Genomic DNA, 127,500 nt, shown 5'->3' on the forward strand with positions numbered 1-127,500 from the left:
AACTGCTCAAGTGTTACAAACTTGCAGTAAAATCTGTGTAAATGAAAAATCTAAATCAGGGTCTCAAACTCATTTACTTTCAGGTTCCACATTCAGTCCGATTTGATCTGCAGTGGGCCAGACCAGTAAAATAATAACAGAATAACCTATAAACAATGACAACTCCAAATTTTTGTCTTTATTTTAGTGTAAAAAAAGCCCATTAAATTATGAAAATACTTACTTTTATAAACTATAAAAAAAAAAACCCTGAAAAAAACTGAAATTTAAATTTAAAAAATGTAAGAAAATTTAGTGCAACTTCAACAATATTCTGCCTCAACTAATCATTTATACAAGTGCATAATGGAGCAGATCTACAAAGACACTAAACACTTAGTAACAGGCGGAAATTTGTTAAAATCGTGCTTAATTTTCTTTAGATATTTCAGGTTGTTCATATTTGTTCAGATTGGTCACATTCTATTGTTACAGGATAGTTTGTAAATGTAAATATTTTCATAATTCAATGTTATTTTTTGCACTAAAACAAAGAAAAAAATTTGAAGTTGATTCTAGATTTTTTTGGGCTTAATTGAAGATTTTTTTTTAGTTAATTGAATTTTTTTTTTTGGCTTAATTGAAGATTTTTTTTTTTTTACTTAATTGAAGATTTTTTTTTGGCTTAATTGAAGTTTTTTTTTTTTTTTACTAAATTGAAGTTTTGTTGTTTTTTTTTTGCTTAATTCAAGATTTTTTGCTAAATTTGAGATTTTTTTTTTTGCTTAATTCAAGATTTTTTTTTACTTAACTGATTTTTTTTTTTTTTTTTTTTTTTTTTTTTGCTTAATTCAAGATTTTTTCCTTTATTCAAGCTTTTTTTTTTTTTTTTTTTTTTTTTTTTTTTTTGCTTAATTCAATTCAAGACAGTGGAATTTTTGCACCTGGCAAAAACATCCCAGGGGTCGGATTGGAACCTTTGGCGGTCTGCATTTGGCCCCCGGGGCGCATGTTTGAGACCCCTGATCTAAGTGTTATCAGTTATTGTCCTGAACCCTTTTCCATGTGGTCAGTTTTCAGGTTTTAATCAATAGCTTTAATGAGACGACAGGCTATAACTCACTCGTAGCGAGGCTAAGGGTACGTACTGCTCCTAAAGCTCAGCCTTAGCAGCTTTATTACCTGCATTTTATGAGGTGTTTGAGTCTGTTTTGGAGGGGGTGGAAAGGATGTGGGGGGGTCACTAAAAGGTTAACAGTGGGTAGAAATGCATGTAAGGTTTCCTAATATACACTGTAAAAAAAATGTAAAAAAAAATGTAAAAAAAAAAAAAAAAAAAAAAAAAAAAAAGAAAACAAATAAAACAAAAAACAGTATTATTCCGGCAGCAGGGGTGCCGAAAAAATATTGTAAAATAACGGAAAATAACCATCTCATAAAAATACAGTAATTTTCCATAATTAAAATACAGGTTTTTGTCCTAACTTTACGTGAGATTTTGCTTCTTTTTTTTTTTTTTGACTTTTTAATGTTTAATAAAGAATATTTACATGTATTAAGACAATCAAATTACCTATAAATATATATATATAAATGATTTTCAATGAGACTAAGTTGTACAGTCCACTGATCAAAACTGTATTTGGACAGTTTATCAGTGCTTATGCATGTTATACATTCACTAAAATACATTTATTCAACATTTTTGTCGTGAAACCTCCTGTAATTACACAAGATATTTGTCAATTAACAAACAAGTCTTGTTAAACTTACAGAACAAATACTTCTTTTACGGTTAATTGTCAGTAATTTTTATCTCGTTTTATTTTATTTTATTTTATTTTATTTTAGTGTTAAACTTTAAATTAACAGTTTAATCTCGTCAATAGAAAAGAAATATTTGTGAAATTACGATACATTTGCAAATGTATTTTAACTGTATTTATCTGTGAAAAAAGAAAAAAATTCTTTTAAAAAAACGGAAATTTTATGGTTATTCACAGTTAGTTTTTTCGTGTTATTTTACATTTGACATGTAAAATCACAGTCTATTTTTGTCATTTCATTGATACTTTCCTGTATCTTAAAAATACAGTTAAAATCTGTAAAATGAATAATAAAAATTCTGTTAAATTACAGATTTTTTTTTCAGTGAACAAGGTTTTTTTTTTTTGACCATTTTTGATATTTCTTAGGGTTGCTTTGTTTTTTTGTTTTTTTGTTTTCCTTGATGTGTTTTCCACAAACTTATTAAAGAGAGAACATTTCTAATGAAGAGTTGCTTTATGCCTGGCCACAAGATGGAGTAATAGTTCCTTTAATAGAGACCTTAGGCTGTCAAAGACCCCATGAGCAGCATCATCTGCTATCAAACACCCACTTCTTCATTTTCATCACGAATGTATAGTGTTGTAGACTTAACGTGTTGAGGTTTAGTATAGAAATATGGCAGTTTGAATGATAAAAGTATACAGTTCTCCTCCAAAAACTTTACAGATGTATCTTTCTTGTGGGAACATTCACTGGTCTTTGTTGCTTCACTGCGCAGAAAAAGAGTTCCTGTTCCTTTAAGGGATTTCTCCAAAATGCAGAGTAGTGACGTTGCCTATATTCCATATTCAGAGATAGTCCTGTGGAGGAGTGTGGAATCTCCTACTGTCAGACTACTTCTCCACTGGTGCTGAGCAGAAAAACAGGTAAGAACATTTGATGATGGTTTTAATTTTGTTGCTTTCTTTTAGACAAAAGATGGAAGTTGCTTTGGAAGTTCCTTTGGAATTTATTCAAACATAGACAAGTTCCTGCTATTACCATGTGAGAAAGTTTGTCATTAAACTAATTTTCATGAGTTTAAGTGTCAGGTAGAAGTAGTTACAGCTCAAAAAGCTGCCCCTGTTTTTTTCTTCCCAGTTCTACTTTTTATTTTCATCTTTCACAAAATCTGAATAACTTTAATAGTAACTGCTCTGTGATTTCTAAAGCTGCTTTCAGAAGTGCACATTGAATTGAATTTTATGTTGGATTGCTTTGGAGGTTTTTTAAATTCTTTTTGGTTTTGTTTTAATCTCTGGTCACAGGTTTTAGAGTGTCAGCGTAGAAGGCACTTCTTCTACACATGCTCCTGTGTAACAGATCGGGCAGGAAATGCATGTGTAGTGAACATCATTTCGTTCTCATAAGGCTAAATGTAGTTACAGGGTCGAGCAATCAACCGTGGGCTTTTACCCATATTTTTTTTTTTCTTTTTTTCAAAATAAACTTCTTTTTATGCTGTCCAATCAACTGGAACAGTGACGTGCAAGTGTTACTTCTATTTCGTCGCTTGCTTTGTAGAAATAGCAGTGAAGTCTTTTAATAGAGTAAAGGACATTCAGAAAGATATATTAGTCTCATGGTGTCAAACTAGCATCATGAAAGTGTGCAACAAACCCACCTACAGTTTAACGGTTAAATTGTCTCTTTGGTGCTCTGGAAATACTTTGTGCCACAGCTGACAGTGATAGAGCAGCATTAAAGGAATAGTCTCAGTAGTTTGTTTTTTTTTCTGTTTTGTTTTGGGGGTTTTTGGGTCCTAGCTAACACCTTCTGTTCATTCAGTACTGCATTTTTTCTTCACAGAACAGAACATTTCTTCATCATGAACACAGACAAACATCCTGAGTTTAACTCCCAAGAGGGAAAAGGGATGGGTAAGTATTTGATTCCTTGTCTAGGGTGTAAAACTGTACATGATCTGGGCTGCACACTTCCCTCACAACTGCCACCATCCTGCACAGCACAATGTCAGAGCACTGGGGTAGTGAAAGCTGGAAGTGGACATGTAGTTATAATGAGCACAGGAAAAGATAGTTGACCAGTTTCAGGTTTTCTCTATAAAACACAAAGTAACACTGATTAACTCCTGTACAATGTGTGAAATTTCAGATATTTGCAGTGAAGTTGCAGATGTGAAGCCGAAGGAGGAGAAAGGAGAGAGGAAGGATAACACGATCAATGAGAACGGAATTCAGTGTGCTGAAGGTGGGATGGATACACGAACACATGCCCACACACATACAAACACAAACACATGTTAGACTATCCCTGACATCTTTCCATTATGATTTGCATTTTAGTCATCCCACTTATTCCATTTATGCTGACGAACGGATGGAAAAAGTGTGAAAGACATCGTTGCAAAGCCTGAGATCGATTCAGCAAAAATACCAAGACGGCCAACATAAATGCACTGAGACTTTTAATTAGATGACTGAGCATTTGTGCATTTATTCATTTTCTTAACATCCACCAGGTCACCAGTGACCCATTTTAGGGCTAGGGTCAAATTTTAGTCAAAACTGAGATATGTAAGTAGAGGTGTGAACCTTTTAACGTCCTATCTTTTCATCAAACCTTAAGTTAGGGTTAAGGTTACATTACAAATAATCTGTGTTTAAACTGAAGCCGTTGAGGTTGTGTTTAAGCCACATGTTAAACACAGAAGCTAGAGCAGTGGTTCCCAACCTTTTCTGTCTCATGACCCCATTTTAACATCACAAATTTCTGGCGACCCCAGACATTCAAAACAGAGACATTCTTTTGGCTTAAATTAATTTGTTTTTGATCATGTAATAGTTTGCTATACTGTGTTGCAAATAAACGTTCATTTTAGATGACATTTAGTCTATATAATGTTTATTATTATGGACGGAGGCAGTAAATCCAAGAGTAGATTACTGCACAAAGTGAGAATGTTATTTTCCTTGGTCAGGATATGTACAGTCAGTCCAGCTTGGATTTACAAGGAGGACAATTAAAACTGAACAAACAAGAACTCAAACTATGAATTATGGAAGAGCTGCAGCATCTGAAACTGACCACAATGAACATTTGACAGATAAACAGAACCACAGTGCTGCAGTTTCAGCTTCAGTTTGTCACGTCTGTTATGGATTGTGATTGTCTCTCTCAACTCATAAGAAAGGTTTTTTTTTTTAAATTTCTATCAATTACTAGAAATTTCAGGTGACCCCGTTTAAATTCCAGGCGACCCCAACGCTGAAAAACACTGGGTTAGTGTTACAGTACAAGTGATCTGTGTTTAAACTGAAGCAGCTGAGGTTGTGTTTAAGCCACATGCTAAACACAGAAGCTAGAAGATGTTCCTGTCAAATGAAGTCTAATGTATGTAATTGGACTTTTATAACCCTAACCCAAGTTCAGGGTTCCATGAAAAGACATTATAAGGCTTAAAACATTTCACAGAGGGCAACATTTTTCTCAGTTCAGATATCACCAGTTTATTTTGCAAAGGTTGCATTCGGAGTTCCTTTTTGACTCCAAGAAGATACATATCACCTAATGAGATATACAGTATTTATTACACTGTAAGCCCAGACTTTATATTTGCTAAAATGCTTTAATTACAATGTACTTAAATGATTTAAGTTTTATTACATTACTATAAAATGTTCAGTATATTCTGCTAATTTGTAGACATAGTCGAAAGTACGAAAAAGTTTAAGTTGAATGGATTTAAATCACTAAGTTTTAGTCATGACCACACCTTTTTATCTCTGCATTGCATTGTGGGTATTGGGCATGTTGTTGAAAATGTGTTCTTTTTCTGTGCAGGAGTTCAGCGGGGTTGTGCTGTTAGTGTTAATTTGAATTTAATGTGTATGTCAGTGTTTATTGGCCTTTTTGTGTTTGTTTTTGTATTTTTGTAGAGCTGCACCATGAGTCAGAGCCAGAGGAAGAACTATGCCTTTACTGTTCATCTAGTATAGTTTGTGCTTAATGGAAGTTTTTGTGCCTCACCAAAATAAAAGCACTTCCTATTCTGGCAAATTACATTGAGCTATCTTCCTGCTGAAGTTCTATCCACTCTGCAATATATTAAGTTGAATAATTTCATAAAGCGATTCATATTGTAAAAGATTTTAATTTAAGTCAACTGGGAATGAGTCCAATGCACTGATGATATTAAGTTATTGATTATCCGAAACATTTGCACTGCAACAAATTTTAAGTTAAATTAACTTGGCATTTAGTGTGTTGTACTTAAAATAACAATTCCAATCAAATCAAGCATTTAAGTTTAATACACTCAAGTTTTCATTACTCATTACTTAAATTTTTTAAGGTAACCGGTTTACTCAAATTTTTAAAGTAAACTCAACTTATCCGGTATTACAGTGTACAGAAATACAGAATGTTAAACAAAAGTAAGCACTACTATATTTAATTTAGCTACCATGAAAATATACATATGGTAAAGGTCACAGCACAGTTATCTAGGGCTGTAGGTAAAGATGCCTTTATTATCATTCTGCAGTGGCGCTTATCATGATCAGACTAAACCAGTGTTTTTCAACCTTGAGGTCGGGACCCCACATAGGGTCGCCTGGAATTCAAATGGGGTCACCTGAAATTTCTAGCAATTGATAAAAAAAAAACCCAAAGATAATAAAAAATGTATGGTGAGTTGACAGAGACAATCCCAATCCATAACAGACATGACAAACTGTGAAGCTGAAACTGCAGCACTGTGGTTCTGTTTATCTGTCAAATGTTCATTGTGGTCAGTTTCAGATGCTGCAGCTCTTTCATAATTCATAGTTTGACTTCTTGTTTGTTCAGTATTAATTGTCCTCCTTGTAAATCCAAGCTGGACTGACTGTACATATCCTGACCAAGGAAAATCAAATTCTCACTTTGTGCAGTAATCTACACCTGGATTTACTGCCTCCGTCCATAATAATATACATTATATAGCCTTAATATCATCTAAAATTAACATTTATTTGCAACATAGTAGAGCAAACAATTACATGATCAAAGACAAATTAATTTTAGCAAAAAAAAAGTCTCTGTTTTGAATATGTGGGATTGCCAGAAATTTGTGATGTTAAAATGGGGTCACGAGCCAAAAAAGGTTGGGAACCACTGTCTTGCAAATAATCATATCATAATTATCTGCTTTACACATTGTTTGAATGGTATTAAATCACATGAGTTGCTAACATCACTTTTGGTTTTATTCCTCATGACAACATCCAATTTGATATGAGTTTCGTCGTTTTCAATACAGAAATGTCTTCACTAACCCTGGTGGTTTTATTATTAGCTCTGTACTTGTCACTTTAGAAAAACAACACATAATAGACAGGTCTCCTACTTATTTCTGACTGCCACCCATCTGCCCCACTGGGTGCACTTCCTAGAGCTCTGCTGTGTACATGTGATGCACAGCCTGTGGTTCACTGCTCTGAGACTATGGACTCTATATCGGGCCTCTCAGTCCTGTGTGTGCAAAGTTTCCATAGCACCTCTGAGCGCTTTCCACAATACAAGGCGCTGCTCTTCAGCTCATCACCGGTTACCGCTAAGACCACAGTGTGGTTTCTGGATGGAACTGAACATGCTGGGGGTTGGTTGACACTTAGCAAAGGCTAGGTAAGAGGTCCTGCAAAACCAAGCCTTGAGATTATGCACATCATCAGTTTTAGTGGTTCGGTACATCATTTATGCTTGAATTCGATATAGCATGGAAGTTTGACATGCAGAAGGAAAGGGGTCTAGACCAGGGCTGTCAAACTCTTTTTAGTTCAGGGGCCACATTCAGCTAAATCTGATCTGAAATGGGCCGAACCAGTAAAATAATAACAAAATAATATATAAATAATGTCAACTCCAAACTTTTCTGTATGTTTTAGAGCGAAACAAGTAAAATTAAATTACGAAAATGTTTACATCTACAAACTATTCTTTCAAACAATATGAATAACATGAACAAACTGAATAAATGAGTGCAATCTTAACAATATTACGCTTCAGTTGATCATTTACAGACATAGTGTTGTTAAAATTGCACTTGCTTCTCTTAAGACATTTCAGGTTATTCACAGTTTTTGTGAAATCATACTTTGTTTTAGTGTAAGTACATGACAATGTTTACATTTGAAAAAAGAAAAATTTGGAGTTGTGGGTATTTATAGGTTATTACAATAGTATTTCACTGATCCAACCCATTTTAGATCATATTGGTCTGAGTGTGGAACCTGAACTCAAATGACTGTTAATATCTTCAGTGTAATTTTTGCATTTCACACGATCATCCAAAGGGCCGGACTGGACCCTTTGGAGGGCCGGATTTGGCCCCTGGGCCACATGTGTGACACCTGTGGTCTAGACGGTACAGGTCAATTTATGTGGTTTAAGTCAAAAAAAGGAAAACTAATGAAAACTACAGTAGTGTATTGGAGTGAACTGAAAGTAATGTGCTGGAAGTTGGTGGAGAAGTGTGTGTGTGTGGGGGGTTTGTCCACATTTTCACTGGCTTGCAGCTCAGGCAGTACATTTTGGACTTGGTGTTGTATTGAAAAACCAAATCCAAGACATTTTAAAGGACAGTTTCCATATGTTTAAATAGTAGCATCATAATTTATTGTTTAAAAAAAAAAAAAAAAAAAAAAATGATCATGACAAATATCAAACTAGAAAAGCACTCGGACAGCACAGACCTCCGCTAACGCAGATCAGCCCCCCCCCCCCAATCACTACCAAAATTGAATCATTTGTTCCTTGTGCTAGTATCAACATTTCCTGAAAATTTAACCCAAATCCGTCCATAACTTTTTCAGTAATGTTGCTAACTAACCAACAAACAAACAAACAAACTAGAAAAGCACTTGGAGAGCGCAGACCTCTGCCAAGGCAGATCAGTGTCACCCCCCCCCCCAATCACCATCAAAATTTAATCATTTCTTCCATATGCCAGTATCAACATTTCCTGAAAATTTCCTGAAAATCCGTCCATAACTTTTTGAGTTATCTTACTAACTAACTAACAAACATGCAAACAAACAAATAAACAAACCCTGGCAAAAACATAACCTCCTTGGCAGAGGTAATAAATGTCACGTTTTTTCTGCATCTGTGACATGGGCAATAAATAATCAATGTGAAATCTTTTTAAAAGCAGATAAGGCATTAGTGTTGTCAGTGTGAGGCGCCTGCTGCTTCTCTCTCGTACCCTGGTTCTACTTTCTGTGTATTCGGAGGAAATGCCTTGCCTTTATCTCGAGCACACATCTTTTGAATGTCTTTGTGACACTACGCCTCAGCCCAAATTAAGCTCCCCTTACTTTGGAGATGTGCTAGTGCTCATATCAAACTACCAGCTACAAATACAAATGCAGAAGTGACATTCTGGCAGGAGTGGAGTCTGATCAGGCTTAAATTGTACCTTATTTGGAAGTAACTAAGTATCACTCCTACATGTTAAATCATGTTTTTTTAGTTTAACTTAATATCCAAATACATCAGATGTCCCACCAAATCAATTCTTCCTTGGCTTCGTCCTTCTTTAGGTGTGATAAAGACTGAGGCAGAAGAGATGGAAGATAACCAGCAGTATATCAAGGCTGAAAAAGAAAATGACATTTTTCCAAAAGAGGAAGGAGAAAGAGGCAGCGAGGATGGGATGGAAGAAGGACTTGATGAGGAGAGGACAGAGGAGGATGAAGATGAGGACAGGGATGGGGAGGGAGATGAAGAGGGAGACCCCCTGAACGAACCACAGGACCTGTCGCTCGTAGATTATTCGCGTTACGACAATGTGAACCTGCCGGACACCCACACAGCGACAGCCACGGCAGAGGGAGCGATAATGCCCGGAGCCCATACCACCCCCCGCATCCACCCAACCAGCAAACTCAGCTGTGACATCTGCGGCCTGTCCTGCGTCAGCATTAACGTACTGCTGGTGCACAAGCGTAGCCACACGGGTAAGCACAGGAACATAGCCTAACACCTGACCTCAAACACAAGAGTTGTGTAATCTGCTGATAGCACTAACAGACTGTGCCTTGTATTGACTAAATAAAACTTTGACTGAGAGTAACTATGATTAAAAATGCATGAGTGTGCATCATATATGACGCACATGTCCTGGCAGGAAATAACTTTGTACGTGCAGAAACTTTTTGATTTTATCTCAGTAAAATATAGGTCAGTCTAACAAATTACACCAGCAGGGCTTATTTTGCCCTCAGGTAAGCAATTTCTATTGTCTTTCACTGACCTAATTGCTTTAAGGCAATAATTCCCCATCAAATGTATGACTGCCCTGGGGTAACCATGGGGGGAGACTTAATTTAAAAAAAAAATTAAAAAAAATGCAATACTGTTTGACAGTCTCAGGCCATTATGATCAGGTTTATTGTTCTGGTCAGACAACTAGAAAACACAGGAAGTATGTAAACAACACTAAAAACTAAACTTTTATGCAAAAGGTTTCAAACCAAAGACCAAAGTGTCAAGTATTTAGTGTGACCTCCCTGTGCATGTCTCCAACTCTTCTGTTTAGACCAGGGCTGTCAAACTCATTTTGGTTCAGGGGCCACATTCAGCTAAGTTTGATCTGAAATGGGCCGAACCAGTAAAATAATAACATAATAATACATAAATAATATATAAATAATGTCAACTCCAAACTTTTCTCTCTGTTTTAGAGCGAAAAAAGTTACTTTACATTATGAGCAGGTTTACATCTACAAACTATCCTTTCAAAAGATGTGAATAATATGAACAAACTGAAAAAATAAGTGTCATTTTAACAATATTCTGCCTCAGTTTATCATTTACACATGTACGTTATAACTTACAGATCACAGTGGATCTACAAATACATAAAACATTTAATAACAGACAGAAAATTGTTAAACTGTACGTACTTCTCTTGAGACTCTCTTTTTTTTTATTTTTAATTTGGCTTTTAACTAATGCCTCTGTTTTATCCACTCAAAGGGTTTATAGTTATATTTAATATATGTATCTTAAGATTCTTTGAACCTGTGCTTCTGTTTTATCATTTTAATGTTTAATATTTTTATTATTTTCATATATGTCTTAAATTTAGCTTCTTTTAATCAATTCTTTTATATCTTTTTAATGTTTCTTATTCTCCAGTGTTTCATCAGAGGGAGCCCTCCATGCCGGGGGGCGGCTGTGGACTCTGGTGGCTGTGGCGCCTTCTTTCACTGGGGTCTGCTCCTTTCTGGTGGGTGGGGGTCCCAGTTGGCCCTCTCCCATTGGTTGGGATGCGGGGCTGTGTTGCTGGTGCCTGGTTGCCGGGGTCGGCGGTTGCCTCCTGGTGCGGAAGGCTCCCTGAGACAGCGCCTCCTGTTTTACTTTTACTTTTTCGTTCTGGTCTACCCGTGCTCAGTCAGTCTTTTTAAGTATGCGTGAGCTTGTGGGTTTGCATATGTGTGTGTGTGTGTGTGTGTGTGTGTGTGTGTGTGTGTGTGTGTGTGTGTGTGTGTGTGTGTGTGTGCGGGTGGGGGGTGGTACTGATTTTTAAACTGATATGTAAAGCACTTTGTGCTACTGTCTTAATGTATGAAAAGTGCTATATAAACAAAGATTATTATTATTATTATTATTATTATTAATAAGACATTTCAGGTTATTCACAATTTTTTGCGACATTATACTTTGTTTTAGTGTAAATACATGAAAATATTTACATTCACAAAGAGAAACATTTGGAGTTGTCATTATTTATATGTTATTATGATAGTATTTGACTGGTCCTGCCCACTTGAGCTTGAATTGGTCTGAATGTGGAACCTGAACTAAAAGGATTGTTAATATCTTAGTGTAATTTTTGCATTTCACAAATTCATCCAAAGGGCTGGACTGGACCCTTTGGTGGGCCGGATTTGGCCCCCGGGCCGCATGTTTGACACCTGTGCTTTAGACAATGTGAGCTTTAATGCACTAATTTCCTGTTGTTTTAGACCAGCTTTCATTCAACACTTTTCAAACATTGCCTGTTCTTGAGGTTACTTTTTGTCGCCAGAGCAGAGGTCACACTAAATATTGGCTTTCACCTGTAAAAGACATTTAGTTCAGATTTTTAATGTGTGTTTTCAACAGTGTGCACAAATTTCCTGTATGTCCTTGTTGTATGTTAACCCTTGAAGACCCACAATTATTTTTGTTATAACTTCCAAATGATTTCTTGGTCTTTCCCAAGTTATTTATCACCATTTATTATAATGTTGTCCTCTGCATTTTGGCATTTTTCAGTGAAAACCAGGTATTTTCCTACATTTAATTCACTGATCGTGTAGATGTTCATAAAAGCTCAAAGTAAAGTTGAGGGATATTATATAAAAACCAGAGAAAGCTGAAGAAAATGTTAGTTTTTCATCAAAATATACCATTAACTGAACATTAACCAAGTGTCTCCATCCGCTGTCATTGATCCAACTCCACTGGTGAATCAATGTTGTAGAAGATGATGGTGTTTCCACGTTCACTGCGGAGCCTCTGAACGTCCAAATGTGTTAAATCTTATGACCATGAAAAGAGGATAAAATGCAGTTTACCTGAATTATTTACATGCTTTGAAAGAATTAGTGGATCAACAGGTATTAAGCATTTTAGATCAGTAGATGCTTTCAGTTTGCAGTGAATGCTTGGGTCTTTATGGGTTAACAAAGAGACTTGGGAATATTGTAGATGATTCATTTAGGGGTCCCCCTGTCTTGATAAATTTTATGTGGAAGACAGTATAAACTCTACCAGAGACTTGGGAAGAAATGTATTTGCTCATAACCGTGCAAACAATAAAGCTAAAGGTGGCTTTAGAGAAAGACAAAAGACTTTAGTACGGTACTGTATAAATCATAAAAATGTCAAAAATACATGTCAGAAAACACAGACAACTTGTCCTTAATTCCCAAACTAGCTGAAACAACAACCACAAAAAGTACGTAAGGGTCAAACAGTAACGGATCAAAAAATTTGCAGTTCAAATGGGTATACTGTTTCAACTGAAGAACCTAAAGTAACTTTTAAAACATAATTTACTAGGTATTTATAAGTACTTTGATATGGCAAGAATGATGACTTACTTAAATGATGTTTTTGTGGCAACATAAGCCTGGTAATGGTAATAAAAAAAAATTTAAAAAAAGAACATTTTTTTTTTAGTTATGCAAACAGCTAAAATGCCCTGTTCCTGACAAAACTTCACATAAAATACAATTGAATATGTTAACTAATATGTGTTTCTGTATCATCCGTTACTGTTGTAGCAAAAATGTGCCATAATTAAAATTTCATTCAGGGCAAAAGAAAGTAACAGATCAAACTGCCCACAGAGTAATGGATCCAAACAGACTATAGTCTCAAAAGCACAGACTATTTAGTTTGAAGAAACAAATAAGTTTCCAATTAAAACTTTATGATATACAACATAGTTAATATAAGGAACAAGTGACTGTATATAAGTAAATTGAGAACCTTGATATTATTCTTTTATCATACATTGTTAACAAGCGATTACATTTTGTGCATTCTGCTCAAACTTAAAACTCACAGATCATATCTTCAGGAGAAAACACTCAGTCCATCAGATAAATTCAGACATAGAAGCCTCGACCCAATTCTCTACCTCATTTGGTAGGAGTGTGAGGAAGCCGCCACTCTGCATGGCAGGAGAATGAAACCACTACTTTCTGTCGGTACCGAAAAAGCCATGAAATGATATCGCAGAATAAATTATATAGGTATTCTTGTGTGGACATTTTTAAGAAAACTGGATAAAAAAATTCTAGATAATTCACTTGAACCAAAATTTCTGTTGGACATGCACCCAATGTTTTTTCATTACATATACCTAAGAAATTCTAAAAAGGGAGTAGATTTTTCTAATTCTGACACACCCTGCTCTTCAGCAATACATAAGTTGATGTTATTTCATGTTTGTGTGCACGTGGTGAGTTTAAATGTTAAGTACCCATGTGCTCAGGATGGGTTATTACAATATTTAGTGCGTGTAAGATAGTCTTCGGTAATGGATCAAAGAAAAAGACATGCAAAGTTCACATACTTATCCATAGTTTATTAAAAAAAAAAATGTATAAGGTACCTTAAAGTAGGTATGAATATGTTTACATTCTGTAATTTTCATTATCCAGTTCCAAATAAAACCATTTAAAAATAAATAAATAAATAAATAAATAAAAACACTAATGTCATGGTAACGGATCAAATGCCTAAAATCTCCACACCCCAAACTTTACATGCATCTTTTTGGAAAAGATAGTATAAAAATCTCAACACAGTATGTTGGATACACGTAATAAAAAGTAAAATCTGGGAAATAGAACTTCATATATTAAATTTTTCAAATTTTTACAATATTTTTTAAGAAAAATGAGAAAATTACAATTCCGAGATGTGCTTTCAAGAATTAAACATGCCCGTTTTCATATGGGTGTAACTTTTTTGTCAACAGGAATTTTTTAAAACCAAAAAAGAAAAATGAAAAATGAGCCATAATAGGATCTTTGGGGACAGTTTAAATGTTTTACCACACATGTATACCTCCCCTTGACCAGACCCAAAAGTAAAAGCATATATTTAAAAAAAAAAATCTACATTGAAATAACAACAACAGTATTGAAGTATATATATAAAAATATCTATAGATATAAACGACAACAAACCAGTCCAATGGCATCTACAAACAACATGTGTACTGCAGTCTTCAACACATTTGGGTCCAACTTAACTTAAGATGGAACTAACATATAACTTTATGCTGACCCTGGGGTCATGTGCATCACAATAAATGTACATGTGAAACACAACAGTGGAACCAATGTTTAGTGGCAGCAAATTTAAAGAACCAATGTTTTGGTTCAGGAAAATTGCAACTGAATATTTTTTTTTAGTTGATTCGAGTCAATTAATCGACTAATCGTCAGATCTATAATCTACATGTAATTAACTAAATATGTGTGGCTAAAAGTAACAGATAAATGCTGGACGGAGTAGAAATAATAAATTAATTAATGAAGGAACAAGTCAATGTAAGTGCTCTAATAGTTTAAATAGGTGTTATTAGTTTAAATATTTCATTAGGGTCCATATGCTCAGTTGTACTTAAGTCTAACTGACTGTTTTCTGTGACCACGCAGACTCAAAAGGGTTGGAGTGGTAATAGTGGCAGGGGGCTGTTCACTTACCTATTTTGGTCAGCTTTCTGTTTCACAGAAAACAGATGAACACAACCTGAGAATCCAGGTCACAGCCTCTGTATTTAAATGGGCTGAGGGAGAGTTGACATACATTATTGTACTTCCATTAGTCTATACTATGACAAGCACTGCAGAATAAAAACACTACCAAACGTGTCATATATTTACTTCACTAGAATGTGTTACCAACAAGGTTATTATCGTTAACTAAAACTAAGGAAATGACGAAAACTAGAACTGTAAATCATTTCGTGAACTGAAATAAATAAAAACTGTAATTAAAAGAAAAAAAAAAAAAACGCTAACTGACTGAAACTGTATTGTGTGCTTCCAAAACTAACGAAAACCTATAAAAATTCTGGATAAAATTCCCTTCGTTTTCATCTTTGTCAAAGTCGAATTGATATGAAATCAAATTATCTCCCTCAAGCAATTTTAGCTGCTGGCACCAGATGATATTTAAAGGTTCGTCACTTCTCGTCACTTGTCATTTGTAGTCGTCTTCTGGTCCCCACTCTACCTGGAAACATGAAGACTGAAGTTGGGAAAAAGCAGCAGAGTCCTGTCTGGGATTTATTTGAATACGACGGTGAAGAAGAGAAAAGATATAAAGAAACTAAAACTAAGCATTTAGAAAATAACGAAAACTAATCAAAACTAGCAAACCTGCTCTAAAAACTAATTAAAACTAACTGAATTAGAGAAAAAAAAGTCCAAACTAAATAAAACTAAACTAGAATGAAAAATCCAAAACTATTAGAACCTTGGTCTGTACTATGACAAGCACTGCAGAATAAAAACACTACCAAACAAGTCATATATTTACTTCACTAGAATGTGTTACCAACTCATTTTCCTCTGGCCCAGTCATATTGAGTTTGAGAAAATCAATAGTGCTTATAGATTTTAGTAGTAGAACATTATTATTATTGATATTATTTTAGTCTGTGTATTACTGATGTGAAGGAGTGAACAGCAGAGTCCTGCCGCCTTCAGATGGAACTCATGACTTGTCTTCGACTTGGGAACTTGAAGGTTCAGGTTGAGCTCTTCTGAACTGCTTCATAAACTGTATGTTTGGTGTTTGTGTGGTGGTGAGCTGTGAGAAAATAGTTTCTAGGTTTCTGCTAATCAAAGTGGATGTCATGTTGTTCCCTTTTTAAACATGCTGAATGATTCTACGTTTTTACGCCTGCTGCCGCCATATCAGGAACAACCTAACTCTGTAAACTGAACGACTGAAAGCTGGGGAAAAAGGCATTTGTGAAGGCTCTGGTATTGATTTGAATGAAAATATTGACAATACCATAAACTTAACACTGCAATTGGTCAAATGAGCTCAACTGTGCAACAACTGGTGGTGGAACAAGAGCTGAGATCCTAATTCATATACACTGAGAATACTCGACTGCAAGGTGTTATCAGTCAAATGCACTTCAAATGTTTTATTGTGCAGTAAAATGGTCCCTGTTAGGGTCTGTTCATTATGTATTTTATGTATGTATTTCTTGTATCTATTCATTTTCCAGCTGTGTGCATGCGTTTGTTACTTCTTTTTTTTTGCCGTTCGTCTTTAAAGTGAGCTCATGTGAACAACTTTGTAAGTTATTTGTATTTTATTTCTTTATTCATTCATTTCATAAGATAAAAAGAAAATCTGCTTTTGCATGTCAGCAAAGTGACCACATTGTGAATGAAAAGGAGCAGAAAGAAGAGCAGGCTTACATTTTCTGCCCCTCTTTGACAAAACACTCCACAGCAGTAATTTTGAACTGAACTGTGAAATCAGCCTCTTAATAGAATGTATGTGGTGACTTACTGCTGCAGTATATCATTTGCAAAATAAAAATAAAAAAAGAACAGCCAAGTGTTTTGGAATGAAAAAATACAGCAATCCATACATTTGAGTGTTCACTGTCCTTTAAGAACCACTTATCTCCGACATTTAAAAAAAAAAAAAAAAAAAAAAGTTCAGACAGTCAGGCCTGTGTTCAGTTTTGTTACGATGCATTTTTCAGCAAATCCAAAGGGGGCTTTTAAGAGTGTATTCAGTTTAAGAAAGAACAGTAAAGAAACATTTATCCTCAGGTTTATCACAGACATTCAAAAAGTCACTTTGGCATGAAAAAAGGTGTATGTATATGTATATGATGTGGATGTGTATATGTGTATATGTATGCATGTGTACATGTATGTATGTATGTATGTATGTATGTATATACGTGTATGTATGTATGTATGTATGTATGTATGTATGTATGTATGTATGTATGTATGTATGTATGTATATACGTGTATGTATGTATGTATGTATGTATGTATGTATGTATATACGTGTATGTATGTATGTATGTATGTATGTATGTATGTATGTATGTATGTATGTATGTATGTATATACGTGTATGTATGTATGTATGTATGTATGTATGTATATACGTGTATGTATGTATGTATGTATGTATGTATGTATGTATGTATGTATGTATGTATGTATGTATATACGTGTATGTATGTATGTATGTATGTATGTATGTATGTATATACATGTATGTATGTATGTATGTATGTATGTATGTATGTATGTATGTATGTATGTATGTATGTATATACATGTATGTATGTATGTATGTATGTATGTATGTGGATAAATGTGTATGTATATAGGTGTATGTATGTATGTATGTATGTATGTATGTATGTAGATAAATGTGTATGTATATAAGTGTATGTATGTATGTATGTAGATAAATGTGTATGTATATAGGTGTATGTATGTATGTATGTATGTACGTATGTATGTATATAGATAAATGTGTATGTATGTATGTATGTATGTATGTAGATAAATATGTATGTATGTATGTATGTATATAAATGTGTATGTATATAGGTGTATATATGTATGTATATACGTGTATGTATGTATGCATGTATGTATATAGATAAATGTGTACGTATAAAGGTGTTTGTATGTATGTATGTACAGGGTGGGGAAGCAAAATGTACAATATTTTGAGGCAGGGATGGAAAGACAGTGTATGACCAATTAGTTTATTGAAAGTCATGAGAATTTATTTACCACAAGAAAACGTACATAATAGAAAATGTTTTTATTCTATGTGTCCTCCTTCTTTCTCAATAACTGCCTTCACACACTTCCTGAAACTTGCACAAGTGTTCCTCAAATATTCAGGTGACAGCTTCTCCCATTCTTTTTTAATAGTATCTTCCAGACTTTCTGGTAATAGTTTTGCTCATAGTCATTCTCTTCTTTACATTATAAACAGTCTTTATGGACACTCCAACTATTTTTGAAATCTCCTTTGGTGTGACGAGTGCATTCAGCAAATCACACACTCTTTGACGTTTGCTTTCCTGATTACTCATATGAGCAAAAGTTTGTGAAAAGGTATGGATAATAGTGTTAGGTATGATTATGACATCAATATATGTTTGGTTTCAAAACAAGTGACGTAGTGCCTGCTGAGAAAAAACAACTAAATGTTCATTGTACATTTTGCTTCCCCACCCTGTATGTACATACTGTTGGTTTAGACAGAGGGGTGAGAGCTAATAAGCTATGCTTCTTCTAACTCCTTTTGGAATATGACTCTTTTTTCTTTTGTGTATCATTATTTTATGCTTCCTTGAATTTTCATTTCTATATTATGTTGTGCAGAGAAGTCAGTTAGTAGCAATCAGGAAGCTTGTGTCATTTCCATATTCGAAATAAATCAATTAAAAAAAAAGAAAAAAAAAAAGTGTGAAACAACCAAGCTATCCACAAACTGTAGTGAAGTGAAAGGTGCAATATTTGCCTCTGAGCCTGTGGAGTAGAAGTATAAAGTTGCAGAAAATTAAAAGCATGTATATAATGTTCTCCTAAAAAGAACTGTGTTTCATGCAGCAACATTCCTGTGTTTGTGTGTCGCTCAGGTGAAAGGCCATTCCACTGCACCCAGTGTGGGGCCTCATTCACCCAGAAGGGAAACCTGCTTCGCCACATCAAACTGCACTCCGGGGAGAAGCCTTTCAAATGCCCCATGTGCAGCTACGCCTGCCGTCGACGCGATGCTCTGAGCGGCCACCTGCGCACCCATTCTGGTACCAAGCAGCCACATCCAGGCTCATTCAGTCACACGAAACTGTGATACGCACTGATACTGTACTGCACCTGTCTACAGTAGAATGTTGGTTGACTTCTCGCTCTTTGAAGACAGTTGCTTTTAAACCAGTACCTGTGCGCTCTGCTGAGGCTGCATGACTTTTCCAGTAACACCCTGCCAAGCAAACCTTTACACACATAACATATGATACCTTACTCATCCACCTGTTGGAAACTTAGCTGTTCACTTTCAGTTCACGTGTTTTATCTGAGCGCCGTCTACACCGACTGTGAACGTGCGCATCATGAATTTTAGAGGAATTTATATGAAAACAGTGGTGATAGAATTATGTTTAGTGAAGTGAAGGATCTGAGAATAACACATACTCCTAAAATACTCCACAGCTCTGCATTCAAAATCCTGTTGAAGTCTATTAAAGCACACTATGAAAGTGTTTAAAGCAGCGCATGACTTCACTGGGTTACAAAAAAATGTTTTTTGCAAGTTGTCTAGGTTTTTTCAACTGAATTCGGACCATTTTGCACCGCTAAATCCAAAAATGACATCTGTTTTTCTCAATCAGGTCAGGTTTTTTTGCTAATTTGATTTTGAAAAATTTGATCTTCTCACAGAATTGATTACATTTTTATGACTTTATCAGTTGATTTTTTTATATAGTTCTCACCCAAAACAGGTTTTAAGAGAAAAAAAATCCTTTTCTAACAGGATTCCTGTTAGGTACAATGGTGTATTCACCGCAGATGTAGCAGAATACGTCAGGTTTATTTTTGCAAGATCTTCTAGTCCAAGCCATTTCATTCACCTGTAATATTAAAAAAACATTAATCATAAATTGGCAAAAGTAAAATCTTCAGAACTCGTTTATTGCAAGAAATATGAAAGGATTTTGTATCATATGATGTGAAAATGCCCATAAATGTAAGCAAAAATGTTAAAAAGCCAATATGTGGCAGAGTTCAGAAAGTTGACCTGATTGAGCAAAATTAATGTGAGTTTTGGATTCAGCACACCAAAATTATCCTAAATCAGCTCAAAAAACTGAAACAATACATTTGTTGTTGACCAGTGCTTTCATCACAATTTTTTTTTTAAATTTGTAAAACTCCACTGATATTGTACTCCAGCATAGAAAGCTAAGTACTCTGACCAGACTGCACGTTGGAGGTCCTGTGGAAGTATGGTGGCAAACCACTTCCATATCTTCTAGGGTTGTCTTTCGGTGGCTCCATTTTGGAGACGTGTCCATGGCGTCTTGGAAGCAGTTCTTAAGTTTAAAATTTGTTTTGACTTTAAGGCTATGTATCTCAACGATTTAGAAGAACTCAAGTGTACTAAGAGTGATAAATGGTTATTGAGATTACTCTTAGTGGCAAGTAAGAAGACCCTGACCAGAAAATAGCTGAAGAGAGACATACCCACTATAAATAAGTAGACTGATGTATGTCATGGAGAGAATCACATTCAATTTAAAATGTAACACTGATATTTTTACTGAAAATTGGTCAAAGTGGCTCACTTATATTGTAACCGTGAGACCAGACTTTGTATAATTTCAAAGGATCCTCAAACTTTACTGTAAAAGAAAAAAAATAATATGGGTATACGAGTATATTGATGCATGTGTGTGATGTACAGTATATGTGGACTAGATGCTGCTCTAAGGCTGGACCCCCCCCCCCCGTTGTTTGTTTGTTCTGTATTGTTTTGTTAGTGTAAGTATTTGTATTACAGTTTTCTCTAAAACAAAATTAAAAGTGAATTTAAAAAAATAAACAAAAAACAATAGTCTAATTATCACTAATCCATTAGTCTTTCCGTGCTTACACACCTGAACCATTTCCCTCATGGTGAACAGCTGTGAAGATGACTCCATCATAAACACAGTCCGCTTGTTTACATAACAAACCAAAACATCACTCAAGCCTTCTCGGAAATTTTATCACAAAGTGCATTGTGGGAATAGGAATTCCACACAGCAGCTATTTCATTGTATCTTCATGAGTGCTGAACCCAAACGCCACCTTTACCTCCGATCACCAACTAGACTCGTCCTTTAAAACGACTCTGGTGGACTGTGCAATTTTACGTTGTAGCGATCTGGCTCGTTTTCTTGCCGAATCTGTGAGAAACCATTGTCATTCCTACAACGCATAATGACAAATTTTCTGAAAAGGCCCGAGTGACGTTTGGGTTTGTTATGTAATAGGGATGTAACGATAGGAAAATTTCATATCACGGTTATTGTGACCAAAATTATCACGGTTATCATTATTATCGCGGTTTTGTTGAAATGTGCTCAAAATGTTCAAAAAGTACTGATACATACACTGAAATAATTTAACCAAGTTGTATTTTGAAAAATAAAATAGGCACAATGTACTTCCTGTTGGCAGAAACATTCAAATATTAACATGTAAACATCAAAGATACAAATGTGCATTAAAGATGGCACCTTATGGCCTCTGTCTGACCATTTTCCATATCAAGTTTGAGTTTTTAGTTGCTTTTTCAGAGATAGATAGATGCAAACTGGCATGCGTGCCTGGAATTCTGCTGCTTCTCCAGGAATTGAGCAGTACCGTGAGTTCTCAAAGTGCAGTAATCAAACACGGTTATCATGATAATTAGAATTAAACGGTAATACTAACCATCGAGAATTTTACAACGGTTAATCATTATACCAGTAATCGTTACATCCCTATTATGTAAACAAGCAAACTGTGTTTATGATGGAGTCATCTTCAAAGCTGTTCACCATGAGGGAAGTGATTCATGTGTAAGCACAGAAAGACGAATGGATTGGTGATAATTAGACTATCACTTGGGTTTTACAAATTTGAAAAGAAATTTGTGATGAAAGTCATACGCTGCTTTAAGTATCATGAGCTAACCGTCCTTTTGTGACTTATATCAGGTGGGTTTCCCTTTTCATTCAGGGAACTGCTGTTTGGGTTAATGCATTACTCCTAAGCAGTGATCTACAAGTAGTTCAGCATGGCAGTAGTTCAAACAAACTACATTTCTACCCCCGGAGAGTTTGTAAAACTACGGCTGGAAAAAGTAGTTTTACCTACCACTTTTTATTTTCAGCGTTAAACTGAGAATGGACTGTACATGTGGTGTATATGACACAAAACATGGCCATGGTTGGGGCAGCACGTTGTTATCGGGGGTGGCGCTGCTGGGAGGGTTGTCCACAGTGGTGACGACTACGTGACGTTAGTAATGATCACACATCAGTGAAGCATTCGAGTGCTGCCAGGCCAAGCCAATCACTGGCAGTGTTGGCTGTCATGTCATGACATGATCATGCCCTCAAAGCAATTCAGGATGAAAGAAAAGGGGACTGTCTGTGTTCAATGGTGAAATACAATTTATAGTACAAAAAATACATCTAAAAACAAAAACTTGTAGTGTGCAAGTTGAATAGATAAACTACAAAAATTACCCAAAATGTACTTGAACTAACTGAGGCAGCACAAAAAATGAATGTTTAGTTTTTAGTTTAGTTTAGTTTAGTTTAGTTTAGTTTAGTTTAGTTTAGTTTAGTTTAGTTTACTTCAAATATGCAACGAAACAAAGTAATCCCATACTTAGTCCTTATAAATGAAACAGATTATAAGAAAACAAAAATAAACAAAAAACAAGACCTATATATATGCATGAAAACAAAGTATGACTTCATTTGCACATTTGAAAAGGGGTGGGAGGAAGTATAACTTATTTAATATGTAAAATGTAGTTTAACTACGTAGTTCAACTATATGTAGTTTAAGTCTCCCCAACACTGCTCCTGAGTTTAAGCTGGATAGATAGATAGATAGATAGATAGATAGATAGATAGATAGATAGATAGATAGATAGATAGATAGATAGATAGATAGATAGATAGATAGATAGATAGATAGATAGATAGATAGATAGATAGATAGATAGATAGATAGATAGATAGATAGATAGATAGATAGATAGATAGATAGATAGATGTACTTTATTGATCCCAAACTGGGAAATTACAGTGCAGAAGTAGCATGACAAACAGTAAAAAATAGAAAAATAGAGTGCAAGAGCAAACACACAATATATATTAAATTAGAAGTATAAATACAGACCTGGATAAAAAAAATAAAATAAAACTGGATAAACTATAACATGCAAAAATGAACTGTAATGTTCAGTACAACAAAGGTTCCAAATGACATTTAAGTGCAGTGACATTATGTTTAGGACCAGAGTAATGACCAGAATGGACTGGTTGGCCATAAGCTGTTGTGAAGGCAGTGCGTCTGGTGACATTGTCGTCTTCCTCATCCGCGTCGTCTTCATTTTTGTTGTCGTTTTCGTCATCCTCCTCAATAATTTGTTCAAACATCTTCTCTAATGAAACTACTGGTTGGATTGATTTCCAGTTTTTTATGTAGCATCCTTTGGACATATTTATAGATATCAGTGTAGTTCCTATAGAGCACTGATAGGAAGTCATACATAGACTTTCATTTAATTCGTTAAGTTCTCGTCCAGTGAAAGTACCACCCACTTCTGCACTACTGAGCTCCTGCATCCAGACCACAGGACTCTAGCGTAGCAGCAGAACCTGACAACCTTGCAAATTCAACTTGTTATTGAGTCTTGATAGAACATGCTGGTGAGATACAGGGACAATGGTCTGTTTGTTTTTTTGTTTTGTTTTTTTCCAGGGAAAAAACTATTACATCACATAATTTTGGACCATCAGCATTGTCTTTATTAGCATTTGGAAGGACCAACGTTTCATTAATTTGGTCTTCTACACATACACTACATGTGCATTATAGCTTACAGATCCCAGTTGATTTACAAATGCACAACACATTTAATAACAGACAGAATGTCTACAAAATTGCAGTTACTTCTGTTAAGACATTTCATCGTCTTCACATTTGTTCAGGTTATTCAATTTTTTTGTGAAAGGATGGTTTATAAATATGAACATTTTCATGCCATTTTCCTTTTTTTTTACACTAAAAACAAAGAGAAAAACTCAGATTTGACATTATTTATAGGTTCCTTTGCTTGCATATTACTGGTCTGCTGACCTGCTTAGATGAACTTGGGCTGCATGTGGCCCCTGAACTAATATGATTTTAACAACCTTGACTGTTAATATCTTCAGCGTATTTTTTGCATTTCACAAATTCTTTCAGACTGGACCCTTTGGAAGACCACGGGCCTTGTGTTTGACACCCTTACATTAAAGCACTGCTGTAGAACCACAGATCTGTTTTCATGAGCTCAGAAAGACAAATCTGCTTTCAACTTTGTGACGACGCATTGTCCAGTGTAACCCTAAAGCTACCAGACATATGCAGTGGAGAAATAGTGGAGAAAAAAATGACAATATCTTCCTCTGAAATCTAATGCAGTGGAAGTATAAACCTGTATGACTTGGCTAAAGGTAACCTGTTACCTTCCAAAACTGTGTGAAGCCAAATAATGATGGAAATACTGCTCATTGTAGATGTTGTCAAATGATGTTTCATGTGTTGATGTTTAACTGAAACTCCTCCTCACAGTAGAGAAGCCCTTCAAGTGCAACCACTGCAGTCGCAGCTACAAGCAGCGAAGCTCCCTTGAAGAGCACAGAGAGAGATGCCATGTGTACATTCAGAGCAAAGGTGCCGCTGACAGAGGTGAGCAGCCGGCGCACACTCAACTATGTCTTAACACTCATTTCAACAATACGTATAATCGAAACCTCAACATGACACCCAGATGCAGCCTCCATTATTTAGTTCACATATACAGCTGTGAAAGTAATCACACCACTGCAGTCTACGTAAACACATTTATACGTTCGCAGCACACACATAAATAAAGCTGTCGCAGCTTACAGATCTTGTTTTTAGAGCCTCATTAAATTAATGAACTTATGGCTGTTGCCCCATCATAAGAGCAAAATAGGTTACAGCCACTGTGGCGTGGAGGAACAGCACACTGAAATGCACTTCTCATGTCTGTGGCAGCAAAGGGGAAGCCAAATATGCAGGTCAAATGTGTCAGCCCTGCAATCCAGCGCAAACAAATACCCTCTATGTCTATAACCGCCCCCTGAAAACTGCCTTCACATATTCATAGGGCAGTCACAGAGTTACAACACAAAGGCAACAGACATAGATTCTGTGGTCACCAAATGTCGTAAGTTTATGCCTGATAGTGCCGTAGTGGTGAGGAAGTACATCCTCAACCTGTGGTCTCCTCTCCTGCACTGGTGAAATAACAAAGCACCAGGAAGTGAGGTCAAAGGAACCTCTGATCTCAAATTAATATCTGGTTCTTCCCATTGTGACTTTGTCTAAGCTGTAGGTGAGTACAAGTGGACAGCTCAGTGTTTGTGAAGCTACATGATTGTAAAGGGGCATGTGTCTTCAGCGCCTCTCACTCTTTCTCTTTTTATCTTATCACTCTTTCACTTGCGTGCAGAGGACAACCACACATCTAGAAATCAGATGGGCACTGAGCGTGCTCTGCTGCTCGACAGGCTTGCCAGCAATGTCGCCAAACGGAAGAGTTCAATGCCACAGAAGTTTACTGGTAAGAGCTCGTAACACAAACACAAAAAAAAAAAACTGTGGGCACTGACACACACTTTTTTTTTCAGCATCGTATTTGACAAGAAATCTGTTTGAGTTTGATTGATGTCTTCTAAAATATTACTTTCGTTATAAAGCTTCTCAGTTTTATGGTGCTGCCATCTTTCTGAAATGTATTCATCTGTTATGCTTTTTGCTGTTTTGCGAAGTATTTCAAGTTGTCTGTCTGAGCTACTCGTCTGTCTGTTTTGCTGGCCTCCATCTCTTGCCAAACAGGAATTTGGAGGCAATACACCTGCCTCATGTCTGCACTCACCACAGAGGTTTCCGCTGTCCTAAACAGTCTTCTTGAACTATGTCATAGGTGGGTATTGGTAACCATGCATGAGTAAATTAAATGCATACATGCAAAGAAGGGAAACACATATTTAAATCTTTTCAGAATAATTTCTCACTTTGGATGTTTTGATTTGAATTCAGATAAGTAACCCTGAGTGAGAAACGATCAAAAGACAGCGGTTTCAGTAAATGGCTGACTTTGCACAGCAATTTCCCAAACTTTATGGGTGTACTCACACACAATGGTTTTCAATAGTTTGCTCTCAGCTTTCTGGTTAGGCCTTAGTAACACTGGGTTGTAGTTTCGCAATCAATCCTCAAGCTGCTCACAAAAGAGGGTGTATCGTAACTCCTACGTCTCTATCAAGTTGACAAATGAAGTGAGATCTTTCAATATGACAACCACAGGGGAAAAGAGAAGTAATGTCTCAACCACAGACAGAGAAAACAGGCGGGAGCGAGAAACGTGAGCAGGTGCTTTTCTATCTGTACTTGTCGGTGCAGCTGCACTCAGAGGCCTTCATCTGTGTCGTCGGCTTCCTTTCAGCCCTCTGTCCCCTCATGCTTTTAAACACTGCTGCCTCAGGATGTTCAGATGCTTTAAAGCTTCTTTGTCTCTTAGACCTGGTGTGTTCCAGTTCACTGTGGTTTTTGGGTTTTTTTTTTTGCCCTGAGGATATAGATTTTTGTCTTTCAGCTCTTCTCAAAACAAAAGTAAGACCCCTAAAACTCCAGTAGCCATCTTTATTCAATCTTTTTCCATCTGTAAGCAGTAACTACTTTAGCTGCTGTCTGTAATATTTATCTGCCACTATACTGTTGTGGTGTGGAGTACATGACACCTACTCCTGCAGAATCCTGAGTGATTTTTTTCTTCTGGTCTAGGCGACAATGGTGTCTGCTTGGACCTGAGCTTTAACAGGGAGTTGGTTCCCCGACCAGACATCCAGGACCCTCCAAGTTCTCCGGGACCGGATGCTCATATCCAACAGCAGTCAATCCTTGCATGTCCTGATGGTGACCCGTTGCCCTCCCACAGGCCGTACCCGATCCCATTAACCCGCAATGACCTCAGCCCTCTGGGCCTCACCAACGGCCACAAAATGGGCATGTCAGTGTTGGGCCTCCCTCCCAGTGCCCAGCCCCCCCTCAGCATCGACTCTTTCCACACTGATGTCTCTCAGCCCGTCATGTACAGCTTAGGGCACCTGTTGGGGGGACTGAACCACCAGAACGGTGTCCCTCACCCACACGCCCAGCCAGTTCCTTTGTCACCGCTGGAGGCTTTGCGGGTGGTACGGGCAGATGGGGAGGCGGGGGGCCCACTTGGGGCGGTGTACCCCTGTGGTCACTGCAGGGTCATCTTTCTGGACTATGTCATGTTCACCATTCACATGGGATGCCACGGCTTTCGCGACCCACTCGAGTGCAACGTGTGTGGCCACCGCAGCCGGGACCGTTACGAGTTCTCGTCCCACATAGCCCGCGGTGAGCACCGCCTAGAACTGAAGTAGCTTTCATTCATGCACATACACATATCAGACAGAAAAACTTACTCATCTAAGTAGCTGGTAGTATTACAAATGAAAGCATGAAGTAGCAGCTCTATCTTTTGTGTATTTGAGTACATGTTAGAGTGTAGTGTGTGTGTGTGTGTGTGTGTGTGTGTGTGTGTGTGTGTGTGTGTGTGTGTGTGTGCGCATGTGTGTGAGAGAAAGAGAGAGAGAGAGAGAGAGAGAGAGAGAGAGAGAGAGAGAGAGAGAGAGAGAGAGAGAGAGAGAGTAGAGGTGGTTTAGTCATCCTGAAGTGGTATCAGTCATATTGAATCCATCTGAAAAAGTATCCCATAAAGTGTTTGAGGAGGAGTGATTCTATTTCTTTTTGCTACATTTGTACATAATAACTCCTGCTGTTGTTGCTTTTTAAGTAGAATCACTTTCAGATGTTTAACAAAGTAGCAAAACTTAAAGATTTTCATTGTTTTTCAGTTGTCTCTGTTTTCTTGTTATCTGTATAAAGGTGTAAAAAATAAAAGTAATCCATTTTGCCCTCATCACGCAGACTGCTCCTTGTTGAGAGAAGCTTTACTGCTCTGAAAAACACTTACCAATTAAAGACTGCAGAAAAAAAGTCCTATTATCTAGAAGGTCACATGTCTGCTTTTGGGGCTGTGGTTTTCACTGCATGTTGACGACATCAAAGGAGAGAACTTCGCTCTGCACCATGTGTTTCTCACACAAGTTTCTCACTGCTGAATATTACACTTATTTAGTGCTCCCATGAGTTAGAAGTGGCTCATGGTTTTGCAGTGACATTTTTATCACTCAAAACAGACATATATGTAGGACTGAGAACATGCAAATCCACCAATTTGTCTGTGAAGCACAAGATAAAGCAGATCTAAATGAATGTACTGTTAACTTTTTAACATCCATTCTTTTCATGGAACCATAACCCAACAATGGTGGTAGAGTTACATGTGAGCTATGTTTAAACTGATGTAGTTTAGGTTGAGTTTCAGCCTCATGTTAAACAGAAACTTTCTTTTCCCTTTGATATAACATCTAATACATGCATATGTTTACATTTCTCTTATGCATCTAAACGTAGCCCTAAAGTGGATCATCAGTAACCTAGTGCATGTTAAGATAAATAGCTAACTGTTTTCATACCAGCCAGTTCAAGCCAATCCAGAAGGTGATGAAGGAAAAGTCTAATTGGATTGGTCTCTTCCAGGATGAAAATTCCCTCATCCATTAGGCACCAACTGCTACCAACTGTTGAGTGGTTTGCTGAGTATGAAAATGATCTGAATCATATGCTGTTGTATTCACAGTTACCAGATCTCACCTCAAATGAACAACTGTGAGAGGTTTTAGAGCGATGTGTTAGACCAGAGGTGTCAAACTCATTTTAGTTCAGGGGCCACATTCCCCCTAATATGATCTCATGTGGGTCGGACCAGTAAAATAATAACAGCGAAAAACGGAAATTTATATTATAATAATGTTTACATCTACAAAGATTCTGTAAAAATCTGAATAATATGAACAACTTGAAATGTCTTAAGAAAAACAAGTGCAATTTGAACAATATTTTGCTTCAGTTTATCAGTTTATTATTTACACATATGTGTTACAACTTACATTCCAATTACAAATACACAAAACATTTAGTAACTGGCACAATATTGGTAAAATTGCATATACTGTACTTCTCTTAAGACATTTTCAGGTTGTTTGTGTTTGTTCAGGTTATTCACATTTTTGTAAGATAGTTTGGTAATGTAAACATTTTCATGTAATTTTACTTTTTTACACTAAGGCAAAGAGAAAATTTTTGCTGTCATTATTTATAAGTTATTATAATAATATTTTACTGGTCTGACCCACTTGAGATCATATTTATCTGTGTGTGGAACCTGAATTAAAATGATTTTAACACCACTGATTGTTAATATCTTCAGTGTAATTTTTGCATTTCACCAATTCATCCCGCAGGCCGGATTGGACCCTTTGATGGGCCGGATTTGGCCCCCGGGCCGCATGTTTGACAGCTGTGTGTTAGACAGTGCTCTCCACCATTATTATCAGAACACCAAATGAAGGGGCTTTTTTTTTTTTTTTAATCTATGGTGTTCATCCTTCAGTTCACACACTGTAGAATCAATGCCAAAGAACACCGACCTTGCTCTGGTCCACCATTTTACACTGACACTTAAAATTATTTTTGTTATTTTAGTCACTTGCCTGTATGCCACAATAAATAACAAAGAGCATGAGTGATAAAAAACAAATTAAGAAAGAATATTGATAGAAAGTGTCATGCCTTTGTTTTGGGATTATGTCCTTATATAATCACAGAATGCTGACAGGACTGTTTCTGGTCTGAATGTAGCTGAATTTCATGTGAATGACTTCTCTTACTCCATTATTCATCTGCTTCTAGAACTTTCATGCTGTATGACAGCAACTGCATGTAGATCAAACTATTTTTTTCTGGTGAACCATTTTTAAAATGACAAACTATCATGTCCCAATTCACAACAGCTGAGTTTTAACAATCTTAAATTTTGAGAGATGTAGTACCTATGACCCAAACATGCTAAAATATACCATAAAACTTCAGGGCATCTTTATTATTTTTTTTACCAACTCTTTCATTGTCCAATCAATGTTGAATAAATGCTTAACAGCCCAATATGTAGACCTACTGAAAATCCAACTGATAAATTCCAATAACAGCAGTTTTTGGGACAAAATTTAAATAAACACTGTTTTAAGTTGTTCAACGGGCAGCCAAGGCTCAGGCGGTCGAGCGGGTCGTCCAATAACTGAAATGTTGGTGATTTGAAATCCCGCTCTGTCCTAGTCATGTGCCATTGTGTCCTTGGGCAAGACACTTCACCCACCTTGCCTCCAGTGAATGTCCGGTAGGGGTCGGAGGGTTTAGCGTGAATTGGGAGCCACACTTCCATCAGCCCTCCCCAGGGCAGCTGTTGCTACAAACGTAGTTTACCACCGCCAGAGTGGGAATGTGAGAGCGAATGAATAATGGATCAATAATGTAAAGCACTTTAGGTGCCTTGAAAAGCGCTATAGAAATCTAATCCATTATTATTATTATTATTATTATTATTATTATTATTAATAATAATAATAATAATAATAAGTTATATATATTTTGTAATAGAATATAAAACTGATTTTTATACATTATTTTTTGTACCTTTTTACCTTCTTTTTACCTCTAGGAGGTTATGTTTTTGCCAGGGTTTGTTTGTTTGTTTGTTTGTTTGTTTGTTTGTTGGTTGGTTGGTTGGTTGGTTGGTTAGTTATCAAGATAACTCAAAAAAGTTATGAATGGATTTTCAGGAAATTTTCAGGAAATGTTGATACTGGCACAAGGAAGAAATGATTAAATTTTGGTGATGATTGGGTGGGGGGGTGGATGGGTGGGTAATCTGCCTTGGCGGAGGTCTACGCTCTCTAAGTGCTTTTCTTGTTTGTTTGTTTGTTTGTTTGTTGGTTGGTTTGTTAGCAAGATAACTCAAAAAGTTATGGACGGATTTTCAGGAAATTTTCAGGAAATGTTGATACTGGCTCAAGGAAGAAATGATTAAATTTTGATGGTGATCGGGGGGGGGGGGGCTGCGCTCTCTAAATGCTTTTCTAGTTTTAACACTTAAATCAGCTAACATCAGCAAGGTAGGAAATTACAAAAAATATTAAATTTAAAAACCTAAAAGAATTGGGACTTTAAGAAAACCCTCTTGGAGCTGTGGTTTATTTAATTATTAAACAGCATTTCTTTAGAAATACTAGTAACAGGAAGTAACTTTTTTAGCACATCTTGGAAAATGGGAAGAAACAATCTCAGCATTTGCTTCTATGACTGACAAATGATGTTAGAAAAACCAGTAACACAATGCTCACCGACTAACAGACTCAAGACGCAAACATTTGAAATGCTAATATGTTTTTATATTTTTAACTCAGTTCCCATTAGGTGACCCAACAAAAATAGACCAAACTAACTCTGAGTCCTAGTCAGACAAAGACAGTTCTAGATAGTTGTTGTATTTTCTTTCATGGGTGTTAAAGTGGATTCTTAGAAAATGATGCACAGTACCTGACAAAGACATATCAAAAGATTTCCTTTTAACCGTAAGCCAGCACAGTAAAAGAATCCGCAATGATGATTTGAATTATTAGTTTCACTTTTATCTCTTTCCTACAGAATGTCTGCTCCACTTATGAGAACTGACTGAGGGTGTGTGGATTTTTTTTTTTTTTTTTTTTCACATATGAAATATCTGTGGACATGCTACTGTGGGATGCTGTTTCTTCCAAGTACATCAAGGGACTTTTGTTACACAAAACATAGAATGACATTACGACTCACTAAGCTACAATTACAGTGCATTTGTGAGTGAATGTGGATGTGATCAGGCCTCGTCACGCCTTTGTGCCTTCAGACCAGAACAGGGTGTTACTGTAGCTTCATCCAGCTGGTAGAACATTATCTGTCCTCCCCATCAGTGCCAGTTCCCTTTTCTTTCTCTCTCTGGGTCTGAAGAGAAGTGACACTTGTGAGGCAAACTGTTATCACAGCTTTGTGTCCATATGCTAGATTAAAAAGCCCAGTCATCCATTTCAGAAGTATAACCACACTAGCTTCTCTTTTTTTTCAGTTATGGTTGATTTCATGGTTCTCTTCTTCTGAGAAGATGATGTTGAGCAAGATTCTTTAAATACAGAAAATTAAGTCACAGCTGAAAAATAAAAATACCTGTAGGAGCAAAGGAATGGGATGTTTAAAAAGCTCTGTCTGTCCAACCTGCTTGTATTTATATGTGTAGGTCTGCAGTCCCATTTCCACCATAAAGACACTCTGGTGGAAAATAGTTTCCTGAGCTCATCAGGACAGTAGTCAGAACCCAAATGAGAGGCCTCTGCTGACATCTGCTGGATAAATCACACTATAGCTGGGGTTCACATGGAAAATGAGGTATCGACTGAGGATCCAAACCCACAAAAACACACCACTGCTTTAACTTCTGTATCTTTCTCACAGCTGAATAATATGGCTGTTATTATTCAATGCATTACAGAAAAGTCCAGTTAGTTTCCTGTCACTGTAAGACTATGTCTGATTAAATTTCACAGCCTTTTCTGAGATTTAAATAATATAAATGAACCATATGAACCATCTCGGACCCTGAGAACCTCAGGGACTGGTCTTCTGCTGGTGCCCAGAGTCAGGACTAAACAGGTGAAGCTGCGTTTCAGTTCTATGCAGCTAAACTCTGGAACAGTCTTCCTGATGATGGGAGACAGAGCTCTACTGTGACAGTGTTTCAGTCCAGGCTGAAAACAGCTGTTCAACTGGGAACAGAACAACTGAAAGGGTTCTATCTGCACTCTTCTTTTTACTTTGTTTTAACTGATTATTATTTATATTTCATTGATTATGTTTTAATTGTAATTGTGTGTTTTTAATCTGTCTCTTCCAGTTTTGGAAAGCACTGTGAATTGCCCTGTGTGTGAATTGTGTTATACAAATAAATCTGCCTTGCCTTGCCATAAATACAACTGCTTCCTTCGTTTAAATTCTAATTATGATGATAACTGTATTTGATTACCGCACTTTTAGGGGAAATGCCTATGTAAAGCTATGCTTTTATGTCAAATATTTGAGTATAGTTTTAATTTATTACAATTTTGATTTTCTATACCTAATATTTGGAACCAATATTCACTTTTAAAGTCTTTGAAAAGGTTCGTTAAGTATCTTTGTGTTATTTATGCAATAAATTATATACATTTTTCAAATTGGATTTTATATTTTTTTGTGTTTTTTGTCCTTTTATGTTTTTATAGTAGGTTAAAGTGAAAAAAATAATAGACAGATGAGATAGACGAAGTTGTGCTGAAAAAAAAAAAGATCCCAAACATGGGTATAGTAAACCTTTGTTTATATAGTATATAAAGGCAAAATCAAAAGTACTGAAAAACAGACAAAATAGGCTCAGACCACTAAGGGTTAATATTTGAATGTTTCTGCAACAGAAGGTACATTGTGCCTATTATTTTTTTTATTTTTTTTTAAATATAACTTGGTTAAATTATTTCAGTGTGTGTATTAGTACTTTTTGAACATTTTGAGCACAATTTCAACAACACTGCAACAATAATGATAACCATGATAATTTTGGTCACAATAACCGTGATATGAAATTTTCATATCGTTACATCCCTACTACAAGATATGATGATTTTATTGTGTACATATAGTTTTTCTAGACATCAAATTACCTAAAATTAGCTGGTATGGTAACAACAACTAATGTTAGATAGCGAGGTAACAGCAGCTTGACAGTTCAGTGAAACTGAGGAAAAAATACAAAAAAATTCTTGTAACCTAAAAGATTCAGGGCTTTTGAGAAAACATTATAGAGTACCAGTTTATTCAAAGAACAATTAAAAGGTAAGGTTATTTTCATGAGATCTAAACATATTTTAATTATAAATAAAAGTAATTGGAAGTACTCACAGTTGCATAGAACAAATTGAGTTTCAGGTATAGATTTGGTAGGAAAACCAATAAAAGATAATGTCAGCTTTGACAAGTGATGGCAAGCCAGGAACACAAATTGTGTACTACATTATGTACGTCACTCCACCATTGAACGACACAATAAAACAAGTGTTCAGAGAACGCAAACCTCCACCAGGCACCCCGAATGGTGTGCATGTGTGGATCGACTATTTCTTTTTAAATTAAACAGTTACGAGGATGTTCCAGACAACAGAAAAAGTTGACTCTTGGTACCAGTCATGTGTACGTCAAATTATATTCAGTTCCAATCAATATTTGTTGAGTTATAATGAAAAATGTGTGGTAAATGGGATTTTCATTGTTAAATGTAAATGTCCACAGAGTCCACATTCCACAGTGGATGTGGACAATTTTGTGCCAGATACAAGCTATTGTTTTAAGCTACGGGTGGATCAAATTGGAGGCTAATTGCAGTCGTTTTTTATTTTTTATGAATTTTCGAAAATTGCTCAATGATGAGCGATAGGAAAGTTGTAGATTTTGTGACCTTGCTGTGACCTTGAACTTTGGCCTACTTGGCCCAAAATTTAATGTGTTGGTCCCAGGGCCTAGGCCTATCTGTGAGTGTAATTTAGTAAAGATGGTTGGAATAGTTTTCCCGTAAAGTTGCCCACAAACAAACACGCAAACAATCAAACACACAAAGCAAAGTGATCACAACACCTTCTGGTGGAGGTAAAAAGATCCATGACCCATTTTGGTTCCCAAAACTTAATTTGGGAAAAACAGCCTTATACAAATCAACTTCAGCAAAAAAATTGCTGTAAAAAGGATGTATTTTAACTGTAATGTCTACATAATGTGCACTGATAATCCAGCAATCAAATGTTTATTACAGACTAAAGCAAAACAATGCATACAATAATACTCAAGTACAACAACAACAACAACAAAAAACCCCAGTTTATAATGCAAATAAATCACGTATAATCCAGAAAAAAGATATGAAGTCTCTATGGCTGGGATTGCAAGTGTGTAGTTCTGAAAAACATTTTATAAAAGCCCAAAATTATAAACTTTTCAGTCATTAAGCCAGCAAATGCATTTTTATATGACTGTTCTTTGAACACTTTAAAAGTGAAAAGTGCAAAAAAAAAAAAAAAAAATGGTTTCGACCAGCTCTATATGTAAAGTGTCATGAGATAACTTTTGTTATGACTTGGCACTATATAAATAAATTTGATTTGATTTGAATGTAATCCTTATACTACACTGTGATAACTTTGAGCAAATGGATGTCTGTCAGTCCTGGTCTCATCTACAGCCCATGGGCCTGGATCTGTCCTTCACTATGGTTCTCCCCAAGGTTTCTCTTCTCCCAATGGGTTTTTGGAGTTTTTCCGTGCCAAGAAGGAAGGTCTAAGGATGGGGAACGCCCAAGACATTAATCCATTTGCTTCATCGACTGTTTACCTAACAAATTATTTGACTGTGGCTTATTTTCATATTCAACGAATTCTGTAAAGCCCTGTGAGGAGACCTTGTAGTGATATTGAGCTTTACAAATAAAATTAAATTGAACTTTCACAGCTGATAATTGCAATACAAATGTAGTTTAATGTTGATAGCAAAAACAAAATATTTCCTTCTTTCATCTTGTTGAATAAGAACTTATTTTTGCACTCAAATCAATCAAATAATTAATGAATCATAATCATATCTCCGAGCCTATTATAACCTATTTGATAATGAGGCTATAAAGTGTGTGAAATCTTTATTCAAACCAGCTGCATTGATTTCATGAATTTTAACATCATATCAAATAATTGCTTTTCCAAGTGTCTCTGAGAATCGTCCAAGAAATAAATCCTCATTTAGACAGCAGTTCATAAAGATAAGAATTGACTTCATTAAAAGTCGATTCTTAAAAAATATACAAAAAACAACGTGCAGAAAGAAAGGCAGGAACATTCAGTGAAAACATAACAAAGAATCAGGTATTTGTGTGACTTGTTCTGTACATACATACATGTATACATACATATTATTTACATATTTACATTTACATTTATGCATTTGGCAGATGCTTTTTTCCAAAGCAACTTACAGGGGAAAACTAAAATAAATAAATAAATAAATAAATAAATAAATAAAATAAAATAAAATACAAGAATAGATTAAAGGCATAAAGTAGCTGTACAATTAAAAACAGTGTTGTACAGAAGATTAAAAAGGAAAATTATTGACTAAAAATACATGAATAGATTAAGAAGACATAAAAACAACTGTACAATTAAAACAGTGAAATAAAAATACCAAGTAAAACAACAGAATAAACATAATAATACATTTAAAATGGAATGTTTGAAGGTGCTAGGACATTGCTATTTACATCATAACTGCACAAAATGAAGTTACAGAAAAACTAAATAAATCAGTGTAGATCAAAAACAGACAAATAGGCCAGTGGTATTGAAACAGGTGAAAGATCTACGGCTGAGGATGTTCTTCCTGTTTTTATCTCAGACGCTGGCTGGTGAAACAGCGTGTAATGTTGCTCTGTTGTTCTATATGAAACCTATAGATGGCGCTGTTACAACAAATTACGAAGAAGCCCAGAGCAGTCAGAGGTTTGGAGCGATTGATCCACATGTTTTACCAAATCTGACTCACAATATATTAATGAAAACAGATGTGTACCAAGGCAGTCTACATTTGTCATGTAGATATAAATGTATTAATTAATGTGCGAGTCAGACGTGAACGGTGAACGGAGGCGGTTTTTGCCCTGGAAACTACTCACAGCTGTTGTACCGAATTCTACTCCCTGCCGAAAACTGCCCCCCCCTTCCTAAATCAGCCATGCAGAGGACAATGTGCACCAAATTCACCCTGTCACAACTTTTTCTCCTTTCTGACTGCAGGGTATGAAATTAATTGTGAATTATTCAACCTCTTAACACCATCATAGTTGTTTAGCAATTAAGTAATGAATAATATTGTAAGATATTGCAGTTATGTTTTTTGTTTTATTTTATTTTATTTTTATTTTTATTTTTTTTAAAATCTGGTTAATATTAAAGAATGTGCAAACTGTAAGGCACAGGTGTCAAACATACGGCCCGGGGGCCAAAACCAGCCCGCCAAAGGGTCCAATCCTTTGGATGAATTTGTGAAATGCAAAAATGACACTCAAGATATTGACAGTCAATCCTTATATATAATGAATGAATGAATATTTTAGTTCAGTTATGTACAAAACACATACATATTAAAAACAAACATAAAATTAACACAATTGTTAACTGAAAAAGGAAGAAGCTGAAGCCAGAGGCTTATTTCTGCTTCTCCTATTCCCATCCTTACTCCAACTCCACACCTGAAGTTGCAGCAGATTAAACTTATACACAAATTATTCTACATTCAGTTTCTTAAGTCACTTTGAAATCATATTACTTTCATAGCCCTTGAGAATTTGACAAATTAAAGCTTTTGTGAAACTCGACAGCGAGCTACACAATTTCACTTCATCCTTCAGTTTGTTCCGTAATTTGACACCAATAACAGAAACACAGTGATATTTAACGTTTGTTCTTACTTTACATGTTTCATACACAAACATCCCTCTTAAATTATAATTCCCTTCTCTTAACTTAAAAATTTTCTGAATACAAACAGGAAGATTTTTCCTTTTAGCACGAAACATAAATTCCATTGTTTTTAAATATACAATATCAAAAAAATGTTAGTAAACCAGATTCTACAAAAAGTGGATTACTTGATTGGAGATAACCAGCTTTATTTATGACTCTAATAGCTTTTTTTGGAGTTTAATTATCGGGTCTGTATTAGTTTTATACACATTGCCCCATATTTCCACACAGTATGACATATATGGCATTATAAAGCCCTACATTAGTCTCAAGTCAGCCAGATCTAGAATAGAATAGAATAGAATAGAATAGAATAGAATAGAATAGAATAGGCTTTCTATTCTATTCTATTCTATTCTATTCTATTCTATTCTATTCTATTCTATTCTATTCTATTCTATTTCAGTAAAATACTACCATAAAAACCTACAATTAATGACAATTCCAAAATTTCCCTCTGTTTTAGTGTAAAAAAGTGAAATTACATGAAGATGTGTAAATTTACAAACTAGCCTTTCACAAAAAATATGAAAAACTAGAAATGTCCTAAGAGAAGTAAATGCAATATTATCAATATTCTGGCAGTTACTAAAATATTTTGTGTATTTTGCAGATCTGTTGTGATATGTAAGCAGTAATGCACATTTACAAATGATAAGCAGAGGCAAAATATAGTTAAAATTGCACTTATTTTTCTTAATAAATTTCAGTTGTTTCATGGTTGTTCGTGTTATTCCCATTTTTAAAAGGACAGTTTATAGATGTAAATGTTTCCATAATATAATTTTACTTTTTTCACTATAAAACACATTGAAATGTTTGGCGTTGGCATTATTTATATATTATGTTATTAATTTACTGGTCTGGCCCACTTCAGATCATATTGGCAAGATATGGCCCCTGAACTAAAATGAGTTTGACACCCCTGCTGTAAGGTATATAAAACTTTCTAAAGTTAAATCTTAGACACACAACACACAAAATATATAACAATAAAAACAGAAACCGCGGCTGGGGGATGCAGTTTTCGGCAGGGAGCAGAATTCGGCACCTGGTACTGCCGAAAACTGCATCCCTTATTCCAATAAGCTTGCGAAGTTACAGGAGTGAAATGACTTTGGCAGCTGACATTTGGAGCTCTTCTGGTGTGACAGGGTGAATTTGGTGCACTTTGTCCTCTTCGTGGCTGATTTAGGAAGGGTGGGGGAGCAGTTTTCGGCAGCTGCTCCGTGATGCAGTTTTCGACAGGGAGCAGAATTCGGCACAACAGCTAACAGCAGTACCCTTTGCTATGACTTCCAACCCAGAGGATCGGATTTGCGCATGCGCAACGCATCGGCTCTATGGGGACGGGGAGGACATCACGGAAAAAACGTAGCAGCAGCAGCAGCAGCACCACAAACCCCCCCACGCCGAGATTTCCATTCTCCGCTTGTGTAAAATAACTGACGAAAGCAGCCGACGACTATGCCCGGTGCGGCGTTAAAGTGCGGGACGACCACTTGACAGGCCTGGGCGGAGGTCTGAGCCGTTTACCGGGGCGGAGGAATACAGTTCTTCATATGGGAGCAGCATGCGGGAAATGGTCGGAGGTTGCTGCGTGTGTTCAGACGAGCGAGGCTGGGCAGAGAATCCGCTGGTTTACTGTGATGGACACGGCTGCAGCGTCGCCGTTCACCAAGGTAACATTAGCTGCCGTTAGCCCGGGGTTTTAGCGGACGGTCTGCGGCGGCCGAAGGTACCGGTAGGGCTGTCGGTGTAGAGGTAGGTCAGTCCGCGTGTGTACGTGCGCGTGCTGCTGTATATGTGGGAGGGGTAGGTGGGCAGGCGTGCTGTTTGTTGATTAAACACACTGGGCCGGTGTCACGGAGCCCGGATGGCGCCTCCAGATGCCGCTCCAGGTTACGTGAGTCGGTGTGTCGGTGTGTGTGTTCCCGGCCCCGTTCGGGTTCACGACACACTGCAAAGAGGCGTGATTTTAGCGACCGAGAGCCCCGGCAGAGGCCCGCTCCGGACACGGTTTACTCACTAGTCAGTGTCCCCATGCTTTGTTTGACTTAAATGCGTCTAAAACTGGGAGCAGTGGTATGGAAGTACATCTGTGTCATCAGGTTTTGAATTAGAAAAAACAGTCAATTTCTAGCACTGATTTTTTTTTTTTGCACTGAAATTAAGTATCTGCATTTTTTTGCACTGAAATTAAGTTTTAGATTTTTTTTTTTGCCTTGAAATTAAGTATCTGATTTTTGTTTTACACTGAAACTAAGTATTTGATTTTTTTTTTTTGCACTGAAATTAAGTTTCAGATTTTTTTTTGCACTGAAATTAAGTTTCAGATTTTTTTTGGTACTGAAATTAAGTATCTGAATTTTTTTTGTTCTGAAATCAAGTTTCTATTTTTTTTTCACTGGAATTAAGTATCTGATTTTTTTTTGCACTGAATTTAAATATCTGACTTTTTTTCTGCACTGAAATTCAGTATCTGAATTTTTTTTTTTTGTACTGAAATTAAGTTTCTAATTTTTTTCACTTGAATTAAGTATCTTATTTTTTTTGCACTGAAATTAAGTATCTGTTTTTGTTTTTTTTTTTTGCACTGGAATTAAGTATCTGCATTTTTTTTGCACTGAAATTAAGTTTTAGATTTTTTTTTTGCCTTGAAATTAAGTATCTGATTTTTGTTTTACACTGAAACTAAGTATTTGATTTTTTTTTTTTGCACTGAAATTAAGTTTCAGATTTTTTTTTGTACTGAAATTAAGTATCTGATTTTTTTTGCACTGAAATTAAGTATCTGAATTTTTTTTGTTCTGAAATCAAGTTTCAATTTTTTTTTCACTGGAATTAAGTATCTGATTTTTTTTTGCACTGAAATTAAATATCTGACTTTTTTCTGCACTGAAATTCAGTATCTGAATTTTTTTTTTGTTCTGAAATTAAGTTTCTAATTTTTTTCACTTGAATTAAGTATCTTATTTTTTTTGCACTGAAATTAAGTATCTGTTTTTGTTTTTTTTTTTGCACTGGAATTAAGTATCTGCATTTTTTTTGCACTGAAATTAAGTTTTAGATTTTTTTTTTGCCTTGAAATTAAGTATCTGATTTTTGTTTTACACTGAAACTAAGTATTTGATTTTTTTTTTTTGCACTGAAATTAAGTTTCAGATTTTTTTTTGTACTGAAATTAAGTATCTGATTTTTTTTGCACTGAAATTAAGTATCTGAATTTTTTTTGTTCTGAAATCAAGTTTCAATTTTTTTTTCACTGGAATTAAGTATCTGATTTTTTTTTGCACTGAAATTAAATATCTGACTTTTTTCTGCACTGAAATTCAGTATCTGAATTTTTTTTTTGTTCTGAAATTAAGTTTCTAATTTTTTTCACTTGAATTAAGTATCTTATTTTTTTTGCACTGAAATTAAGTATCTGATTTTTTTTGCACTGAAATTAAGTATCTGAATTTTTTTTTGTTCTGAAATCAAGTTTCTATTTTTTTTTTCACTGGAATTAAGTATCTGATTTTTTTTTGCACTGAAATTCAGTATCTGAAATTTTTTTTTTGTACTGAAATTAAGTTTCTAATTTTTTTCACTTGAATTAAGTATCTTATTTTTTTTGCACTGAAATTAAGTATCTGTTTTTGTTTTTTTTTTTTTGCACTGGAATTAAGTATCGGAATTTTTTTGCACTGAAATTAAGTATCTGCATATTTTTTTGCACTGAAATTAAGTATCTGATTTTTTTTTTGGCACTGAAAGTAAGTATCTGATTTTTTTTTTTGCACTGAAAGTAAGTATCTGATTTTTTTTTTTTGCACTGAAAGTAAGTATCTGAATTTTTTTTCTCTGAAATTAAGTATCTGTTTTTTTTTGGGGGGGGGGTTTGCACTGGAATTAAGTATCTGAATTTTTTTTTTGCACCGAAATTAAGTGTCTGATTTTTTTTTTGCACTGAAATTAAGTATCTGAATTTTTTTTTGTACTGAAATTAAGTATCTGATTTTTTTTTTTTTTTTTTTGCACTGAATTAAGTATCTGAATTTTTTTTGCACTGAAATTAAGTATCTGAATTTTTTTTTGGCATTGAAATTAAGTGTCTGATTTTTATTTTTTATTTTTTTGCACTGAAATTAAGTATCTGAATTTTATTTTTTGCACTGAAATTAAGTATTGGAATTTTTTGTCTCTCAATTTTACTATGTTCATAAATTTAGAAGAAAAAAAAATCAGATCCAAAAAAATTCAGATGCAAAAAATTTCAGAGGCAAAAAAATCAGAAGCAAAAAATTCAGATGCAAAAAAAATTCAGAAGCAAAAAAATTCAGAGGCAAAAAAATTCTGAAGTAAAAAAATCAGAAGCACAAAATTCAGATGCAAAAAATTCCGATCACACATCCGGGACACAGAGGATAAGCAATGATTCTATCTCAAGTCGAACCGCCAGCCAGCCAGTCCAGTTACGTTAGGTTGGTCATGTGATGCTGAAAAAATTCAGATACTTAATTTTATAATTCAGTGGCTTTTATAATTCAAAATCTGATGAGACAGATTTACTTCCATACAGTGGGATTTCTCGGAGCGTTTTGTGAATAAAAAAGCCCTGAAGGTTGAAGCATCTGTGCGTGCTTTGGGTAGATTTGGTGCCTGTCTGTCTGTCTCCACTGCCTCTGAACTGACCATGGTCAGTGTTGAAGATGACCACAGGACAGTCCACTACAGCAGATACTACAGGACCACAAGGACCTCCGCCAAGGCCAATAATCCACTCCTCTTCTGCTCCCCATTGTGGTCTACGTTGTCCTCCTTTTTGTCACTTGGTGCCACTGCTTAATTTGGCTGTTACCATGGTGACAGGGGTCTAAACTCCATGATCTCTCTAGGGAAATGAGAATTTTATCTATATGCCAAAGCAGGGGTGTCAAACTCATTTTAGTTCAGGGGTCACATTCAGCTAAATTTGATCGGAAGTGGGCAGAACCAATAAAATAATAACATAATAATATATAAATAATGTCAACTCCAAACTTTTCTCTGTTTTAGAGCGAAAAAAGTAAATTTACATTATGAAAAGGTTTACATGTATAAACTATCCTTTCAAAAGATGTGACTAATATGAAGAAACTGAAAAAATAAGTGTAATTTTAACAATATTATGCCTCAGTTTATCATTTACACATGTACATTATAACTTACAGATCACAGTGGATCTACAAACACACAAAACATTTAGTAACAGGCAGAATATTATTAAAATTGTACTTACTTCTCTTAAGACATTTCAGGTTGTTCCTATTTGTTCAGATTATTCACATTTTTTTGCAAAATTATTAATTGCTTTAGTGTAAATACATCAAAATATTTACATTTACTAAGAGAAAAATTTGGAGTTGTCATTATTTATATGTTATTATGATAGTATTTTGATGGTCCTGCCCACTTGAGATTAAATTGGTGTGAATGTGGAACCTGAACTAAAAAGATTGTTAATATCTTAGTGTAATTTTTGCATTTCACAAATTCATCCCACGGGCCAGATTTGGCCCCTGGGCCACATGTGTGACACCTGTGTGCTAAAGGAAACTCAATTGTCCTTTTTAATCATGTAAGTTATAATAATAATAGTTAGTTCATTATTTACAAAATAGTCATAGCAGCAAGTAGAGCTGCAGCTATTGATGGTTTTTGTAACTGATTAATCGATTGATTATTTTCTTCCATGTGATTAAACCATTTCTTTAATAGGTGGGAAAAAATGTTTAAAATACAAAAACGACAAACAACTTGTCCTTTATTCCAGAACCAACTGAAACAACAACGACAAAAGGATATATGAAAAAGGATATAGAAAAAATATTCACATAGAAATAACAATAACAACTGTACAAAATGAAATATAGAAATATCTATAGATATAAGGAACAAACAAGTCTAGTTACATCTACAAACAATATGTGCACTGCAGTCTTAAACATATTTGTATCCAACTTACTAACAACTTAAGATGGAACTAACTTACAACTTAAAAAATAAAGACAAATATTTTTAATGTTTGTGTGAAAGTTTAAAAGTTTAAAGGAGTAAGTGATGGTTCCAATGATAAAATGTGAGCTTATAGACATTTTCTGCCTTTTTGTTTCCTTCTTCTCTGAGCTACACTCCATGGTGATTGTGTTGATCCTGGCATCATGTGCGTCACAATAACTGTCCATGTGAGAAATTTTTTAAAATTGATTTGAGTCTATTAATCGATTAATCATTTCAGCTCTCATACATAGTTACTCAAGTCAGAGCAGGTCAAGTAGCAAGTCTATGTGCAATTGACTGAAGTGTTACACGGTCTGATAGATTATGCATCTGATGGGTCTTCTCCAAAGTCCTTGGCCCGTGAACATTTAGCTATCTTACCACAATGTTCCATGAAAATCAGTGTGGTAGTTTTTGTGTAGCCACGCTTATAAACAGATGACCCAGCGCTCGTCCTGTCCTCTGAATGATACATTCTGTATTAGATTAATAACTATAACACATATACTACACTGAAAAAAAAATATGAATGTAACACTTTTGTTTTTGCTCTAATTTTTCATGAGCTGAACTCAAAGATCTAAAACTTTTTGTATGTAAACAAAAGGCCTATTTCTCTCAACCATTGTTCACAAATCTGTCTAAATCTAGGTTAGTGAGCACTTCTCCTTTGCGCAGATAATCCATCTACCTCACAGGTGTGGCATATCAAGATGCTGATTAGACAGCATGATTATTGCACAGGTGTGCCTTTGGCTGGCCACAATAAAAGGCCACTCTTAAAATGTGCAGTTTTACAAGGTTATTAAAAAAGAATGAACCAAATTCATTATGCAATATTTTAATTAGGAAAAGCAATAGTAAACTCCAGCCACGTCACAAGTATTCTACTCACAATCAACTTTTATTTCCTGTTTTAAAAGTGTTCAATGTGGCCACCACCTGCAGCACAGACAACATCAGTGCGATAAGAGAATTCCTCCCAAATGAGTATCAGCATATCAAGATCCACTGAGTTGATCGCTGCTGTTTTTCGATGTTTAAGGTCATCAAGGTTAGTGGGTAGCGGTGGAACATAAACATGATCTTTTACGTATCCCCACAAGAAAAAAGTGACACACGGTGAGGTCTGGGGATCTCGTAGGCCAAGCAGAAAGATTTGCTGAGGACTCGCCATTCTGAGGGTAAACAAACAAATGAATGTTGCCGGAGGAATGACGCGACTACAGTGCTCCTGTGGCAGCCATTCAAAACTTAGAAAACTCTTCTTTCAGATGGTCACTGACTCATTCCATGACGATGCTTGAGAACTGAAGCAATGCGTCATGAAATGGGTTCATTCTTTTTGAATAACCCTGTACTGTATTGGGGGGGGGGGGGGGGGGGGGGGTCCAGGAGGGTCAGAAAACCAGTCAGTATCCAGTGTGACCACCATTTGCCTCACGCAGTGCAACACATCTCCTTCGCATAGAGTTGGTCAGCTTCCCTGATGAGTTTCCCTGAGACAGTGTCTGACAGTTTGTGCAGAACTTCTTTGGTTATGCAGACTGACTGTTGCAGCAGCTGTCCAGGTGGCTGGTCTCAGACCATCTTTGAGGTGAAGATGCTGGATGTGGAAGTCCGTGCCTGGTGTGGTTACATGTGTTCTGTGGTTGTGAGGCTGGTGGATGTACTGCCACATTCTCTGAAACGTCTTTGGAGACAGCTTATGATAGAGAAATGAACATTCAATTCATGGGCTTCAGCTCTGGTAGACATTCCTGTAGTCACCATGCCAACTGCACGCTCTCTCAAAACTTGGAACATCTGTGGCATTGTGCTGTGTGATAAAACTGCACATTTTAGAGTGGCCTTTTATTGTGGCCAGCCTAAGGCACACCTGTGCAATTATCATGCTGTCTAATCAGCATCTTGATATGCCACACCAGTGAGGTGGATGGATTATCTGCACAAAGGAGAAGTGCTCACTAACACAGATTTAGACAGATTTGAGAACAGTATTTGAGAGAAATAGGCCTTTTGTGAACACAGAAAAAGTCTTAGATCTTTGAGTTCAGCTCATGAAAAATGGGAACAAAAACAAAAGTGTTGCATTTATATTTTTGTTCAGTGTAATTTCTCTCTCTATTATATGTGCAAGTTTGTGTACAAATGAGATCTATAGGACTGTATTGCCAGACAGTCCTCTTTACTGTCTGTTCCTGAAATATTGTCCAAAGGATTTTGCTTTCATTTTTCAAGCTAAGGATTGAAGGACAGAAGGTGTTAAGTATAGCACAGGTTTCAAAGCCCCTTGAGTCAAATTTGTTATTTTTGGCTGTGTAAATCTTGAGCAATCAGAAAATCTCTGAGCAGAGCTTGGTAATATCATCAAAAATGTTGTCTTGATCCTCCCTCAAAAAAAGAAATCAACAGTCAATATCTATAATTATCATAGTAAATGTAACTCTTTAACGGCAAGTTTAAAAGCTGTTTTTTGACGTTAGTGTAAATTTAAGGAACTAAAATTATTCTTAAAGACATAAATAGGGGAAATCACTGTAAAATGGATAACAAGATTGAAATGCTCTAAATGCAAATTAGCACTATGGCAAAAGTGACATAAGACTCAAACATATGCAAAATACGCACCATTTTAAACTATCTAAAAAATGTAACATTATGACAGTGACATGGAAGTGCAATGGCACTGAAAACGTAGCATAACAGGGGAACAGAAACTAACGCAACAAAAGCAAAGAAAACGTAACAATTTGAAAACCATAGGAAAGATATCACAATATGACAAAAATGTAAAAGATGTAAGAAAACAAAAGGAATGCAAAAACCATACCTTTGTTTTGATTTGGTTTTTATACTTGTTTATTTTGATTTAACTCAGAGTACATAAATCAAAAATAAAATGAAGTAAGTTGAGTTCAATTTGAGGTCTTATTCAATGAGCTGAAAACATTGACATATTTTGTAGACATTTTATGTGACAGTGAAATTCAACTTGAAGAGAACTGAAAAAATGTTAATCGTCTAGATGACGTTTCTCATTATAAAAAGTCATACTGCAATAAACATAATGATGTAAAAAATTCCTCCCAGTAAAGGAGGTAGAAAGGAAAAGTAATCAGTGCAGTATGTCTGATGTGAGGCATTTGTTAATTTGTGTGTGTTGTGTTTGTGTGTCCCAGCATGCTATGGCATCGTCCAGGTGCCCACCGGCCCTTGGTTCTGTCGGAAGTGTGAGTCACAGGAGAGGGCAGCGCGTGTGGTGAGTGTGCAAACGACAACAACCCTGTGACGCATGCATCCGTTCCTGCTCCTATTCGTTTTGAAAAATCCTAAAAACCCATGTACTGTTTTGTCTCATCCTGTCCCAGAGGTGTGAGCTGTGCCCCCACAAAGATGGAGCCCTCAAGAGGACAGACAGCGGAGGCAAGTACTTTAAGCCTTTTTTCCCATGGTGCCCCTCCACGACTCCCCTCCTTCGAGAGTGACCACCTCTTTGCCTGAAATAGAATCTCAGCTGTGACTTTTCCATTTGATTCATTGATCTTCCACTCCACTCTGAAACAGGCTGGGCCCACGTTGTGTGTGCGCTGTACATCCCTGAGGTGCAGTTTGCCAACGTCCTCACTATGGAGCCCATTATCCTGCAGTACGTCCCACATGAGAGATACATCAAGGTACTGACACACGGGACTGGCCAACACTTAGTCTGAGACTAAAATTACTTATGCCTCAGCAGCAACACATAAACGCCAATAAGCTGTACATGGAATGCAGTCAGTCTGCTGCAACGTCAGTGTGCTCAGAGTGTAGGGATGGGAATCGATAAGAATTTAACGATTCCAATTCCATTATTGATTTTGCTTATCAGTCTGATTCCTTATCAATTCTCTTATCGATTCTCATTGGGTGAGGGAATGAAAGAGTACAAACGGGTGTGTTTGCATTAACTGTCTTGTACATTTCCATCTCTGCACAGAAAATATACCATGTACAGTAAGTACAAATAATAATAACAGATGACGCCAGGCCCTGCTTTGGGGGGGGGGGGGGTGCAGTAAAAGTGAAACTTAAGACGCTAATTTACTAATTTACTAATTCCTCTATTGCTGCATGTCCACAATGTGAAACCAGTTCGGCTCGGCCCGTCTCCTGTTGTTGTGCACCTCATTTCCTTTCCCCTACCTTCAGAAACTTGTATTTGAGGGGGTACAGCGTTTGTTGCCCACACCGGAATCGGAACTGGGCCCGGCGTTCACTCTGCTGCTACATTCGCAAGTGACGCTAAGTAGCATATCAGATACGTGACATTCCTGTAAATGAATCGCATGCTGTGGACAAATGTTTGAACATATTGGAGGGATTCCACCCTTTTGAAAAAAATGGAAGCTTTACAAGTGTTACAAGTGGACCTGGTGTCGTCTTTTTAGACCGTTTCTGCCTCAACACCATGTGTGCTGACCAAAACAATGCAACGTACGCGTGACGTCATAGCGCATGCGCAACAAAGGCGGAATCGATAAGCAGAATCGTTAAGCAAGCAGGCAAACGATTCCAAGGAATTGAGCTACTGGGATCCGGTTCTCAAAAAGAACCGGTTCTCGATTCCCATCCTATCAGACTGTCAGCAGTATTAAAGCATACATCCATTTGCATATCCATATACTTATTTATTTCATTTAACCTTTATTTAACCAGGTTGGTCCATTGAGACAGGAGATCTCTTTTTCAAGGGAGACCTGGCCAAGACAGCAGCGATACGGTCACATAATTACAGTTTACAATAATAAAAGCATTTGCAAACACAGGAAAAAGATGTGTGTGTACAGTGAACTTCTAGTGGTGAGGGTGGGGATTGCAACCAACTGAATACCAGCCCCATCCTCCCCTACAGTAGCTGCAAGTCTTTGGTTGGAGGTTGGGCTTTTTAGTTGAGGGTCTATTAAGTCAGGTTAACACTGACAGACTGAAGAGTTTGTGCAAGAAATTTTGAAGAAATCTCCTGTCATTGTTCAGTAAATCAATCTAGTATGCACCTTTGAAATAGCCCTAATTTATAAATAACAGGAATTCAATGTGTTTAGGTGGAGTAGGCTCTCATTTTTTTCCTCTTGTCTTATGACTGTAGTGCGAACAACAGGACATCAGTCTTTTAACAATATAAGGGCATCATTTTGTTTTACAGAAAACACCATTTTTTTTGTATCAGTCAGACCAATCTCACAGTGACAAACCCTTCAGAATAGAAAAAAATATAGCAGGTTTTCCAGCAATAATATTTTTGAGAAATCATGATGTAACACAGCACCAACTCATGCTGGAAAAAGTCTTGTTTCTGAGCTAACCAGCATCACTTCATCCTGGTGTTTCTCCTGCACTGGAAAAAATCAAAATCTTACCAAGTGTATTTTTCTCATTTCTAGTCTAAATATCTCATCACACTTAAAATAAGACATAATCACCTAAAGAGTAACTTTTCAGTGAGCTATAAGAACAATAGATCTGGAAAATCTGATTTTAAGAAATCCCATCAGGATCATTTTCACTTCTTCCACTGGCGGGTTTTTTGCTTGAATTAAGCTAAAAAATCTTGAATTCAGATTAGATTTAGAAATAAGCATGTCTACAGATGTATGAACGCTTAAAATAAGAAATTAACTCTTAAAACAAGATAAATTATCGAACATTTCTAAATCTTAAGTTTTGTTGTTTTTTTTTTATCTTGGTATGAACCAAATAATTTGCAGTGTACTGTACAGACCCACAGATGTTTAAAGGAAATGTGGGAGTTTAAAGCCATAGATGAAAAGAATAAAGCATATAGAGGGGCCTACGAAGAAAGTCACCATAATTCACAAAAATCACATGATGATGAATAGGATAAAGAACAAATTAGTCGACTGGCAGGAGGTAGTTAACCTTTTAAACTCTTAGGCTCCAATGTAACCCTAACCTTATAATGTGTCGCTGTTACCTGCTTGTTTCAACTAATGTAGTTAAGGTTGTTCCAACCATATACTAAACACAAACTAGATGTTCTCTTTCAGAAAGCCTAATACATACACTGATCTTCCTCTGTTCTGAAACTAAAGGTAATTTAGACAATTTTAGGGGTTCTGTGAAAAGAGAGGATGTTAACATATTAAGTCATTCACAAGTAAAATGTTTTTAAGCTCAGTTTAGAGCAAACATTGGCAGGGAGACGAGCTGAAAACTTCTAATATATATCATTTTCAGAGTAACAATGAGTACTCAAGTTTTAGTTGCAGGCTTTTCAGTCTTTTTTGTTGCTGAATACACCAAGTAACCACTTAAAATATGAATGAAAACAGCAATAGTGAGTTATTTACCACAGCTGCATTTGAAGTATTTATGAAATGATAAAAACCTAAAAATAAATAAATAAATGAAAAGGGTCGAGAATTGCTCTTGTCTATTCTTAGAGCCGTTCTGTTGTTTGGAAGACTTAGTTTCACCACAAATAAGAAAAAGAGACCAGACAATGGAGACAGGGTTGCTGAATGTGCTTTGTGGCCAGTGAACTCTAACTGTAAAAAGTGAGAAAAACATAATGTTCTAAAACCAACTTCTGGTAATTTGACAAACTGAATCATTTGCAACACCATCAGTTTGAGTTGAGTTCACACCACTGCCACATCCTAAAACAGTTTCATCATGTCAGGAGTCTGAACTGGGCTTTACATCAATTTATAATGAGGAGATGGAAAAAAGAAACCATTCTGAGATTGGAAAAACACAATTCTAATTTGTTTTGAGTTCATAGTGATAAAATTCTGCATTAATTGATGATGAAAATATCCAAATTTATACTGAAAATCATTACATTATGTTACATACAGAAACCAATGTCAGGTTTCCTTGTCATGTACAATAAATGGACAAGAATTATTTAGGCCAGAGATGGCTTGCCAGACGTTCATGCTGCATTCCAGCTGATGTAATACAAAGATAACGGGACCTCACACAGAGCTTTAGCTTGCAGAACAAGAGCAGCTACAGAAAGCAGGCTGGACACATCCATCACTATTAACTCAGTCATGTTCAGACTCTACCAAACGGAATGGTTCGACCAATGCCTGCCCTTTCTCTTAGCGTAAAGTGAATCATATAAGCACGAATTGGTTCCATCTTTGTTATCCATCAGCTATCTTTTAGCCTTTTTTTTTTTGTTCTTTTTGCCTTTTTGCTGTGTGCATTTAAGCCTTTGATAGTCTGCAATGTGTACAGCAGGAAAAAGGTGAGCAGCATTCAGCAGCGTGAGCCTTTTAAAGCAGTGCACATTACAAAGAAATCAATATTTGCATGGGCTGGTTGGAGTGAGCGGCCAGTGTGTGTGTGTGTGTGCGTGCCTGCATATAAATGTCCACATGTGACGGTATGAGCGCCTGGTTTCATATTACTGTGTCAGCTACAGTAAATTGCATGCAGCTTTGCCCCGTCAGAGCCATTCATCCAGACTTTGCCGCCTGCATTCCTAGACGGCGTTACAATGGACAACAAAAACCTGAGAAGCCACTCTTCCCTTTGACACGCTCAGCACAGTTATGTCTCGGGCCTTTCATTACTTAGCTGACATCCTCTGAGAGTAACGAGAGCAGAGTAGGATGTGGAAAGTAGAGGAAACAGAGTGGGCCTGGGCGAAAAAGGTAAAGAGCCTGCTGTTCCTTTGTCCCGCACCTGTTGCTAGGCCTCTTCTGCCCCCTTCACCCCTACCCTAGCAGTCAGCCCAGCTCACTGGGGAATCGTTGTGCAAGAAGTACAAAAGCTGTGTGTGTGTGTTTGTCTGTTTGTGTGCACAGTTACATGTCAGACCGATGCAGGTTTCACACAGGATCACAGTATTCCAGCCTTGAAAAAAAAAGTATGTATTTCAAAGCCTTGGCTACACTTGACCAGTCCTTTGTGAGTGCTCTCGTATTTTACAGTTGATCGTCCCACCACTAAATCAAAAAGAGATGACAGGGACTGCAGTTTTCAACAAGGGCAGAAGGAAAATACCATTTTAGTAGCATTGGGTTAGAAAGCCTAAACTGAAAAGCTCTCTGTTTGAAAGAAGCACATCACCAGCTGTATACATGATTTTTCTGAACCCCAGCAAACATCTGGTCAGCAGTTTTGCACTACAAAAGAGCAAGCGAGAACACGCCATCTGTTGTCCCGACAAGAAAAAGTTCCTAATCATTTGTAGCTGGACTCAGTTTATCTTTCCAGCACTGCAATCAGAAGGGTTTATTTTAGTTGCCAAACAATATCAACATATGAGTTTGTCTTTCTAGCAGCAGTGTAACACATGGAATTGGACCTGTCATACTCTAAAGACCACTAAATAACAATAATAATAATTATAAAAATGAGCTGCCTCTTAATAGAAATAAATGATTTGTGTTGTTCTTTGATTCCAGACGTGTTATATCTGTGAGGACCATGGAAGGGAGAGCAAGGCAGCCTGTGGAGCCTGCATGACCTGCAACAGACAAGGATGCAGACAGGCTTTCCATGTCACCTGGTAGGTGTAGAAAGCTACATGGAAGTGTTTGGTTGCATGAGAGGTGTGTCACCAAAACCATAAGATGCTTCAGACCAGGGAAACCAAATATTCCGATGTCTTTGTGCATGTATACCTTTTAATATGATTGATTGCGTTCTTTTGCCTCAGCGTAAAACAACTAACCTCATAGAAAATGGAAGTGACGTTGTCAAACGTGGGCGGAAATCTACAGGGCTACCATCATTACGTACATACACACGTACTCTGAAATAAATCCAATAATGGACTTAAACAGTTAAATCAGGGTTTTCGATTACTGTATTTCTGAAGTGCATGTGGAAGCAACAGGTCTTATTATTACAATTATATGATTGCTAACAATTGTCAGATTTTTATTGTTATGTAAACAGGCTGTGTTAGAAATGAACAGTCTGAGGACATGTTTCCACTACGTGGTACTGGCTGGACTCGGCCTTTTTGTGTTTCCATTCTGTAAAAGAACCTGGAATCTGGTACCCGGTACTATTTCTTTAGTACTTCCTCGGCCGAGGTTCTAAAATGGGTGAAGAGATACTCAATTGTGACATGTAAACACTGCAGACCACTGATTGGTCAGAGAGTTGTCTCTGCATCATTGTGCCATCAATGTGTGACCTGCCATTTAAAAAAAAAAAACAGATTCAGAAGTTTATAGTAAATATACGGGTAGGCTATTCCATGATGACAGCCCGCCAAACGACACCGTGGTCGGTCGAGGAAGTTCAGACATTTCTGTCTTTGGTTGCCGATGAAAAGATTCCACATGAGTTTGACGGGGCAACACGCAATGAGCGAGTTTATCAGCAACTCTCTGAGCAGACGTCACAAAAGTTATGTGCAGCGTCGCTATGGCGACCAGGCACTCTAAAGTCAGTAGTATCTTATAATGGAAACGGTGTCCAGGAATAGTATCTGGTACATGAGTCAAGTTGAGTGGATGCATTGCAGTGGCATTAGAGTATTTATGCATCTGCCTTGTATGGTCCAGACTTTGGGACTTTGCAGTTTGATCCAAACCCAGTTTGTGGCTCTGAAACCTTGGCCAGACCATGGTTCAGACCAAATCAGTGGTCTCTTGTCTGACCAAAGGATGTCTTCTCAGCCTGGATCAAACTGAATAGTTCATTAACGTGTGAAAACACTTTTTGAGTTATTTGGACTTTTGGACCAAATACATATTCTGTACAGAGTCATTTAAGGCTGTCTTTATCAATGAACAAAGTGGGAATAACTGAAGAGGTGTGAAGAGAATTAAGCTGAATTTACACCATTGACTTGGATAGTCACCATGAACTGAATGTGCAAGTCAATGTGATAAATGCTTAAATAAATGAACTAATGAGGAACTGTACATCAAACTAACCATAGATGGGAGTCATCTGTACTTTTATGATTTTACATTCATTCAAGTCAGTGATTGCAGTTGAGAGGTCCAATATCAGGGGCGCTTTTGGAACCACCTTTGGTTTGTATATTTGTTCTGTCTCTAGTACTTACTTTCTCAGCTCTAGAAGACCATTGAGTAACATAAGAGATTTAAGTCTACATGATTGTCGTGCTGCAGTTTAATTTAAAAAAAGGTTGTTGAAACCATATAAACAATATACCATTTTGTGGCATGTCTCCGTTCACACTAATATTAGATCATTGACACACAACGAAACATAGCTGCAAACACAGTGCCCGCCAACTCGTACAGAAGTAACCAACTAAACGACATTCTATAAACAATCCTATAAACATTATGGATAGAAACGGTATAACACATTGGATGTATGTAGCTGTCGGGGGGTCGGACCCTCAGCGACTCCCCAGGACTGAAAGGTCTGAAAAATGCCTTTTAGTACGAGTAGGACAAAGTGTCACAGAATAACCCTCAGCTGCCCTCACCATCCTGCAAAAGCTGCAGCATGGCTCTCAGAGGAGGATTTTCAGAAATGAATTATTTATGATAAAATATTGACTGGGGTTTCTGCTGAAATGTTTCAGCAGGATTTGAGTAACCTAGAAGGACTTTTTTGTGGAGCAGTGGTTCAGGATTCTGTGAAAGTAGAGCCACAGAACTGATTACTGAAGATGCAAATACATGTAAATAGCAGGTAGTGTTACAACCAACCAGGCTACCACTGAACTGATGGATGCATTTATTTTACTACATCAGTGTTTGGGCTGGGCAGTGCAGTCCATATAGCCCAGTAGTTCCCAACCTTTTTTGGCTTGTGACCCCATTTTAACATCACAAATTTCTGGCGACCCCAAACATTCAAAACGGAGACTTTTTTTTTTTTTTTTGCTGAAATTAATTTGTTTTTGATCATGTAATAGTTTGCTATACTGTGTTGCAAATAAATGTTAATCTTAGACTACATTTAGTCTTTATAATGTATATTATTATGGACGAAGGCAGAAAAGCCAGGTGTAGATTACTGCACAAAGTGAGAATTTTATTTTCCTTGGTCAGGATATGTACAGTCAGTCCAGCTTGGATTTACAAGGCTGACAGTTAATGCTGAACAAACAAGAACTCAAACTATGAATTATGAAAGAGCTGCAGCATCTGAAACTGACCACAATGAACATTTGACAGATAAACAGAACCACAGTTCTTCAGTTACAGCTTCAGAGTTTGTCATGTCTTCTATGTATTGGGATTGTCTCTGTCAAGTCACCATATATTTTTTATTAGTAAGGTTTTTTTTTTTTTGATCAATTATTAGAAATTTCAGGCGACCCCATTTGAATAACAGGTGACCCCACACGGGGTCCTGACCCCAAGGTTGAAAAACACTGATATAGCCCTACAAAAAAGTGTTATGTCAGTTGTATTAATAATTATCAGAAATGTAAAATCTGTTCTCTCTCAAGTGCTTGTCCTTTTTTCCTATATTTTTTTGTCGCTTGGTCTCCTTGTATATTAATGCTTTGTTAGGGTAACATGGGCCCATAGATGTTGATTGAGGTGGGATATGGAGGTTGTTCCAGAGATACCGCCTGTGATATTTCAAGCTGTATTAATTAACAGAAGTCTGTACAGAAGGTGAAAATGTTTTGCACGTCTTGTGGAGTAATTGTGAGTGGTGATTGCAGTCACTGTCTGCTGCATCAGATGGTCTGTAGTCTGTCCTACTCAGATCAGTCTCATGGTGATTCTTGGAGTGTGTTCACGTTCCTCTTGTGTTCCCTTTCCATCTCAGTGCTCAGATGGCTGGTCTTCTGTGTGAGGAGGAGGGCCCTGAAGCTGACAATGTCAAATACTGTGGCTACTGCAAGCATCACTACAATAAGATGGTAAGAAGGATGGATAAAACACGCATCATTAGTTCTTACACCAAGTAGTGCCAACTCTAGATTTCCTGCGCTCAGCAAATGTAGTGGTGCTGATAAGATCTGATTCTCGATTGTTTCAGCTCAATAAGTACTCAGTTTTAAAAGTCCTGCAGCCATTTCTTCATACAGTCCTGACGCATGTGAATTTCTCCTGTGGTTATGTTAATTTGTGTAGCAGAAGAAGTTACGCTCCAGTGAAAATACAAGCAGCTCCTTCGGTCATTCCCGGGGTCGCTCCAGCTCCCCATCACAGGACAAACACCACCATCATAGACAGAGGAAGGTTAGTGCTGCTGGTGATCCATGTGGGTTTGGTATATGAGGCAGTGTACAAATGGGTTTCGAAACTGAGCTATGGTGGAAGCAGAGGAACAAAAAAAAAGCAGGAATTTAGATCTTAAAAGAAGATATCCACTTATTTATGGAGAGTTTGGATTTGTTTCTTTATTATTCAATCAAATAGAATAGATTTTCAACCAAAAAAATTGTTTTGAGAGCATGTTTCTTCAACTTCAACCAAACTAATGTTTGTAAGTGAAAATGTATGATCATTTTGCTTATAAAGCAGTCCTCTTTGCTTGCAAGTTCAAAAGTTTTGCTTGTGAATTCTACTGCACTTAATGGGCAGGGCCTACGCTGACGGAACATGAAACATTCCGCAATAAACCCACTTCTTGCTTGTGTTACGCTACCGGGAGGTAAGTTGATAGTCTGTTCTTCTTTGAAATTGAAATGTGTCCCATAAGTAATGAATTACGCCAAATAGCATAGGCTATAGCCTGCCGTACATTCACAGCCTGAGCAGAGTCTCGGCCCAGAATGTGTATTATAGAAGAGAGATGCACATTTCAGAACCACTGGTTTGTAGTTCCTCTCTCTTTAGCCTGGTGTTTGGATGTATTTTGTATTGAAAGAGTTCAATATTGAAGATCTGAGCAGCTGAGCCAGATCACAGTAGAAGTGGGACTGACAGCTGTAGAAGTGTGTGTGTTTTATAACATCAACAAGAGAAAAACATCGTTCATTTGCTCCAAGTGTGTCATTTAAGTCAGATTATCTGACGCAGTGCTCCTGTATGGACCAGTAATGCCGGCTGATTAGAAATGTGTAAAAGGAATTTGTTAGATTATTGGCCATGTGTGTTTGTTGACATTAGAACAGCGTGCAGTGAGAACAGTGAGGAGTTGCGTCAGCCCGCTACACAGTAGAAACTGGCACAGCGTTCAGTGGTAGTTTATTAATCCATCGTAGTACTGTTGTGTAGATTTTCTGGTATAGTAGGAATCGTGACGTTTAGGCACCGCAGGTTAGGGCTGCACGATTAATCGATTTTAAATCGAAATCGGATTTTTTAATTCCGACAATTTTTAAAAAAGGGAAATCGTAAAATCGATTTCATCTCTCTCATGCCTCCGGGCCGCGCGCCTCCGCGTGCCCGTGGGCTACCGTAGGCTCTTCCTGTGACAGCGGTCTGTCACAGAAGTCCGTGTAATGACCGGACGTTAAATCTGTTCATGAACCCGCAGTACTTATAGCAATATAAGCCGTGGCTTCACGCATGGATCCCGCAATTGAAATATAACTGCAAGCGAATCACTCATCTTCTGTTGTCCCGGATCCGTACCGTACTGTCTTCTTCCGAACCGGGTCCGGGTCTCGGGGTCATCAGCCTCAGCAGAGGAGCCCACACAGCCCTGTGCCCACACACATGCACCAGCTCCAGGGATAGAATCCCGCCAGTGTGTCCTGGGTCGGTCTATTCCACGCACGGATCCCCCAGTTTAAATAGAACCACATGTGGATCACTCATATTAACCTGGTCCACACACACACACGCACGACTGATGCCTGTCACTGACTGACACTGGTATCACTGCTGTGGGCCAGATACCCAGAAAAGAAAGAAAAAAAAAACTTTTTTTTTTTTAATAATTAATTTAGTCCTCTTACTTGCTAAATTTTTCATTCACAAATGTAAGTTCTGTAACACAAAACCAAATATTATTTATGTTTTGTAAGATGATGAAATTTATTTAAAGCTGTTAGATAAATGTGGAAACAAAAAGGTTGTAACAACTATCAGTATTTGCTCTGATTTGGACATTTTCTTATAGTGTATTCCCCCTGACAAACTTATGTTATTTTCTTGTTGTATACATTGTTTGTGTACTCTACTTCATTTCAAAGATTTAATGAAGAGGAAAAACAAAACAAAACTGTAGGTTCATCACGTGATCCCATCACAGCTTTGAGGTCAGAGCAGTGGCTTGCATTGTGGGCTGCTCACGAAAACGACATCTTGACTGCTGTTGCCTTTTCTAGTTATACCCAAAAATCGAAATCGAAAATCGAGTTTTTAGAGGAAAAAATCGGGATTTTTTTTTTTGCCAAAATCGTGCAGCCCTACCGCAGGTACCATGCAACACTGAACGTTTAAATCACAGCCCTGTGTTGTATACGCCTCCCTGTAACTCACTCACTCATTCTGACGTTCTCTGCTCAGGCTGTGAATGTATGGCAGGCTGTAGCCGACGCTATTTAGCGTAATTCATTACTTATGGGACACATTTCAATTTCAAAGAGCAATAAACTATCAACTTACCTCCCATCAGCATAAACACAAAGGAGAAGTGGGTGTAACGTGGAAGGTGTAGCTGGTGCTGGAGCCAGGTCAAACCCACCAATAGAAACTCTTCTCTCATCCGTCAGCGTAGGCCCCGCCCATTAAGAGCAGTTGAACTCACAAGCACAGCTTTTGAACTTGCAAGCAAAGAGGACATATTTTCAAGTAAAACTTTGTAACTCGCAAGCAAAGAGGACTGATTTTCTAGCAAAAGTTTTTAACTTTCAAGCAAAGAGGAGTGATTTATAAGCAAAATGATCATATGTTTTCACTTACAAACATTAGTTTTGATTGAAGTTGAAGAAATATGCTCTCAAAACATTTTTTTATGCAAATCTATTCTATTTGATTGAATAATAAAGAAACAAATGTCTCCATACTTATTTTACCTGCTTCTTACAGCTAAAACCTCACAACCCTTTAAGGGATTTTTGGAGTTTTTTTTGGTTGTCATTTACATTGAAAGCACATTAGGAAAGGCTCAGTTCATGGTCAGTATAAACATGACTGATTACACTGAGAAAAACCTGATTCGGTGTTCATAATACTTCTACCAATATTTGTGCAAATTTATTCATGCCTTTTGGATGGAGAAGCTCCTTAAAAGATTCATGTATTCTCATGCACATATTCATAGAACCAGATTTACACGTACTACTACTTATTTATTTTTCTTGGGGGGTGTGGGGGGGCAACAGTATGATATATATAAGTAAATTTTTCCTTATCAACCTCTTTGTACTTTGTCATCTTGCCATGAGAACAACACAGATCAACTTACTATTTTAATGTTAAAATTTTTCCTACAAATATGTGGGTCTATATTTACCAAAGGTCTATACATGGTTTCATCAATGCATCATTTTGTTACATGTAGAAGCTGAGAAATCAAGTATGGTTGGACAGGTTGAGAGAAAAACAGTTGAACAGCTTGGACATTTCAGCTTATAGAAGCTGAAAAAGATGATGATTTTTAAAAAAAATACAAACAAACAAAAAAAAACATTGTTTATTAGAAGCCCTATATTTTATTCCATTTTTATCATCAAAACCAAGAGGATTCTACATGACAGTTGATGTTCTTTATTTATGTTACATTATTCTTAGTAGTTTTTACATAGCTTCTGCTTTTGAAAATGATTTCTGCATTTTTCATTTTCCATAACTGTGATAACTCAGTTTTGTTGTCTTCCCTCTTCAGCCTCTTTACTGTGAACATTAAATGACATATCCATGTGAAATCTCAGTCATCTGGTATTTGTCGTTTATAAGTAACTCATGTACTTTTTCGCTTGCTATCATACATCTGTCTTTTCAGAGTCATAAGGACAAGATTCGGCAAAAAGAGCGACACAAGAAGTCCTCTGACAGCCTGGGGTCCTCAGTGACGAGCAACATTATCGACAAGGTCTGAGCTGTAGACGTCAGTAAAGATGTAGACAACTGTCAGACAGGGAAACCAAATGTATAATGTCCAATAACTAATTCTGTGTTTTCCGGCGTAGATCTCCTCCAGTCACCACAGCAGCAGCAGTAAAGACAGTGATGGAAAGGCCAAGAAGCTGAGCTCACACAGTCACAGTCATCGCAGCAAGAAAACAGGAAGTACAGGGAAGAGCTGCTCTTCATCTTCCTGTTCCTCCAGCCCCTTCAACACAGGTAGGAACATTGGACAGCACTCACCGCTATTTACATTTATGTGTAAAACTGTTCAGCTTCGTAAAAATAAGTAAGTAAGTAAGTAAGTAGATTTTATTTATAGAGCACTTTTCACAGACAGAGTCACAAAGTGCTTTATCAATTCAAATCAGAATCAAATTAAGTTTACAGAGACCCAACAGAATCCTTCAGGAGCAAACACTTGTGATTGGTGACAGAGGAAGGAAAAACTTCCCTTTAACAGCAGAAACCTCGAGCAGACCCAGACTCCTGAAGGATGGCTGTCTGCCTTGACCAACTGGGGTTAAAGAGAGAGAGAGAGAGAGAGAGTAAAGGAGGAGAAAAGAGAGAGCGATAGAGATATAGAGAGACTGGGGGGGGGGGGGATGTCACATGGAGTACGTTATGATGAATACATAGAGTGTAATCAGTCTGTGGTGGTCCTGGGTCAGGTGGGAGACTAAAAAGCCTTTTTGAACAGGAGGGTTTTGAGGTGTTTCTTAAAGCTCTCTACAGAGTCCATGGACCGTAGGTGTAGAGGCAGGTCATTCCATAGACGTGGTGCCACAGCTTTAAAAGACCTGTCACCGCGTGTGCTAAAACAGGTGCATGGAACCATCAGCAGGTGCTGTCCTGAAGACCCCAAGCTACGAGTCGAGCTGTAGGGCTGGATCAGGGAAGCAATGTATGCAGGGGCCTGGCCATGTAGAGCTCGGAAAGTTAGCACAAGAATTTTGAAATGAAGACGATATAGAACAGGGAGCGAGTGGAGAGATTTAAGGATGGGAGTGATGTGGGTTCTCCTGTTTGTGCGGGTCGGAAGCCTGGCAGCAGAGTTCTGGACAAACTGTAGACGGGCCAGCTCCTTCTTGTTTAAGCATGTAAACAGGCTGTTGCAGTAGTCTAAGCGAGAAGACACAAAAGCGTGAACGATCAGCTCGAGCTCATTTATGGACACCATAGATCTGAGTTTGGAGATGTTGCGTAGTTGGAAGAAACAGTTTTTGACTAGGTGTTTGGAGTAGAATTCTAAAGACATGTCCTGGTCAAAGATGACACCCAGATTCCTCAGTTTGGTCTTTACCGAGGAACTCAGGTCTCCAAGGTGATGTTTGATCCCCGGGATTGTACTATCCGGGGCAATGATGAGGGTCTCTGTTTTGCTGGAGTTCAGCTGGAGGCTGTTCTCATTTAGCCACTGCTTCAGCTCTGACAAGCAGTTGATTAAGGAACTCAGTTTGTGGGGCTCAGAGGAGTTAAAGGAGCAGTATATCTGGATGTCATCCGCGAATAGATGATAGGAGACATCACTATACTGTTGGATAATGTGGCCAAGTGGGAGGACATAGAGTAAGAACAGGACTGGTCCCAGGACAGAGCCTTGGGGCACACCACACAGTATATCTGCTGAGTCAGATTGGAAGTTGTTTATTGACACAGTGAAGCTTCTGCCGGTCAGGTAAGAGGAGAACCAGTCTAGCACATGACCTGACATCCCTACCAGGTCCCTCAGTCTCTCAATCATTATGGTATGGTCCACTGTGTCAAAGGCCGAGGAGAGATCTAGCAGGACCAAGACCGTGGATTTCCTGGAGTCGGCCGCCATCAGGATGTCACTAGACACTTTTAATAGTGCGGTTTCTGTTGAGTGGCGTTGTCTAAACCCAGACTGAAAAGTGTCATAGATCTGGTGTGTCTCCAGAAAAGCTGTAAGTTGTTTAGACACTGCCTTCTCAAGGATTTTGGCCAATAGGGGGAGCTTTGAAATGGGCCTGTAGCTTTTGAGGTCTGTGGGGTCCAGTGTGGTTTTCTTTAGTTTAGGTTCTACGATGGCCTGTTTGAAGGAGCTGGGAAACAAACCAGTTGAGAGCGACAGGTTAAAAAGCTTTGTGACCCATGGTCCAATAGTGTCAAAGACACCGACAAGGAGCTTATGGGGGAGGATGTCTGCAGAGTTGGAGGAGGGTTTCGTTTTGGATAAAAGTGCTGAGATGTCCTCCAGTGTCACAGGGTCGAAAAAGGACCAGGTTTGAAGAGGGGGATCAGCTCAGGTCAGACGGCCAGAGGGTGGTGGGATATTGTGTTTAATATCCCTGATCTTGTCTGTGAAGAAGTTTAGGAAGTCATTGCTGTCAGCTTTACAGAGCACAGGGGCAGCAGGGACAGCAGGGGACACAATGGACTGGATTGTGTCAAAGATTACTTTGGGGTTTTTCTTGTTTGTGGCTGTAAGTTTGTGGAAGTAGCTGGATCTTGCCTCCTTAATCATTTTATTTAATGAGGTTATGAGATCTTTAAGATGTAACCTGTGTACTTCCAACTGGGTTGATTTCCAAAGACGCTCAGTTTTGCGACAAGTTCTCCTTAGGTTTAAGATGTTTTCATTTATCCAGGGACAAGACCACTTACGAGTGACATTGGTTTTCAAGGGAGCCACCTGGTCAAGAATAGAGCTGCAGTGTGTGGCAAAGCACTGGATAAACTCATCAACATCGGGACACTCATTAAGAAGACTAGGGTTAAACAGGGCACGGAAATCCTGGGCTGTGGACTCTGTGATAATCTCCTCTTGGCCCTTCTAGGTGCAGGCTTGGGCTCAAGAGGCACACATAAGTCAAAAAACACACCACAATGATCACTCAAGTGGACATCCTCAACACACACATTTGTGATGTGTAAGCCCAATGAAAAAACCAGGTCCAGGGTATGTCCTTTCTTGTGGGTGGGGCCAGATACATGTTGTTTGAGGTTAAAAGTGTCAGTCATGGCTAAAAGTTCCATTGCTGGGCTGGATGAATTGTTGTCGATGTGCAGATTGAAATCCCCAAGAATTAAAACCTTCTCCAGTTTTATTATTGATGTTAGGAAATCACTGAAATCGTTTAAGAAGGCACCAGCAGGGCCAGGGGGACAGCAGATTAAGAAACGGTAAAACACACTGGAGGAGCCAACCTTGATCATTTGTAACTCAAATGAGGGAAAGTCATCGGTGCTCATCCCTCTGCATGTGTTTTTGTCTTGGTGCACTACAGCAAGGCCACTGCCCCGGCAACAGGGGCGGGGCTGACCAACAGCAGAGCAGCCAGGAGGGCACAGCTCATTTAAATGAATGAACTCCCTATCCCTCTGCCACGTCTCCGTCAGGAATAATGCGTCCAAGTTCCTGTTGGTAAAAAGCTCATTTTTACCAACATGCTGTTACCAATATGCTGTTAAAACACACAACACTTCCTGTGACCTTTCCAAAACAAAAGGCATTCTCCTTTTTCAGCTTTATCAGCAACTCTCTGAGCAGACGTCACAAAAGTGACGCGCTGCGTCACTATGACGTCCAGGTAGTCTAAAGTTGGTAGTATCCTGTAATGGAAATGGACTCCAGGAATAGTACCTGGTACCCAAGTTGAGTGGAGGCGGTTCCACATAGTGGAAACACGGCATAAATGAGGCCGGTTCACTTCTGAATGAGCCCAGCCACCCTATAGTCTGAGTTCTACGCCCTACCATATTGTAAAACCAACAGGCAGAAGAACTCTTATGCCTTGTCCCTACGAAAATGGTTTCGCTCGTATCTACAAAAGTTTTGTATCAGATAGGCCTTTTGTCCACACAAAACCAGTGTTTTCAGTTACTGAAACCGCAGCTTTTTGATACCAGATCTTAGAGTGGATAAATTTGAATGCCGGTTCTGCATCTTCATCTGTATGACTACACCGCAACTTTTCTAAAAGATGATGTCATAGCTCCACCTCTCTAACCTTTCATCCTGGAAGCAAGACGCCACTTCACAACAGCAAAAACAATGGCGGACTACAGAGTAGTGCTCATGCTACAACAGCTGTTGAGCTTATTGTAAATATTGAATCAAAATCTTTGGCTACTCTTTCATTACAATGAGCAACAAACAACCATAGCTAACAGTGTTCACTACATGCTCCTGGGTCTACCACGGAGAGGGGCAGCCAGAAGGAAATATTGGATCAGACCTAGAAACAAGTAGAACCAAGTAAACTTTATGCACATGCTCTATGTCATCTTCTCCATTTTTTGCGAGAGCATTACAACACCACATACAGGCCTGGCATTTGTAGTAGGGATGCACCAATTCCGATACCAGTATTGGGCATCGGCTCCGATACTCAGTGTGTGTACCACTTACGGTCATGTGACATTCACAGTTCAGTGCAGCAGGTATGAGGAGGAGGAATAATGTGTAGGGAGTGTGAAGAGTGTGGAGATTTTTCAAAGTCAATGACGGTGATAAAAGTAACGCTGACTGCAAGTAACATTAAAGACACAGACAGACACGGATGGAACGTTCTGTCCGTCCTCTGCGTACATTCCATCCGTTTTCCAGGGGCTGGCAGATGCATACCCAGACAGAGAATACCAGCGGGAACCGTGGAGGTAGAGGATCTATTCAAAGAGCCACTGTGTGAGTTAGAGAAAAACTACTGACAGATTTAGGACAACTACCCAGGGCTGGGCTGGAGATACGGAGCGGTGCAGACCACCGCCAGCGGAAGTGAAAACCAAACCTACCATTCATTTGTCTTTTCTCTACCTGCTGAAGCTAAGCTTTTAAACCTGACCTGCGAAAACGCTGCAATATTAGTATCACATTGGTGTTACCTCTGTCGTCTCCATGTTTGTTATTGCTGACTTTCTTCTTCGTCTCAAAAAACTTTACTCTTCTTCGTGGTATTTGTCCAGTATGGTTAATTCAGAGCGGCGCCCCCTGGAGGATTAATTGAGAAACGCTCATTCCAACACATTAAATGTCAGTAGCAGCACTTTGTTCCAGTCAGACTAATGACAACGACAATAAAGCACATTTACAAAAGGAACTAAGGACTGGAATGGGATTATTAAGTACCTGTATTGATACTCGGTATCTGCAAGTGCTCAAATGTAAGTACTCATACTCGTACTTGGACTGGAAAAAAGTGGTATCGGTGCATTCCTAATTTGTACTACATCATTTTCAGGCGTTTTCAGTGGTTTCGTGTGGACACAGATATTTCCTGAAATGACTCTGTGAGAGTCGGATAGGAAAAGATGCAGTTTTGTGTGGGCATGGCCTCATTCCTGCTGCTATTAGATTCCTGATTAATATGTGATTTGTATTTTGTCTGCCATTTGTGCTGATGTGTGAACTGCTGGCTGTACAACAATTTGCCCCTAGAGGATAATAAAGTACCTTGAATGTTGAACTTTTATGTGCAACTCAGGTGAGTTCTTTGGGCGTCAGCCTTGACCTTCATTTTCAAGATCAAACTGGGTTTGACTTGAAATTTGGATGTCAGTGTAACCGACATTTTACAGGTCTTTTGGGGTCAGTGCGTAGTCATGGGGGCAGATAGGAGAAGCACAGATGAGGTGAGGGGGTAGTGATACTTGTACAACACAGGGACCAACAGGGGTGTAGGTGCAGGGCAGACCTCATCAACAGCAACATTCAGCATTGGTTGTTTAACTCGAGAACAGTTTCTTGACATTTTGAGGCCTGAAAAATGCATGTAATAAAAACTTTGCACACTCTTGATCAGAGCTGCAGCAGTTTGATTATTTTTGTAATCATTTAATCTGTTAGATTATTTTCTTCAATTAAACAGTTATTTTAATCAGTGAAAAAATAGTAAAAATATGAAGAAGACATGTCTGACAAACAACTTGTCCTTTATTCCACCTGAAACAACAACCATAAAAACTTTAAAAGTACTTCTAAAAATATCTATAGATCTATAGAAATGTGTGTGTGTGCGCGTGCACTTATCTTGTGAGTATTTGTGAATGAGATGCAGCTCATGTTCCACCAGTTCCTTAACCAACAGTTACAGCAAAACAATCAAAGTAATGCAGCATTATTTAGTTTTTTCTTGAGCTAAAGTTAATGACTATCAAAAATAACTATCGACCGCTCTATACGTTCTGAGCGTTCATTAGACTAACACATTAACATTAGCATTGAAAATTACACTTGAAGATTATTATCTTGTGTTGACTGCTGTCTGGTTTAATGCAGACTGGATGTTTCTGCTGCAAATGCTGCTTCACTGAAGGCATGCTCTTGTGATAAACCACCTCTGCACCACAGTGGTTGCATAGGACTTTTTTTTTTGGTGTGGGTTTTTTTTCTGTCATTTCAAAGTGTTCCCACATTTTAGACTTTTTCTGCCTTTTTGTCCTCATCTCTTCTGAGCTACACTCCATGTTATTTTTGTTAATCCTGGCGTCATGTGCATCACAAGTGTCTGTGTGAAACACAACAGTGGAACCAATGTTTAACGACAGTGAAATTAAGGAAATGAAGCTTTAATTTGAGAAAATTTTAATTGAATAATTTTTAAAATTGATGTGAGTCAATTAATCGTTTCAGCTCTACTCTTGATAATTGGTCTCCAGGTTTTTTGGATGAAGTTTTTATAGTATGAATGGGCATCAGTGAAGATGAATGTAAACAGTATGGCACATCAACGCTTTGGCATATTTACATAATCACCATAAAAAATTATCTGATGTGAAACTGAATGAATATCTCTGTTTTTGTGTTTTTTTATAGTCTTTATTTAGTACATAGAAGTAAATCCTAATATCAAATTGGATACCTATTATGTAACAGTACCCCACCCCATCATTCCCTGCAATACAAACAAAGAAATTCTGTTTTTGAATTCATCGTTGCTTGTTTTTCTGCAGGCGGCTCCCTCTCTTCTGCTCAGGACTTCCATCTCTTCTCCTCATCCTCCCGACTGGAGCGTGACCATGAACGTGGAGGTGACGACCACAGTAGCGAGGACCGCAAGGAGTGTCACCGGAGGCCAGCTGTCCAGGAGGACGATGAGGAAGAGGATGACGATGACAAAGAGGAGGAAAAGGACGAGGAAGAAGAAGAGGAGGAGGAAGAAGAAGACGGTAAATACCACAAACCACCAGCGCTGACTCCTGCTGATGGCCCCCTGGGGGGGTCACAGGGCCACGACAGGTCAGAGGGTAGCTCGAGCCCTTTTGAGAACAAGGTGACCATCTCCACCTTTGGCTCCATCATGCGCATCACCTCATCATCTGGGCTCAGCAGCAGCAGCAAAATCCGAAAGATCTCGTCTTCAGGGGACTACAAGCCCTCCAAGTCTCTGTGCAAACCATCCCAGCTCAGCACGCCACCTATCCTGGAGGAGGCGGACATTGAGGACAAAGCCACACCTCCACCGCTGCCCCGAGAAAGGAGGCACCGTGGCAGCAAGAAGAGTCGCCACGGACCGGGTCGGCCACGAGGAAGCAAGAACCGGGAGAGGAGGGAAGAAGAGCATCACCACCACCACCACCATACAGCAGCTCCTCCTCCACCTCCAGCTCCTCCAGCCTTAGCCTCCTCGCTGAGCCCGTCCTCCATCCCCCACCCTGTCTTCCCGTCTTCTTCGCTGCCTCCTATTGCCACCTCTTCCTCTTCTTTTTCCTCCTCCTCCTCTTCCTCCTCCTCCGCTGGCAGTTTTTCCACAGGCCGTGGCAACTCGCTGCTTGGCTCCGGTGAGTCTCATTGAGTGAGTGTATGTATGTGTGGTAGCCCTCGAACTTCCTGTGTGCAAAAATGGAGAAAAAAAAAAGAAGAACTAACCATATTACTATTTGCATTTGTGTGTTTGTTTGCAGCTAAAGCGTTGAGATGTTTCCATTACACACAGGCCACATGCGAAGCACAGCAGCAGCTTATCTGAATATCAAGACTTGAGGATGTTTTAGTGGCTGTAGTGTTTGTTGTAGTCTGCGACTGTGTCTCAGAGTTTGTGTTGAATCTGTAAGAAGCAGAGATATTGTAGTAGATAAGTTGTGGTTCCTGTGTGAACTGCATGTGTCTCTGTGCTGAAGACATTTAAGTGGGGCAGGAAATCCACCAAACATTCTGCTCTCTGGAGCTGTTAGAGTTGAAATGTTGATTAGTTTTTGATTTCACTTTAGTCTTAGTCTTATGATTGCAGAATTACTTTACAAGTACTTTATTTCTATTTAGTTTAGTTGCAGGGTTTTTCAGGTTAAATTAAAATTAAACCTTGTTTTATAGATGCTGAAAAGTGTTAAATGAAATGCATTACATTAAATATGACAATTTTTGTCACAACTTCCAAATAATTTTTTTTGTCACCATTTTTTATATTATCCTCTGCATTTTGCATTTTTCAGTGAAAATCAGGTATCTTCTTACCTTTCTTAATTTACTGATCATGGTTAGAAGTCCCATATATATACAGAGACATTTTCCTCCTGTTAACTTTCAGGGTATAAGAAGTTGATTTACGCTCTGCTGAGTTTTCACTGAAAACTGACTTTTTAATTTTTTACCCCTTGGCCAGTTTCGGGCCAAAGGGGTATTGTAATCGTTTTGTCGTCTGTCTGTCTGTCTGTCTGTCTGTCTGTCCGCCCATTCAACAATGTAATCAGATTATCTGAAGAATGCATTGAGATATCTGCACCAAATTTATACTGTGGAAATATATGAGAATTAATCATTTTTTAGTTTTAAAACCTGGTGGATTTCTTTTACATTTTAGTTTGCGACACGCTTATTAGGAGCATTTTAAGATTACAATAGAAAAGTATAAAAATGCCAGATCGTAGAGAATAGCTTTAAACAAAAGTGCATTTTGTGCATAGCAATTACAGTGCCTAACAAAGTTTGTTAAACAACAAAACACTCAAGAACTCATCAAGAATTAGTTGTCGACTAATTTTGTCGTCGACTATTTATTCCAGAACCAACTGAAACAACAATCACATAAAGTATAAAAGTAAAAGGATATATAAAAATATCTATATAGAAATAACAACAGTATAAAAGTATATATAAAATATCTTTAGATATAAACAACAATAAACAAGTCAAATGATATCTACAAACAGTATGTGCACTGCAGTCTTCAACACATTTGGATCCAACTTACTAACAATTTAAGATGAAACTAACATACAATTGGGAAAAAAATAAAGACAAATATTTTAAATGTTTGTGTGAAAGCTTCAAAATTTAAAGGAGTAAGTGATGGTTCTAATGTAGAAAAGTGAATATATAGACATGTTCTGCCTTTTTGTCCTCATCACTTCTGAATTATACTCCATGTTGTTTGTGTTGGCAGGTATTTATTCCAGTCTAAAGGACCCTCTGACGTTGGGTGGGGGGGTGTGCAGTACCCCCCTCTCTTTGGGTGGGGGGTTGTGCAGCACCTCGTTGTCCCTGGGGGCGGGCATGTGTAGCACCCCTCTCTCCTCAGGACTCCTCTCATCACACGTCTCCTCACTCTCGCTTCCATCAGTCAATGCCGTCTCCAACACACAGGTACCTGAGCCATCCTTGATTGGTGAAGTACTTTCTAATTCAGTATATGAAGGTAATGAGTGTAACAATTTAGTGTGTTTATTGTCTGAGATGGAAACAAATACAAAATTTCAAAAACTGAAACTTAAAGGTGGGAGACTTTCGTGACCAATTTTTTATCAAATCTGTAAAACCTCAGTCATATACTCAGTATCGTGAATCTGTGAGTCTTTCTGTGATTACTCACCGGAATCTCTTGCATTACGGTGAACAATTTCTTAGTGCCATCCACCATAAACAAACCATTTGTTTACAAACAGAGCCAGGAGGTAACTTGGACATCTTCGGAATTTTGTCGCGACGTGCATTGTGGGAAACGGAGGTTCACGCTGCCACCTGACAGCAGCAGTGGCAGAGCGACCATATATTATATGGATGAAACAAACACACAGAAACGGCGGAAACGGCTGGAGGAATATGCATCAAGGGAAGGGAGCTCCTGCCGTTTCCGATTGTTTCTGTTCCAGCTGCCACTGTAAGGTAGCTGCGCGACCCTTCGCTTCCCACAATGCACGTCATGACAAAATTCTGAAGATGCCCAAGTTACCTCCCGGCTCAGTTGGTAAACAAATGGTTTGTTTATGGTGGATGGCACTTTGAAATTGTTGAATGTAATGCAAGAGATTCATGTGAGTAATCACAGAAAGACTTACAGATTCATGATACTGAGGATATGACTGAGGTTTTACGGATTTGATGAAAAACTGGTCACAAAAGTCTCCTGCACCTTTAATCAACCACAGTACTTGATTTGAAAGTGTTCTTTTGCTGTTTTTTTTTCTGCCTTGCATGGCAGCAGCAGCCTACTGGTGTATGAGTGTGTGTGTGAATGGGTGAATGTGAGGCCTTATAAAGTGCTTTGCTCACCAGGAAGGTGTATAAAATGCACTATATAAGTGCAGTCCATTTATATATCTTTATAAACTGACTGTTAGGAATCACTAGTGTTGTAGTGAAAACCACCTAGACTGAGACCAGATCAGATACACAGCAAGAGCATTTTGAGAAACATTACAAAACTCTAAATAGTATATGAACACAGGAATAGTAAGTAACAGACAAACATAAAGCACCAGTGTTAGACTCGGTAAATGTTACGTAGGCCTGTTTAATCTAATGCCATGTCCACAGTAATATATCATTACCATGCACAACAGTAAAGCTTTTATTTACCCATAATGACCCAGTGCTACTTTTGTGCCAATTCCCAAATGAATTTTTCTCTCTATTTAACTTTTATTATATGATTTATCACCATTTATTATAATATTATCGTCTGTGTTTTGTGCTTTTTCAGTGAAAATCAGGTATTTTCCTACATTTACTGATTATGTAGATGTTCATCTAAGCTCAGATTAAAGCTGAGTGTTTTCATATCAGAAAAAGGAAAAACTGAAGAAAACTGACTCTTTTAGCACAATATATCATTAACTGAACATAAAATCAAGTGTGTCCATCCACTGTCATTTATCACACTCCATGGGTTTTACTGGTGAATCAGTGTTGTAGAATCATATCTGATGACCATGAAAAGATGACAAACTGTATAATACCTGAATTTTTTCAGGTGTAAAAGGTATAATGGTTCAGAAGTTATTAAACATCATAGATCAGTAGATGATGTTTTCCGATAGCTTTTTGGGTCTTTGAGGGTTAAAGAGTATTGTTTTCAGTCAAGGTTATTATCATTAACGAAAACTAATGAAATGACGAAAACTAGAATTGAAAAAACATTTTCGTTAACTGAAATTAAAAATATATAATTAAAAGAAAAAATGATAGCTAACTGAAACTGTATTGTGTGTTTACAAAACTAACTAAAATGTATAAAAATTATGAAAAAAATTCCCTTCGTTTTCGTCTTTGTCAATGTCGGATTGATACAAAAGTGATTCATTTCGCTCAAGCAATTTTAGCTAGCGGCACCATACAACACTTCACGGTCCGTCACTTCTCGTCACTTGTGGTTTAGAGTCCTCTCCTCATCCCCACTCTACCTGGAAACATGCAGACTAAAGTTGGGAGAAAGCAGCAGAATCCTGTCTGGGATTTATTTGAATACGATGGCAAAAAAGATAAAAGATACGACGAAACTAAAATTAATACTAAAACTAAACTAAAACTTAGCATTTAGAAAAAAAATGAAAACTAGTAAAAACTAGCAAACCTGCTCTAAAAATGAATTCAAACTAACTGAATTAGAGAAAAAAAAGTCAAAATTAAATAAAACTAAACTATAATGAAAAATCCAAAACTATTATAGCCTTGTTGTCAGTCATGTCTGAGTATGTAACCAGTAGAACTCAACTCACTGCTATATTGACCTTTAAGAGACCTAATCATCTAAGATTTTGTTGTGTGAAAATGACAGTCCTATGCGTCCAACATACATGGATTGAAGGTTAAGGGGTCATCTGGTCTGTGTGTTAAAGGTCCCTCCAGGTTCCAGCACCTCCTACAGTCTGTCATCTTCGCAGCCTTTTGCCAGTTGTCTGTCCACAGCCCCGACACTGCCACCACTACTGAGCCAAGCGCAGACCTCACTGCCAGGTAACAGCAGCAGCATGACATCTATTTGCATTTGCTTACAAAAAGAAGCTGCCTTTGTGTGTCAGACAACTTCAACAAGGAAGTTGAAACTCCTCTGACACAAGTTATTTTCAGTTTAGCAAAACACCTTTTAAAATGTTCTAGTTTTGTGCATGAGTTAGCCCTAAAATGTGATCCAATCTGTATCTAAGTCACAAGCACAAACAAACACAATGTGCTTAACTTAATACCATGCCAACAATTATAATATTTCATGCTTTTATTGAACATGGTAATTAAACACTCACAATATTGCTGGAAAAAGTAGGTGAACCCTGAGGCTAATGACTCCAAAAGGAAATAATTAGACTCAGGAATTTGCAAACCTGATTTCTGATGACTTAATTGCAGATCAGATCACCTTATGACTAAGTCATGCAGAAAACTGGGAAATTTTAAAGAGTCTGCATATTTTGTCTTGCCACTGTATATGTGCCTGATATATGCAAACATAAACAGAGACACATCAATAGTTGACAACAAAACGTATCAAATTACACATGAAAATTAGTGAATTTGTGGTCTGAGTAACTATGTCAAAAAAAAAAAAACTCCCAAAAAATTCCCATTTCCAGTGCTTATTCATTGTGAAAGTGACTAAAACCTCCTCTTTTTAGACTCACATTACCATGTTATGCTTTGACATAAAAACACGGTTGAAACTTTAAATATGTCACAAAACATCAGATGTTATAAAGTTGGATCTCTGTCTAGTACAGGACTAATACAATCAGTTTAACTTTTCTGTTTTTTGCTGATTTTTGTATCAAATGTTCAGACTTAGACTGGATGATGTCCTCACTTGAGGCTCTTGGAAATTTTTCAAACATTTCTTTTAGATTCATAGTACACCATTTTTACCACAAATGTAGTCATCTGTCCTCTTTCATACACTTCGTCTCCCAGAGCCCAGTAACTGAAAGAATTTTAACTATGAGCCTCCAAATCAAAATCCAAATTAGTCATTACACTCAATAATAGATGATGCATGCATTATTTTTTTGAACCCAGAAAAACACACTTTTTGCATCATTGTCCTTCACACATTTTCCATCAAATCCACATAAAATTAACAATGTCAGTCGAGTGTCCTTCACGGTGAAAAGATTTTGGCAATATGAGGTGATGTCTACAGCTGAGAAACCTGGTTGAGGGATACGCTAAAACCCCATTTCATGGCATGATTAACAGCCAGGAGACATGTTTAATGAAAATTCAACAAAAAGCAGGCACATGCAAAATCGCTGCAGACATTTCCTACCACTATGACTATTTTATAAACTACTTGTTTTATCTCATCATCTCATCTCAGCTTAAAAATGGATTAGTATTTGTATTTCTGACAGTGTCCTAAAGTGACCTGTTTTGTTGTTTTTGTCCTTCTTTTCAGAGTCCGACCTCGATGACTGTCGCTTTCCATGTCAGGGGAACTCACCAAGAGAAAGCCTCTCTTCACAGTACGTCTCATTCTGGACATTCTCACCTTTACTTTCACATCCTTCTTATACTCATATGAGACTGAGACACATGCCACAGTGTTTGTAGTGCATACAACCTGCAGACAAAAATTAAAAAACAGTTTCAGGAATGAATTGGCCTAACATTCATTCACGTCATTTGAACTCTGTACATTTGACTGCATTTCAGCTTCTGTCTTAGTAATGAGCAAATGAAAAAAAAAAAAGACAGGAAAATCAAAGCTCAACAGAAACTGTTTAGAAAATGGCCCAGTCCCAGGGTTTTGTTGGTAGTTTCCCAGGCTGGCTGCAGACTGCTGATGCTCTCCCCCTCCTCGTCACCCAGGTCTCCCATGAGCTGTCTTCCTCTTCTGTTCGACCAGAGAGATGGGCTGGGCGCCGGGGTCCGAGCCCGTCCCGAGAACGTCCCCCCGGCCAGCTCCCACATCGAGCTCCTGCTGGAGAAACATGGCAACGGAGAGATGGGAGTGAACAGTGAGTGAGACCATCACTGCAAATTTGAAAATGCAAATTTAACACCCTCAGAGTTGAAATTAACGCAGAGCCAGGGTTTATATGGGAACCACCGGTTAAGTGTTAAATTCACACTTTTGAAAGTGTTAAAATGATTAACACTATGACAGTGTTCAGACAGACTCTTTAAGTGTAAAATATTAACACCACAATAGATGAAAAGAACACTAGATTAGTATTTTAATTAGTGACACCAACAGAGTTAACTATTCAACACTGCACCAGTATTCAAGTAACATTCTGTGGTGTTAAATGTAAATTTAACTAGTGTTTACTATACTACTCATAAGGTGTACATTGTCCACTGGGATTAACACGATTAGAGTTAAAAATGTACAATCTGTTAGTGTTAAGTCTAACCATCCACCACACATGTACAATAATCACTCCAAAAAGTATTGCAATAAAAAAAATATTTATTTTTCTTTAACAGGGGGCTTCACATAAAATTTGACAAGGCGCACAATGCTCCTAAAACCCTGTAAAAGCACCTTTTACAATACTGTCCAAAACATGAGGGAGCTTGGAAGTGCAGGAGACAATCCATGAATTTGTTTGAGGTGCCTGAACAAAAGTAAAACAAAGTAAACAGCTCAACATTGTTGCTGTTTTAGCCAGTTGAATGGTGCTGAAGAGAGAAAATGGGTTTATTAACATAAAACAATACATGAGAACGAGACAAAATCTGGGTTTGAAAACATCAGAGTCCAGGGGAACACAGGATCAGGACGGTGAGAGTCCGAGTTATGGCTCTGAAGTGAAATGGGATGAACGTCTGTGGAGGTCTGAAACAGTGACAGCAGCAGCAATGATCTGGCACCGTACCAGAGCAGAGGAGCCGCTTCTATGGGCTCCTAATGGAGATCTGCTCCAGGTGTGACAGGTGCCAGCAGGTGAAGGTGATAATGAGTCTGAGGGAGGGGTCTGTGGCAACGCAGGACTGCACCATGATACTTACTATTTGTTCAGTAGCTTTGCTCTCAACTCTTGTATGAATTGTATGAATTACCTCAGACTACAATGCAAGAGGCTGTCGAGCTGAAATTAGCATGTTCGACGTTCTAAGTTTGCAGCAAGAGCTAATTTTAGCAGCTGGTTAGCAAGTTGGTCCGAACTGAAATATACACATGATACTGACAGAGCTGACAGAAAAGCTACTTCCAGCCTAATAAATAGCCTTGTTTCAGAAGTAAAATGGTACTTATACGACGCCTCATACGACGTCCATGAGCACACTGGTCTTCTCTGTTGCTCTGTCCAGAAATCAACACCCATTATGGTGTTCAATCATGCTCTTCTACACCTGGTAAATGTACCCCGAAAAATGACACCATCAAAGACACAAGCTGACTCTGCGAGTGTTAGTTTTTATGGATCAAATGTTATATTAACTCTGAATGGTGTTAAATACAATTAACACTGGAAAATCAACACTGGCAGATGTGCTGTGATAGAGCAGATCATACACAGAGAAAAGCCTCTGGGTTTTCTAGCCTGGGAGGACTTTCTGTTATTTGTTTTATTTTTTTCTGGTAAAACACTTTAACCTCATCAGGCCGTCTGGAACACTAATGACCACAATGAGATCATAGCCAGCAATCAGAGTCACAAGCAGCTGAATAATAAAGGAAGAAAAACAGAAATAAAAAACAAAACCCCTACCATGACACTGTGTGAAACACATGCAGAAAAAGATGCTGAACATTTTGGACTTTAACAAAAAATGCTATTTTTAGTCTGCTGACTCACATACATGCACATCAGCTCTTACTGTGAATACACTTTTCTGAGCTACTTACACATCATACAAATTTTTACAAAAAAAATAGACAAGTCATGAAATCAGCAGCTTTTTAAAGAAAGCGGTTGATGTATTTTACACACCCCAATCAGCAACATTTTGGATGGCGTCTTAAATAAAAATTAGTGATTAGTGGCTTTAACCTGTTAACAGTACAACAGAACAAGGTTATAATAGTTTTGGATTTTTCATTATAGTTTAGTTTTATTTAGTTTTGACCTTTTTTTCCTCTAATTCAGTTAGTTTTAATTAGTTTTTAGAGCAGGTTTGCTAGTTTTTATTAGTTTTCGTTATTTTCTAAATGCTTAGTTTTACTTTAGTTTTAGTTTTTTCATAGCTTTTCTCTTCTTCTCCGTCGTATTCAAATAAATCCCAGACAGGACTCTGCTGCTTTCTCCCAACTTTAGTCTCCATGTTTCCAGGTACAGTGGGGACCAGAAGACGACTCTAAACAACAAGTGACAAGAAGTAACAGACCATTAACTATCATATGGTGCCAGCAGCTAAAATTGCTTGTGGGAAATAAATCGATTTCATATCAATCCAACGTTGACAAAGATGAAAACGAAAGGAATTTGATCCATAATTTTTATACATTTTAGTTAGTTTTGTAAGCACACAATACAGTTTCAGTTAGTTATCGTTTTTTCTTTTAATTATAGTTTTTATTTATTTCAGTTAACGAAAATGTTTTTACAATTCTAGTTTTTGTCATGTCCTTAGTTTTCGTTAACGATAATAACCTTGCAACAGTGCATTACTATGTTGTAGTTTTTCCAAAATAAGTCCTTTCCATTTTGATTTGTGCAACACTTTCAATTCGTTCCAACATCAGGACAGTAGAACATGTATCACTTTATAATATTGCTGTCTCTTTACAACACTTACTGTAAAAGACATCCAGGGACTGACTGACACTTAGGGATGATGTGTTTCCGATTTGTTTTGTCTCAATCTGTTTGCAGTCTTAAGGTCTTAAAGTTTTCGACAGTATGGGTTCGTCATTGTTGCATCTTGTGTTTCAAGATGCTTGCATCCTCCTCCTCTTCATCCAGGCCTTTGGATTATGTGCAAAATGTGGATTTACATTGTCTCACTGAAATCTGCATAGATGTCCCTGGAAATGTCGTTGTCTTGATCCATATGCTGCCCCAAAATATCATTGTGCTTTTCAGCTTTAACAGTGCATCTCTGAAGTGATACAGACCTTTTCCATTACATTATTTTAACTCTTTTAACATTTATTATCCATAAACTGCTCTTGTTCCAACTTTTTCTTGGATGTGTTGGATAATGTTGTGTTCATAGCACATTAAAATACAAGTCAAAGGACAATTTAATATCACTACTTTATGTTTTAGTTTGCATTTTTCATGCCATGCCAACTTTTCCTGTTTTTTTTTTTTAATATATATATCCTAGCCTTCATCCTCTGAAAGGAAATGCCCTGAAGTCTCCTTAAACATATTTGCCCCAGGGAGGGTTCATTTGAGTAATGACTGTTTAATGCAGGGACATGAAGGGAAGCGTGGGTTTGTTTCCTCACCCTCAGCTCCATAGAAAAATAAATCAGAAAGCATTTAGAGGACAGGCTTGAATTTCCAGTTCAGCCCTGATGACAGGGCTGCAAAGTTACATGAGATATAGTATTTATCAGCTCATGTCAACACCTTATCACAGAGTTGAGCTGTGGTAACTCGCACAAACCCCATTTCCAGAAAGGGGAGATATTTTGTAAAACAGGAGAAAACATGTATTTGTACATGTACGTTGTATTTTGTTAACAAAAGCATTTGTGTTTTGCAGCCTGTATCACACTTAAGTTGGGACATGGACATGTTTACCTCCATGTCACACGGCCTTTCCTTTTTATGACACTTTTAAATGGTTTCTAAACTGAGGACTCTAATTGTTAGACTTTTACAAGCAGACTTTGTGTCCATACATGCTCAACAGTCTGTGGTGGCCATAGTGTGATTCTCCTCTTCGTGGTGTCCACACAATTTCAGTAAGAGATGTGGACCTTATGTTGAAAGGTCTGCGTGGTCATTTTCATCTCTGACCCTTACAACCTGATATTTGTTTTTCTGAAAATCAGTTGAAATGTGAACTCATCAGACTGCAGCACACACCTCAGACGGGTTATTTTCCTTCTGAAAATATAGTTTACAGTCTACTGATCACAATTGTATTAAGGGGTCTGCACGTTAAATTAAGGAAGTATCACTATAGCAAACTAAGCACAGGTTCTGCTGGAATATTAACATTTTATCCCAACAGTAGAATCATGTCTGTACGAGAGGTATAGATACAGTCAGCAACAACGGGAACGCCCACAAACGTCACATCCGGTTGGAGGAGAGGGGGAAAACAAACCGGTCTCTGCCATTAGCCATAAAGCAAAAGAGTAGCTGTGTGCCCTTTTGCTCCACAAATAAACACAAAAAAATCAACAGTTAAAGTTTTACACTGTACCAAATAGTAAAACGAAAGCACAAAGGAGGACAAAATGGCTTCAAACTATCAGAGGAGAGGAGGAGTTTGGCAGATTATAGGACCCAACAACAAAACACGTGTATGTCTGCAGTCAGCACTTCATTTCAGGTCAGTTTAATGTAATATGAACCATTTCCAAACAATCATAGACTATGCCAGGGGGTTCGGAATATTAGATTGTTTAAACGCTAGTGAACTTTGTACTACATTTATCATTTGTGTAGATTTCCTCGTAACATGTACAAAGTGCACATTTAATACCTAAGTAGAAGTACAGATACTTGTGTACAAAGTCTGGTTAAAGTAGAAGTACTGATTAAAGTTCTTTACTGAGTATGGTATATGAAAAAAAAAAAAAAAAAAAGTGCTGGCTCTGAAATGTACTCCAAGCATAAAGTCAAATCTAGTCCTCTGAATGTCATTTCTATTGCCTGTTTCTGTTCAGATCTAAAAGAACATCAACAACATTAATTAACATTAATTTGTCTGTTTAATGTCAGGTACTGAAATTATGTTAAGTTTATTTCATCATTCTATAGCAAAAGTGATGTAATCCCTTACCAGGTGACTCCATCAAGTAGCAGCAGATGTGTGTAAATGACACTTAAGTCCACTGAGTCGGATCATTGACCCAGTCTTTCAAAACATGGACAACAATCCAACCCCAGGGGATTTCATTTTTTAATCCTTGTCAGAAGGCAATAGCACAGTGTTTTTCAACCTTAGGGTCGGGACCCCACGTGGGGTCACCAGGAATTCAAATTGGGTCGCCTGAAATTTCTAGTAATTGATAAAAATAAAAATTAAAACTTACTATTAAAAATATATGGTGAGTTGACAGAGACGATCACAGTCCATAAAAGACATGACAAACTCTGAAGCTGAAACTGAAGCACTGTGGTTCTGTTTATCTGTCAAATGTTCATTGTGGTCAGTTTCAGATGCTGCAGCTCTTTCATAATTCGTAGTTTGAGTTATTATTTGTTCAGTATTAATTGTCAGCCTTGTAAATCCAAGCTGGACTGACTGTACATATCCTGACCAAGGAAAATAAAATTCTCACTTTGTGCAGTAATCTACACCTGACTTTTCTGCCTCTGTCCATAATAATAGACATTATATAGACTAAATGTCGTCTTAAATTAATGTTTATTTGCAACATAGTATAGCAAACTATTACATGATCAAAAACAAATTAATTTCAGCAAAAAAATGTCTGCATTTTGAATGTCTGGGGCAGGGGTCAGCAACCCTGGTCCTAGAGAGCCACTATCCTGCATGTTTTCGATGTATCCTTCTTCCAACACACCTGCTTCAAATGATCAGCCTATCATCAAGCTCTGCAGAAGCCTGATAACAACCGTCAGGTGTGCTGGAAGAGGGAAACATCTAAAACATGCAGGATAGTGGCTCTCTAGGACCAGGATTGCTGACCCCTGGTCTGGGGGAAATTTGTGATGTTAAAATGGGGTCACGAGCCAAAAAAGGTTGGAAACCACTGCAATAGCGACTCAAAGTACGTCATGACAACTTGTTAGCGTTAGCAAATCAAGTTGAAATTCCACGTTTTTACATTATAGTGGACAGGGGTGAGGGTTGTTTTCCCCCTCGGATTTCCCCGCCCCCAGCAATGACGTCGCTGACGACTGTATCTATTGTTTTGAAGTTTGAGACGGTTGTGGCATTAGATGAAGTGTGAATGTTGTGTCTGTTGTTACCTCCACCAAGGAGGTTATGTTTTTGCCAGGGTTTGTTTGTTTGTTTGTCTGTCTGTCTGTTTGTCTGTCCGTTAGTGTGCAACATAACTCAAAAAGTTATGGACAGATTTTGATGAAATTTTCAGGGTTTGTTGGAAATGGGATAAGGAAGGGATAAGGATTAAATTTTGGTGGTGATCGGGGGTGGGGGGGCCCACTGATCAGCCTTGGCGGAGGTCTGCGCTCTCAGAGTGCTTCTAGTTGGAAATGGGATAAGGAAGAAATGATTAAATTTTGGTGGTGATCGGGGGTGGGGGGGCCCACGGGGGGGGGGCCATTTCCAACAAACCCTGAAAATTTCATCAAAATCCGTCCATAACTTTTTGAGTTATGTTGCACACTAACGGACAGACAGACAGACAAACAAACAAACAAACCCTGGCAAAACCATAACCTCCTTGGCACGGGGGGGGGGGGGGGGGGGCACTGATCAGCCTTGGCGGAGGTCTGCGCTCTCCGAGTGCTTTTCCAGTTGATCATTTGTCAGGTGGGCTGATGTTGCAGCCACAGTAAATGATGGTATGGTATTCTCTCTGCTGTCAAAGGATGGTCCAGTGTATCCTCTGCTAAAGGGGACACTAAATGAAGCATTCAGGCGCCATTCCTTCGTGTTTACAGAGTTCCAGCTCATATCATGGATGACACTGAGATACTTCTGGGTCATTTCACTCATTGAGGAGGCTTAGACCTTCGGTGGCTGCTCTTTTTATGTCCAGTCCTGATCCTTTCATGTGTTACCAATTAACCTGAAAATTCCAGAATCTGACAGAACGCTGTTGGTTGTGAGACTTGTAATTTGCAACAGTGTATAAGTTATACAATGTCAGTTAAATCTTATTTTCTCTTTTTCCCAAATTTTTTTGAGAATATTCCAGGCATTAAAATCTAAATGTAAGTCCAGAGTATTAATCAGCCCAGACGCTACTGGTATTCCTGATGGTACTGGAGAAAGAGAAACAGAAAAAGCGAAATAGAAAAGTTTGGCTATTTTTGCTGTTTTCTGTAGTTCTAGATCACAGGTGTCAAACATGCGGCCCGGGGGCCAAATCCGGCCCGCCAAAGGGTCCAATCCGGCCCGCGGGATGACTTTATGAAATGCAAAAATTACACTGAAGATATGAACAATCAGTGGTGTCCAAATCATTTTAATTCAGGTTGCACATACAGACACATACAGTCCAATTAGATTTCAAGTGGGTCAGACCAGTAACATATTATCATTGTAACCTATAAATAATGACAACCCCAAATTCTCTCTTTGTTTTATAGGTGTAAAAAAGTAAAATTACTTGAAAATGTTTACATTACCAAACTATACTTTTACAAAAAACATGAATAACCTGAACAAATATGAAAAAATGGAAATGTCTTAAGAAAAGTAAATGCAATTTTACCAGTATTCTGCCTGTTACTAAATGTTTTGTACGACTGTAATGCACATGTGTAAATGATAAACTGATAAAACGAGGCAGAATATTGTTAAAATGGCATTTGTTTTTCTGAAGACAATTCAAGTTGTTCATGTTATTCACATTTTTAAGGAAACTTTGTAGATGTAAACCTGATCATAATATAATTTTACTTTTTTCACTGTTATTTTACTGGTCCAGCCCACTTGAGATCAGATTGGGGTGAATGTGGAACTGAACTAAAATGAGTTTGACACCCCTGATCTAGATGGTAAAGTGGATGACACAGAGCAACAAGTCTTTTACATATTTGGTTGGAAACATGAGCGATCTGTCACAAAACCCAGTGGAAGTCTATCAAGCTTAGGAGGAGGAGGAGGAGGAGGAGGAGGAGGAGGAAGAGAAATGAACTGTTGGATGTTTAGGTCATAGTGTATTTTCCTGTCCTGTGTATGTTCTGTACTGTTACACTAGCAGCTAGGAACACAAATACAAACATGAGTTAATGGTTAAAACTCACCGGTAGCATAAATTTAATGTGAAATGGTCAGACGAACCTCTGATCTGTTTTTCATAGTTGCAGAGTTGGAGGGTTTCGAGATCTGGAGGCTGCAGGAAAACCATCACAGTGTCAAAATACTGTCAGTCCTACTGTCAGTTTACTTGCAAATGATGACTGGAAGACTAGTTTATCCTGGAGTAAATAATTATAATGATGTTTGTTTCACACTGCTATCAATAGTGATTAGTTCAAAACATTGCTGTAGCACTTTCCTTATTAAGAATATTAATTATATAGGCCTAAGCTACAAATGAGACAATAATGCAAATAATTCTACTCACAATTTAAATCAACCTGTAACATACAAAAGAACAGATAAAAATGTCTTTGAAAATTGGATTGATAAGCAGCATTGATAATAGTAGGATTGATCAAATCTTCCTTCCTTATTGATCAGTGAAACGACTGGAGTGAATTAACAAATCATATAGTTTGGTTTTTATTGAATTTTAGGAATTGTCCCAAATTTACTGAAAACTGGGTTTTCTATGAATTTACAAAAGGTGAAAATAACTGTTCCCTTTCAGACTTGGAGAACAAGTTGTTGAGCTCACATTGTTGCTGTCATGTAACTTCAGTAATCACATCTGCAACTTTCTGAGCCATTGTGTAAATCTTACAGAGATTTAATCATAAGGTTTAGACATAAATAACCCGAAGCCAGTATATTTTCACGGGTAACAAAAAAAGAGCAATTTAAGATTCAGACAAGGTTTGGTGATCAGCATAGCTGTGCCAAAAGTCAACCTTGACATGGGCCCCAGCAGTCAGAATAAGTGAAAACACCTGTGGTTGTACACTGGGTCACTGGGACTGCTTTAGTGACAGACTTCCTTATGATACTCTACACCTACATCCTGTTTGAGTTGCAAGTTGGTGAAACATTGAAAGTGAGTCACTGCTGACGTTTGCGATGTTAAATGTGTCCTACAGTTGTGGAGATGCTCCAGTCGCTCCATTCCCTGCAGCAGGAGAACCAGCGGCTGCAGGACCAGATCCTCAGCCTGACAGCCAAGAAGGAACGTCTGCAGCTGCTCAACACAGAGCTGGCTGTGCCTTTCCCCGCTCACATTCACTCTGCACAGGGCTCCATGCACTCGTCTGCCCAGATCAACTTCCTGTCGTCGTCCCAAGGTCAGATTACATCTCAATAAAGCCTTCATTAAAAAAAACCCTCTGCAACGTTACACTCCCACAGCTTAGACTTAGATGCAGAACCCATTACATAACTATTTTGGGCACCATCTAAGCCAAATTCATGTTAACTCAAGATGAAAAGCATTCACTTTTGCCATATTTAATGATGATTTTACATTTTGTTGCCTATGAACTTCAATAGGTTTCGTTTTTACATGTTTTGGATGTTTTTACAAATTTTTAGTCACGTATATGATAAAATGGAAACAAAAAGTTCTGCTAATTTTTGGGGGGGTGGGGTGGGGGTATAACATTTTATTGCAGAAGAACTTCTGCAGTCGTCCTCAAAAATTTTTCATACCCCTGGCATTTTTTGTGATTTTTGGTTTTTGTGATGAAATGAATGAGTTTTGTCAAGTTTGCTTGTGACTTATTTGTGATTACACAACTGGGGGAATAACAACAAATGATACTTGAAGAAATACTTTAATTCAGGACTATTTTATTTGTGGATTTTCAAAAAACACCATCTTCAAAACTATTCATACCCTAGGTTTACTAAGTCTAATGTCTTTTCTTAATAGTCAGTAGAGTAGCCTTCGTTCTGGATGATGGTTCCTGGTAGTGTCCGCAGACTCTCTTACGTCTCCTGTGGGACTTTGGTCCGCTCTTCCTGGACCAAAGCCTCCAGCTGGGTCTGGTTGGATGGCCTCCTACCCATCCCTCTGGTCTTCAGCTACCTCCACCAATTGTCTATATGATTTAAGTCAGGACTTTGGCTGGGTCCTGTCCTTGAACCACCACAGTACTACCTTGGTGGTATGCTTGGGGTCAGTGTCCTGCTTGGACGTCCAATCAGGACCAATCTGGAGTTTCTCAGCAGACACTTTCACGAGTGGGCCAATGGTGCTGTTTAGTGTCTTCCATCTTTATCGGTTGGTCCTGCTCCCTGTCACTACTGGATCAACTGCCAGTTTATTCATGAGCGACGGCAACTCTACCTAGAAAAACTGCCTGAAAGGCATTACAGAGACATTCGGAGTCATTCTGTGCTGCAGATGGGTTAATTGTTTTAAAATCTTTAATCAGATTAATCATGATGATGAATTAATTCAGGTTAAAGCGTTAATTTTACAGCCCTAGTTTTAACTATGGTGAAATTATACTTAAAGATGCGGGAGACTTTCGTGACCAATTTTTCATCAAATCTGTAAAACCTCAGTCATATCCTCAGTATCATGAATCTGTAAGTCTTTCTGTGATGACTCACCTGAATCTCTTGCATTACGGTGAACAATTCCGAAGTGCCATCCACCATAAACAAACCATAAGTTTACAAACATAGTCAGGAGGTAACAAAGGCTCGTGCTGCCGCCTGATAGCCACAGCGCAAGCATGTGATATTATACGGATGAAAAAAACACGACATGGAAACGGCTGGAGGAATATGCATAGAGGGAAGGGAGCTCCTGCCGTTTCTGCCTCGTGTCTGTTCCAGCTGCCGCTGCCAGACCGCAAGCCGAACCTGCGTTTCCCACAATACACGTCACGACAAAATTCCAAAGATGCCTGAGTTACCTCCCGGCTCTGTTTGTAAACAAATGGTTTGTTTATGGTGGATGGCACTTTGAAATTGTTCACCATAATGCAAGAGATTCAGGTGAGTAATCACAGAAAGACGTACAGATTTGTGATACTTAGGATATGACTGAGGTTTTACAGATTTGATGAAAAATTGGTCACGAAAGTCTCCCGCACCTTTAAGTAAACATCAGGTCTGCCTTTAGGTCTAGAGTCAGATGAGGTGACTGATGTGTGTTTTTCCGTTCTCTTTGAAAACACCGCCTTACTTCCTGTTTTGCCAAAGTAATGTAAGTCACATGGAATAAAATATGCTTGTGTTAGATTTTGTAGTTCTGACTCTGTGTTTGTACCTCTCCTTTCTGTAGACCCTCTGAGCACCAATAAGAGTCCCCTGCCTAAAACCTGCTTCCTGAATGACACCTCGTTTGTTACCTCCTCTGAGGTCAGGACCTGTAGCTTCCTTCTTATCACTAAAGATGATGAAGATGATATTGTCACACTTGCATAGATAACAACTACTGTGGATAGCTGGCCAATGTGGCAAATAATATGAACATGGTATTTTTTCCCATATTGGTCAATATTTACTACAAAATATAATTTGATACTGCAGTCAATTTGAATAGCATCTCACTAAAGCTTTAAGCCTGAAGAAAGATGGTTAAAGTGTACAATTTTAACATGAAGATGCATTTTGATCCTCTACTGTGATGATATATTCATTATGCAAACATAAGAACAAAAATATCAGCTTTCCTGTTTGAAATAGTTTTTACGTTTTTGAGCACAGATATGTGAAGTTCTAAAGTTAACTTGAATGCTCCGTCATGTCTGTTGAACCCACACATTTTTTCTAACAAACCGCTGGAGATTCCTGGGTTTATGAAGTGCGGTGAATCCATCCCACACTGTCCCTGACTGTGAATCAAACATTTACACTAACAGCGGCCAAACAGAAGCTACAAGTGTGTAAACAGAGCTGCAGCTATCGTTTATTTTTGTTATCAATTAATCTATAGATTATTCACTTCGCCTTGATTAAATGATTATGATTTGAATTGGCAAAAAAAAGTAAAGATCTTTTTTTAAAAAATACATTTCGGAAAATGACAAACTGTCCTTTGTTCCAGAACCTGCTTAAACAACAACCACAAAAAGTATAAAAGTAGGATATATAAAGAGTATTTGTATAGAAATTACAATAACAACAGTATAAAAGTATGTATAAAATATCTATAGATATAAACAACAAACAAGTCAAATGACATCTGCAATCAATATGTGCACTGTAGTCTTCAACACATTTGGATCCAACCTACTAACTTAGCAACAACTTAAGATGGAACTAACATACGACTTTGCGTTGATCCTGGCGTCATGTGCGTCACAATAAGTATCCATGTGAAACAACAGTGGAACCGGTGTTTAGCAACGAAATTTAGGAAGCAAAGCTTCAATTCAGGAAAATTCTAAACAAGTAATTTTTTGTTTGTTTTTTTTTTTGAGTCGAGTTGATTAATTGATTTATCATTTCAGCTCTATCTGTCAGTGAGTCCAGAATACAGTAGTCAGTGGAGCCTTTTTCTTTTTTTTTTTATATGTATGATGACTTTGGAACAAACATTTATGTATTAATGCGCTGTTTTACTCAACAAACACAAGATCTACACATATGAGGATTTACATGTCACATTTAATTATTTTGTGTTTTGTGTACGTTATGTATTTTGTGTTTTTTTTCTTTAATATCTAGCAGTAAGTATAAATCTCCAAAACTTATCATCATTATAGGCTACCAATCAGTTAAGTTTCCCAGCCTTAACATAGACTGTGTACGCTGTGTGTGGTTGTGTAGCTGAGAATCCCCTCCAGACCTAAATGCACTTGTTGTGTCTTCTTTTCAGGAGCTCCACTCTGGTAGCCCGTCCCGCAGCAGCTCCTCCCTTTCGTTCCAGAGCACACCCCCTCCTCAGCAGAGTCCCGCTTCTTTTGGCCAACCGCTGCTCAATGGGCTGAGTCGAGGCCTGAGCGACGGTTTGGCATCCATCAGTCAGGGAGGTGGCTCGGCTCTGCCCGTGGTGGGCGGCCTCATGGCATCTCTCACTGGAAGTCCTCAGCTGAATATGAATGGAGTACTAGGGAGTCTGAACGGGGTGATCCAGTCGCCCGTCCAAACTGGCCCTCAGCCCACGCTGCCCGCCCTACGCCCCCAGCCGCCGCCGCTCAACCCTCAGGCGTTGGCACAGAGCTTCCAGCTTCCCAAGAGTGTGAGCCCGTATGTACCCACTCTGTTACAATGGCAATTTCGTTGCACAACTGGAAGATGTGTGATGACAATAAGGCCTATTCTGTTCTGTTCTATTCTATTCTATTCTGTTCTGTTCTATTCTATTCTATTCTATTCTATTTAGGGGTGTGTATTGGCAAGAATCTGGTGATACGATACAAATCACAATACTAGGATTGCGATACAACATATATCATGATACTGTTAAAAGGGCAATTTTTTGTTTGTTTCTTTTTTTTAAAATGATCATTTCCTTGAAGAATTGAATTAAACCAGAAATATGCACAAATACTAAACACATTTTTATTTGATCAGAGCAGGATCTAATGTTATATCACAAAATGTTCCTATGTTAAAACTTAAATTATGTTTTACAGACATTACAGTTTAAGATCCTGCTCAAATGTTCATATTCTATTAGTTCAGAACTAACATCATAACATTATTTTTGTGCAACCCCAACGAAGGAACTAATACTATTTAATTAAGGACTGTTAAATAATAATAAATAAAATATAAACACAAAAGAAAAACAAAAAAACCTCCACAATATCTGCATTTGAATAAATACCTAAAAATATTGATGCAGTACTTTTTAATATCAATACAGTATTGTGAAATGAAGCATTGCGATACATTGCAGACCCGATATTGTCTTGCACCCCTTATTCTATTCTATTCTATTCTATTCTATTCTATTCTATTCTAAGAGAAGGTCACTTTGCAAGACTTCCTGGGTCTGTGGAGCTATTATTCAGCATAATAATGTTATCAGTCAGTACATCATCTTTGTCCAGACTGGTGTATCTCATCAGATGTCCTAGAGATTTGGGGTCTGTGTTACAAATTCAGGTTTAACCTTGTTCCACAACAGTGGTTTAGTTTCCTTCAGGACAAACTGTTATGATATAGTTTTCCATACCATTGAAAGGATTCGGGGCAGCACCCAAGACATTTTGAGCACTGTGAGAATCAATTTAATGTAAAACCAAGGTGTATAGCATCAAAGCCAAATGACTTCCTGGTTGCCTTTAACTTTTTTTTTTGTATGTTTAGTTTTTGGTGTACTCTAGTTTTTTGTCCAGAAATAAAGCAGTAGTAATATCCAAAATCATCTGAATTTATAGATTTTTTTTGTTTTTCATTGAAAAAAACATTTAATTGCCCCTCCCATGTGGCTGAGTCTTCCACTGAAGTGGGGACATTTCTGAAACACATAAAAGCACCACCTACTGACCAGTTAGGTGTATTGGGAAATTATATCTTCAGACAGGATCTCATGAATGGTGTGTGGATACATAGGAAGGCCAACATATTATTTTGTTGGAATACACAATGGTGGTGATAAGAATTATGAACACACGTTGACACATTCAACAGTTTGTCAGCTTTCCTTCCTGGCTTTGGCTGCAGCAGCTGTGCTGCATTTAGTCTGTACTAAATCTTTTAATTCCTCTTCCATTACTGTACAAATGTCTTCCTTTAGGTTCACTGTCTTGTCAGGGTAACATGAAAATGCGTATCTCAGTCTCTGAATTAAAAATGTAAACAGTATTCAAAAGAAACATTTTGGATAAAAAAAAAACATAGAGACCAAGGTGTCAAGTATGTAGTGTGACTCCTTTTGCTCCAGATACAAGATCCGCTGCCCTGGTTGTTTATACTAATCACCTGGTTTTATGTGAATTAGGATGAAAACCTGGATTGTCTTGTCACCATTTATGTGATTGCAGTTAGGGCACATTTATTAGCAAAACAAATTCTTCTTGAGAATAATTTGTCCCATCATACAGAGATGTTTCTGATGCAGTTCCAGCAGCATGTGATGGAATACATTAGTTTAAAAAAAATCACATTTTGTTAGATTTTTTTTTTTTTTTGTTAGTCCACTGGTATGCATCTGTGTGCCGTTGAATCCACCTGAAATGTGTGTCGTTGCTTGGTTTCAGGTCTTCCCTCCTGTCAGAGCAGCAGAAACAGCTTCTCCTCGAGCAGCAGCAACAGCAGCAGCAACTCCAGCAGTTCCTCACGTCACAGAACTTCACACCTGTAATGACACTTTGTCTCATTCCATGTTTCACATTTCATGCCTCTTTTCTCTGCTTTAAGACTTGCATGCACCACTTTGTAGCACACCAAAGCCTTGTCTACACCAACTCCTGATCTATATTTAGCTGAGGATGTACCTCATTTGAAAGGGCGGCTACCTCTTGTCATCAGATTTCTCTGAATGTTACCCTCTAACTTGTTTCCAGTAAAAAACCCTCACCCAGTCCTATAGGTAGTTATTGGTGGGATCCTCCCCCAATCTCAGCAGCAGTAGTTTCCAGAGAGCTTCAGAGGCCCCTGGTGGACAGTGTAGGCTTACTGAGTAACAAGATATTGTACCCAAAAAACTGAAACAGTCAAGTTTCATTTCCTAGGGGAGGAGCTTTATTTTCTGTCCCAGATATAACAAAAAAAAACACATGGTCAGATACTTACTCAAGACAATGTCACAACTGGTCATTTTGGACCTGTTAACACAGCCACTCAATAATAATAATAATAGATCAGAGGGGACTGGGCACAGATTGCACATGCTGGGCCCTGTGGCATTGTGGGAAAGCAGAATGGAAATGGGTAGTACATACGTAGTAACTTCCAATGAGGTAATAATATTTGAGCTTGGATTCAGTGAAACGCTGGTGAGAACACTTGGCACATTTGGACTGATGATGTGACGGATGTACATTACATTTATAACTTAACCTCAGGTCCATTGAGAATAAAATGTCATTGAGGGAGACATGACCAAGAAGGCACACCAATCCATCCAAGATTCATAATATGAAGTAGAGCTTCAGTTATTGATTATTTTTGTAACCGATTAATCAGTCAATTATTTTTTTAAAATTAGATGAAATGATTATTTGAACAGGGGAAGAAATAGTAAAACTGAGTAACAGACATGTCTGAAAAGGACGTAGAATCAGCTGAAACAACCGCACTTCTGTCTCTGGAGGTAGAACTGGTCGTCCAATAAAGGAAGGACTGGCGGTTCAAATTGACTGCCCGACTTTTTCCCAGTCATGAGCTGTTGTGTACTCACACTGGCCATTGGCACAGATTGGCAGCCACATTTCCGTCAGTCTGCCCGAGGTAGACAGTGTGTGACTGTGAAGTAAATGAAAAATGGATTCAGTGGACAAAAGAAAAGTGCTATACATTATTATTACTACAAAAAGTATAAAACTAAAGTGAAATATAAAAAATGTCTATACAGAAATAACAATCAAGTATATATAAAGTATCTATAGATATTTAAAAAAAAAAAAAAAAGTCAAATGACATCTACAAACAGTATGTCCACTGTAGTCTTTAACACATTTGGATCCAACATACTAACAACTTAAGATGGAACTAACATACAAGTTAAAAAACAAAGACAAATATTTTTAATGTTTGTATGAAAGCACAAAAGAGTAAGTGATGGTTCCAATGATAAAAAGTGAACATAGACATTTTCTGCCTTTTTGTTCTCATCTCTTTGGAGTTGTGCTCTGTGTTGTTTGTGTTAATCCTGGTGTCACGATTTTTGTCCAACCCATTTCTAGAATACTGTTCACCCGATTTTTAAAAAAAACATTAACACGCATGTTCTTTACAGGTGCCTTTCTCTCAGTTTTTGTATTTTTTACAAGTTTTTGAAAAGATTGAAAGTTGAGATTCAAAATGAAGGTGGAAGTAATTATCACTGGTAATAGATCACGTTAGGGCATTAGTGACTTCAGATTTTTTCAGATCGACTTATTTGTCAGTAAAGTCAAAGTCAAATCAACTAGCCGTATGATGACATCATCACATTGACAGTGGAGGAACAACACAGACACACAGAAGTTCAACAACGTACAGTAAAGAGCAGAATAAAAACTGGAAAGACACAAGCATCAACAGCCCTTCTCAGACATTTAACCAAAACAAAACATAGGCTAACACCTTGAATTTTCTTTTAAATTGAAGTCAACAACACGAAGTGGGAAAAGATTCAGACAGCGGCAGCCAAGACGCACAGCATGTTAGAGGAAAGAGCACATTCCTTCATGGAATAAATGAACAGAATAATTCGAACACACTGGATGTCCAAATTGTTATTCAGTATTGGTTGTGCTTACATGGTTCACAGAACATTACTTAGACCATAGTTTTTCTAGATCACAGTCAGTTTAATAATCCTACTCTGAGTCATCTACTTCCTTCATAGTCCTTGCGTTAGTGATGCATGGGTTGTTTTTTTTTTTTTTTCCAACCTGCTTTTGTGGAATTATTTGACCCTTCCTGCAAATACAGTGAAATTCTTTGGACCTACACCAACCCGACCTGGGTCTGCTGAACCGCGCATCACTACCTTGCACTCCATGTTTTCATGTAGAAAGATGAGAGTATCGACATGCGCTGAATGAGGGCTTGTGCGCTGTTGGGTGATGGAAGGGAGAGAGAGAATAACACGACTAGTTGACTCCTTCAAAGTATCGTTGATGGGTCGACAAACTGGCTTTTCTGTTAATGCCCTAGATCAGGGGTGTCAAACTCATTTTAGTTCAGGGGCCACATACAGCCTAATATGATATCAATTGGGCCGGACCAGTAAAATAATATAAATAATAGGATAAGAACTTATAAATAATGTCAACTCCAAAGCTTTTTTTCTGTTTTTGAGTGAAAAAAGTCAAATTCCGTAATGAAAATGTTTACATCTACGAACCGCACTTGATCACAACATGAACAAATGTGATCAACCTGAAAATTCTTAAGGAAAATAAGTGCAATTTTAACAATATTACGCCTTAGTTTATCATTTATACATGTGAATCACAACTTACAGATCACAGTGGATCTACAAATACACAAAACATTTCGTAACAGACAGAATATTGGTACAATTCCACATACTTCTCTTAAGACATTTCAGGTTATTCTCATTTTTTGTAAAAGGCTAGTCTGTAAATTTAAACATTTTTGTGTAATCTAAACTTTTTACACTAAAACAAAGAGAAAAATTGCCTTTTTCATTATTTATAGGTTATCATGATAGTATTTTACAGGTCTGACCCACTTTAGATTCAAGTGACCCAATATGATTTTAACACCATTGATTGTTAATATCTTAAGTGTAATTTCTGCATTTCACAAATTCATCCCAGGAGCCGGACTGGACCCTTTGGCGGGCCGATTTTGGCCCCCGGGCCGCATGTTTGACACCCCTGCCCTAGATCATGTTCAAGTGCATTCAGAGCTTTGGTTTGTGTACTTCTCTGACAGAAATATTAAAACTGCAGAGAAGGGTACATTTAAAGATACATTTAAAACATAAGATACATTTAAAAGTGTGTTAGACATGAACGTATGAACCTGACATTGCCCCCCCACCTCCACCCCAGGAGCAGCAGGTGGTGGTGTGTCAGATGCTGCAGCAGCAGAGACAGAGGGAGCTGCAGCGCCTCACGCTGACCGGAGCCCTCACTTCCACCCCCAACTCTCCCATGATCGCCCAGTCACCCAACCTGCTGTCGTCAGCCACCGCCTCCCCCCTGCAGGGGGGGCAGGGGAGTGGCCTCTTTGGTCTACAGGAGGCTGCACTTCACAAGCCCGGGGTGAGTCCACCATTTATCATTACAGTGGCATAGAATGAGTGTGTGTGGATCCTCACAAAGTCTTACAAAACCTGAAGTCCTCTGGAAGTATTTTAACTCTTTCAGTGCCATGGGCCGATTAAATCGGCTTTACGAATACAACCTTTAAAGGGCCACGGGCCGATCAGATCGGCTTTGGAGAACACGCCATATTTGTGTACAAACAAACCATCCACCCCCATTTCTTTCTCACATTTCGATGACGTTCTTTCTGTGTCCCCCTTTTGAGACCAATCAGACGGGAATTTGAGGTCACGCGACCGAATAATATTTTTATATCTTTTTAATGTTTCTTATTCTCCGGTGTTTCATCAGAGGGAGCCCTCCATGCCGGGGGGCGGCTGTGGACTCCGGGGGCTGTGGGCGCCTTCTCTCACTGGGGTCCGCTCCTTTCTGGTGGGTGGGGGTCCCAGTTGGCCCTCTCCCACTAGTTGGGATGCGGGGCTGTGTTGCTGGTGCCTGGTCGCCGGGGTCGGCGGCTGCCTCCTGGTGCGGATGGCTCCCTGAGACAGCGCCTCCTAAATTGATGTTTTACTTTTACTTGTACATTTTTGTTCTGGTCTACCCGTGCTCAGTCAGTCTTCTTAAGTATGTGTGAGCTTGTGGGTTTGCATGTATATGTGTGTGTGTGTGTGTGTGTGTGTGTGTGTGTGTGCAGGTGAGTGGGTGGGTGGGGGGCGGTACTGATTTTTAAACTGATATGTAAAGCACTTTGTGCTACAGTTTTTAATGTATGAAAAGTGCTATATAAATAAAGATTATTATTATTATAGATTATGCAAATTACGATCAATAATGAATCGGCTGCGTCCGGTGCGTTTTGAATCTAATCAGCAATCGGTCGGATGTTACCGAGCAGTTTCCTGCAGGATTCTTCAAATATTATAAAAACGACGCAGAATACTGAAAAACGGCCAAATTCTGTGGCACTTTTAAGGCTTATTAGCCCCTTAACTGTCTGGCACCAAAAGAGTTAAAGGTGCGGGAGACTTTCGTGACCAATTTTTCATCAAATCTGTAAAACCTCAGTCATATTCTCAGTATCATGAATCTGTAAGTCTTTCTGTGATTACTCACCTGAATCTCTTGCATTACGGTGAACAGTTTCTTAGTGCCATCCACCATAAACAAACCATGTGTTTACATCCAGAGCTGGGAGGTAACTCGGGCATCTTCAGAATTTTGTCACGACGTGCATTGTGGGAAACGGAGGCTCGCGCAGCCACCTGACAGCGGCAGCTGCTAAAGACACGACGTGGAAACAGCAGGAGCTCCCTTCCCTCTGTGCATATTCCTCCACCCGTTTCTGTGTTTCCGTTGTTTCCGCATGTTTGTTTCATCCATATAATATCATATTGTCGCGCTGCCGCTGCAGGTGGTTGCGCAAACCTCCCTTTTCCACAATGCACATCGCGACAAAATTCCAAAGATGCCCGAGTTCCCTCCCGGCTCTGTTTGTAAACAAATGGTTTGTTTATGGTGGATGGCACTTTGAAATTGTTCACTGTAATGCAAGAGATTCAGGTGAGTAATCACAGAAAGACTTACAGATTCATGATACTGAGGATATGACTGAGGTTTTACAGATTTAATGAAATATTGGTCACGAAAGTCTCCCACAGCTTTAAGGCTTTAAAATGTCTTTACAGCTCTTAAAGACAACATGTATTCAGTTTTGATGCGATGTCATAAACTGCTGAGAGTGTCTGTTATTTACATTTTCTGAAATTAATTTGGCATTGTTTAATATTTAAAGCAGCGTATGACTTTCATCACAAATTTTTTTTTTCAAATTTGTAAAACCCAAGTGATACCCTAACTGTCTCTAATCCATTAGTCTTTCCGTGCTTACACACCTGAATCACTTCCCTCATGGTGAACAACTTCGAGATGACTCCATCATAAACACAGTCCACTTGTTTACATAAAAAAAATGAAATGTCATGGGCCTTTTCGGAAATTTTGTTTGCGAAGTGCGTTGTGGTAATAAGAATTCCACACAGCGACCAAGCGAATGCAGTTTCTCACAGATTCGGCAAGAAAACAAGCCAGATTGCTACAACATCAAATTCTCCAGTCCACCAGGGTCGTTTTAAAGAATGACTATAGTCGGTGGATGGAGGTAAAGGTGACATTTGGGTTTAACACTCACGAAGAGATAGTGAAATTGTTGCTGTGTGGAATTCCCATTCCCACAGTGCACTTCGCAACAAAACTTCCAAAAAGGCCAGATTTTAGGAGTCACCCATTTTTGGCAGTATGGCCATGAAATAGGCTGTGAAATGGTAAATGTGAAATTCTGTTCTAAGTAATCTTAAAAAGGTCTTAAAAAGTCTTAAATTTAACTTGTAGAAACCTCTACAACAATTTAAGAGTTTGTTTTTTTTCCCCATGTAAATGAGCTGTATTATTGTAATGATTTTAGCATCGAATTATTAAAAAGTTGTGAAAAAACAAAAAAACTCTGACAGATGTAGACTTATGTATTTAATCAAATATTTAAAAGAAAAAAGAAAGAATACTTTTTTAACTGTTAAAGACCCAAAACTATTTTTGTCACAACTTTCAAATGATATTTTTGTCTTTCTCCAGTGATTTATCACCATTTATTATAATATTATCCTCTTTATTTAGCATTTTTCAATGTAAATTGTGTTTTTTCCTATATTTAATTCACAGATCATGTTCATGAAAACTCAAATTCAAAGTAAATGCAAAGGTTATTGTATCAAAAGAGGGAAAACTGAAGAAAAAGTAACTTTTTCAGCTAAGATATCATTAACTGAACACAAAACACGTGTCTTCATCCACTGTCATTGATCCAACTCCATGGGTTTTACCTGGTGAATCATGGTGTTTCCACATTTATTACGGAGCCTCTGAACGTCCAAGTGGGTCATATCTGATGACCATGAAACACTGGGAAACTCTATTTTACACCAAATATTTACATGGATTGATAGGATTAGTGGATCAATGCTTATTAAACATTTTCCATCACTATGTGATTTTGGTCTATGATGGATGTCTGGAGCTTTATGGGTTAAAATAAATGTGGTCATTTCAGTATAGATTTCTAAATGTTTGAATTCACTTGAACTCACTGTGAATTTACTGTTGGTGCCCATGTGCTTTGCAAGGTTAGTTGCAAGGATAGTTTTGGATTTTTCATTGTAATTTAGTTTTATTTAGTTTTGACTTTTTTTTCTCAAATTCAGTTAATTTTAATTAGTTTTTAGAGCAGGTTTGCTAGTTTTTGTTAGTTTTTGTTATTTTCTAAATGCTTAGTTTTAGTTTGGTTTTAGGTTTTTTTTCATATCTTTTCTCTTCATCACTGTCATATTCAAATAAATCCCAAACAGGACTCTGCTGCTTTCTCCCACCTTTATTCTCCATGTTTCCAGGTAGAGTGGGGACGAAAAGATGACTCTAAACGACAAGTGACAAGAAATGACGGATCGTTAAATATCATATGGTGCCAGCCGCTAAAATTGCTTGAGGGAAATAAATCAATTTCCTATCAATCTGACATTGACAAAGACGAAAACTAAATGAATTTTATCTATAATTTTTATATGTTTTAGTTAGTTTTGTAAACACACAATACAGTTTCAGTTAGTTATCATTTTTTTTCTTTTAATTATAGTTTTTATTTATTTCAGTGAACGAAAATGTTTTTACAATTCTAGTTTTCATCATTTCGTTAGTTTTCGTTAACGATAACAACCTTGGTGCTTTGTAGTCCATAGGGAGATAACTTCCAAAGTGTAAGCCCCGTATTTGAATGCAGCATAATCTAATCTTTGTGTTTCAAAGGCTGACAGTGCAGAGGACAGGACCGGTCATCACTACACCTTTAAAACTTCTGCGTTTGTGCTTCCTCTCAGGCTGCAGGAGAGAAGAGCGGAGACAAGAATGGGTGATGGCCCTTTGGTTTCACAAGAGCAGCTGAAGTGAAGATCTGGGGCCCCCGGGGGGGAGAGGGGCTCCACTGAACAACGACTGAACAACTGAGGTGTACTTCAGCGTCTAAGACTTTCCATCTCCGTCGTCTTTCTCTTACGCCCTCTTTTATGAATGTATAACAGGATGGACTTTAATGTCAAAGTGAAGTTTTTCGTGTTTAAAAAGGTCTTTATATCAGAGGTTCTTCTCATAGTTTTTTTTTTTTTTTTGTGTGTGTAGGCAGCTTTCAGAGAGCATGAATACAGTGGTCTCTTCTTAAATTGCACTAAATTGTTAGCTCAACCAATGGGGCTGCTTCTGTAGGCAGAGCCAGAGTTGTTCTGGTTTGAAGTGTGAGCTCTGGGTCAGAACGTCTCCTCTCTGACTTCATCAAGCACTGACTGTTGATGAATCTCCCTCCATGGCTTGAACCGGTGTGTATATATACAGCCCGCGGGAATCACTGACTTCTGCCACCTCTTGCAACCTTAACTGTCTTCCTGGACATTTTTGCCTCCCCTTTGTTTTCCACCTCCCTACCGACCCAGGTTTCACCCAGGTCTTGTATATGTCGCAGCCTCTCACAGCACTTACTGAGGCGAAGGATAAATACAGCGTCATTTTTAGTGTGTGGTTTTGTGACATTTTTACATGAAGCTAGTTCTTACCTCAGATCTTTCTACCTTTGTGCTACCTATTTCCTGTTGTGTAGATGTGTGGGTCATATTTGTGCAAACTCATTACCACAATAGCCTTCACAGGACAGAAACGCCCACTAGAAGCTCAGTGTCAGCTCTTAGGTATTAACTCATGAAAGACCCCACTTACACCTGGTATTATAGACACGTTGTCCAGATAATACACAGTCCAGTCTTGCCTTTGGTGTTTTTAATGCGTTTTTATTCTCCTTATTGAGATCAGATCATGATATGATGTTGCTAGAACAAAAGCTTATTTAAGATTAGCATTAACGGGATTTTTCAGCTGTGTCATTTGAAGTTTAGTCTGTGCTGACGTCTCTCTCCACTTAGTCTGATGTTAAAGTAGCTGTGGTATTGGACGGTCACATAGTATCTGGTCCAGCTCTGTGAAAAACACCTGCTTTACTTAGAACTATCTGTATGTTTATGAGCCTCCTTTAGATGTTTTACTTTCCGCAGTGGACTCAGTGCTCTGCTCTTAAATTAGTTTTCAGATGTCTTCAGAAATGCACCTGTGTTTCTTTGAACTGTCCAGTTTTGCTTGATATTCAGCATCTTGTCTCTTGAAGCACCAGGGATGTGACTCTTCCATGTCGTCAGGTTAGCTAACAAACCTGTGATGCAAGTGCTTAGTTATATTTGCAGGTCAGGGGTCAGAAGGGAATGACAACGTACTGATGGTGTATGAAGATGGATGCTGTGAGAGCACATGAAATTTGAAACCAAAACATTTCCATCTTCCCTTGATGGCGGACTGTAGTATCACCATGAGTCCTGCCCCCTCCAGGTTAGTCTATGAGACTCAAATTACACATCCAATAAATTTTTCCTACAGGTGATTTTAGTCTTTTTAGGCAGATTTCATCAGACTGATTTGTGTTCAAATAGTCCTGTCTGATGATTTTGTTCTGATCAAGTTATTTGATGTGATTAACATTTGTAATGACCAATCACAGTCCTTAATGTCAGCCACATGGCTGTTAACCAGTGGGGGCTCATGTCCAGAGGACACACGCCCCCCATGTCTCAACTGTGCAGACTCTGGTTCTAAATTGTGGATTTTGGCTTCATTTTTTTACATAATGAGAAGAAACAGCATCATGGCGTCCATCTGCGTGGATGTATTAAGAGAACTAAATATGTAGTAATGCATCCATGATGAGATCAAGCTATACTGTGTTTAAACTAACCTAAGATCCAGACTATTTTGAGCCAGCCTACCTCCAGATGTGGTCAGGCAGATCCAATCAGAATCCTTTCCCATCATCCCCTTCCATTAACATGTTTTTCCTGATGTGGAGAACTAATACCAGGTGTAAAAGGGCTGTGAGTGTAAAAATGGCACACACCCCACGTGTCCAAAATGGCCCAACAGTCCACGACAGAAAAGTATCAATGTGGAACATGTTGAGCACCACAAGAGTTTATACAGACTTTCTATATCCTTCCAGTTGCTATCGAGATTATGCAGATGAAACCAAACATTTGGAAACTTTAAGTAAGGAATGAATTGTTTCTTTTCTCTAAACAAGTGAGCACTTTGCATGTTAGTAGCTAACAGAGCAAATTAGCCATCAACACAGTACCTTTGAAGGGTGCTGGTGCTGACTAGGCCCCAAGGGACTGACAGGTTTTTGTTCATGAGTTTTTTGCACTCTGTCCTTAAGTGTCAGTTTTTATGTTATTTTCAGACATAGATATTCACGTCCTCCAAATAGTTGTTCTTTTAGCAATACTGGATAGATAATGCCTTAATGATGTGTGTGTATATATGTGTGTGCGTGTGTGTGCATATGTGTGTGTGTATGTGTGTATGTATATATATATATATATACACACACACATGCACAAGTGTGTGTGTCTGTGTGTGTTTATGCACACAGAGAGATCCATGAGCCCAAAGGCTTCCTCTCGTCGTCTTTGATGTTTTTCTTTTTTCTTTTTTTTTTTTTAATCTTGCGTATTCGGAGGACTTTGTAAAGTACAAGCACTCTTCCTTAACTCATTTATACTTTTTATAGGTAACTGATGATTTCAGCAGAAACGTGTGAATAACCGTATAGTGGTAACTAAAGTGTCAAATCTTTTTCTATTGTAATTTTTTTGTGTTCAGATGCAATGTTCTTTAGTTGTCTATGCTTCAGAGAAGTGAGAAACAAGGACGTAATGGAACTCTTACAGTAAAGTCTGCACTGTTCTGTCATTTCAGATGTATATTAGCAGTGTAGGATTGATAGTGTAGCTGTTCTCAGAGCTGAGAGGGCGCCGATGTTGTGTATATGGGCTTTTACTGCAAGGCTATCAAAGCCCATGTAGAATCTATGATAAGCTTCTCTCCACTTCAGTCCACATGATCACATGACGCCTCAGTCCAGCAGGTTTTTGTCAAACAAGGCCACTCACACATCCATCTTTTACCCTCCAACTAAGGGACTCTGTCATCACTTCTTTGTTCTTTAACAATACACAAAAGACTTTGTCTCTCTCTTCTGTTTGCAGTCGTGAACATGCTCTCCCATACATGTGACATGTTAAGTGCTAGTTTTTTCAGTAGTAGCTATTGTAGATGTCAGAAAGGAACTTGAAGCAGCACATGTTGCTAGTTGGCGATAAATACTGTAGCAACGACAGAAGGAGAATGTTGATTATGACATGAGCCAACGCGCTGATATAACTCCACGTGGGAGGTCTGCAATTTACCAAGTACGAGGCTGCGTTCACACTGCAGGGCCCAGCAGTCGATGCTGATTTACTCACATCAGATTATTTTTTTTTTGTCAGCTCTGCAATGAACTGGCGACTCATCCAGGGTCTACCCCACCTTCGCCCATAAGTAGCTGGGATAGGCTCCAGCGACCCTAGTGAAGATGAAGCGGATTCAGATGATGAATGAATGAATGAGATTTTTTTTATTTTCTCCGTAGTGAACAGGTCATGGTCCTGAGCTGACACACACATAAAAACCACGGACATCATATGAAGCACGTCATCGTAGTGAAAGGAACACATGATAAACAGATGATAACATGAGGCAAAACATAAAGACAGAATTGTTTTTTTGCAGAATGACTGATGCTAGAGCTGGGTGTTTGCTTATCAGATGATATTGATAGTTATCACAAGAAATTGTCCATTTTTGGTCCTGAGTAAAAGTTGAAGAAAGCAGAAGGTCATTTGTGGCTGAAAATTATTTGTAGACAAGACATAATTAGAAATAAACAACAGGAAATGTACAACAAGATGAAAAAATGTACGATACACAAAAAAATTATGTAAAAAATGTTCTTTTCTATTCATTTTATTTGTACTTAAAGAAAATTCAACAGTCTTGGGTCTTATTCAACCAGACAGTACAGTTGTTGTGTTAAACTCCTCTATGGTCATAGCATGATGCTTAACAAACAGCAGAATATTCCGGCAATCTAGAGGTCGAACATTTAAAACTTATGATAATCGTAATATATACATGAGGAAAATTAGGTAGAACACCAAAGCATTGAAATCTTTGTGAGTGAATTAAAGGAGAATGTGACAAAGACAAACCATAAAGACAAAAGAATAGTGTATAGCAGATAAGTACAATAGTCACAACATAAAAAAAATATATGATGGTAAGAGTAGGGATCACCCAGCCCTAACTCCTCCTGCAGAAATGGGACTCATGTCCACAGTGACGCCTGGACTGTGAACTGTTCACACTGAGGTCCTACTGCAAAAAAAAATCTCATCTCAGTTTGATTCAGGACCACATATGGAAACGGTCCAGATCACGGGTGGCCAACCCTGGTCTTGGATAGGATGTGTACTGGCAAGAATCTGGCGATACCATACAAATCACAATACTAGGATCACGATACGATATATCGCGATATATCATGATATACTGTTTAAAAGGCAATTTTTGTGTTTGTTTCTTTTTTTTTTTTAAATGATTATTTCCTTGAACAATTGAATTACACCAGAAATCTGCACAAATACTAAACACATTTTTATTTGATCACAACAGGATCTAATGCTAGATCACAAAATTTTCCTGTTAACGCTTAAGTTCTGTTTTACAGACATTACAGTTTCAGATCCTGTTCAAATGTTCATTTTCTATTAGTTCAAAATAACATCAGAACATTATTTTTGTGCAATCCCAACAAATGAACTAACATTTAATAAAAGTATTAAATAATAATAAATGAAATATAAATTTTAAAAAAACTAGAAAAGCACTCGGAGAGCGCAGACCTCCACCAAGGCAGATTAGTCATCGTCTTGTCCCCCCCCCCCCATCACCATCTAAATTTAATCATTTGTTCCTTGTGCTAGTATCAACATTTCCTGAAATTTTCATCCAAATCCGTCCATAACTTTTTGAGTTACCTTGCTAACAAACGTGCAAACAAAGCAAAGTGATGACAATAGAGGTAAAAATGAACCTCCACAATATCTGCATCGAATAAATACCTAAAAATATCGATACAGTACTTTTTAGTATAGATACAGTATTGTAAAATGAAATATCGCAATATATTGAACCGATATTTTCTAACACCTGTAGTCCTGCAGAGCCACTATCCTGCATGTTTTAGATGTTTCCCTCTTCCAACACAGCTGAGTCAAACAAGCCAATCGTCCTGCTCTGCAGAAGTCTGATAACGACCGTCAGGTGGACTGGAAGAAGGAAACATGGAAAACATGCAGGATAGTGGCTCTCCAGGACCAGGGTTGGCCCCCCTGGTCCAGATCAACCCTGAAGAGAGAAGATCCCATATGGTTTGTGTTGTGTAGACTGTCAGGAAAAAACCAGATGTGAGTCACATGATTGGAATAAAGCATCAGCTCTGGGCCCGTTTGGTTTGCAGTGTGAGCCCAGCCTCAGAGTCCAGACTGGACCAGGTCCTGGAGATCGACTGAAGAGTGGTGCCAAGGATTTCTGAAGTGGTTTCTGTCTTATGTTGCACTGGGGCATTTGGGCCCAATTGTAAATCTTTTTTTTAGTCCCTTTTCAATTTTGTTGGAATACAAGTTGTATACTTTAATATGTTTGTGTAAAAACACATTTGTTCTTTTTAAGCTTTGAGGTTTGGGTAACCAAGATAAATCCATGTTCTAAATGTCGTAATGTGTATCTTTTCTGTATTAATACATTTAAGCACCTGGCTCTGAATGAGGTCTGATGGAGAGCGACACCTATTGGGATATGAATTGCATGAAATGCAGTGAAGTCTCGGAAATGTATTGCTAAATACCAAGTAATAACTATGCATAATTTTAAATGCATTGTTCCCCAAAAAGAAACGGATAGAAATGAGCACTGAATTTAAAAAAGGACAAGCACGTTGTCATTGTACAGTGTATTTGAGAGAATTGATCAAAGCAAATTTGACGATATTGAGATTAAAAGCCCTGTAAAGTATTTTGATATTTTTGTGTGTAAAAATTAAAGGACTGATTAAGATGAGTTTTTTTTGTCAATAAATGTATTTTACTGAGTTGTTCTACATTTTCTCTGGGGTGTGAATGGGAAAGATTCAACAGCCAGTATAGAAAAGGGATTGGTCCCAGCACAAAAACGGCATTCACGTCCTGCAGATTATTGGTAAATTTTAGTATATTACGTGTTTCCTTTGTTTCATGTTTATTAGAATTATTTAACCACTGTAAAATTGCTCAAAATTCTCATGGTTGAAAGGCTATTATCATGAATTCCTACAGCAAAAGCTCAGGCAGTCGAAGTTATTTCCAAATCAAGATTTAAGGGATTTGTTGAAAAAATGTGTCGCTCATTTTACAGAAAATGAATGAACCAGTAAATCGGAGACGAACGTCACTGCAAAACAGGACAGGTAATGAGGCCCAGCGTTTCCATCATCAAATTCATGCATCAATCAACATAATCCAGACTGTTGTGAGCTCTACTTTGGCTCCTTTAAGGTCAGTATGTTTCGATACTAAAGGTTTTGTGCTTTTACTTTGAAGAATCTTGACAGTAGGGGCACTGGTTTTACTAAATTTACTCAAGGAGACGATGTGAACACAACATTCCAGTTTTGTTTTGAACAGGCAAAATCCAAGTTTAGAAAAGATGACAAAAAGAAGAGAAAGGAGTAATTACAATACTTAAATAAAAGATTAAAATGAAAACAGGAAAAAAATGGACACTTGTATATGTACATAATAAGTAAGTTACAAGGAGAAAGTGTTGATATGATCAGAAACTTTGTTACTTCACATCAAAGTTTATTTATATCACACTTTACAGCAACATGAAGAAACCCAAAGTGCTTACGTCAGTAGTTCCCAACCTTTTTTGGCTCGTGACCCCATTTTAACACACAAATTTCTGGTGACCCCAGACATTCAAAACAGACACTTTTTTTTTTTTTTTTGCTAAAATCAATTTGTTTTTGATCATGTAATAGTTTACTATACTATGTTGCAAATAAACGTTAATTTTGGATGACATTTAGTCTGTATAATGTAGATTATTATGGACGGAGGCAGAAAAGCCAGGTGTAGATTACTGCACAAAGGGAGAATTATTTATTATTATTATTATTATTATTATTATTATTATTATTTATTTTCCTTGGTCAGGATATGTACAGTCAGTCCAGCTTGGATTTACAAGGCTGACAGCTAATACTGAACAAGAACTAAAATGTCGGTTCATAGCTTTCACTGAACCCGTTTGGGTCTGTAACCCCCGCCCACCTGCGTCATTGGTGGTCTGGCCCCGGTTTAGACCAGCTCAAAGTTGGTGCTTACCTGGAACCTGTTTGGAACCACTTTGGAACTGGTTTGGCCGGTGCTTGGGTGGTAGAAACACAAAGAACTGGTGCCAAGTCAGGCCCCGGCTCTGAACCAGCCCTGGAACCGGTTTGGTGGAAAAGGGGCGTATATGACCTATGCCACGAGTTGGCCCTGGACCTGAGGGCCGGACTGCTTTGATGACGATGAAGTTCTTTATTCAGTCATCACATAATAATCCAACCAGTGTCAACACTCCAAACATTACCCACAGGTCAGTGACTGAACAGGCCCAGGCAGAAGCAGAATGCTTCTATTAATGCCTGTCCTACAGAACACATTCAGTTACCCAGCATTCACTATAGGAAAAAGAAAAAAAAACAACAACAATGCATACAACCAAACAAACAAAAACTTAAAAAAGTGAAAATCAGAAGAATAGAAAACATAACCAACCAAATTAATGGTAATTTAATGTAGAATCAAAAACAAATTACTTACTTATTATTTATTAGATCTTAACAATTGTATCCTTCAAAAATTGCCCTACATACCATTTTTTTTAAATATCAAAAATGAGCTCCACATTCTTAAATCCACACTGGCCTCATCCCAGAGTTGAACTAAACAACAGAATATACATCTGCTTTTAGTCTCTTTTTTTTTTTTTTTTTTTTTTTTTAGCTTTTTGTACAACAAATTTACAAACATCTCACAAATCATATTTAGACTCATATGTTGAAAAGAACCTTTGTACACAGACAGGGAGTCACTTTAATTTGGCTTTATACATTATTTGCATTATTTTATAGTAAACCAAATCAGTAAATTGGTTCATAGAAAGAAGATGTTACTATACAAGAATTAGTTGGTAAGGTATATTTTTTATTTTACATGCATTTTTTTTTTTTACATTGTTTGAAATACAGTGTGTATAAGGTAAAAGACACACACACACACACACACACACACACACACCCTTTCTGTTGGTGTGTCCTAACATGACCCGCCTCCAGGTCAGAGGAGGGTCTTAAGGCTGTGGGCGGAGCTTAGAGCTCTACTGTTTCTCTTCTCCACCAATCACGTGCTCTGACGCATCCGGGCTGAGTTTGTACGAGGAAGTGGTGAGTGAGCTGGGTTCAGTTTCCAGTACGGTGCTTCTTTTTGGTATTCCTTTGTTGTTTGCGGTGGTGTTCAGAGTTCCAGACCCGGTCCAGGTGCAGACAGGATGAACTGGGCTGGTTTTTCCTCCGTGGTGCTGGTCGGATGGACCCGGACCTTCAGTCGCCCTCCAGCTGCTGTGTGTGCTTCCTGGAGCAGGGTGAGCATCTGCACATGTGCCGGCAGAGGAGAGGAGAGGGGAGGGGAGGAGAGGGGAGGGGAGGAGAGGAGAGGGGAGGAGAGGGGAGGGGAGGAGAGGAGAGGGGAGGGGAGGAGAGGAGAGGGGAGGAGAGGGGAGGGGAGGAGAGGAGAGGGGAGGGGAGGAGAGGAGAGGGGAGGGGAGGAGAGGAGAGGGGAGGGGAGGGGAGGAGAGGAGAGGGGAGGAGAGGGGAGAGGAGAGGGGAGGGGAGGAGAGGGGAGGAGAGGGGAGGGGAGGGGAGGGGAGGGGAGGAGAGGAGAGGAGAGGAGAGGGGAGGGGAGGAGAGGAGAGGAGAGGAGAGGAGAGGAGAGGAGAGGGGGGAGGGGAGGGGAGGGGAGGAGAGGAGAGGAGAGGAGAGGAGAGGGGAGGGGAGGGGAGAGAGCTGCTCAGACCCTGGAGCATTCGTTCATTCGTTTGTCGATGAAAAAACAAAAAAATGACTCGCTTTTTTGTTTGTTTTGTTTTTTCATTTTTGGTTTTAAATCGAAAAACGAATGAACGAATGATACACGGGTTCCGCTCAGACAGTAGGTGTTTGGAGGTGTTTCATTTGGGTGTTTGAAGGTTCATTGAACAGGCTCTGGGGTCTGTTTACCCCCCCTCTACCGCAGTGCCCTTTAGCACACATATGCATGCAGGTAGAGGAGCGGCAGCAGTCTGCACAGGCCAGTGTTTACACAGAAAAGACCTGAGGAGCTGGCTCTGTAAGGTACAGCTGCAGCCTGCATGAGGATTAGAAACCACTCATCCATCTGTGTTCTTCCATTCAGTCAGTTCAGTTTTCATGAACTTTTGTGTGTGTCACATGATGATGAGTCATTCATTCATTTGTCTGTTTACTTCGAGCATTTACAGAATACATGCAAATTCAAAATGCCCCAAATCATTCATCTGCACTCGAAAAGGAGTGGGGAAAGAAAAAGAAAGAAAAGAAAGAAGAAAAATTTATTTAATCCCACCTCCATTCTCATCAATAAATTACGAGGGCGGATTAGGGCCACAGAAGAAAAAAGGCTCACTGCGAGAATAAAGTCATAGTTAAAAAAACAACAACAACTCATTGTTTGACGAGAATGAAATCGTTAATTAACGAGAATAAAGTCATTTAACGAGAATAAAGTCGTTAAGTAACGAGAATAAAGTCGTTATTTAAAGAGAAAAAACTCATTTTAACGAGAATAAAGTCATAGTTTAAAAAAAAAAACCTCATTTAACAAGAATAAAGTCATTAATTAACAAGAATTAAGTCGTTATTTAACGAGAATAAAGTTGTTTATTAACAAGAAAAAACTCATTATTTAACGAGAATAAAGTCGTTCTATTTTGAGAATAAAGTCCTAATATAATGAGCAGTTGTACCTACTCATCAGTGTAGAACTGTGAACATTTAGTTCAGTTCTTCTTTCATTTGGGGTTCAGACACAAAGGCCAAACACTGAGTCTGTCCTCCATCAACATTAGTTTAAGGACTTTGAAGACAGTTTGCACACATTTGGGTTTGTTGTCAGTACTGAACTGATTTGTGGTAAATTTCCTCTTTTGTGGAGGAGGAACTGCTGCAGTGTTCGTCTGTAGGACTATCAGTGGAAACAGCAGAACTAAACACAGAGGGTTTGTGTCTCTGAACAAACTGTGAGGATTCTACTGGGAGTTTGAGTCCAACAGAAGGAAAGGTGCTGCTTCACTTGTTGTCTTCGCTGTAAAACCAGAAACTCTGTCGAATTTTCAAAATACTACGAGTTTAATCTCAAAAAAGTACAACTTTATTCTCGTTAAATAATGACTTTATTCTTGTAGTGACAAGCGATTTTTTTTTTCTTCTGTGGCCCTAATACGCTGTCATAATAACATTTTAAATCCTCACTCCTGTCCTTTGACTTCAAGCCAGAACAATGAACAAAACAGGCCTAAACCAGATTAGAATGAACTCATCTGACAGTATTTACAGTGTAGAACCAAAATGTGAGTGAAAAATAGAAACACAGTACATTCCTGGTGGTGTTTCCACAGGTAACAGTTAACCGTCAACTTACATTATAATAATTACAGACCAACAATGGTAAAAACAAAAAAACTACAATACCACAAGTGGTAAAGAACAGCAATAATTATATACCAACAATGGTAAGAAAAAAACACAAAAACTACAGCAGCACTAATGGTAAAGGGCAGCACATCCCAGCGATGGTCAGAACAATAGCAGATGGTAATGGACGACACAGACCAGCTAGATGAGGAACAACAAGCACACATGAACATATAAGACAGAATATTAATGGAACATCAGTATCTTTATCCTGGGACCAGACCATGTGTTTATAGAACAGGTTAAATCTGTGGATATTTGGCCGTTGCTTGTGTTGGATGTCCAGACTGTTCCAAAGTTTCACTCCACATACAGACAAACAAAAACGTTTACCAGTGGTCATAATTTTTCAGTAATGCAAAATCTCCAAAGCCTCTCAAATTGTGAGTACTTTCCCGAATTGTGAAGTTTTTTTGTAGATTACTTGGTAGTAATTTGTTGAATGCTTTAAATCAGATTATAGCTGAATAGTATTTAACAAGATCATGGATTTTTAATAGTTTTGACTGTGTGTGTTCTAGAAATCCAACCTTATGTATGATCTGTACTGCTCGTATCTGTAATATGACTAATGGATTAATGGTGCATGGGTAACCGTTTCCCCACACTTCAATATAATACGTGTAGTATGATGATGATGATGACGATGATGATGATGATGATGTAGTACTCTGTCCTACAGGTGCAGCACTGCTGGCAGTCCACACAGCCTGTCCCTGCTGCCCGGATACCCTACAGGATCAAGGTGTCTGCTGGGAAACGCTACGCCTGGTGTGCATGTGGACACAGCAAGAAACAGGTGTGCGTGCACAGTGTGTTGGGGTTCAGGTTTCAGGGGGCCCACATGGTCTAAAAGCAGGATGTTTGTCATTTAGGGTTCATTTACCAGTGTTTACATTCCTGCCAGTCTGACATTGGCCATTTGAGAGGTGGTTTGGAACCAGTCCTGCATTTATTTTTACTGTTGCTTTTCGTTGCTTTTAATCAGTGAACTAATACAAGAACAATGATGATCTAATGAGGATGAATTACTTACTCAAAACCTGACTCAATGATACTGCAGGTTGAACATTGTGACTGTATGCTGTTTAAGACAGGCCTGACTCCAGTACCTTGGTTGAACTGGGCTCATTTGTTTTATTTAGACCTTCTAATTAGTGTTCTCATCTGTTTTTTAAATGAAATGTATTCCTGCCAGACAACTGTTGATGATAAAAAAAAAATTACACTAGCCATCAAATAATTTTGTCATGCTAATGTTTGATTATGACTATTTTATCATGTCATTTACCATCAGCTTTCCCGTTACTCGTCATATCCCTGCAGCTCTGGTCATTTTTCGACCAAAACTCAAAATAATGGCAAAAATGCACACTTGTAGCTTCAAAACAGAAATGAAAAAAAACAATGTGAAACACCACTGTGGCTCTGTCCACTTCTTAAATCAGTCTATGCTCCAGAACTGTATCAATCAATCAATCAATCAATCAAATTTATTTATACAGCGTCACATCATAACAATAGTTATATCATGACACTTTACATTTAGAGCTGGTCTAAATCAGACTCTTAAGCCAATTCACAGAAACCCAACAGAATCCTCCAGCAGAAAACACTCGGTGACCGTGGAAGGAAAACGTCTTTAACAGGCAGAAACCTGGAGCAGACCCCGACTCTAGGAGGATGGTAGTGGGAGCTGTGAAGAGCTCACATGAAGGGGAGGGGGCGTTCCTATTGGAGACGTGTTGCACACACCTTGTTCCACCTGTCTGGCAGAGGGAAATTATAGTCTCTCCTAGATTAGACCGAGACAAAACTACATTAATTTAGATGTAAAAAAAAAAACCAGAAGTAAATAAAAAATAAGATATATGGAGACAATACAGCCCAGGGTGTATGTACCTCTTGCCTCCCTTTCGGAGGGTATTGTATTGCTTTTGGTTTGGTTTATTTGCTTGTTTGCTAATACTTTAGCAGCAGAACTATTGATTTAGTTCATACCAAATTAGGTTTATAGATCGGCAGTGACTCAGAATAGATGTCATTACATTTTGGTAAAGATAGGTCATAGGGATGTAAACAATTAATCAACTATCGATTAATTGTCGATAAGAATTTACTCGATTCAATTATTAATTGTCGGTTAATTGCCCTTTTTCGCCTGTCCACACCTGTCCAAAAGCTATATAATAGTCCAGGACAAACATCCTGCCCCCTCAAATTAACGTTTGCGAAGCTTCAGGAGGTGGAGAAAAGATAAATGAGCGAAAAGTTTCATTTTCACTTCTGCAGGGGCACAGACTGCACCACCCCGTACCCCCATAGTATTATAAGTAGGACGGAAAGTGACACACACATCTGCGGTTACCATCCAACATGCACGCATACCCCGGCCGAAGTGCGTGCGTGCGTCAGAGTACCCCCCACACACACACACACTGCACCGACAAAGCGTGCGCACCCCCACCCACCAACGAAATGCACGCGCATGCACCCCCCCCATTACAGACTGCCACACCAACAGATGAATTCCACAGGAAACACTGACTGTATCCAATGGTTCAATAAATCAATAATTAAGGAATATGACATGTTTTTATCATGAAGTGTATAAACAATATTTAGCTTTTATTCTTATAGACCGTGTTGAAAGAAAAATTCAGGTTCTCAGGAAAATTGCCGCTTATCAATTAATCGTTAATCAATCGATAAGGGCAACCAACTAATGATTAATGGATTAATCGATAATTTGCATCCCTAGTAGGTCAAAGTTCAAATTTTTCATGTTTTTTAAAAATCTTCCCATTTACTTATAATGGGCGAAATACGTGCGAGGGGTGGGGTTTGTTGTGCCTGGCACCACTTGTTCTACCTGTGGAGCAACACCTCCTACTGCTCGCTAGCTTATAGGTCCTCATAAAATACCAATGCCTTTTTTTTTTTTTTTTAGTATAGATGACACCAGTGTGAATTCATTTTCGTTATTGTTTTAAATCTAGACTAGATCTGACTTGACATTTTACCCAGATTTGATAAATTATGTTGGTAACAGAGCTGTGGATTGCACATCTTGAATGCAAAGCTAACAGTGTCTTTCATTACTGTGTCCCCTCACTGTCCCCTTCAGCCTTTCTGCGATGGAGCTCACCGATCAAAAGCACCGGACATCTCACCAGTCCGCTTCACTCCTGAAAAAGATCAGAGGGTTATGCTCTGTGCTTGTAAGCAAACAAAAAATGCACCCTACTGCGATGGCTCACACTTCAGGGTCATCTACCAGGATGTAGTCAAGTCCATAAAAGGCATCTTTAAATGAGACTGTCAGAGGCTGCGGAGCAATGACAAGAGAAGAGATACAAAAAATGACATCAGCAATATATCAGTATCCTGTTCAAACACAAGTACAGTAGCTGTGATGATCAGCAGCACATCATTTTTCACAGTAGCCTACTGAGGTGAAGATTACCAGCTTCAGTTTTCAAATCCTGCCTATCTCTAGGCAGCTTCAATGTTCAGAGACACTTTGGTTACGTTCAGACAGCAGGTCTTAAGGCACAGTTCTGATTTTTGGGTGAAATCTGATTTTTTTTAGTGTGCTTGTTCATATTCCACATTAAATGCAACTTCTGTCAGTTTTGAGTCTGAACTGAATGTGACCCTGCAGTGACTCACATGCACAAAAGAGGTCCTGATGTAATATGTGACCACGCAGGTACGCACTGTGTTTATGGAAGTAAGTACGTTTTTCCAACCACTTCTCCTCCTGGAACGCAGAAGTGTGATGTTTGTCGCATTTCAATAATGTAAAGGTCGGATAAATGCGACCTGGCCGTTCAAACTGAAGTTGCATTGCAAAATATCAGATATGTAGCCTGTCAGATTTAGGACCACATATGAAAGTGGCCTGGGTCGGATTTGAAAAAATCGGATTTGTGCTGTTCAAACTGACTTTAACAGATCGGATACAGGTCACATATGGGTTAAAAAAATCTGATTTGGGCCACATTTACCTGCAGTCTGAACGTAGCCTTAAGAGTCAGTCATGAGCATGCTTTCATTGAATATACCCTCCATTTGTGTTGGTTTGTTTTGGCTCAGTCATTATCAAAAACATGATTTGTGCTTCTGGAAGGGAACCTTTATGTGGCAGATTTTTATCTGCCAGGCAAGAAAAATGAATTTTCTGTTCAAGACTTAAAAATCCCAATCACATGATGATTGCAGTTTGCCTTTGTTATAGGATGTAATCGGATGCAGTAATAAGCAAAAATCAACATTGTTGTATCTATTGAAACTTCTTTCATATTGCTGTGATTGTAAATTCTAGTTTTATATCCACACTATAATCAATTAAAATGCCTTAAAACAGTTTGTGTTGTTGTGTCGTAAATCAGTGTCTGGTCGTCCCTCACATCAGTCAGCTGACCGACATCTGCCTTCTGATTGGCTTAGATTCAGACACGTGACTGGTTAGGAAACCTTGTGTTTACTCTCCTTCCACCTCCAGAACATGAGGCAGTCGTAGTCCAGTTTGACCGTCCATTTCCACTTTTATCATTTATTCCTGTTATCTGCGGCTCACTTTATCTCTGCTTGTGGCGTCTGTCTTCAATTTTTGCTCACGTCTTGTTCGGACACTTAAGGCTCGTGTCAGCTGTGCGCGTGAGTGTCCGGTAGCTGAGATTGAAGTGACCAGAAGTGGACATGACGGCTGTGTGGAGCAGAGCAGAGCTCCGGTGGGTCACCGGAACCCTCAGATGGACCAGAGCAGAGCTCCGGTGGGTCACCGGAACCCTCAGATGGACACGGACAACGGCCCCGTTCCCCTCCAGGGTACAGTCTGTGTGACTGGGATATGACTGGTCATTTAGCTCCAGTATACTTAAAGTTCATTTACTCAAACTTTTCACCTTGTGTCTCAAACACTATTTTCTAGAGCTGCAGCTATCGATTATTTTTGTAAACGTTTAATCTATCTATCTATCTATCTATCTATCTATCTATCTATCTATCTATCTATCTATCTATCTATCTATTGTTTTCGATTTGATTAAACGATTAGTTGAATGTGCGAACATGTCTGAAAATGACAAACAACTTGTCCTTTATTCCAGGACTAGCTTAAACAACCACCAAAAAATAAATTCTATCTATCTATCTATCTATCTATCTATCTATCTATCTATCTATCTATCTATCTATCTATATGTGTATATATATGTATATGTATGTATATATGTATGTATGTATGTGTGTGTATGTATATGCATATATATGTATATATGTGTGTGTGTGTGTCTATATATATATATATATATATATGAATATATATTTATACACACACACACTGTATGTATATGTATGTAAATTTACCTGATCAAAATTTTAAGGCCAGTTGAAAAATGGTATGAATTTACATTTTGCACAGTTGGATCTTCAGAAGGTTCTTTTTAGAGTTTCAAAATGCAAACAGAAGAAATGGGAGTGACACAAAAAATATTTGAGTAAGAAATTATTGAAAACAACCATTAAACTGAAATAAGCTGTTCATCAGCTGATCAAAAGTTTAAGAACACAGCCTTTAAAAGCCAAAATCTGTACAAAAATGTGGATTCAGTGTCATTCTCTGTCAGGTATTTCCACTGTCATGACCTCCTGATGGAAAAGGCTCAAAAGCATTCTCTCTTTGAACGTGCTTGGATTGTTGAGCTGCATAAGTTAAGGCCTCTGGGAACGCACCACCGCTGCTGAGGTTGGACGCACTAACACAGTCAGAAATACAGAAAAGTGCAGAAGACAAGTAGAACATTTAAGAGTGAAATAGGAAATGTAAAACAGTATTTGCTATTTAAATAACTTTCTCTCTACATACATATGTAATCGTTTATATATTACAGTTGTAAAGCAGCCTGTGGTGTGGGCTTACTCAGCTGTTTGGACTTGTGTCCTGATGAGACCTTTCCTCATGATAGTCTAGGTCCAGCAGGTCAAAGGTTTCCATCTTCCAGTGTTCATACATTTTATTGCCATTGTTATGGTGGCAATAGAGTCCAAATGATGTTTCCTGGAGTGTAGTAACATTGTTCTCACACTGCTATAATACGCAATCTTCAAGTAACTCTGACACACCTCTTGTACTGTGACTGTTGATGGCAGAAAATGAACAGGTAGAATCGCTTTAATTTATGCCTGTATGACCACAGGTGCATCACAGGCAGGTTCAGTGCTTTAGTTTGATTTGTGAATCGGGCTAATTGGTGTGGCCTTCTGGACACTACAGTGCCAGACTCGGAGCTCAATTCTGAGTTACAGCACAGGTGTTTTTATTATCGTTCTTTGACTTGATAGTCTGTTCACATTAGCTATTTTTCTCCTAAATGCGGCCAACATGAAGATTACCCTTCAGGGTCAGGTCAAGTGGTGACACGATTACATGTTTCGTGTTTAATGGGCCTTAACTTTGTACATATAACCTATATCCATGTGTGTTCCATATTTCAGTTGGTATTTGTAAACATAGTAAGGATGATGATTCCATAAAATAAAATTTTTGACCAAAAATATTTTAAAATGTGCTTGATAACACGGTTTCATCAGAATGTCACTGATTTTGACAAGGTGTATGCCAGAGTGCTTAACATGCAGTTCCCACAGGAAATTCACTTAAATTTGCCTATGATGTGTTAAATAACATATTAAGTTATACTGATGTCAAAATTTGGGAAAATATATCGGAAACTTTTTGACATATTGACACAGATTTAAAGTAACACGGTTTCAATTCTTGATCCTATTATGATGTAAGGACCAATGTGTCTAGAAAAAAGGTCAAATATTTTTAATACAAGCATTTATTATACATCACAGTAATAAGCTAACAAATGAGTGCATACAGAATAGGATAAGAGAAACTTAGATTTTTCTCATCCTTGACCTGACCCAATACACACAGTGGGAATACGCCACTACTAGTTGAAGATGTGTACTCAAAGCCTTACTTTCAAGCTAAAATATGTAAGTCTTAGCCCAAGTCAAGTAAGTATCGGCTAAAATTTGCTTAGAGGTCTTATTTCTGTCTTTGTGCATAAGAAATCAATCTAAGTGAACCCTCAAAGGAACTTTGTGTTGGTAAATGCAAGTTCTGCAAATGTACAGGATTTCAGTTCTGTTCAACATGTTGATGCTCATATGAACTATGTTTTCAGCTCAAAAATGTCCAATTTCATCACAATTAATGCTATATTTTCATGTCACAAATGGCCAAGTTATATTTGAACTGAATTTACCTGAAAAACAAATATTCTATTCTTTTAGATTCCCCAGTTTTTCATACCAGATTCTATCCTACATATCACATGTTTTATTTGTACAGGTTCAATCTGGAGTATGGTGCTGATCCATCCTGCTTATGTTCCACCAATACATACATGAAGAATGGCACAGTCACTTTTTAAATCCACAGTTTTCTAATAATAAGCATTTTTATAAAGAAACTAGAAGCACTCGGAGAGCGCAGACCTCCGCCAAGGCTGATCAGTGGCCACCCCTGTGGGCCCCCCCCACGCCAAGGAGGTTATGTTTTTGCCAGGGTTTGTTTGTTTGTTTGTTTGTTTGTTTGTTTGTCTGTCTGTTTGTCTGTCCGTTAGTGTGCAACATAACTCAAAAAGTTATGGACAGATTTTGATGAAATTTTCAGGGTTTGTTGGAAATGGGCCCCCCCGTGGGCCCCCCCACCCCCGATCACCACCAAAATTTAATCATTTCTTCCTTATCCCATTTCCAACAAACCCTGAAAATTTCATCAAAATCTGTCCATAACTTTTTGAGTTATGTTGCACACTAACGGACAGACAAACAGACAGACAAACAAACAAACAAACAAACAAACAAACCCTGGCAAAAACATAACCTCCTTGGCGGAGGTAATAACAATTCTATATTGTTATTTACTCTTTAGTATGATGATAAACTATACAATAAATAAATCTGATCCAAGTTTTTGCACAGGGATCATTAGTGTAAACGATGACATGGCTGCAGAGCATCAGTATGATGGGATCCACAACAACCATGTCACATCCGTCCACTTTTTGTGATCTGGCGCTATATAAATAAAATTTAATTGATTGAGTGATTTGATTGGTTTTCCCCTGTAAGTCGCTTTGGATAAAAGCGTCTGCCAAATGCATAAACATGAACATAAACACTGCCACATTTAGTGTTTTTGTGTCAGCTGTTATTGTTTTAGATCCACAGTACTAACATTTATGAATAAGAGGAGAATTAGCAATAGTAAGTATATAAGTTTATTCCTAATAAAGTACTGGTACTGACCAGAGCATCATGGGTAATGTCACGTCCGTCCACCAGCAAAAGTTTTCACATACACGTGCTATTCCAAATCCAATATTTCTGAAAATAGAGCTTCCACTGTCAAATAATATCTGTAGTTTGTGCACAAATGGATTAGCATTATTTCAACACAGTTCTATGCATTTCTTACAACTTTTTTTTTTTTTTTTTTTGACAAAAATGGCCACTCATTTGACCCCCTAAGTAAATTTTAGCCGGTATTCATTGTGTAGTAAAAGGTCCCAGTGTTATGTTTTGGGCTCATTTTACTGTTGCATTCATGTTATATTTTACTGACCTTGTGAGTGACTCCCTCTGTGAGAGATCTTTTGAATCACATGAATTCTGATCTGAGTGTTCAGACTGAGGTTATGGTGAAAAAGATCAGATCTGTATCTGATTCAGGACCACATATGGAAGTGGCCTGGATCAGAATGAAAAAGATCAGATTCCATGTGATTTGTACTGTCATGATAAAACAGGTCTGAGTTACATGAGTGAAAAGATCAGCTGTGGCACAAGAGTTATAGGTAGAAACTGTTATGTTCTTTGTTTAGCTTTTATGTGGGAGCTTGTTTGAAACTTTTAGTAGGTCACAAGATGTCAAAATGTAACGGGCTGAACCAGTATGTCAGCATCTAGTACAGCATTTATTGAAGTTTTGTTTTTTTCTGATTTTGCACACAGTCACACTTAGAGAGGGCAGTATCTTTTCTAGGATAGAGACAGGCTCAAATATTCCAAACTTTTCTTTTAAAACTGCTGTTACTCAGAGTATTTACCACATGTATTTCTCACACGTTACCACATTTGTCCTCTTTCAGACTGTGTAATTCCCAAAGTCTGGTGACTTATATAGATGTTAAAATATGAGCCTCAAAGGGACAGGAGTTCCATTCAACTGCCTTCAATAATAAAACAGAAAAATCCAGTAATAATAAATCTGACCAAATCCAGAAAAAGTCAGAATTTCCACTAAGCTTACGTAAAATTTCTAATGTCTTTGTCAACCAGGACTTCTTTTCCTCATGATGAAAACATTTTGGTTATCAAAGGTAATGCAAATGGGTTTTTTTCTTTTTTTTTTTTTTTTCTTTTTTTTTCAGCCTAAACGTACAAACTTAAGATAGTATAAAATACTCAAATGTTTAAAAAAAAAATTAGTGTAAATATTTAATAATGTTCATTTTACAGTTTTTTCCCAGTACTCGTGTTGTCGGTGTGACTGAATCCAAAATATCACACTGGAGTCACACTGAACCCTAAAACTGGAGCATTTTATGATAATAGAATGTGATAGGCCGACATTATGATTGCATTTGAGATTGACTGTGCAGCTCTAATGTTAATCAACTATTTGTTTTTTCCACCTCCCAACTGTCAAATGAAGTTCCCCACGAGCCACTGTCTGCAGGTTCAGTTCTGTACTGTCCCTCCAAAACCTGTCATCCCTTCTAAGAAGCCGTTCAAAGTGGACCTAGTTGGTGGGAAGCGACACTCATGGTGCACCTGTGGATACAGCAAGAAACAGGTAAAACGACATTTGTTGTTTCAGTCTTTTAAAAAGTCCCTTAAATACACTGCCCGGCCAAAAAAAAAATCACACATCCAATATTTCGCTGCACCACCTTTGGTTTTGATTCCAGGAGACATTCACTGTGACATCTTTTTTTTTGTCACGTAACGCTTATGTAGTGTCACAATAAGGTTCATAATATTTTTTTCCATCCATAGTTGCATTCATTTTTGATTTTTGATGATGGAGAGTTGGACCGCTGCATCAAGTCTTCATCACATCCTAAACAAGTGTTCAGAGAACGCACACCTTCGCCAAGTACCCCGAACAGTGTGCATGTGTGGATCGACTATTTGTTTTTAAATTCAACAGTTTCCAGGTTGTTCCATACAGCAGAAGAAGTTGATGCTTGGTACCAGTCATGTGTATGTCCAATTATATCAAATTCCAATCAATATTTGTTGAGTTATAATGAAAAATGTGTGGTAAATGGGATTTTCAATGTTAAATGGAAATGCCCACAGAGTCCACATTCCACAGTGGATGTGGACAATTTTGTGCCAGATACAAGATATTGTTCTCAGCTACAGGTGGATCCAATTGGAGGCTGATCAGAGTCAATTTTGAATTTTTTATGAATTTTCGAAAATTGCTCAATGATGAGAGATAGGAAAATTTTAGATTTTATGACCTTGCTGTGACCTTGAACTTTGGCCTAGTTGGCCCAAAATGTAATGGGTTGGTCCCAGGGCCTAGGCCTATCTGTGGGGGAGATTTGGTAAAGATGGGTGGAATAGTTTTCCCATAAAGTTGCTAACAAACAAACAAACACGCAAACAAACACACAAAGCAAAGTGATCACAATACCTCCTGGTGGAGGTAATTAGAGTCTGGACTTCATGGAGGCTAATCCATGTGTGTAAAGGATGTCTCATTCTCCCTGAACCACTCTGTCAAAAGTCTGATGATCTTGAGCAAACCTGGCTTTGTCCAGTCTTTTTGACATTAAAGACATGAGAGGCTACTAGCTGTAGTTGGAGTTAAATAAACAGCCTGGACAATAAAAAGTAACTGCCTGGATTTAACTAAACAAATAGTTCAGATTCTTCCAACAGTAAGTACTGCAGTGGTTAATGTTTCAGCTGTAGGAAGTTATTTAACTCTAACTGATGCAGTAAGTATCCGCTCATGTCTTTAATGTCAAAAAGATTGGACAATGCCAGGATTCATCAGGGTCATCAGGCCTGTGACAGAGTGGTTCAGGGAGAGAAACGCTGCGTTTCCACTACATGGAACCGACTCGACTCGGGTACCTGGTCCTATTCCTGGAGACCGTTTCCCTTTCAGGCTACTACCGACTTTAATTAAACTTTTACTGTAAACTTTACTTTACTTTGTTGCTTTTATTTTTGTTGCAACTGCGGGACAGTGGGGGGTTTGATGTGAAGCACTTTGTGCTACATGTACCATGTATGAAAAGTGCTATACAAATAAAGTTTGATTGATTTACAGTACCTGGACGTCATAGCGATGCGGCGCGTTACTTCTGTGTTGTCTGCTCAGAGTCACTGATAAACTCGCTCATTACGTGTTGTCTCGTCAAGCTCACTGTGAATTTTTACGTCTGAACCTCCTCGACAAACCATGGTGTAGTTTTACAGGCTGTCATCATGTGAATTAACCTACCGCTATATTTACTGTCAACTTCCACATCTGTTTTTTGTAAAATGGCAGGTCACAGAGACGACTCTGACCAATCAGTGGTCTGCAGTGTTTACACGTCACCTTTTAGTATCTGGTCCCCAGTCTTGGAACTTCAGTGGAGGTGGTACCAAAAAACTAGTACCAGATTCCAGGTCCTTTTTTGTAACGGAAAAGCAAAAGGCCAAGTCGAGCCGAGCCGAGCCGAGCCAATACCACGTAGTGGAAACGCAGCATAAGACATTGTTTTCACACATGGATTAGCCTCCATAAAGTCCAGACTCTCATTTAAGATGTGATGAAGACTTGATGCAGCGGTCCGATTCTCCATCAATAATCAACAATGAATGCAACTATGGATGGACAAACTATTATGAACCTTATTGGACAGCTGTGGCTCAGTTGGTAGAGCTTGGATGTCGAAAGCCCAAAAGGTCGGCGGTTCGAATCCTGGCTCCGACTGTCCACATGTCAAAGCGTCCTTGGGCAAGACACTGAACCCTAAATTGCTCCCAGTAGGACAGGAGCCACCTACTGGTGTATGAGTGTGTGCGTGAATGGGTGAATATGAGCCTTTGTAAAGCCATGAAGGTGTGGAAAACCACTGTATAAGTGCAGTCCATTTACCATCGTGCCACTACATAAGCATCATGTGGCACAAAAGATGTCTCCTGGAATCAAAACCAAAGATGGTGCAGTGAAGTATTGTCAAGGTTCTAATAGTTTTGGATTTTTCATTATAGTTTAGTTTTATTTAGTTTTGACTTTTTTTCTCTAATTCAGTTAGTTTTAATTAGTTTTTAGAGCAGGTTTGCCAGTTTTTATTAGTTTTCATTATTTTCTAAATGCTTAGTTGTAGTTTAGTTTTAGTTTGTTTTTATCTTTTCTCTTCTTCTCTGTCGTCGTATTCAAATCAATCCCAGACAGGACTCTGCTGCTTTTTCCCAACTTTAGTCTCCATGTTTCCAGGTAGAGTGGGGACCAGAAGACGACTCTAAACCACAAGTGACGACAAGTGACGGACCGTTAAATATCATATGGTGCCAGCAGCTAAAATTGGTTGAGGAAAATAAATTGATTTTATAGCAATCTGACATTGACAAAGACGAAAACGAAGGGAATTTTATCCAGAATTTTTGTACATTTTAGTTAGTTTTGTAAACACACAATACAGTTTCAGTTAGTTATCGTTTTTTTCTTTTAATTATAGTTTTTGTTTATTTCAGTTAACGAAAATGTTTTTTCAATTCTAATTTTCGTCATTTCGTTAGTTTTCTTTAACGATAATAACCTTGAATATTGCATGTGCGACTTTTGTTTTTTTGCATATGTTGTCTCAAGGTGGTCTGTTTGTTTCTTTCAGCCTTTCTGTGATGGAGCCCACAAGTTGAAAGCCAAAAGCTTCACTCCGCTGCGATTCTTCCCTGAAAAAGACACCACGGCTTGGTTGTGTGGCTGCAAGTACACAAACAACCCACCGTACTGTGACGGCACGCACAAGCAACACTTCATAGTATCTGCACCACTACATGAAGAGAATGACTCTTAAACATTAGTGGACTGCCAGATGAACCTTTTTGGAGACCATTGCACTTTTGGGAGAAGTAAGAATAGCACAATCAACAAATGCTTGAATGTTTTGTCTTGTCACTATGTAAAGTGGCGTTTGAGTCCAAAGTGTTTCTAAGTTAAGACGACGACCCTGAGCCTCAGACATTTTGAGGCTACGTTCACACTGCACACCAAAGTGATCCACATCAGCTCCTTTCACTTATATGGGACTCAGACCGCTTTTTATAATGACAGTGAGCAACGCAAACCACATGCACATGGACACTGATATTTCCAAGTCTCACCCATTCACACAGTCTTGAATTAGATACAGATCTGAACTCTGAAATGTCAGATCTGACTTTTATCGCTCTCTTTTATCTCTGTTGAGATTAATCACAACTCTACACGGAAGGGAGTTGTTCACATACTATAAAATAACTCAGATGAGCTCATATGTATGCTGTGGTGATGTCCCATGAATGCATAAATAAATACAACAGATAAAACATGAGATCAGGGCCCTCCTGTAAAAAGGGAAGAAACAATTTTCAGCATTTTTTCAGATGTGTCAGTTGTTCTTTTTGTGTTTTGAAAAGATTTGTGTTATTTCCATTTAACTTTCCTCTGTTATTTAAGGTCATAACTATTTATACATCCATGTGACATCACTGCAGATGCCCAAAAGCTGTACAAAACATCGTGTACTACAGGGTTGACTTGTAGTAAGAATGGCGGATGAGCCAAAGTGTAAAAAAAAAAAGTCTTAGGCAGCAGTAAAACTCAACATCCACATGAACACAATGGGCTCTATGCACAGCCTCACTACTTCCTGAACTTCAGCTGGGTCTTTTATTTCCTGTCTTTCATTATTGGACACATTGATTAATCCAGGTGTGCCTGCTACTTGTTGTTGTGACAACTAATTAATTAGGCACACCTGAATTAATCAGTGTGTCCAATAACACTGGGTTACAAAAAATGTTTTTTGCAAGTTGTCTAGGTTTTTTCAACTGAATTAGGACCATTTTGCACCGCTAAATCCAAAGATTACATCTGTTTTTCTTGATCAGGTCAGGTTTTTTTGCTAATTTGATTTTGAAAAATTTGATCTTCTCACAAAATATAATAATTAATACCAAAATAAGATTGGTAAGCACACTTTATGAAACTTGTGCCTTGATTCCTGTTAGGTACAATGGTGTATTCACCGCAGATGTAGCAGAATACATCAGGCTTATTTTTGCAAGATCTTCTAGTCGAAGCCATTTCATTCACCTGTAATATTAAAAAAAACAATCATAAATTGGCAAAAGTAAAATCTTCAGAACTCGTTTATTGCAAGAAATATGAAAGAATTTTGTATCATATGATGTGAAAATGCCCATAAATGTAAGCAAAAATGTTAAAAAGCCAATATGTAGCATAGTTCAGAAAGTTGACCTGATTGAGCAAAATTAATGTGATTTTTGGATTCAGCACACCAAAATTATCCTAAATCAGCTCAAAAAACTTAAACAATAAATTTGTTGTGGACCAGTGTAATGTAAGACAGGAAATAAAGGACCCAGCTGAAGTTCAGGAAGTAGTGGAGCTGTGCATAGAGTCCATTATTGAGATTATGTAGGAATTTCAAAACATCATATATTATCTAATGTTTTGGATTCATTTTACTGCTGCATTCATGTATGTGTTGAATTTCACCATCCTTGTGAGTGACTCCATCTGGTGCGGAGTTGTGACAGATAAATTCTGATCTGACTGTTCAGATTGAGGTTATGGTGAAAAAGATCAGGGCCCGTATTCCTAAAAATTCTGAGAATCCTCTCACAGAGCTCCTAACTTCACCTAAAAATTCCTTGCAAGGAGTCTGAGCTTAGGAGTGATTCCAGAACACTGTCAGAGAACTCTGAGCAGGAACGGACAGAAACTCCTATCTTAGCGAGGAGGTGTGGTCAACCCCGCTGCTAGGTATGAGTCATCATTTCAAAAGCTGTGACTGGTTGATCCTAAAAGCTAGAAAAAAAAATATTTTTGGTGATAATGGGCAAGGGATGGACCCTCAAATCGATAAACTTAATCATAGAATCTAATCTTATGAAGACTGTGTTATTGTAAATAATATTTCACATAAAAGAAAATATCTGTTAAATGAATAGTAAGCTATATTTTAAAATTATCCTACAAAATGTGTGAAAAACTCAGGCCCACTTGCACAGTATTCACATAGTGATAGTTGTATTTATTGGCTCATATTAATTGGCATGCTGGTAATTTTTGCACTTTCAGTTTTCGACATTTCAACTGAATTTGGAATTAACAAGGGTAAACTGGCTCAGCTTTCATCAGTGTCTGTGATTGCTGAGCGGCCTATAAGAAGCAGTGTTGGTTGTCTTTCAAATCTACCACAAGCCAGTGAGCAGCAATGGAGAAGAAAAGAACAAGGAAACCCAACTGGACAGAGGAACAGTGTTTGCTTCTGGCACAACTGGTGTTTGGAGAGGTACATTTGGCCCCAGTGTCGCACAAGCCAAGAGGAAAGCATGGGAAACTAGAGCACAACAGATGAAAGCCTCCTTTCCGCTGGTTGTGCAGACAAGTGAGGATTGCGAGAAGCGGTGGTATGTGTTGCAGTCAAAAGCAAAAGAGGAGACTGCAGCACACAAACGTGAATGTTCATGCACAGGTGAGCGATGTACAACTCACTGCCGGCAAAGTTAGGGAACTCCTAAGCAGCTTAAAAGTCCTCTTCCCTGCTCTGAACAGATCTAGCCTTAGGAGCTCTCTTCAGGGTTAGGGTTCTATAGGAATAGCTTTTATCTTCTACTCTTCATTTTTAGGGGAAATTCTACGAAAACATCATGATTCTAAGAATTTTCGTAGAATTTGGCCACTAGGAGCAACTCTTTGCACTAAGAATCTTTAGGAATACGGGCCCAGATCTGTATCTGATTCAGGACCACATATGGAAGAGGCCTGGATCAGAGTGGAAAAGATCAGATTTCATGTATTTTGTGCTTTTCCCTCCGTAATGAGAAAACAGATGCAAAGTTACATGAATTAAAAGATCAGAACGTGATACTTTTCCGTTCGATGTGAATGTTGCCAAGTTTCCTAAAAGTTTTGAACACTAGTGCAACTGAAGACCATTAACTGACTGCTTTTGAGAATGTGTAAAATCAAACTGTAACTTAACCTTCACTCTGAGGATGACTTGACTTCCAACCAGTCAGTAGTTGAAATCCTGTACACTCTGGTTAATTTTCCTTTCACCTTGACCATGGCGCTGGTTTAGAACTGTAGTTTGTCCCTAGTCTTACTTACTGCAACTATTCAGCCTGGATGTGGCAAATCTATTTAAGCATTTAACAGCCCTTCAGCATTAGCTCACTTGTTATTGAGAAATGTTTTGTTGTTGTCATTATTTAAATACAGTTTTGGTTTTTTTATTAAATTTGGAAAGTAAGTTGTTGAATTTTCACTCCTTCATTTACTTTCACAGTACTCTAATAATTATTTCCATAGCTGTACATTACATTGACAATATTCTGAATTTCAGGTTGCATACTTTCTTAATTTCTTCATTCAGCAGCTTTTGCACACAGCATCTGAAAAATGTGAACACCAGGTACAGAAATTCAAGTGATTCCAGCTGCCACATACTGATGTTGAAAGTACACAGTGAAACTACTAGAACCCAGTACATGTACACAATGGAAATGAAAGCTGTTTGCATAAATTCCTGACTTGACTTGATTACACACTGTAAAAATCTAAATCTTACCAAATGTATTTTTCTCATTTCTAGTCCAAATATCTCATCACACTTAAAATAAGACATAATCACCTAAAAAGTAACTTTTCAGTGAGCTATAAGAACTGATTTTTAGACAACAGATCTGGAAAATCAAATTTAAAAAAATCATACCAAGACAATTTTTACTTGTTCCATTGGCAGATTTTTTTTTTTTTTTGTTGCTTGAATTAACCCTTTCATGCATGAATTATGAGAACCTTAGTCAATATTTTTTCTTGAGTGTTTTTATTCCTCTTTAGGCATGAAAAAAACAATGCAAGTGAATTTTTTTTTTTTTTTTTTTATGAACCTATTTTTCATGGAGTGACAAAAAAGTCCACTCAGTTGGACACCATGTGTTTAATTTTTGAAGCAAAGAAACATCTATTTAAAAATCATCATCAGAAAGTGATAAACTGTGTGAAAACTATGAAATAAAAACATTTTTAACGCTGCTAATTGCTAAATTGCTACTGTTTTCTCACCTTTTATCATACTCTAATATTAGTTATTACTCATTTCATGGAGATAATATCCTCTGAGACCCAGGAATTTGACAGTTTTAGCTTTTTTACATTAAAAAATTATCTTGATATGAAACTGTATAATGCAACAGTTTTTTCAGATACATTTTTAAAATTATTTTTTTTTATTGATTGATTTTTTTAATGGAATGTCCTTTGTAATGGACAGTATTTTTAAAGTAAAACTGTCAAAGTTTTGTCCCCTACAGAGGACAAAATGCATTACTGGGTCTCAGGAGGATATGCAAAAAAACCAACAAAAAAAAAACAACCTTTTTGTGCCAGAAAACTGATAATTACAGTCTAATAACAATTAGCAACTGATTTACACTAAAACATGTTAGTGCAGATCAGGTTTATCAAGAACAGTAAAGTTACAGTAATTGCATGAATTGCAGTGTTTGGGATGATGCATAAGTGTCCACTGTGTTGGCTGATATGGAACTAAAACAACTAAACCCATGAATATACAAGAGAACAGCTGGAGAAGAACTGTCCACTGGAGTGACCACTGTGCATGAAAGGGTTAAGCAAAAAAAAAAATTTAAAAAAAAATCTTGAAACAAGCAAAAAAAAAAAAAAAGAAAAGAAAAATCTGCCAATGGAACAAGTAAAAATTGCCTTGGTAAGATTTTTTGAAATTTGATTTTCCAGATCTGTTGTCTAAAAATCAGTTCTTATATCTCACTGAAAAGTTTCTCTTTAGGTGATTATGTCTTATTTTAAGTGTGATGAGATATTTGGACTAGAAATGAGAAAAATACACTTGGTAAGATTTAGATTTTTGCAGTGCAGACTCCTCATGTCACCTGGGGCTGGGCTGGAAACCTGAGGAGGAGGAGGAGGAGGAGGAGGAGACCCTTCATCCATCACCAGTCATCCTTTTAGATTATTGGGTGGACACTTTAAATCAGGAGTCTCACACTCTCTATATCTTTGTGTGATTTTAGTTTTGTTTGTGGTTAGACATATTGAATGCATGAATATAACGGTTAGATTTGAACAGTATGAGACACTGCACCACGTTATGCTCGGGGGGGGGGGGGGCTCTCAGGGGTAAACTGTGCAGAAAGAGCATCAGTGAAGGCTCTACTGTGAATTACTGAACTGATTAAAGTTTTCTGTTGCAACAGAACTACCTGATTTTCTTTCCCTGTTTTGGTTTCATGACAGTTTTTCCTCAGTTGTTTACACACAAATACTAGTACTTGACACACAATGGCCACAACATGGAAGTCATGTACCCCCCCCCCCCCCCCAAAGTAATTCTGCTAAACTACAAACAAGTGCAATTCCTGCTTTACACTCAAATTGCAGTTCTAAAACGCACTTTTTTCAAAACTACACACAATTCTCTGCATTTGGCACAATTTTCATGGAGAAAATCTCTCGTTTTTACAAGGAACACTGTTATTCAAAATTGTACAGTTAATTGCCCTACTATGCACACTGACTAATCACATGGGCAAACATCTGTCACAGTTTTACAATTAGCAAACAGAGCTTTAGCATAAAAGGGCAACAGGTGAGCTTCTGTTTTGGATGTAGACCACTGTATGTGCAACTTTGTGTTGGTTAGGAGTTATACTGTGTACATTGTTTTTGTGTTTTGTTTTTGTGGGAAAAATAAAATATTACAGAAACTGTTACTGTATTGTCTGTGTTCTGAGTAAAAAACAATATTCAAATAGTTTACAACACACTTATGTATGTACTGTCTGTAGAAAGTGTAACACTGAACAAAAAAGGCCTAAGTCATTCTGATGAATGGAGAAGAAGTGTTTTCCACTGAGCACATCAGTGTTCAACCGGTTCTTATAAATGTCTGTTCATATGATGGTTTGTGGGCCATTTCAAAACAAAATACCATTTTGAGAAGAAATATACGAGGGCCGTTCAATAAGTTCATGGCCTCACCCAGAACAGAACAACACAGACTGATAATTTATATTTTGTTTTTCAACATAATCTCCATCACTATCCCATCACGAAAGAATGTAACATCCTGTATTATAACAACCAGTATTTCTGGGTGAGGCCATGAACTTATTGAACAGCCCTTGTGTGTGTATATATATATATATATATATATATATATATATATATATATATATATATATATATATATATATATATATATATATGTTGTTTTTTTTGTTTTTTTTTAACGTAAGGCAAGGCAAGTTTATTTGTATAGCACATTTCAGCAACAAGGCAATTCAAGGTGCTTCACACAGGACATTGAAATACAACAAAAGGAAAAAAACATTTAAAAAATTATAAAAGAAACATGTAAAAGGTGATTAAAAACAGCAAGTAAGAAAACAAGACATAAAATAAAAAAAATAAAATGAAATAAAATAAAAACACACATTAAAGTAAGAATTGCAGTGCAGAGTTTCGAAAGAGAATATAAAATTTAAAGTCAAAAGCCTTTTAGACAAAGACAGTCATGAACAGATGAGTCTTTAACCTGGACTTAAAAGAACTCAGACTCTCAGATATCAGACCTGATATTTTCTGGTAGTTTGTTCCAGATATACGGAGCATAGAAACTGAACGCTGATTCTCCATGTTTAGTTCTGACTTTGGGAACAGAGCAGACCTGCACCAGATGACCTGAGTGGTC

The 127,500-nt window shown here is 37.9% G+C and overlaps 4 protein-coding genes and 1 long non-coding RNA gene across 8 annotated transcripts; 4 read left to right on the forward strand and 1 right to left on the reverse strand.

The window, feature by feature from the left end:
* The first annotated feature begins 2,379 nt into the window (after positions 1–2,379).
* On the forward strand, positions 2,380–28,107 carry LOC115427996 (zinc finger protein Aiolos-like). The gene is made up of 8 exons (XM_030146767.1): positions 2,380–2,675; positions 3,598–3,668; positions 3,904–3,999; positions 9,333–9,749; positions 18,956–19,123; positions 24,699–24,815; positions 25,606–25,716; positions 26,940–28,107. Exons 2-8 carry the CDS (start codon positions 3,617–3,619, stop codon positions 27,566–27,568), a joined length of 1,590 nt encoding a protein of 529 aa, XP_030002627.1. The 5' UTR covers positions 2,380–2,675; positions 3,598–3,616; the 3' UTR covers positions 27,569–28,107.
* Positions 28,108–39,110: 11,003 nt separating this feature from the next.
* Positions 39,111–100,475, forward strand: LOC115425260 (protein AF-17). 2 transcript variants are annotated; one of them, XM_030142666.1, is made up of 20 exons: positions 39,111–39,450; positions 46,975–47,054; positions 47,164–47,218; positions 47,360–47,469; positions 52,216–52,319; positions 55,535–55,628; positions 55,843–55,950; positions 59,609–59,698; positions 59,796–59,949; positions 66,646–67,473; positions 69,075–69,274; positions 71,746–71,863; positions 73,293–73,359; positions 73,706–73,854; positions 82,852–83,052; positions 85,005–85,081; positions 86,544–86,914; positions 88,876–88,975; positions 92,347–92,559; positions 96,415–100,475. In XM_030142666.1, exons 1-20 carry the CDS (start codon positions 39,342–39,344, stop codon positions 96,553–96,555), a joined length of 3,369 nt encoding a protein of 1,122 aa, XP_029998526.1. In that variant the 5' UTR covers positions 39,111–39,341; the 3' UTR covers positions 96,556–100,475. The 2 variants fall into 2 exon arrangements, with proteins under 2 accessions (XP_029998526.1, XP_029998535.1); XM_030142675.1 differs by having other exon boundaries at positions 96,486–100,475.
* On the reverse strand, positions 86,830–90,085 carry LOC115425286 (uncharacterized). Of its 2 annotated transcripts, none has more exons than XR_003936223.1 (3): positions 90,018–90,085; positions 88,847–88,973; positions 86,830–86,927 (listed from the first exon to the last, which is right to left on the reverse strand). It is a non-coding gene; the product is annotated as an uncharacterized LOC115425286 (long non-coding RNA). The 2 variants fall into 2 exon arrangements; XR_003936224.1 differs by lacking the exon at positions 90,018–90,085 and adding an exon at positions 89,196–89,725.
* A 4,609-nt stretch (positions 100,476–105,084) lies between the features above and the next one.
* LOC115425283 (CDGSH iron-sulfur domain-containing protein 3, mitochondrial-like) lies at positions 105,085–110,802 on the forward strand. The gene is made up of 3 exons (XM_030142710.1): positions 105,085–105,306; positions 108,114–108,230; positions 110,559–110,802. The coding sequence occupies exons 1-3, from the start codon at positions 105,214–105,216 to the stop codon at positions 110,745–110,747; spliced, it is 399 nt and encodes a 132-aa protein (XP_029998570.1). The 5' UTR covers positions 105,085–105,213; the 3' UTR covers positions 110,748–110,802.
* A 537-nt stretch (positions 110,803–111,339) lies between these two features.
* LOC115425272 (CDGSH iron-sulfur domain-containing protein 3, mitochondrial) lies at positions 111,340–121,347 on the forward strand. Of its 2 annotated transcripts, XM_030142698.1 has the most exons (4): positions 111,340–112,146; positions 112,189–112,264; positions 117,174–117,314; positions 120,364–121,347. In XM_030142698.1, exons 1-4 carry the CDS (start codon positions 112,136–112,138, stop codon positions 120,547–120,549), a joined length of 414 nt encoding a protein of 137 aa, XP_029998558.1. In that variant the 5' UTR covers positions 111,340–112,135; the 3' UTR covers positions 120,550–121,347. The 2 variants fall into 2 exon arrangements, with proteins under 2 accessions (XP_029998558.1, XP_029998549.1); XM_030142689.1 differs by having other exon boundaries at positions 111,340–112,264.
* Positions 121,348–127,500: the final 6,153 nt, after the last annotated feature.

This window comes from Sphaeramia orbicularis, chromosome 1 (genome assembly GCF_902148855.1).
Source record: "Sphaeramia orbicularis chromosome 1, fSphaOr1.1, whole genome shotgun sequence".
NCBI classification, from domain to species: Eukaryota; Metazoa; Chordata; class Actinopteri; order Kurtiformes; family Apogonidae; genus Sphaeramia; species Sphaeramia orbicularis.

Bases quoted from the DNA above. Each gene is read 5' to 3' on its own strand.
- LOC115427996 (XM_030146767.1), top strand. From the start codon at position 3,617: ATGAACACAGACAAACATCCTGAGTTTAACTCCCAAGAGGGAAAAGGG. The intron at 4,000-9,332 runs GTGGGATGGATA...GTCCTTCTTTAG, and splicing joins CGGAATTCAGTGTGCTGAAG to GTGTGATAAAGACTGAGGCA. The intron at 24,816-25,605 runs GTGAGCAGCCGG...ACTTGCGTGCAG, and splicing joins CAAAGGTGCCGCTGACAGAG to AGGACAACCACACATCTAGA.
- LOC115425260 (XM_030142666.1), top strand. From the start codon at position 39,342: ATGCGGGAAATGGTCGGAGGTTGCTGCGTGTGTTCAGACGAGCGAGGC. The intron at 59,950-66,645 runs GTAGGAACATTG...GTTTTTCTGCAG, and splicing joins CTCCAGCCCCTTCAACACAG to GCGGCTCCCTCTCTTCTGCT. The intron at 73,855-82,851 runs GTGAGTGAGACC...TGTGTCCTACAG, and splicing joins CGGAGAGATGGGAGTGAACA to TTGTGGAGATGCTCCAGTCG.
- LOC115425283 (XM_030142710.1), top strand. From the start codon at position 105,214: ATGAACTGGGCTGGTTTTTCCTCCGTGGTGCTGGTCGGATGGACCCGG. The intron at 105,307-108,113 runs GTGAGCATCTGC...TCTGTCCTACAG, and splicing joins TGTGTGCTTCCTGGAGCAGG to GTGCAGCACTGCTGGCAGTC. The intron at 108,231-110,558 runs GTGTGCGTGCAC...TGTCCCCTTCAG, and splicing joins GTGGACACAGCAAGAAACAG to CCTTTCTGCGATGGAGCTCA.
- LOC115425272 (XM_030142689.1), top strand. From the start codon at position 112,136: ATGACGGCTGTGTGGAGCAGAGCAGAGCTCCGGTGGGTCACCGGAACC. The intron at 112,265-117,173 runs GTACAGTCTGTG...TGTCAAATGAAG, and splicing joins CGGCCCCGTTCCCCTCCAGG to TTCCCCACGAGCCACTGTCT. The intron at 117,315-120,363 runs GTAAAACGACAT...TGTTTCTTTCAG, and splicing joins GTGGATACAGCAAGAAACAG to CCTTTCTGTGATGGAGCCCA.